The following is a 135,593-nucleotide window of genomic DNA, read 5'->3' as shown; positions in this document are numbered from 1 at the left end:
TTACCATTTTACATTGTATATCACTATAGCATCAGGGGTGTTAAACTATACATACAATGTCCGTAATGAAAATGCAGTTATGCCTTAGTAGCATGTTTGAATAGGCAGGAGTATAAGGGGTTGTTTTACACTGAGCAATTACTGCAAGAAATGCTTGCCATCAGAGAGTGTTTATAATGAATTACCATCAATTGTTCTATTCTATTCCAGCCAATTATTTACCAGCAAGATTAAAGATTGAATTCATGATATTTTGGCTGGGACAAGTAGGTTCCAATAAATTTCAAACGGTCCATCAGTAACTCAATTCAGATCAGAGACAAGGGTTTTAAAACATTGTTACATTAATTACATAATAAATGGCCGCCGCCTCTTTGAATCTCTCTCATTACTCACATGTCACACCAGGCAATTTACCTGCTAGACGTAACTGCTCAGCGCAAACCCGTTCTGAGGAAGAGTTGAAGAACAATTCACACCAGACGTGTCCTTCTTTCTCACAACACAATCAAGTTGGAAGAAAAACACCATTCACAAACTTCATAAGTCAGTTTAAAAAAAAAGTAGAGCTTTGGCTTAAAATTTGCAAAATGAACTAAAACCGGCATTTCAGTGTTCCCACTGTGTAGTGTGGGGCTCTGCTGCTGGCAGCTGATTGGCTGATTTACTGTCCAATCAGGAGACCGAATTCCTCGCCACCTTATGCCAGGTCTGCCAGTGAGTTAAGCCTCCACAGGACGAACGGCAACACAGACCGTCGGCGGAGCAATTAAAGACGAGGCTGGTTGCACTCACTTCATCACAGCCTCAGCCAGGTCTGAGTTGAAGGTGATAAAAATCACCAAAGAACAGCATGAAAGCTCTCTGCGTTGAGGCGGAGGAAAGAGTTTTATGTCTGTCTTCTGTCTGCTGGGTTACATATGCGGGAGAGTGATAAAATGTGGAAGATAATGACAAGTTGATGTTGTGAGTCTGGAGAATATAAAACAAACAAACAACAAAACCTAAAGAAAAAGCCTCCTCTCTAGGTCGAATCCCAGTTGAATGGAGGAGCATTATGAAAATTGAACTGGTAAGTATTTTCATGTGTTGGAGCAGTACTGCAAATTAACCAGGGATGCTTGGGCCCAAATTGAAAACTTCCAGTTACAGATATAGGCCTGCACCGTGCCAATAGAAGTGATGTCATAATAAGAGTCTCGACTGCACTTGTTGGCTATTAGAATGGCTGCATCTTTTTTTTTTTTTTGACAGTGAACTGAAGTGTTTCTAACAAACCTTGACACAATTGTACTCCAAAGCACAGCATTCAAAATGGCTGAGACAATGTTAGTATTCAAATGGACGTTTAAACATAAAGCAGGTATACCTAAAGCACCAGTAATTATATAAACTTTATATTTTAAAAACATTATATATTTTTGAATGCATCTGAAGCTGCTGATCAGTCTGTCTCTAGCACAACGTATTTCTGAATTCAGAATCTGCCATTTCCAGGCTATAGTTCTGAACACACACTTCAGGCTTCATTGGGGTTCATTGAACACCTAGTTTAACTTGTCATATTCGCTCTGCTATCAGAATGTGTTCTTTTGTTGTGAGGTGCTTGTGGAAAACAGGAGGTGAGTGTTAGGTAGCGATTTTCTATCACCGTCACTGTCAGTTGAACTTTCTTGTTCTTGTTCTTCTATGATTTTTGTGTGACGTGTTTTCTTGTTTGCAGAATTAGATTTCCCTCATTTTATAAATTAAATGTTTTGCAGTATCAGTATAATATTATGGCCAAATGTAACAGGGCTCACAGTGTACATAGCTTGTTACAGGTTGGGAGACCTAGTGTTTTGGCGTAGCGGGTTTATCACTCTACTGAGTGGAATAGCGATTTTGTCACTACTGGGTGGCATGGCGAGCTCAATAACTACTGAGTGGCATGGCGGTTTTATCCCTGTACTGATTGGCATAGTGGATGTATCACTGTACTGAGTGACATAGCGGATGTATCACTGTACTGAGTGAAACAGCGGCTTAATCACTCTACTGAGTGGCGTAGCAATTTTATCACCCTACTGGGTAGAGCTGTGCATTGCAGTTCTAAGGGGGAGCTCCAAACTGCCCTGGCTACACATAGTTGTTTAGTCATTTGCATACATTCACGTAGAGTGTTAAAATGCTGTTGCAACGCCACAATGGGCAACCAGGAAATGTTTCAGACAATGTAAGCCTACACCAGGTTTGATTTGTATAGAACATATAATTACAAAAGTGTATTTTTAATTAATGGTGATAACATGCTTCAGTGATCATAGATATATAAAACTTTCAGTTGCACATAAGCTCCAATATTTCCTTTTTGGATTCTTGTCATTAAATGCATATATTCAAACCGATGAGACACTGAATAGTTTTCAGCACTTTGCCAGGTGAACCTTGAAATGTCAAATTACTTCGAAACTCATGAAAGATAATTGCTGAGGCAGCACGGAGGGCAATGCTGCTTTCATAATTTTGTACAGGGAGAGACTATTTCTTTAACCCAAAGTATATGCTTTTAGTAGGGTGCCCATGTCCTCAAAGTAGAAAATATTTTTTCCATTGCATGGGTACATTCACATTCAATACATTTTCAAGAAACATATTTTGTGCATTAAAGATGTTACAATTAAAAATATATATTTTTTTACTAACCAATAGCTTAGTTGTATTTCAGTAAGATGGTCTATGTGATTCCAACTTACTGTCAATATATGTATCACACCTTATTCCACACCCCTTCGTGATGTCTGAATTCTTCGCCCACCTCACAGCCACCACCACCGTGTGCTCTGCGACTGGGAGAAGATGGCCTCAAGTGTCACTTCTTCTGCCTGCTGGCTTGATTTTATTAATCGTTTCATTTACTTTGATTTGCCTGGTTAGGCACAGCACAACATGCTCCACTGCCCAGAGCCATGGGCCAAAACAAACACATAACATGTACTGCCATACATAAAGTATTACCATTTGAATAAATAATTCAAATTTATTATAATTGTGGATGTGCCCTCTCTGAATTTGAAAATCTATGGTAATTAGAAGAATATGCAAATGCAGCAAAGAAAGTTTTTTTTTTGTTATTATTAATTCTGAAGCAACATTCATTTGAGGCTTTTCGCACATGCATAACAGATTGCGGACTTCATCACGTATGTGGCAATACCAAGCCAAATAAGCATATGAATAAATTCTGAAATTCCCATTGTATGCTTTTGTAAACTTCAGGTATGTGTGCCACATATTATATTTAACAGAAGTAACATTAGTTTAGGATAATCCTTTAGCTGAATATATGATTATATTTGTGCATATATTGTGCATTTGCAATTTTATAAATAAGCAATTTAAATAAGACAAATACAATTACACTAGCTACCCATTACTAGTGTCCCATTATGAAGAAACAATCACCTGATTATCACAATCACCCTGTAAACAATGGCATCATTGATTAGTATAGTGTTTGTTAAAAAACCCACATACATATACCAAAAGTGCTTAATAATGTATTTATTTATGTGTTGATGTGTGTATGTTTTTATGTATGTATGTATATATTTGTTTAATGTATTGTATAGTATGTTTATTTGCAAAGTTCTTTACCCAATTTAATAGTATTGCTCTTGGATTGGCTACTTTTATTCAGCATCTATTTGTTCCAGGGGGTTCCTCCAACAAATCCATTACAATACTGTGGTTGAGAACAAATGTATCAATGGGAAAGACTCCTAACAGACGCCTCTGCTCTCAATGAGTCCAACCACCTGGAGATCACAGCTTTGAAACCAGGTTGTAGCACTTACTCGTGTTGGCTGGTGCCCCAGTGTCATCACAAACTTGGCCAGGACTGGGGGGAGGTATGGTTGGATGGGGAATCTCTGGCTCTCGATGCAACCGCAACTCCCAGCTGATAATGGCCAAGCGCCAGCAGGCATGATCGATATCATTGGGAGGTGAATCTGTTGGTTATTTTTCCACCCGTGATTTAAAGTGTGAAGAGAAGATGACTGCAGATGTCTTGAACTACGGGTGCATATGTTTTTCGGAGAGTAGTGTTGACTTGGTTTGAATACCAATTGATGGTTTTAAAATGGGATGATAAAAGAGAACATAATGCCATTTCCCTCTCTCTTTCTCTCTCGCTCTCACTCTCTTTGTTTGTCTCTCTCTATATATGTGTGTGTAATTATATTTATTATGATTTCTTTCAATTTTTGTATTTATTTAGAAATGCTCATTTGCAAAAAACTGTGCTTGGGGGGATGGTCACAGTTGGCACCAATTTTATTTTCTATTTCAAACAAAGTGCACCAGATCCTTTTACTGCTTGCAGCTTTCACGCTTTTGAACTCTCCAAGGCGAGATAAATAAAAAGTGGCAAAATGTGAATTAAGCTGGGTAACCTGTAACCTCGAGGTTCATGTAATTGAATTTTACCTCAGTGGCTGAGGGCATTTCCATTACCCTTCATGGCTTCTTCCCTAATTTGTATTGTGTGTGGCAAATTAAACGGCTGAATCAAAGCAACATGTTTGATTTGTATGCATGTTACAATATACACACAGTCATTTTAATAAGCTATTTCAGCACATTATTTGCATAAAAATTAAAAACTATGCCTTCAGACTGTGCCTAAATGTGCCACTGATTTCCTTCTTGGAATTATATACACTTTTCCTGCAATTTTCTTAAAACTAAGTGGTAATATATGTGTATATAAAACTGATTTTTCAATAGACAAAACTGACTTTTCATAGTTTTTTTTGGGGGGCCGTGCATTATTCGATTTGCATACCTCCAGGCTCCAGAAACGAGGAAAACGAATCAGGAAATTATAATTGTAGCATTCAAATTAAAGGCTGATTAACCTCTGACATTTGATATCAAGCAATCAAAATCAATGCTTTAAGCCACGCTCCGAAACTATACACAATAGCAGACATTCAACAGTATCTGAAGAATGGACCACAATTCAGAGGAGTGGAATATGATGTAGGGGAAGTGAATTATTGACATAGAATGAATACATTCATGAATAAATGTATAAATAAATAAACAAACAGCTCTAACAACAAAATAATCAGTCTATTTCACCCTAGAGTTATACACAATCTCAGAGAAATAAAGACCAGCCAAGCTTCCCAAAGTGATGCCAGTGTTAGGATAATATTTGGTATTCTGCTGTCAAGCTTTGAGTTCAGTCATATAGTTGATAGTTTTGCAGCTGAGCCTGTCTCCTCTAGTGTACAGGTTTTTCCTCTGGGACACCATGAGAGTATGCCTGTCACTTCCTCCAGCACATTCTGGCTAAAGCTTGCCTGCCTAGGCCGCTTCAATGCTGGTTTTTAAGTTGTATTATCATCCTTCTGTCAGTGACAATCAGACACAGCCTCCTGCATAAAAAATGCAATGGAACCACATTTTGCTGTGAGCTTTGGAGGCCATTAGCTGTGTAGACCACAGTGAGCCACTTCAGAGCACGGATACATGTCCGCTAGAGATATTAAATATACTATGTATATAGGCAAATAGGATGGGAGATGGTTCCTCAGTGCTGGGTTTCTATTCAGACAGGAGAAATAATACAATAATGAAGATATTCTTACAGTCTTCCATAAATCTATTTACCAGAGGTTGTCAGGACAATGCCAAAATTGATGCAGAGCAATTATTGTGAACAAAACAACAATAAAATTATATATTCTACTGTTTTTGAACATTGCTTTAATGTTATTAGCTTCTATCTACTTTATGTAACCCTGCAGATGTATGAGATGCATTCCCCAAGCACATCCCAGTGCAACCAACATCCCAGCATTTTGTTAAATAATCCATACGCAAAAATCATTAATAAGGGCTCCCAAGTGACTCAGTTTGCCAGAATTGTCTGTTTAGAGTTCGTGGACTGGTCAAATAGCTGTTTGTATTCTAGGATTAACATAAGTAAAGAAGAGAATGAGATGATGATGCACTTGCATCAGAGAGCACACGTGTTGTCTTCATTTCTCTTGGGCTTATAAGAGGGTTGTAACCTTGAGTCAAGCTGAATAGTAATTGGATGTTCCAATATGGTGGGTCCATAATTATTCAGTGATACATAAGGATTCCAATGGAATAAAAAGGTTTGGATGTGTTCCAAACATCTTGATGATCCCTAGATCATTTTAATAATCTACAAACCCTGTTTAAAAGAAATTGACAAAATGCCATACTTTTATCTTTTTCCAAAAAACTATAAAATACATATAAATATAAATAAATAATTCATCAATTACACGTCACCTTGCTGGTATGATACATTCTCTCTCTCCATTTTAAGAATATAATCTCTCAGTCTTAGTCTTTCATTTGTTTATAATTACTACATGTTTAATGGGAACCAATACATCAGGGTATTTCTGAAAAAGCTACTGTCATGACTGTACTGCATTGTGTTGCTCTCAAGCCTTTTAAATGCCACGGAGGCTGCCATCAGAAACCCACTCATAACTGATCTTTAAGGGCAGTGCAGAACAGATTGGATCTCCCCAAGAGAGGGGATGATGGAGACAGATTGTATCAGCATTTACAATGTGGGTCCCATAAGCAAGACATTCAAATAGAATGAAACAAACAAACACACAAACAAAGAAACAAGCAAGCAAACAAAGAATGAAAGAAATGAATTGCTTTGGATTGGACTCTGAAGATTATTTCTCAATCTCTAACAAATAGGTTTTACTGTAGTGTAAATACTGACAAAAACTTCAGTGTCTCTCAGGCAAAAACAACATGAATGTCTCAGAGATCACTGAACACTGATCTTTTCAGTTCAGTAACGATGCCAATACTGTGATGAACAGAAGTGTCTAGGGACAATTGATTTATGGAAAAAAGAAACACCAAAACCTACACAAAACATTATGGTTTATATCGATAGGTTTTCTGAAAAAGGAAGCACTGCCCAAGGGGGAGGGGTTTCAGCGCACTTCCGTTGGAACCCAATCAAAACATCTCTATATCAAAGCTGCCATTGGCCCCTGTGCACATCACTCAAAACAGGTCCCTTCATACTTCTTGTTTGTATAAGACGTGACGTCTGCACAGGAAGGAGACTTGAACTCCTGAGCAACTTCGCAACCCTTGGGCAGTGCTTCCTTTTTCAGATAACCTATCATTATCTTTCAAGTCGGAAGCACTGCCCAAGAGGGAGGGGATACTGTATAACAAAACCATCGCAAGGAAAAAGGCAGCGAGTCTGCCCTGAGGTGTACCTCTATGGGGCCTTGGCAACATAACTACAGACAGGAGCCACAGAAGCCCCTTGGGGCCACACCTGGGCTGTCCAGGAGCGAGGACTGCAGTCACGCTCTACCGGGAACTGTCTGCAATCAGCATATACAAAGCGGGGCTACAGAGGTCAACTCTTACGCCCTCCGCTTACAATAGCAAGGCCGGCTGCTCTACTTGTGCAGCTAGGAGTGAGGCCATATCTACTTGCACAATATATGGCGCGGGCAATCGAGCAACCTGTGCAGCCTCCGTGCATTAACATGGCAGTGGACCACTGATCCTGCAGGAGTGGGGCCACAGACCCACTGTAATTCAACACAATATACAGCTGGCTAGTCAAACACTGGAGTAGCCACAGCTGAGCACAACAGTAAATACAACGCGGGCAGCAGGAATGTTCTTGCCGCTTCCGCGAAGTACAGTAGCAATCTTGCTCAACTGAACAGTACATAGCGGCCAGCTCCACTCTGCTGTCATAATAATATGTATATCGTGGGGTGCAGGAAGCAGATCATGCACCCTCCGCGTAACACAGGAGCAGTTGTCACCTACTAGCAAAGCTAGATGCAGGACAACAGCGGGCTCTACCACTACAAAAATATATATACACCGTGGGGTGCAGGAGCCAGCCAGTGGCCACTTGCAACACCAGCTCTACCAAAAAAATAATGTCACAATTGACTATATACACCGCGGGGGGCAGGAAACAAATTCATGCACCCATTGCGGAATCACAGGAGTGGTGGCCCCTTGCTCTACTAGCACAGCTAGGAGTGAGGCCACACCAAGCTCGACCATGTCATGACAAACTAATGTACACCGTGGGGTGCAGGAACCAGCTCATGCACTTCTCGCGTAACACAGGAGCAGTTGACACCTCCCGATTAGCACAGCTAAATCAGGGCAACATCAGCTCTTATGGTGTTGGGATAAATTAACTATGTACACAGCGGGACAGCAGCAGCAGTCTCCTGCTCAATGGTTCATAGCCAGAGCGTGCCACAGACCTGCTGGCCAGGAGCAGCTCCCGCAGGCTACTGGGGCTCGACTGAAGCCAACACCAGGTTCCCAATGGAAGGGACCGGGTCTGTCACATCCAACCTGTAGAACTAGATAAATGTGAGCAGTGAAGCCCAAGCTGCAGCCACACAAATGTCTGCCAAAGGGGCTCCTTGAAAAAGGGCCCACAATGTGGCAAAACCTGGAGTTGAGTGGGGCACCATGGGGTCCCAGTGGACTCATAGGCCATGGTAATGGTGTCCACAATCCAATGCGAGAGGCGCTGCTCTGAAAGTGCCTAGCCCTGTGTCCGTGCTCCACAAGAGTTAGTCCAAGCGCCTAATGCCTAATTTTGCATTCCAAATAGCACCTGAGGCCCACACAGGGCAGAGCAGGTGAAGCCAACTCTCTTGCTCTGAAGCGAAGGGAGGAGGATGAAAGCCATCAACTCAATAGGCCTGTTGACATGGAATAGAGACAGCACTTTCGGGAGGAACACAGGGTTAGGCCTGGGTTAGGCCTGGACCCTGGAGCCATCTCCCACAAAACATACACACGATGGGTGTACGGACAGGGTGTGTAACTCGCTCACACGTTTTGCAGAGGTGATTGCCAGCAAGAATGCAGTCTTAAGTGACACTGGCTTCAGCTCAGCTGAGTTCATTGGCTCAAATGGGGCTTGGGAAAGTGTGTCCAGCACTACATCAAGACTCCATGCAGGCAGTGAAGGGGTGCAATAAGGCCGTAGCCATCGAGCTCTTTTCAGAAACTGCGCAGCCAGGAATTAAGACCCAGGAGGCTCTCCATCAATCCAGACATGACATGTGGAGATGGCCACCAGATACACTTTGAGCGTGGATAGGGACTTGCCTGGTCCAACAGCTCTTGTAAAAAAATTGTAATATGACCCCGGTGGGGCAATTACCTGGGTCATGACCCCCGTCTTCGCACCAGGTGCAAAACGTCCGCCAGCGGTAGGAATACTGCGACCTTGGTAGAAGGAGCTCTCGCCGACTGAATAGTGGCTACTACTGCAACTGACAGACCCCAGGCAATCAAACGCTCCCTCTCAGGGGCCAAGCCCAAAGCTGGAGGAGGCCCGGGTTGGGTTGGTCTATAGAGGAGACAGCGTGATCACACATGACACAGCGTGTCGATCCCCCAGGTAAAAACAGCAATGAGGGCCTCTTGGGACCACATTCTGGTCGCCCAGGAGTAAGTCATCAGTCACACTCTACTGGGAACAGTAATGCAAATAGGAGGGCAAATAGTATCTCTAACCTCACCTTCAAACAATACTAAGACCATATATGGAGCGGGGCAACAGGAGACCAGTTCACATGCCCTCGCTTACCACAGGAGCAGCCCCTTCCTGCCTGACCAGCGCAGCAAGGAGTAGGCAAAAGCAAGCTCTACTGTGTTGTGGCCAAGAAGCATACACAAAGCGGGGCAAGAGGAGACCAGCTCCATGCCCTCCGCTTAATATAGGGCTCAGTGAACTGTATAAAATGGGGTAGCAGAGTAACACACACGCACTTCCGTGGCAACATATGCAACGGGCTGCACAGGGCCAGCCTGGGTGGCCTCCACTGAAACAGCATTGACTATACACAAGGGCAGCCTAACAAGACAAGCCCTGTGTAGTCGTGTAAATGAGAACCGTGCTGCAGAGGCACACTGCTTGGGCTCCAGCCTTGTCAAGGTGGAGGCAGGTGCCGGGAGCTCTAATATAGAGATGTTTCGATCGCGTTCCTACGGAAGTGCGCTGAAACCCCTCCCCCTTGGGCAGTGCTTCCGACTTGAAAGATAACTGAGCTGAGCGATATCCGGAAAGGCCTGATAAGATACAGCTCGTCTCCTCCAACATGAATTGTAAAATGGCTTGTGAATAAATGTGAGTAGATACCATGTCACACCTAACTGACCTGTATGCAGTCTTCTGTCTTTTTGTATCATTCCAGAAATATTCTGACCAGCTCTATAATTGTGAAAGTTGGCCAGCCCAACAACAGTAACCAGCAGAGACTATCCACATACTGATGAACATTGAAATTGAATTTTTGTGACCATAAGTACTAGTTAAATAATTAAATGACCGATGTTAATGAACGAATGAATTAATTTTGTTAGACTCGTCTCGCGTAAGATAAGACTTATGGCTGCAACACTGACCTTTCTCAGTCAATTTCACACATGCAGCATGAAATATGGCAGTCTAAAATGAAGGTAATTTATTAGATATGGTTACATGTATTTATGTCTATGTCTATGAGGTCTGTTCTGCAGTATAGACCCCTTTTGATGTCTCTGAACAAAGTCCTGCACTCAGCTCTTCCCAGGCAGGGTATTGATATTGTTCGCTCATATAAGCCAATATGCCAAGTGATGGTTACTGGGGCAGGAAGGGAAGATGTTTAATCAATATTGCCACGATTTTAGAAAAGAATTAAAGATGATGGTCTTCAAATCATTTGAGTCAAGAGCCCTGTGTCCTTTCACTCAGACATACATGCTGAGTCCTCACCTAATCTTCCTTTGGGGGAAGTTCATTAACATATTTTATTTGGTACAGGTGTTGAAGCTAGTGCCCTGTTGCTATACAGACATCTGGGCTATTTACTCAAATCTTGTATTGTGCTTTACCAAGTTGCACCCTTTTCCTCCAACACGCAAAATCAGCAACCTTAAAGCGTAATAGATAATGAACGCAGTGTAAAAGTGTGATAATCCGGAGGAATGTGACTTCACCAATCAAGGCAATCTCACCTAAACTAAATGGGTGGTGGATACAGACCTTGCTGTCTGGACTCAAAAAACGGTAACAAAATAAATTAAAACCTTTATTCCTTATCACAGGATCCTAGTGCAGGAATACAATTAATTCTACAAGAGGCTGATAGAACAGTTGTAATCTATTATTAGATATTTTAAATGTGAGTTGGAGCCTACATGTCAATTAACTATGTGTTTGTTCTGGCTTAAAAGACACAGCTGACAGCAGGGGCTGTGTTGATTGCCAGAGCAAACAAGACTGTCGGACTTTTTAATTTTTTTTAAGGGAAAGATTAGCATAAAGCACTTTCTCTCCTGTTTGATTCTAATAGTTTATTTTTTATGAGTATGAAGAACCATGAAAATGCAGAGGCATGATATATACAGTAGAAATGAAGGGACGGATTGATATATTAATGAGTTGAAAAATTTGGAAAAACATAAAAGTGCATTTTATAAAATGTTTGCTACAAAAACAAATGTACTTTTTTAAAGACCGTTAATCTCCAGCAGAGATCACCTCATTATATCTTATCACAGCGACCATCGTTCCTACTTAAACAAAAATAAAATGGGTGTAAATACTGCTGGAGACTAATAGTAATAACTTTTTCTTTACGTCGCACATTATTTTGCAGAACTGTTGCTCCAGTAGTTTTCCCTCACTGATTGCATAGTGAAAAAATCAATATCTCATTTCTCACATCAGTGAGACTGATAGGCTTGGCAAAGGCATCAGCCGAGGCCTTACATCGCACTGACAGGAAAAAACATGTTTTTCCCATCTAAAGACTCACACTTTACAAGTACCTATTGACAGCTTTGCAGTACATTCTCCTACTTAGATCCATCATTTTAAGGCTTTCGCCCTCACCGAGTCTGACATTACCCTATCTTTAAATAGCACGGCCTGACAAGTGGAATAGTAAATTTGCCCTGTCATCTCCGGCTCGGCTGCTGTGAATATAAACTGCATTTTAGTGCAAGCAAGGGCAACACCTTAGTGAACAGGGTATATTTTAATAATACCATTTGTGACTAGAAGTAAATCGATTTGAGGTTGGAAACATCACAACTGAATATAACAGCAGCATTACAGGATGACCTGATCCAGATGTACCTTTTCTTCGGGAGACCAGAGGCAACTGAATTTAGTGGAGGGAAGATGAAGTCCAGTGGCATTTCAGGATGTCATGGCGCCTGCTGAGATCAAGGCTGCACATTCGGTGGTAACAGACACAGAGAGTTGAGCTAGCTCTGTCGTTGAGTAAGAAACTGTATAATAAAATGTATTATAACTGTAAAGGTAAGATGGTAACACTTTACAATAAGTCTCCCTAGTTACAGTGTATTTACATAGTGGGTAGTTACTCATGAGAACAGTAATTATGCTTTATTACAATGTACTTAATGTGTAATAATGATTAACAGTATAGGTATGTACACAATTGCCTGGTTAGGATGCCCACCGGGAGGCTACCTTTGGAGCTATACTGGGCATGGCCCACTTTTTACACATTAAGTACATTATAATAAAGCATAATTACACTGCACTTATGAGCAACTAAAGATGTAGTTACTGAGTACCTACTATGTAAATACATTAACTAGGAATACTTATTGTAAAGTGTTACTGATAAGATTAAATGTAGGAATGGCTTTAGGGATAGTGAAGCATCATGAAAAAGTAAGTTATTGTGTTATAAATGTCAATAAATAAATGGCAAATTTATTGTGTATGTAAATCAATACATAAGCAATTTGTCATCAATCTATGCAATGTAATTATTCAATGATGAATTATAGGAGGCCAACAAGCAGTATGTTTTTATTTGTTATTTTGGTCAGGGAAGAGCTCAGCGTTAATTTTGGCCGACATTGAAATATGATGGATGTGGTATCGGCTTTAGGAAGCAGCTGGTATTAACCTATTGCCAGGGAAAAAACAACAACTTTGTAATCAGATGAGAGAGCATCCTGTCTCACAAATCTGCAGGATGCATCAAGCAAACCTTCAGGGTTTTATATTTGGGGCCAAAATGACAAATTGAGGAAGAACCTAAAAACTGAGAAGGAGAGTACAAAAAACCCAAGAACTGAACATGTACAGAAGTTATTTCAAGGATTAGTAACTGCATTTAAAATGCTTTTTCAATGTTTCCATTTCCAATATAAACTCCCAGGCTGATGAAAGCAGTCTGAGCGCAACTTTAATGTACATCGCTGTTATAAAATGCAAATTATGGGATAATGGGGAGCTTTTATAGCAAAACCTATATCTCCAACTGTACAGAATTTAATTCACTCGTTTTGAATTACATTTCACTCTGCTCATGCACAAGTGCATCTCCACTCTCGTTCAGTTCATTTCACTTCTAAACCAGCAGATATATGGAGATTTCCAGTGCTGATTATTAGTCAAAGCTTCTTTCACCCTGGCAGCACTGGGAGGCTGATGTAATGGCATTCTCATTAAACAGAAATCACAGACAGACGCTGAAGCTAATTCACCAAGGAAGTCTTTCTCAAGTTAGTGCTAGTTCTTTGTCAATATTTGCTTTTTCTGCAGGAAATTACCAATGATTACTTATATATACAGCTCTCGAAAAAATTAAGAGACCACTGCAAAATGATCCGTTTCTCTGGTTTTACTATTTATAGGTATGTGTTTGGCTAAAATGAACATTTTTTTATAAACTACTGTCAACATTTCTCCCAAACTCCTAATAAAAATATGAATGGAATGGAATGGCTGCCATACATGTGGAGATGCTGATTTTAGAAAATTTTGCACTGGTCTCTTAATTTTTTCCAGAGCTGTATATATATATATATATATATATATATATATAGATATATATATATATATATATAGATATAGATATAACAATGATGAAAACATGGGAATATGAGGGATATTCCTCAAAGGAATTATATCTTTATATACTAGGTATTTTGTCCACTGCTCAGATTTACTATTTACTAGTGCCCAGAAAACATTATCATCAAAATACAATACAATAAATATGATCTGAACTATATATTCTATATATTGAGTCATCACTAGATAAATGAAACATTATAAGGTCATCAAGCACATGTTTTTGTGTTGTTTTATGTCTGCACTATTTTTTAAACATCATTCTGTTATAATAGGTAGAGTACAGTATTTACACTATTCATTTTGGAGGTTACAGCACTATCCTCATCAGGCTATGGATGATGAAACAATGACTAAATGGAATCACATGGAACAGAATTAACCGATTCCAGCTGATAGACTGTGTCCGATTCTAGAACTGCACCTTCGTTTTCCAGCTTGTTAAGAACATAGAGATTTTTTTTTGTTCTGTTGCATTTGCATATTTAGTACACCAGAGAGTCATTTGAATGTCAAGGCTATGACCCGTCTTCTCATGCTAGGTTTTAGTTCTTTTAATGATTGCTTGCTAAAAAAAAAGGGCCCTAGACATGGTTGCTTGGTTCGAAGTAGCTTAATCTAGTACATGTAATGTATGACATGTTTCCCTCAGCCGTGCAGAATGTTGAAACACTTATTTTGCATAATAGCACCAATGATTCATGGGCACAAGTTGAACATGTTGGACAGGAGAACATTCTACGATGTTGGGTACATTATTCCCCTGTTTTTAAATGCAATACCTTCAGTAATAAAATAACAGATTGGCCTTTTCTCAGACAGCCTCTGCAATTTATTTGTCCATACAATGTTGAATATTAATTAATTTAATTGAAACTGCTATATGTGAAAAAGCGGTTTGCCTTTCATGAGTAAGACCTTACATTAACATGTACGTCTAGTGTCTTGGGATGCATACTCGGCATGAAGGTGCATTCAGAGCGGGTGAACTATTGTGCAGGAGACATCTTATGATTACCAGTGTTTTCCTGGCTGATGCACTTGTTATTTTTACATCATTAAAAAATACAATTTAACTCTTCTGCTGCGGTGTTGGTGATTTTTTACGTGAAAAGATTGATGCAGTGCATCAACGGTTGAACAACAGATTTTAGAACCCAAAATGAATCATTCAATTCAAACATGCTTCCCAGACACATTTCTATTAAAAGATTCCCACTGCCTGCTATCATGTTTTAATTAAATGAACCATTTTCTTCTCCACTCAAAGGACAAAGGTGTTTCTCTATATAATAGAAAAAAAAATGGTTCCCCATAGCTCGTTTTTATATTTTGTTTAATTGATGAATAGATACACATTCATAAACAATATGCATTCGCCTAACAAGCTCACATAAAAAGAAAATTGGAATTAATTTTAAATGTCAAAAACCACAATTTCAGAAACCTAAAAGTGTCGTGCTGATTGAGGCACATCTTGGTACCGCTAACAGTGACTAACCACGCTTACATGTCACCATGGAAACTTACCATGCTCCAGATAAAGTGTGTAGGGAATTACCATAGTAACTAAACTTGGTGAGGAAACAGCAGGCTGGTGACCTCCGGAGACACGCCGGCTGTGACCTGCGCACAGTTTGGGTCACATTCCAGAGAACAGGAGTCGTCCAATTCCGTGTTTTAACGTGCCCCCTGTCCCTGTCACGATCTTGTTAGTATATTATGCCTATGGGATACACAATAGGATATTGATTAAGATTTAAAGTTCAAACTATAACACACTGCACCCTTAAAACACAGTGCATGGAAGAAGACATGAAATATGCAGAGAAATCAACTTCTTAACTCTTTTCTGTGAGGATGTTAACTGGGAAAAAAAAAAAAACTACAAACAGTGCTTCTTCAAGGTCATTGAAGATAAAAGAAAAGTGATGAAAATCACTGACATTGATATTTAGAATGGTTGTTTTGGTACCTGCCTTTTTTTTAAATTGGTGACTGTGGTATTGTATTTTTTTCTTGTGTGGAATTGCAGTCATTGAAAATTGAAACGAATTCTGCATGAATGACAACTTCAAAACTGTAATCTTTAGTGAAGACAGCTGCTCACAGAAAGCGGTGAAACAACTGTAGCATAGCAGTACTGAAGTAGCTTGCATCTGTATGCCTTTTGTCTAACAAAAATAGCCTAACCTGTATAAGGCTCTATTTGTACCCTCCCAGTACAGACAATTCCTTAACATCAGCGTCTGTCTGAGAGAAGAAAAACATACATGAACGTGATCTATGTACTTCCTCGAATCGTTGAATAAATGATGAAAACATGAACAACTCTGTGAATATGTTGCTAACTTATGGACTTCATAATGTAATCTGATATTTCTTATCCTAGAATGGATAACTCTTCAAAATATACTGGAAGACACAGTCTGATGTGCCCCAGAGTGCTCCACTTCCACAGAACATTTCCCACTGCATTTCAGGAGTGTATGAACAATTCTAATACTTCTGTGATGATGAAGCAATGGACCACTTCATGATGAAATACTCCCCATGTGACATACTGTAAAACTGAATTATATCATGAACTGCTGCACAAGCTCAGCTTGATGAAGGAGAGATAAGCATCTGATGCTTGGTGAAAAAAAACAGCTCCTATTTCAAACAGTGGCCAGAAAAGCTGCCTCTGAGCATGATCTCTCAGTAATGCACAGCGAGCCAAGGAGGGTGATAGGGATTACAGGTTAAATCTAAACTTTGCCACCTGCTAATTTAAACCACAAAACTGTACTCAGTGGTAGCTTCACTTTCTATAAGATGCTACTTCCTTCTACTCATACCCGTAACTGTTATGAAGTACAGGTTTGTAGTTTGCTATTAGCGGGTGGGTGAAAGTTATGATTTACAACCCCAATTCCGAAAAAGTTGGGACAGTATGGAAAATGCATAGTTTTTTGAAGGTAAACATTTATTTTGAAATTGATGTATGGAACACGTTCCAAAAAAGTTGGGACAGGGGCAATTTAGGACTAATAGTGATGTGACAAGTTGAAATAAGAAGGTGATGTGACACAGGTGAGGCAATCGTGTAATCATAGTATATAAGGAGCCTCCAAAAAAGGCCTAGTCCTTCAAGAGCAAGGATGGGTCGAGGCTCGCCAATCTGCCAACAGATGCGTCCGCGAATAATCCAACACTTTGAGAACAACATTCCCCGAAGACAAATCGGATTTCACCTTCTACAGTGCACAATATAATTAAAAGATTCAAGGAATCCGGTCAAATTTCGGTGCGTAAATGGCAAGGCTGAAAACCACTTCTGAATGCGCGTTATCTCTGATCCTTCAGATGTCACTGTCTTAAAAACCATCATGAGTCAGTAATGGATATCCTGACATGAATACTTTGGTAAACCTTTGTCAGTCATCAAGCATTCGCCGCTGCATCCACAGATGTAAGTTAAGGCTTTACTATGCAAAGCAGAAGCCATACATCAACACTGTCCAGAAGCGCTGCCGACTTCTCTGGGCTTGGCCTCATCTGAGATGGACAGTAGCACAGTGGAATTGTGTTTTGTGGTCCGATGAGTCAACATTTTAAATCGTTTTTGGACAAAACAGCCGTCGTGTTCTCCGGGCCAAAGAGGAAAAGGACCATCCAAGCTGTTATCAGCGTCAGGTCCAAAAGCCAGCGTCTGTCATGGTATGGGGGTGTGTCAGTGCCCATGGCATGGGTAACTTGAACATCTGTGAGGGCACCATTAATGCAGAAAGATATGTACACATTTTGGAGCAACATATGCTGCCATCCAGACGTCGTCTTTTCCAGGGACGTCCCTGCATTTTCCAGCAGGATAACGCCAAACCACATTCTGCCCGGATTACAAGCACATGGTTGTGTAAGCAGAGAGTGCGGGTGCTGGCATGGCCTGCCTGCAATCCTGACCTGTCTGCGATTGAGAATGTGTGGCACATTATGAAGCGCAAAATAAGGCAACAAAGGCCTGTACAGTTGTGCAGCTGAAGAAATGCATAATGGATGAATGGGGGAAAACAAACCATGTAAACAATCAATGTAACTTAACTAAACTAGGAAAAGTATTGCTTTTTCTCTTGCGTTTCCTAGTTTAGTTAAGTTACATTGATTGGTTACGTGGTTTGTTGTTTAGCTACGAATTGTATATCTTGCACCTGTTTTGTAGTAAGAGCAGCGACTGTTTGTTAGTGAATTTAGCAACTTACTTAGCGCACTTGACACGCCCTGTCTGCAATCAGAAGCATTACACTGTAGGCTGTTTATTTATTATTTAGCATTTATTTAGCATTAATACGTGCTATTGTTCAGTGTAACTGCATGTGTCTGGCACTGTCTTTGTCTGTATTCAGATATTAAGTGGCCATTAATTGTGCTATTAGCAGTCCTGCGTGGGAGGGAGGGCCATCCTGGCCAGCCTTGTGTCATTCAACGTAATACAGGTGTGCACTGTCCTAATTAGTTACAGGTGTCGTATTTAACAGCCCCCCATACCTCTGCGCTAGCAGTCAGCGCCAGCAGCCTTCAGTGCCCCCCTTCCAAAGGGCCCCATCTCCAAAGGGCAGGGACTCTAGCTGCAGGGACTCCAGTGAGGAGAAGACTGCGAGGAGACGCTGCACAGCAACATCAGGCAACCATGACGATCTCTCCGATTCCTGTCCTGCTCTCTCCATCTACTCGGCGTGCACCTGTTTCCCTAATCCCTCCAACCTCATCTCTCTGCCTCTCCCCTCCTCCTCCCTCCCTTCTATTCCACTCTCCGGGGGCCTGTGGAACTGCCACTCAGCTTCCAACAAGGCCGACTTAATCTCCGCCTTCGCCTCCCACCAGTCTCTGGATTTCCTCGCTCACACCGAGACATTGATCTCCCCGGACATCTCTACTACCCCTGCTGCAATATCGTCTCTGTTTGTCCTGTCCCACTCCCCTCGTCTTACTGGGCGGGGAGGAGGAACAGGGCTCCTGCTCTCCCCCCCTCTCTCGACCCACAGCTTTGAATTCCATGCAGTGGAAATCACCTCTCCCTCTCACCTCTTCCTTCTAGTTCTCTACCGTCCACCTGGTCCACTCACCTCCTTCCTGGATGAACTTGACTTTCTTCTGTCCTCCCTCCCCTCGCTGTCCTCACCTTCCATCCTCCTGGGATACTTCAACATCCACCTCTCCAACCCTTCCCACTGTGCTGGATTTCTTCCTCTCCTTCACTCCTTTAACTTCTCTCTCTCCCCGTCTCCACCCACTCACAGGGCAGGCCGCCAGCTAGACCTCATCTTCTCTAGAGGCTGCTCCCCTTCAACACTCTCCGTGACACCCATGGACATCTCGGACCACCACTTAATTTCCTTCTCCATTTCCCTCCCCTCCCTCCCAACTCCACCCACTCCCTCGGTCGCCTTCCACCGTAATCTCCACTCTGTCTCCCCCTCCACCCTTGCCTCTACTGCCCTCACCCTCTTACCTTCCATTGACTGTTTTTCCCATCTATCTATCAACTGTGCTACCTCCTTTTTGTTCTCCTCCCTCACCTCCTCCCTTGACTCTCTCTGTCCTCTCACGTCTCGTCCTGCCCGTCCCTCCCCTCCTCAGCCTTGGCTCTCTGCTGTTCTCCACTCAACCCGAACTAGTCTTTGTGCCGCCGAACAGAAGTGGAAAAGGACCAAACTCCCAGCTGCCCTCGAACTCTACCGCTCTCTACTGTCTACATTCTCCTACTCACTCACCTCAGCCAAGAAGTCTTACTTCCAATCACTCTCACAATCACAGTTTCCAATCTACTGTCAACAACCCCCCCAAACTTTTATCCACCTTCTCCTCCCTCCCTCCTCTCTCCTGCCTCGCTGACCTTGGAATCTCTGGGACTGCTCTCACCTGGTTCTCCTCCTACCTCAGCATCCGGTCCTACCAAGTGACATGGCGAGGCTCCTCATCCACCCCCAAACCTCTCCTCACAGGCGTTTCCCAAGGCTCTTGTCCTGGGCCCGCTCCTGTTCTCTCTCTACACTCGCTCCCTGGACCCCCTCATTGCATCCCATGGTTTCTCCAACCACTTCTATGCTGATGATGCCCAGATCTTCCTGTCTTTTCCCTCTTCCGACCCTCTCATCCCCTCTTGCATCTCTTCCTGCTTGTCTGCTATTTCTGCCTGGATGCACTCGCACCACCTCAAGCTCAACCTCTCCAAATCGGATCTCCTGTTTTTCCCCCACTCTTCCTCACCTTCTGTGGACCTCCCCATCTCGATCCCCTTGAAATCCACCACACTCTCTCCTTCTTCTTCCGCTAAAAATCTAGGAGTCACCCTCGATCCTGTGCTCTCCTACACCCAGCACATCACCACGCTGACACGCACCTGTAGATTCTTCCTGAGCAACATACGCCGAATCCAACCCTTCCTCACCGACTACTCGACTCAGCTGCTCGTCCAGTCACTGGTCCTCTCCCTCCTGGCCGGCCTGCCTGCAACTACTACCCGCCGCTCCAGCTCATCCAGAACTCTGCGGCTCATCTGGTGTCTCTCTGCCCCGATTCACACACGCTACACCACTGCTCTGCTCCCTCCACTGGCTCCTGATAGCGACACGCATTCAGTTCAAGACATTGACCCTCACCTACCGCTGTCTCGACCACACTGCACCAAGATACCTTCAGTCACACGTCTCTCCATACATCCCCTCCAGACCACTGCGCTCCTCCAGTGCCAAAAGACTAACTCTGCCTCCTCTCCACTCTCCTTCCTCCAGAGCCGCTCCTTCTCACCCCTGGCTCCTAAATGGTGGAATGACCTGCCCACCGAAGTCAAAACAGCAGAGTCCTTGACCTCATTCCGGCGCTTACTCAAGATGCATCTTTTCCGACAGCACTTGTAATATTAGTCCTTTTATCCCTGCTAGATAGCACTTCACAGTTTTATTTTGCTTCTTGTGTTTTCAATTTGTTTTCCTCCTTGCTCCCTGTCCCGTAGCCCTTGACTGTGACCCTACATCTTGACAGCACTTAGCTTTTACTGTCCAGGATGTAGGACCTCTCTTATTGTACTTGCCTGTGTAAATTGTAAATTGGAATTTGTAAAATTGATTATTTTGAATTGTTTTAGTTAAATTGAATTTGTAATGATTGATGCCTTTTACTTAACTGTATTTTTGCAGTTTGTTTTGCACTTATGTTGTAAGTCGCCCTGGATAAAGGCGTCTGCCAAGAAATAAAAATAATAATAATAATACAAAATTCCACTTGATAAACTTAACCAACTGGTGTCTTCAGTGCCCAAACGCTTAATAAGTGTTATTACAAGAAAAGGTGATGTTACACATTGGCAAACAGTCGACCGTCCCAACTTTGTGGAGTGTGATGCAGTCATCAGGTTTGAAATGAGTGTATATTTACAAAAATAAATTAAATTCACAAAGTAAAACATCAAATAATGTGTTAATAATGTGTTTTCAATATAGTACAAGGTGAACTGAATTTATTTTTGTTATTTTTTTTGCATTTTCCATACTGTCCCAACTTTTCCGGAATTGGGGTTGTAATCAAGCCTGCAAGAAACTCAAGTTTAAAGTGCCCCAGTTTACAGATGTAAACACATTTAATACGCACATTTGATTCCTTGCTGAATGATATCTGGAAGAGACAGAAAGTGAACAGTCGTACCACAGAGTTTCGTATCCCCAGTCCTGCAGTGCAGTAGGAGCTTCAAAAATGTCATCCTGTGTTCTTCATTAGTAAGTCGAGCATTTCATACGTTTACGGGAGCACATTTTCCCTCAGATCTCAACACTCAGGCCTACAAGAGCAGGAGGTTGTTACAACAGACATACAGCTCTGGAAAAAATTAATGTTTTATAGAGCTGTATAAGTTGTCTAGATGCTTTTGAATAATGAGACGGTGTATAAATTTGTAACAAAATGTTGTATATTTATTACAGTGTGATATATACATAACAGTTTGATGCGAATCCTCACTACAACACAGAAAGGTTAGTCACAAGCTGAATCAAACTTAGTAAGCCTATATTAACAATGCACTGATTCTCACTAAATCAGTAGTGATTTTCAAATGCCACACAAAAGTCATATTGTTGTTTTTCTCCCTCTCTCTCTTTACAAATACTGGAAATATTCTGCCAACAGATTCACTCCAGAAGAAAGATATTTTATGCAAACCGCCAAATAAATAAATAAACAAATAAATACACAAATAAATAAATACAGGAATCTTCCAAGCACAATGACTGCTTACCTTGCACAACTGTATGAAGTCTGACATGATTTCTCTCACTCATGGCCTTGAAAGAAATGAACGGTTGTAGGATGGCAGTGTCTTAACCTTCATCTGCCGAGGTGAAGGAATTAGGTTTGTGATCATGCCCATCTATATATTGAATTATAAGAATCACACTTAGCCATTACTACTGATTTTACATAATTTTCACAAATGGTGGTCTGTGGAGGCCTTTTTTATTGTCGTCTGCTCCGGTGTCTTCCGATTCACAACGGCACTTAAAGATAATCAGGACAAAGCAGGGCAGCTCTCTGTACTTACTTAGTCACATCTGTGAAACAATAACCACCCCTGCCTCTTCAGAGCTCTACATTTATGGAAATCTAAAGAAACAATTATGTTAATGGTGAGACATTAATAATGCTTCTGTAAAAAACAGGTACCTGATTTACTTCAATGGTCTACTTGAACAACTACACTGTCCTGTTTTGACAACTAAGTTATTTTACAGAAACAACTTATCAAGGCACCACATTTTGTATAATCGGAAATTAAAGGGTACAGGTCAATATTTGTATGTACAATTGTGCAAATGTTCTGACTGTATAAATTATTTTGCTATCGAGGCACCACACAATATTGGAATAAGTATAGAAAATGTCCTGATAAACATTAAAGTAAATGTTAAGCACCAACAAGACAGAGAGATCTGTGAAAAGGTAGGATAACATGACTGGAATTGAGTAGTGCCACACATTAAATATCTTTAAAATATCGTAATACAAAAAATGTAAAAACCTTAGGAGTAAATGTGATCTTCTTATGCCAGACATCTAGTTATAATAATGTTTGTTTGATTTTAGTTTCCTATGAATAGTTCTGAGTCTTCTTCATCCTGTCGCACTCCTGCTATGGACACAAGAATGAAGAAGACAAAGACAACTTGTAAAACAGATGAAGAGAAACAGAAATAGGAAAGAAACTGCACTTGGCTGTGCCAGCTGTGCCTGAGTCTTTGAAGGTCCAAGCTGCGTGTCCCTATTGCCTCAAGGGGATGGTTTGCAAACATCAATGGAGACTTCTGGTTCCACCGGGTCCACACTGTCGATCACAATGTTAGGGTGACTCTCTTGAGTTTCTGGTGACGAATGGGAGGTAGAACTACTGCAGCCCATATTAGGAGTGTCTACTGAGAGAAGCATGGGATTATTGCTTTTTAAGGCTTCGTTCAGTGTAACGTTGGCCTCCTCTGGAGTCACGCCCATATCCTTGCTGTATTCGGATGGGGATTTCCGCTTTATCCTCTCGTAGGTCTTGTCTTTGTTTTTGGGGCCCTGCTCGCTGTCCTGGAATCGCCCGAGGAGCCAGATGAAGAATCCAAAGAGAGCGAACGCGGCCAGGCTGGGGATGAAAGCGAGACACTTCACATCCAGGCTGGCTCCCACGTACCTGCTGTGCAAGAACATGTCTCTGCTGCTGTAGGTCACGTTATATCTAGGATTGGTGTTGTTGGATCTCCATTCCCAAGACAGAGTGCTCTTATTGAATTGGCTCAAGGTGTCGGGGTCCTCCACCGTGTAGATCTTCTCGCCCGGGCCGACGTACTGCCCGTATTCGTAGGGCTTGTAAAAGATCTGATTCTTCCACATGTTCAAATCCAAAATCAATACCAGGAAAATTATCCCATAGTTAAACCATTTTCCTGATGAAACACAAACAGAGCAGTTTCAAATTAATCAAAGACAAATGAGTTTGTAATTTCATCTGAAGTTTGTTTCCGGCGTTCTTATTTTATTTAATTTTATTTAAAAAATCATGTAGTTTAATTGGTTTCAGCAAAGTTAATTAAATAGATAAACAGTCACATATTTAAGTGAAAATAACACTGGGGGAAAAAAACTAATTCAGATTTATTTCATGAGAATGATCTGTTATACTAAAGCTCTGGTATAACATAGATGCCTGCTTTGTTCCCACAGCATTGAACAGTACATGAGTTTATTTTTGCACCACACAGCTATGAGTATTAAAGCTCTTTACACTAAGATGAACAGGAGAATGTGATAAACTGAGTCAAGTGAGTAATTCCTTGATTTCTTAACTTTTCAGTTGAGTTTAGTGGAACAGATTATCTGAATGCACTGAATGCAGCGCAAAATAGTTTAATGAGGGACATGATTTTTGATTAAAGGCTGCCAAGACTTAATAGGTTATAGCAAACTCAGAGTGTTCAAAAGTGGAATGATTAAACCTCAAAGAAAGAAGTTTATTTAGATGAGGATTGCTGTCAATAAGCTCCTTACAGAAAGCAATACATTCTAATTTGAAGATTTCCGCTAACCAGTTTACTTTTCAAAAATACATTGTGTTAACCTAATGCAATAAAACAGACAGTTAATTTAGCTAGAGCGAAAGACACAGGCTTTAGACTGAAAATTGGGTTTTCTATATACAGTATAGATAATTTACTTACAAAAAAACTGTTCACTTAAACAACATATACTGTCATTTAAATGCTGTAATAGTTTAACATGAATAAATTCAAAACAAATGATGAAGGTGGGGACACTGAAGTTTTTAAAATATGAATACTGTATAAACAATGTCCTGCTTTAATGAGAGACAACATAAAGATTATAAAATTACTTTTTCAATCCTGCTCATAACCCGCAAATTAAATAACACAAAACATAATATGATCTCTACAAATATACATGTCGATAAACCCACATCTGTATGTCTACATACCTGTGATGTGTATGTGATACTCTTCTTTGAAAATACTGGTGCATACAGGTAGCTTAAACTTGACATGAGTGGTAGACATTCCTGGCAGGTTCATATCTAAATCACCCATGAAGTGAGGGAATTCCCAGTCCTAAAAATGAACAAATGAATTAGTAAAACTCTGGTGTCCAGTCCTGATTGTGCCCTGCCCTGCACCCTTGTCTACTGGCTCAACGTGACCCTGTACTGGATGAAGCGCTTATTGAAAATGGGTGGATGGATAGATTAGTATAACTTAAGTATTGTACGAATGGTAAATGGCCCTTTCTGTAATGCATTGCTTTCATTTTAATTACTTATTTTGGGTTACATTTTAATATGAAATTTCAAATGCTAGGCAAACTTGGACAACTTGAAACATTTCACATAAATACCCTCTGAACAAAAAACATATTTCAGGGAATCATATGTACAGTTTTTCTATGAAATAGGAATTGAGAATGTTGCTCTGTTCTTACATCAGAATATAAATAAATAAATAAATAAATAAATAAATAAATAAATAAATAAATAAATATACACCCACCCACACCCACACACACATATATAGCCTATTTTCTTTCAAACCATAAATACAGTATCCCGTTAATTGTACCTTTGCTAATAAGCAATACTTTCTTTCTATGCATGTACAAATCATATTATTCCTATTTAAAGATGCATTTACATTTTTCTTCCATAAATGAGTTTGGTAGCACTTTACAATAAGTCTCCTTAATTTCATAGTAGGTACTCAGTAACTACATGTTACATATTCATAATAACAGTATAATTTGGCATTTGTTAACATGTATTTAATGTGTACAAGTGGGCCATGCATGGCATGGGCTTAGGTATCGTTTCAGAACCTCTTGAGAACACTGTCAATATTGGGGGGGATGTGTCCCCTGCACCTATGGATCCAGGAATGCAATGTGTCCCCCCTCGCCCCCACCAACCCAATGCCTATAATGTCCTATTTAGCTCCAAAGGCATCCTTAACAGACAAATGTGTACTTACATATACAGTTAATCATTTTTACACATGAAGTACATGTTAACAAATGCATAATTACACTGGTCTTGTGAGTAACTAACATGTAGTTACTGTGTACCTACTATGTTAATAAACTGTAATTTGTGAAACTTATTGAAAAGTGGTAGCCTGATTTTTAAAGAAAGATTATTTAAGTATTTATGTTCAAGTTCTTGAATATACATTGTCTTTAAATAGGCACTGTGGCATGAAAATAAACAAGACAGAAAAACAGGATTTCCCTCCAGCATTCTTTGTAAAAAGGTTTCGAAGACATTAAACAAATGGAGGACATTTTAATTTGATCTGAATTTGGGTGTGGATAACTGCTCAAATGTGGGCATTGACTTTACATAATACATTATTTCGTTTTCTTCAATTTAAACATATACTTTAAATAGATAATTAAAATGTAGTTGTATGCATATGTTCAATAACATTTCATATGTTTTTAAATTGATAATTAAAATGTATTTGTATTCATACATTCAATAACATTTGTAGAGCCGAACATTGAGAGCCGAAATCCAGACACAGAGCTATGAACCCGGGCCAACCGGCATTTCCAAAAGATGGCATGGATTGACATCAGTCATAAATCAAGCCCCCCTCCAATAGGACACTGGGGGCTGAAACCGAAATCCAATCTCACAAACTCAAGAACCAATCACCTATTGATCTGACAGGCGTATAAAGAACAGCGCACAGTCGCTCTCTCTCTCTCTCACCTGAACCAGAAACTCGCTGCCACAGCTCAACCTGTAGCTCTGTTGCCCGAACCAGAACCAGAAACCAACCAAGTCTTTGCCGGCAACAGAAGAGTTAAACTGGAAGAAGGAGATTGAGCCGTACGAAGAATTCTTTTAAAGGACTTTATTAAATAAAGAACTTTACAGACTGCGCTGCCCGCCTGTGCCCACCTGATCAGTGGAGTTTTACAATTGACTAAGTCGACTGAATACGAAAGTGTCAGTCATTTAAATAGCTATTGAGTCTTAAGAAACTTGACCCTTGGAACGAACAGGGCCCTGCTTTCCTCAAAGACTTTGTCTTCAAGTAACTACAGTGGAAACCCTGCTTACAAAGAAGATTTTGTGCACAACCTTGGAGCCTTCAAACCAGTGGAAAATCTGTTTGTAAAAGACTCTACTTTCGTGAAACCCCAACTTCCAGGTGTATCGACTGAGTGGAAGTTCTTGGACAAAGCCGAACCGGACTGCCTTTGTTCCCAACCACACGGACCTCGTGCCGTGTGCTATTATCTGAGCCCGAAGCCAGAGAGGCCTCTCTGCGACGAAGTTCAGATAAGTTTAACAGTTTGGAGTTTGTGATTCATGACATTTGAGAAATCAATTAGAAATGTTAATCTGTGATTCATAACTCTAGAATGTGTAATATAATTTCGTTTTCTAATGTGTTGCATTAAACTGTTTTGTTGATAATTTTAGAAATAAAATCTTCTCATTCCTGTTTAACTGTTTAGTCTGAAGTTAATAGACACCAGATTATAGGTGGCCCTGCCTATCCTTAATCATTGAATAATAATCAGTTAAGGGAAATTGTGGTAACAAGTAATGATAGGATCTTTCTCGGCACCTAAACGTAAATGAGACTGATATATATATAATGAGAAGTTACCTGACATGAATACTAACCTGCGTAGTTATTTAATGTCTGACTAACAATACTAATGAGAGACTCACCTTCGTCTTACTAACCGGTATTGTAGTCAATGTATTTATAACCTTTTTTGTTTAACGATTTGTGTGTTATCATATGCGATCCCATGGTCTTTGATTTGGTCACGGAAGTGATTTGTCTTTGATTTGTTGATCTAGAGTTGAATTTTAATTAGTTTTTCCCTTTTGTATAATTAGTGTAGTGCTACATTTAGTCTTTGTTTTTGAATAAATTTGACAATTTATATCTTTGGAATTGGTGTCTGCATCCAATTATTACAGAAATTGAGTTCTACAAGATTCCAGGATTCGTGATAAGGTGATACTATAAATTCACTTCTTTAATTGAAATTTATAAGTGTACCTTAAGCTACACATTTCATAAGTTTTTAAACATATTTGTGTGTATAATAATAATATAATAATGTCCAGCACAACACACAAATAACTTGACCCCAGCAGGCCTTGTTCGAACACAGGCTTCTCTTGTTTGCTGTACAGACCTGACCTTGTCAAACACAGTTTGTATGTACAAAAATCCCTGAACTCTGAGATCCCCCGGAGTTCAAAACTACACTAAAGTGGCCATCGCTCTACGGTCTTTACATCTGGTGCCTGTCTCAGGCAAGCGACATGTGGATTGATTTACCAATCAGGAAACACATCTCCACGAATACCCAAGTCATCCAATCAATCCATTAGATCTTTAAATGAAAGACATCATTAGGCCTGGGTGCATCCCTTGTATGGGCAGTGTGGAAAATCTCCACTACTGAAATAATCAATCAATACATTCAGTGTTTATATATACAGCATCTTACTTAGCATGCGTACAATCTAAGAACACACATTCATGAAGAAAGTGTTGAATTTGGTTTATTCTTTTAAATTATTTTTCATCTGGACACACTGCAAGAAGAACAGATCAAAGATGGAAAAAGTAAGCCATAGAATGGATTGCAAGGATTGAAAAATGACCTAGAAGAACTCCACATAAAAGATGGGAAGATGAAAGAAGAAGGTTTGCTGGCATGACCTGGAAACAAGACGCTGCTAATCGAAGTGGAAACATCTTGGGGAGGCCTTTATCCAGCAGTGGGTTGATAAAAGCTGATGATGATGAAATATACTATATTTACAGTACTGTGCAAAGGTTTTAGGCCGGTGTAAAGAAACACTGTAAAGTAAGAATGCTTTCAAAAATAGACATGTTAATAGATTATATTTATCAATTAACTAAATGCAAAGTGAGTGAACAGAAGAAAAATCTACATCAAATCCATATTTGGTGTGACCACCCTTTGCCTTCAAAACAGCATCAATTCTTCTAGGTACACTTGCACACAGTTTTTGAAGGAACTTGGCAGGTGGGTTGGCCCAAACATCTTGGAGAACTAACCACAGTTCTTCTGTGGATTTAGGCAGCCTCAGTTGCTTCTCTCTCTTCATGTAATCCCAGACAGACTCGATGATGTTGAGATCAGGGCTCTGTTGGGGCCATACCATCACTTCCAGGACTCCTTGTTCTTCTTTATGCTGAAGATAGTTCTTAATGACTTTCACTGTATGTTTGGGGTCGTTTTCATGCTGCAGAATAAATTTGGGGCCAATCAGATGACTCCCTGATGGTATTGCATGATGTATAAGTATCTGCCTGTACTTCACAGCATTGAGGAGACCATTAATTCTGACCAAATTCCCAAATCCATTTGCAGAAATACAGCCCTAAACTTGCAAAGAACCTCCACCATGCTTCACTATTGAATGCAGACACTCATTCGTGTACCACTCTCCAGTGCTTCGGCAAACAAACTGCCTTAATTTACAGCCAAATATTTCAAATTTTGACTCATCAGTCCAGAGCACCTGCTGCCATTTTTCTGCAGCCCAGTTCCTGTGTTTTCATGCATAGTTGAGTCACCTGGCCTTGTTGCCACGTCGGAGGTATGGCTTTTTGGCTGCAAGTCTTCCATGAAGGCCACTTCTGACCAGACTTTTCCAGACAGTAGATAGGTGTACCAGTGTCCCACTGTTTTCTGCCAATTCTGAGCTGATGGTACTGCTGGACATCTTCCGATTGCGAAGGGAAGTAAGCATGATGTGTCTTTAATCTGCTGCAGTAAGTTACCTTGGCCGACCTCTGCATCTACGGTCCTCAACGTTACCAGTTTCTTTGTGCTTCTTCAAAAGAGCTTGGTCAGCACATCTAGAAACCCCTGTCTGCCTTGAAATGTCTGCCTGGGAGAGACCTTGCTGATGCAGTATAACTACCTTGTATCTTGTTGCTGTGCTCAGTCTTGCCATGGTGTTTGACTTTTGACAGTAAACTGTGTTCAGCAGCCTCACCTTGTTTGGCTGTTCCTCACCCAGTTTTATTCCTCCTACACAGCTGTTTCTGTTTCAGTTAATGATTGTGTTTCAACCTACATATTGAATTGATGATCCTTAGCACCTGTTTGGTATAATTATTTAATCATACACCTGACTATATGCTTACAAAATCCCTGACTGTGTGCAAGTGTACCTAGAAGAATTGATGCTGTTTCGAATGGAAAGGGTGGTCACACCAAATATGGATTTGATGTAGATTTTTCTTCTGTTCACTCACTTTGCATTTTGTTCATTGATAAATATATTCTATTAACGTCTATATTTGAAAGCATTCTTACTTTACAGCATTTTTTCACACCTGCCTAAAGCTTTTGCACAGGACTGTATGTTCATACTGTGTATATATATATATATATATATATATATATATATACACAGTATATATATTTATAAGAAGACATAAACTTAGCAGACTACAAGGACTAAGGAGTGATGTTATCATAATATACTTCAAACTATAAGTGGTATACATCATTAAATGGTAATGGAGTTTAATACGACTGCCACCTGTATACCATATGTGCTGCCATTTTTCATTAAAACATATACATTAAACATTAAAAGATAACCCAGTTTAGTGATACATTAGTTTCAGGAGCACTAGAACAATAAATAAACAATAAATCACTAATTTACTGAGTTAAACATGATGAAGACAATACGTAATTGTAGAAATAATAAATAGTGAAATACATACAAAAACGCTTACCCTACCCAACTTTATAGTAAGTTGGCTATAGAATAGGACCCACTACACTGATTTACTTCACTGTGACTTATAGTGGATAGATACAATTTCATTTTCAATTTCCACACTGTCGCTCATCAGTGATTCATTTGGCACATAAACCCTGAGGCCAGAACCTGCAAAGTCTGCAAAGATCTAGACATCTCACCCCAAGACTGGGATCGGAGTGCTTTAAATCCACTTCTCTGTAAGGTGCTTCTGTCCAAATTGTGCGTGTGAATTAGCCATGGAAATTAAAATCATATGCATATGTAATTAAGTAATCTACTGATTTTTTTTTTGCCTGCCTGAAAATGACTACAGCCTGATTAAAGAAAGTATGAAGTTTATTTCCATTTATTTAATATCACTCAGAGTTCAGCCTACAAGTTTCTGAACTGGAGCCTAATTGTGCTGTTGCGTGGGGGGGAAGAAAATGCTGGAAGCAACAGGCAAGTAGATCATGAATGAATATCTTCAACACTTCTAAAGGTCAGCATTGCAAAACAAAGAGGCAAGAGGTTTCTTCACAGCCTAATGCTGGCACATTACTTACAATGTAGAAAATACAGAGATGTATTGAGCGCTGTCAAAAATGTTGATGTTTAGTTTTGGACCTGATCGAATATTTCAAAGAGTACATCAACTGAATAACAGCCTAAATAACATCAATAATATTGTGCAGAATAGACTTTTAGGAAAGGAGGACACTACTTCAAACAAGTACAGTACAAGCAACAGTCCAATCATAAACAAAAGCTCCCAAAATATATGAAACACTGCAAGATTGCCTGTGATTAGATGCCAAGTGCTTTTCTCAAATTGAAGTAAGATGAGAATGTGATTGCATGAGGACTGTAGATTGTTTATGTGAGGTTTTTGTGGGGTTGAAATGGACAGATAAATAGACTGGACTACTGGGGAAGCAGACAGAAAATATGCCGACAGGTTCAAAGTAAAGGCCCTGAATAACGTCTTAGAAATTACAAATAGATAATTAAGTTCTGATTGACAATTCTGAGAAACACACTGGAGAGACAAGCCGGTGACATTGGGGAATCATTAAACCGTATGTTTTTAAGGCGTGACATTCTTCTAGTTAGGCACACGCTGGTGCTGAATACATTATTTCCAAAGTTGAGGGTGGAGAAGGGTCATGAAAATTCTTTACATACCATTTAATACTGACTATACCATACATGTCCGCCAGATCCAAAGAGATCACATACATAAATAACACACATATATGAAGAGGGATTGAAATGTGATGTAAACTCTACTGAGGTTGAAGGCTAATCAAATAAGAGTTTGTGGTCTTCAACCTGCATTGCTTGGATGTTTGCAGTCAGACTGTAACACATATCAGAGGGGAAACATTAGAGGTATTACAGGTCTTCAAGCAGAACCCCTATAACATGAACGCGTGTCTGAATACATGCCTTGGCTTTTGTGTTGCAAAGACGGAACACAGACAAGGTCTTTACTTCTAAGATCTGAGACTACAGCCAGGGACATTTCAACGCTGTGATCCCCCTTTTCCACTGGCATACCCAACCCAACCTGGAACCAGGCTGGCGCATGTTGCCATGTCTTAGTGCTCTTAGTGTGGTCGGCCTTTCCTTTTGAAAAGTCCTATGCAAATATGAAGGTCGCTATAAATGTTTGATAAGGTGGAGAACTTTAATGGATAGTGTGTTCTGGGGTGCCTAAAGGATCCTTTATACAATACGTGTTTTACTCATTTAGACACATTCAAAGAGTCACTATAACCATGTTTCTCCTCATCAGGCGTGTTGAGAAGGAACAGTACTGAAACAGTCAAATATAATATGCAGCTGTGAATTTATCATCTAATAAAAGAAATACTAGGCATAAGGCTCCAGTCAGACAGCTTCAAGCAATATTTGAATTAAATGGTTTTGTGTTTGGATTAATTACAACTCAAATCTCATTAAAGGGCTTTTTTTTTAATTAAGACTACAGATGCAGTTAACCTATATAATTTAAAGTTTTTTTAGATATAACTTAATACTTTTTTTCTGACATTTATATCTTGTCAATTGACATTTAGTGATAAAAGTAAAGACATACATTCTAATTGGTAGAAATTATGTCTATTTAAAGTGACAAACTATTAAATAAAAAAATAAAAAAAGGGAGAGGGGTCTATTTAAGTGATTTTTAACTTGTTTAGTCAGATTGTACAAAGAGAATTCAGCTCCACATGACATATGGGTAATTTTCCACAGATGCATTTGTGTGCAAATATTAATGGTGTGAGTTATAACCCCCCTGCTGGTCCTTTGTGTTCAGATTATACTAAATCATAAAGCCTCTATGGCAGGTCTTGAAAAACATGTTGCTGCCACAGCGAAATGATGTTTGAACTCAATAAAGATACTGAATTAAATACGGGGGTAAGACAAATATTACTCTCACAACCTGTGCCCATATGTTATTCCAAAACATAAACGCATTATCTTCCGGATCTTTTGTAACGCAGGCTTATGATACACAGAGAACGGCAGAAGCATTCTTTTAATTGGCCCGCGGGGACACATACCTGCATCACAATTAGGAGGTCAAACACCAGGATGAAAGATGCCAGGAAGGCTCTGGAGACTTCATCACTGGGCAGAAATCCCCGATTCAAGTTGTCCCAGCTGATCCAGTCAGTGCTGATGACCACAACCACTACAGATGTCAGAGAAATCAGGACACTCCTACAGGAGCAGAGAACACAGTTTGTATTAGGCAGTAGATTTATAAAGCCCCTGTCTTTCTGAGATCAGACTGCAGAGTTTAAATCTGATAATGAGAGCCTAGGTTATTGCCTTAATATTGCAAATATCTGATTTCATCGCAAAGGGCATTTTTATTCCCCACTAGATCCCTTTATTATTAATTTAGTCAGACTTATGTAATATGACTTACTATTTCAACTTGTAATAAGCCAAGAATCCCAAAAAAGACCAGTCTGTTTCCTTGTGGCTCAGACCCAACATTGTTAAAAGCAATGGAAACAGACAATGAAAGTTGCAGATAATGATAGGAGTAAATATGATAATTCCCTTTGGTGCATGTGGCCCTATTGCACATCTGTGTGGTTTAGATTTATCTGTGGTATTTAAATGTTATCGTGCAGTTGTACTGTATATTCTCATTGAATACATATGTGTCATTGAAAGATAAGTCTATGACGTCCTTTTGTACGAAGGGTTCAGGAGTAAAACTCTGATTTAAAGTTTTCTCTAAGGTTTGGTATTAATTGTATTCTGGTATAGCTAAACGTACATATATGTTCTCACTATATAAAGCTCTTTTTGTTCTCTCTCTGTCGCTCTCTATCACTCTCTCCCTCTCCCTCTCTTGTTACATTAAACGTATAAGTAGTTAATAAAGGAAGTGACTGTGCACGATTTATGTGAGCAGCCTCATTATATTATGTTCCATATTCCAATTTGTCTCTGGAGTACTTAAACATTGATACCCTGAGCAGTATGGCTAATGGCAAAAAACATGTCAGTTGAAACAAAATGTTGTTTCTGAAATACACATAAATATTGTGAATTTAACAAAGCAGTATTATCAACATCGTCCTTTGTGAAACACTGTTCCTATTTAAGTATGGGAGCTCATGTACAAGACAATCCATTTTTGGAGAGGTATCTTTAGTTTCCTCTTCTGCTTTGTGTTTTCAGCTGTCAGAGTAAGTCTTTAAAGATGAATCGTACAGCAGCAATTACAAGATGATGATGGATTCTGAGTGAGGTGTTCGAAGCTGCATTTGGTGCATTGCTCCTAATCCCTTCTGTGCTACCAGAATTGGCTTGCCTTACACAAGCTAGTTTGTAGCAAAATTTGGTTTAAAAGAGCTTAAGCTGAAGTGGCACGTGAAACATAAGCAGATGTCTTAGTCAGCACTTAAGTCAAATTGGGCGCAAAATAGCTGACATAATACAAAGTACAGTAATATCGGAGGGGGGGGAGCTTTTTCACATTGGAATACAAGAGATAAAAGAAACGGGGGAATATAACTTCATAAGATTTTGATCTAACTTTACGTGCCAAGCTTTGTTTTCCAGCAGCAGCCGCCGCCGCAGCGAAAGCATACGTGATCTTTCAGCCCCCTTCCCTCTTTGTAGACGGTGGATTACCAGCAACAGTTTATCACCGGGGGATTTATTAACAAGGTGGATTGTATTAAGTGAAACCCTAGCGCTGGACTACCTGCAATGTCTCACGCCTTACACACTGAAGATGATGAACAGAAACACTAACTGTCACAGCTGAAGTGTCAATCAACGTTCAGCAAAAGAGCTGCCTGAAACATTGTAAGGCCGTCAGGCATCAGTTCACCAAATGGCAGAGAATAAATTAAAGGGGAAAAAAAAGAGCTGCAGGTTGATGCGTTTGAACTGCACGGCAAAACATTCTTCATCCATATTGAATTGCTCCATTGAGATTGTATACTGTTTTTGGCCAAACTCCAGACATTATTTCCATTCCATTAGTGTGTTTACAGTAGTGCTTTCCCTAACCTGAAATGAATCCATAAATGTCTTTTTATTCACATGAACATTAATTGAGGTTTTGTGTTGATTAAAACAAACCACACACTTTCTGTACAGACCCCCTCCAACCTTCTAAAATAAAACAACAAACAAACAAACAAACAAACACACACACACACACACACACACACACACACACACACACAGTCAGTAGGAAATATGATGTCACTGTGGGATAGTACAAACACAAATTCACTGTAAATCCATTGTTTAGGTGCGTTTTAACACTGCTAGACTCTGTTGAATAAAGGTTAATCTAAAATGCTTAGGACCAGAAATAGACTGCACTTCTGAAATACCTAATAGACCTCCTTTAAAATATTTATAATTAATGCAGAAGCAATTTGGCTCTTCTTTGTTCTTGCTCTTTAATTTGTTTGGGAAGATAGCATACATTTTTAATGCCGCACAAGGAAAAACACTCGAATAGTGAGATCTCACAAGGAATAGAAAGAGAAATCAAACAAGCAGCGCTGTGACACGTAAGTGATCTCATTTGTACAGAGCCTTAATTTCTAGGGTCTCTCACAGCACATGCCTTTAGCCATGCCAAGCAGTTGTCACACTGCTGTGATTTAACATGGCATGAGATTCACACATCATACAGATGTCAGTGTAAACCGCAATGAAACTAGACAGTGCATGTCACTGAAATTTTCAGTTTTCTCTTGTCTTAATATTGTATAATTATATATACTGGGGAAATGTCATCAGATGAGGGACCATAAAAATCCTAAATACGACTACTGAAATGAATATATATTGCCCACCGCTTTAAAATACTTATAGCAGCACAAATTATATGGAACACAGGTATACATTTTATTATCACAGTGTAATAATTAGTTTTGTGTCCTTTTATTGTGCTTTACAACTCCACTGTAATTTCTGTTGCTATAATTTTGGTTCAAGGTGTACAATAATCCCTTAAAAAAACAACATCAGTTTCACAGGAAAACAAAAACTAGGTTTTTACGTCTCGGGGAAACAGTAACCTTGGGTCCAGGACTCCATTAAACCTGGGTTATCAGTTTCATCACATTAGTCTGAATACAAAGGATTGTATAACCTCTTTTCAATTTCCCATTACTTATAGTCTTTCTGTGGAAGACATTATTCTCCATGTTTCTTGGAATAATTGACCAAACAAGAAACACCATGATCAGGGATTAAACTGCAACAGAAGGTGGATGCTGGGATATTAAGCAGATGGTAATCAATCATTTTCAAAACATCTTCTTAATGATTCCTTCAATGACATCCAATGGCATTTAGTCAGTAACAATGACAACTTCGGTGGTGGCTTGTCTGAAGCAGCAAAGCACACAAAAGTTAAATTCCTGCAAATTAGGTTTCTTTATGTCCCTCTCTGAAGATCGACCTCACAAATCCGCTGTCTACATCAGGATCTGCTTTGTGTGGGAAAGGATACAAACTCAGCTATATATTCAACCAGATTCTTCAATGTGTTTTTTTTTTTTTGACAAATATAAAAAAGGACTGAATGTCTTGACTGAAGAATTGACTCAATTGTTACATATTTCTAAATACAGTCTCTCAGATATTGTCGATAAATACACTTTGCTAGCGCTGGAAAAGAACCAATAAAAATAGCAAGCAACAAGAAAATAATTTAACATTCTAACCAGAAGGAGAAATTAATTATTCAGCTAAACCCATTGTGTTTATCTTACCCCTGTGGATTGTTTATCGTAGCCTGTTAAACATATTTTCTGAAATATTGTTGAAAACTATCAAGGTGAAGAATGAATCTGGGTTTTTATTTTATTGGTTCAAACAGTTTATTTTTTTCCCCTAACAATTTAAGCAGAAGGTACAATAAAATACATGTTTGATGATATGTTCCATGTTTAAAAATGCATGTTTCTTATTTCTCATCCTTTTCTTAGATGTGCTTCATCTGTTTTGACTGTTCAAGACAGTTTGAATGAATTAATGCCTTCTCGTGCTTCCAATGTCCCATAAGCTCTAAAGGGATAGCTGGCAGCTACAGTAAGTGAGATAATTATTTGATTTGCATGTCTTCTAAGTAGATGCTAAAAGCTCTTTGTAGGGATTCAATGAGTCACAGACAAAAAATCACAATCATGCAATCACAGCTCAAATGCACACTGGAGACAAGAGTACAGAGACAGAGCACAGTCCAAACCGGCCAAAGGATTGTGTTCTAATCTGCTGCTCATATTCTCTGAAAACGATGCACCTAAAATACATGAGATGTCTTCCCGAGTGCTTGTTGATAGGAACTGGTCTGTATGACTTCAGTTCAGGTTGTCGCACCTTATAATTGAGTATGTATTATCCTCGATTCAACATAGCATTTCAAGGTTTAACACTGAGGTTAGAAAACCTTCTTTAATCAGCACAACTTTATTGTTTAAGAGCAGTTTTTCTTTTCTCTACACTGCAGTGATAGAATTGGATAGACAATCCCATATGTTTGTGAAATATATACAAAATATTCTCAAAAATCATTCACTTTCAAGATCTATTTCAATATACACTCACCTAAAGGGTTATTAGGAACACCATACTAATACTGTGTTTGACCCCCTTTCGCCTTCAGAACTGCCTTAATTCTACGTGGCATTGATTCAACAAGGTGCTGAAAGCATTCTTTAGAAATGTTGGCCCATATTGATAGGATAGCATCTTGCAGTTGTTGGAGATTTGTGGGATGCACATCCAGGGCACGGAGCTCCCGTTCCACCACATCCCAAAGATGCTCTATTGGGTTGAGATCTGGTGACTGTGGGGGCCAGTTTAGTACAGTGAACTCATTGTCATGTTCAAGAAACCAATTTGAAATGATTCGACCTTTGTGACATGGTGCATTATCCTGCTGGAAGTAGCCATCAGAGGATGGGTACATGGTGGTCATAAAGGGATGGACATGGTCAGAAACAATGCTCAGGTAGGCCGTGGCATTTAAACGATGCCCAATTGGCACTAAGGGGCCTAAAGTGTGCCAAGAAAACATCCCCCACACCATTACACCACCACCACCAGCCTGCACAGTGGTAACAAGGCATGATGGATCCATGTTCTCATTCTGTTTACGTCAAATTCTGACTCTACCATCTGAATGTCTCAACAGAAATCGAGACTCATCAGACCAGGCAACATTTTTCCAGTCTTCAACTGTCCAATTTTGGTGAGCTTGTGCAAATTGTAGCCTCTTTTTCCTATTTGTAGTGGAGATGAGTGGTACCCGGTGGGGTCTTCTGCTGTTGTAGCCCATCCGCCTCAAGGTTGTACGTGTTGTGGCTTCACAAATGCTTTGCTGCATACCTCGGTTGTAACGAGTGGTTATTTCAGTCAAAGTTGCTCTTCTATCAGCTTGAATCAGTTGGCCCATTCTCCTCTGACCTCTAGCATCAACAAGGCATTTTTGCCCACAGGACTGCCACATACTGGATGTTTTTCCCTTTTCACACCATTCTTTGTAAACCCTAGAAATGGTTGTGTGTGAAAATCCCAGTAACTGAGCAGATTGTGAAATACTCAGACCGGCCCGTCTGGCACCAACAACCATGCCACGTTCAAAATTGCTTAAATCACCTTTCTTTCCCATTCAGACATTCAGTTTGGAGTTCAGGAGATTGTCTTGACCAGGACCACACCCCTAAATGCATTGAAGCAACTGCCATGTGATTGGTTGGTTAGATAATTGCATTAATGAGAAATTGAACAGGTGTTCCTAATAATCCTTTAGGTGAGTGTATATTGCCAAAGTTTACATATTGCAATATTTCTTTAGAATACAGCATACAAGTATTTAATTTTCCTTGTGTGATTATGCAAAACAAGCTGCCAGTAATAGTTTTATTGCAAACAAAGATAAAACATTCTTGACTAAATCAATACAATAAATAAGAAATTCCTTTAATGAAAGTTCCCTTCTTTATATTTAACTCTTTAATAATCTGTTCATAATTTACACACTTAAATGGCTTAATTTCATTATATGAACTCACCTAAAGGAGATTATTTTTCACTGAGCATAAAGTACAGGGATAATGACTGTGACATCCTAATATCAGTGATCTTATGTGCTGAAATTCTTTATAGTAAATGTATAAAAAAGCAGTTAAATAGTCAAATGCTTTGATTAACATAAGTGATCAAGACGTCAGGTGCAACAAAAAGCAGCAGACCCATGGTTCTCCAAGGACCGGCGTTGAGAACCACTGCACTATATTAGCACCTTTAATGAGTTAGTAAGACTGGCACTTTTACTGGGATCTCTATCAGTTTCATTAGTTTTACACTTCCCAGACGTGTCGGCCAATGGGCACATAAAATATGACATGGAAAGGTGGTCTGAAAACATCAAAAACACATTTTCATATTCTTTTCCTACAAGGGTACTATACTGAAATTTTTGCAATAACCTTTTATGTAGGGTTCACATAAATATTTACTTTTTTTAATATGTTTCCACTCACATATTTTTTTTTCTTGTAAAAAGAAAAAAAGAAAACAAAACATTATTGTGTAATTATACTTTCAAGGTCAAACAAAGAAATCTATATGAATATATAAGGTATTATAAGGAAAAATAACTACAATAGAAAACCAAAAATTGACAGAATTGTTATGCAGACTGAAATCCACATTTTGATGGATTTATTAATAACCCAGAAAAGGAAAATTGGAGGTGTTCTTCAGAAATATGACTCAGTCTCCTATTACATACGGTACAATTAGTGTGCACCGAGAAAAGGCACATCCCACTCACAGTTATAAAAGCTCTCCTTCCTTCTTGTCTACATGTTAACGTTTATCGGATAAAGACAGAAATAGTTTCTCAAGCCCACTTTTTTTTAAGCTGCGTTACACATAAAGAGTGAACCCAAGTATGAACTCAATTATTCACTGATATCAGTGAGTATGAACTGAATTAACTTAAGCTGAGATTGATTCGGATGTGGAGAGAATATATTCACATGCATTCAAGTAATAATCGTATCCAGTGTGCGACTCATGAGATTTATGTGCTGCAGCAGGGTGATTTGGGATTCTCTCTATCACAGGATCCAAAATACTGCTGCTGTTATGACAACACAAACGATAGCGAAACCCACAGCACAACTTTGAAGAATGAACATGTCTTACCAGAAGAGAACAATTCTGTTATTTCCCTGTTTCCAAAATCTCCTGGCAGCTTTTCCCCAGTCTGGGTAGTGTTTATCTTGAAGCATCATATCAGTCACCTGTTTGATTGAAAAGATAGCAGCGTGACTCTCAAGTCAAAATGCAATTTCAAAGCTTTTCACTGTCTAAACTTTACACGTTGATGTTTTTTATGCTTCTACAAAACTCAGATTGTTAACATTTTCAAGACAGAGGTGTGTGGAGAAACATATAACTTGAATTAATATTTTCTCACGTCCGATATTAAAAGAAAGAAAAAACAACACGTACACTGTTTTCAATAAAGAGAAAAGAAGCACATTTTGTAACCACTGTACATAAACCATGTTTCTTTTCAATCCATGTGTCGGTTCTCGGCTTTTGCTGCAGGTCAGAATGAAGACAAAATCTCTGCCTGTCTGACTGAATAAAAGTCAAGGATTAAAGAACAATGAATGAAGATGAATAAATCCCCCACAAATAATTAGACTATTTTAAATTTTTTATGACACTGATGCCATTCAACTTGTATTTTTAACCATTGAGAATACGAACATCTGTAATCACATTACAATGATTACTTTTTAATGAAAATGGTTAATAAAAAAAAAAGTGCTGGCAGTCGATACAAATACAGAAAGAAAAAAAAATATTGCTTAAAACAACAAACTATTAAAAAGAATTGCAGAAGGACAGCACGCATGCTGTGTTGTCTGGAGTACATGAGTTTGACTTGTCATTTTGTCCGCAAGCTGAGTTAATATTTTCTGATCACTATATTAACGTGAAGAGGATTTGACACAAACATGAAACATGACATGGACACATTCGTACAAAGATAACAGTAAAGCATCTTAAGATAGACCATAGATGGAAAACATTTTAGAAACACATTTTATATAGTCCACTTACACAGACATATTATACGTACTGTGATCAGCCATTGTATAATTATTCCAAATCACAGACAATTTTCAACGGACAAGACATATATTTTTCATCAGTGTATCAGGGCTAAGTGGTTTATATAAAGACCATTCTCCAACTTTCTGTCCAGTCAGTGTTTATTGGTAAAAGACAAAAGTAGACTTGATGCTAATCAGATTTTCACCCTGCAAATTAAATCTGAAGGTTCACTTCAGTGTTTAGATTATGAGCCATTACAATTATAAAAGAGTACTCTTATATCCAGTTATTGGCTTTTGAAGTTACATCGCTATGAATTACTGTCAGAAGCTTAAAGCGGGCCAAGCAAATTGAAATTGTTTCTAAGCATGTCTGCATTTTAGAGTTTATTATTGATTTTTTACTCTACATTAGGAGTGAAACTTATCTAGCTGGTATTTTTAGCTACATGACATGATCCACTGAAATGTTTCTGATTCAGTTAAGTAAGCAGTGAACAGTGACATTGTAACTAATCAATATGTTAACAAGTTAACTTGTCTTTTCCATGTTGTTGGTTGGCCTCCTGAAAAAGGACTTTGTTTAAAAACTGACTGGTTCAAATTATTCTGTTTATTGAACAATACATATTTAGTAGTTTTATTTCAGTACTATGATTTATTATTTTGTAATAGTTTTGAGCACGGTTCCAGTAAAAAGAAGGCTGGTCATGAGAGAAACATAAGTGACTCCATAAGATATACATCTTCATCGAAAATAAAATAAACAACCGATGAATTCTGAGAAGACAATTTGCAGCTCCAGAAACAGTTTCAAGTCGAGACACTTGACGGTTTATTAGAAGAACACGTAATTCAAAGCTTTATCAAATAATGAAGGCAAGCTGAAAGATAAAGCAGACAAAGCAACTTACTACATGATCTGTCACGTTGTCTTTTTCCAACATGCAACAGTGTTTCACAATTGACTTACTCTCACATAATTGATAAAAAAAAATGTCTCAGTAGAATCTATTAAGGAGATAAACTATAATATAGAATGTGTAATTGGTAGTCAGACCTAAAATTACAAGAAGTCAAGTATATTTGCAGAAAACCTTATTTTATCATATTTTTTATAACAATCAATTACACATTAGTTACACTGTCTCACCCTATTAAACTGGATAAGGTCCAAAGGCTCCATAAATTAAATAGGCTCTCCATGTGGCTGAGCAAGAAAAAGGCAAAACTGAATCTATCTTCCTATGCTAATTTATCTTTTTACTTTACTGCTGTAATGAGTTATGAAGACTGTGAAACCAAACAATTATAATTGTAATATTAGCACTTAACTGTTGTGCAAATCATTTTCAAGTCACATTTGCATTGTCAAAAATATGTTATGTATCATTTCTATAATAAGTCACATAATAACACAACTCTAATATGTTCAGCATTATAAATGACTCAAGATTATATGAACTGTTTAATTATTTATTTCATTCATTATTGAGGTTATCAATGTTTCTTCATTTCCCCCGTTTAATTTTCTATCAAGACTGTAAACAATATTAACCAAGATATTGTAATTAATAAAACAACATTAACCAGAATATGATTTCAAATTATCAAAAATCATCTGTTTATCCAATAGTTTTATAATCAATATTTAAAAACCTAGTGGTATTTTACCATTGATTGTTTAACACATGTATTCAGTTATTACTACTACTACTACACTTTGTATTGCGGTTATGTTTTGTAAGTCGCCCAGGATAAGGGCGTCTGCCAGGAAATAAATATTACTACTACAACTACTACTACTAATAATAATGCATTTATTTATCTTATAACCCTTTTAGGTTAAAATACTTCAACCATGCAAGGACAATTTAACTAAGAGGAACAGGACACCGAAAGCCTTGTCTTGCAGAAACTACTGTGCTTTGCACTACAGTATGTGTGATCAATAGATTAAAAATATATTCCCCTTCCCAATATACCAAAAAGTCAAGGATTGTTTTACATTTTTGCCCCGGTGTCCTTTTTCAACCTTGTCAATCAGCAAAGAAACTGTGGCATTTACTCAGGTATTGGCATCCTTGTTATTGATAGGACTGATAAACCGTCACATTTGATTAAACCAAAACAAAAATTAAATATCCAATGCTTCCCTGTTGAAAGCATAAGAAGTTCCTTCTACAGTGAAGTATGAAAATGTCTGTTCCAAAATACATGAAGTGACTTCACATTTAGTCCATTGCAATGAAGTTTGTACCCATTAGTTGGAAATTAGAAACTGGTAGAGAACAAGAACAAAAAACTGCTTTGTGTTGAGAAAAAAATAAGTGAAATATTGTATTGTAGCTTTTTAAGTGCTACATTAATTTTCTTTAATAATTCTCTAAATTAACATCTACAATTAAAGCATCCCCAGCTATCTGAAAAAGAGAATAACACCCAAAGGGACTATGGGTAATTGTGCATAACAGTAGAATCCATGAATGAGTTTTGCATAAACGTTTGCTGATTGGCTGCAGTGTGCTGTCACTCAGAGAGCCCCTCGCTCTGCCTGCTTTAACTACATCAGCACACAGACATCCTGTTCTTTTGTCAGAACAAACAAGTTGATAAGCATACATGTAGGAGCTTCTCCAGATCTGCAGGGACACATGCACCCGGGGACACAAATGGAAATTGGGCTTCAAGACATTCAAAAAGGAAAACGGGAGACACTTCTTCACACAGTGATTAGTCACAATCTGAACAAACTCCCCAACGATGTGGTTGAAGCAACAATTTGGGAACATTTAAAAATAGACTGGATAGGATCCTTGGATCACTCAGTTATTAATGGACACCAAACGAGCACGATGGGGAAAATGGCCTCCTCTCGTTTGTAAACTTTCTTATGGTCTTATGTTCTTATTTCTACCTTGAGGTCTTCATTCATCTGAAGTCAGAACGTTGCTTTCCTGCTTTCCGGGATGGCAAAATAAAACCAGAGAACATTTTCTGAGAAACAATTTTGAAGAACCGATTAATTGAGTGCAACCTATGAGGATCTGTTGGGCACCTCTAATTTAATTTGCATTAGCATCTCAGTCATCGCACATCAGAGGCGAACCTCTTTGACATGAAGGGTCACCAAGCCAAAGAATCAATACAACATTTCAGACAGGAACCTCTGTTGCTTCACGGTAGGAAGTGCACAGTGAGCTTTTCAATGCCCAGTAGAATTCCACTGAGCCCAGTGGCTCATGGGAACTGTTTCATGGGACATGTTGGGTAGTTTTCAGGCCTCATAAATCAGCAACAACCACACAGAGAAACTGTCGCTGAGAAGACTAGACTTTATACATTAGTACTGTGAGCTTGGCAGGAATGAGGTCAAATCCACACATTAATACCACGAGTGCACAGCATAATACTTATTTTCAATTATACATTTTTAAAGAAGATGATTCCAATTATTGCTTGAAGACTTGAAGAAAGGTTTTTATTGATTTTAATATGATTAGCAGCAGTATTAGCCTCTTAATGGACAATAATAAACCTGCCTGTACAATAGAAGCACAAACTGGACTTACCAGCGAAGGCAGAGGCAAAGGCATCACTACATTAAAAACATCTGTAAGAGCTCTCTCTGCCATCTCTTGAGGGCAGTACTACACATCAACAAGGCAATATACAGAAAAACATACGTTTACTTCAGCCTTACTCAAAACACTAGAACCCATTCAGACTCAGTAGATCAATATGAAAATGAATACAATAACAGTAACAGGCAATTCAGGGATGAGTGTCTTGAGACCAAGACATTAAGTAGAAACAAATAAAGAATTATAGCCCTAATTTATTTCAGAGATAATTACTACTCCTTCTGACAAACTCCAATACTCATACAATTCCTATAATTGATGTAATATAGTACATTGCACTAAGAATATATAGATGCATTTTTGCAATTAGAATGATTACCAAATACAATGGCTCATTTAGCAATATTCACTCAATAAGATTGCCCTTTCGCTATAAAGCAACCTACATCCAGAGTTAAGGCTCACAGATATCTATGTTTTATACTATTTTAAAATAATTAAAACAGCAAATGTGTTTTATTCACACAAGTTGTAAACAAAGAGATTGTAAAGATATGACAATCAACAAAGACGAATGACACATATTGAACTTACAGAATCAAATTGCACAATTTTGCCCACACTACACTCTGTAAAGCGCTGTCTAAAACAATATCCCAGCAATCAGCAATCTCCTGTCTTGTATACTTGTTATCTACTTTGCATTCTGTTTAAAGTATAACTAATATAAGAAATTATATGATACATTTATTTAATTCCATTTAATGCCTAGTTAGATTAATTAAAATCAATGAGTCAACTCAAGTAAATGTTTCTTTTGTAAAAGCATCATTTTAATATATGGATTTTCTTATATTGTATGTATTGTTCGATTTGCTGCAGGATTCTTGAGATTCTTGCAGAGATTTCCAGCTCCAAAGCCAAATAAGTTCTGTAGCAATTGTAAAGGCAGGGAAATGACTGGTATATAAAGCTACAAAACCCAGTGGAGAATTAATATCCTCTCAACCACAACATACCTCCCAAAATAATTTCCTCTGCTGAAAATTAATTAAAAAAATTAAACAGATAAAAGCTGATCTTTAACATTTACTGTTTCATTATTTAACTGAAATAACTGTCATAAAATAAGGACAAAATTGAACACATACATTAAAACCATTAAGAACGGTCTGTAATTAAACTTATTGAGAAGATAAAACGCTATTGATTATTTTTTATTTATCCCCCACACCACCAGATAGCCAAGGGACAAAACACGGCTATTAGTTTCTCAACCTCTGGTACAGGATTTGTTAGATACAGGAAGGTTTAAATGTACAATATAGCAATTACACAAGAAACTAGAAAAGACAGTACAGCCAAGGTCACTGCATCAATAGATTGCATCTCCAGAGAGTTGTAGAAGCAACCAACAAAAATAATTAATATACAATGAAATTGCAACAACATGTCATTCCTTGCCTTTGAAGGCAGTGTATAATAGATATACTCCATCTGTCTTTCTAGCCATGACAATACCATTTACTGGCAGAAATACAAAGCAAAAGACAAAAAAAACCCGCAAAACACAAGAAAGGCTCCTTATTAAACGCAGATGTGTGAATGAATGAAATAAAACATTCAAATGTAAAGTCTGGATTCAGCACTTCGGTTTTGCACAGGCCCACGTTCTCTTGGAAGTGTGTGGAATACTAATGCAGGCTTTGTGGAGGCTTGTCAAGTATCCTACCAAGAGGTGTCAAGCTATATTTTAGCTATAGAGTCAGCTAAATCCCACTAGACCCTATCTTGTCTTTATGTTGACAAATGAACAAGAACATGATACCGTGGATCTGAGCCTCTGTCAGGTTTTACTCTGCATCACAACACCCTTTTCATACACAGCTGTTTTCTTTGACCTTTGTGCATGAATTCTTCCCAAAGGGCTTTTTCTTCTTCTTTCAAGGCATCTCTACCATCTATTATTGGAGAATACTGGATTTCTCTGAATAGAATAGCTGTACCCTTAAACTATACAAAAGAAGAACAGCCATGTGTGTTATTAATAACATTGGCAGGATATTGTCTGTGACAGGCTTCCTCTGTATTTGTTTGGTTACAGAACTGATCTGAGACAACAAGCTTTGTCTTTGTACGCTTATGAATTTAACTAACCAGTAACTCATAATTAGGCATGACCTAATTTGATCAGGTAGTGTCAGGTGCTTCTTTTCTCAGTGCAAGATCACAGCACAAACTATGGATGGATAACCATACCTAGAATATTGTCAATTTCTCATTTTCAGTTTTTCTTCCTACTTTTTGTGCTTCTCTGTACAAATATATACATTTGTTGTCTATTGTCATTGCAAGTCATAACTGCTTTTATTCAACCTGTATTCATTATGATGAAACAAAGTAACCCATAATAGCAAGAACACTATCTTAGAGTAGATGCCTGTGTAAAAATCCTGTTACAGTGAGTAGGAACCAAATGAAAATCGTATTACATTTCAAATAAAATGAATTATATCCTAAAAAATCTAATGCTTTGCAGGAAAAAAAATAAAAAATATTTTTCGTCTGAATGGCTTCTTACTGAGAAACATGCCCATATTGAGAAATGGGAATCAGAGATGACATACCCCCATCAGCAGCAGATTACGCTGGGTTTAAGGTTTAAGAGCAAAGTCTGATAGATCTGTGGGAAATGGAAATGCTTGTGGAAGCAATGAAAAGTTCCCATTCTCACCATCCAGGCAGTCACAAAGTCTCCCATCCAGGTTCCTACTGCTGCTATTTTCATTAAACTTTCGTTCCTGATGCCCATGTACTCTGTCACCATGTGTGGACTGTGGGGGGGAGAGGAAGAGAGATAGAGAGAGAGAGAGAGAGAGAGAGAGTCAGCACTTCTCAAGTATCATGATGCTCAATGTCAGAAACTATAGATTTCAATCTTCTACTGCACTGAACAGTAAGAGATAACTTTACTCATCTACAACAACCATAAAGATCAAACTTCCTGTTTAGTACAAATTCAAAGTTCTCTCCCTGTCATTAAAAGAACTGACCATTTGTATTAATTCCTGGTCAGAAAGAAATATTATGTTATGTGCTGCTATAAAGTACATTAATTGAGCAATTCAAGCCATCTTGAGAGAGGCCATCTGATATATAACAGCTTCTTGAAGTTTAAGTTCATTCTCTGAGCAAAATTATTTCATGGAAACTCAACAACCAACCTCTACACAACTCCAGCCGCTCTACGCATGTCATACTTTTTCAATTCAAAGAGGAAGCACCAAAAAAAGAAATATTGTTTCAATTTTTTTTTTTTCACTGCTCACAATATCACATCCCACTCTGCCATGTGGCATTCGATATAACTGTTTATGCATCAGGAGATGTACTTCTGAGAATCTGAAATAACACAGCTTTGTGGGTAGTGAATAAGATTAGGAATAATGGCATCCAATTTACAAAAAAACAGCAAGAAATCCTCCAGGTTCTGCTTACAGTCACAGTTTGGCAACACTGGATGGGTTTGTAACAAAAAACGATCTACCAACAATGAGTTGATGTTGCGATAAATATTTCAGTTTTAAACCAGCAAAAACATTTCGTTTTTCCATTACATGCTCTCTCTTAACTGCATAACATTTCTAAAACTCCTATTTCACAACAAAATAAACGTGTGCAATACGGACACTGAGCATCCATGCAAAGAAGTGCTGTACATTGTAGTCTGAGGGAAAACGGACGTGAATTAATAACAGCATGAATGCTGATGAATGTGGGCTGCAGCAAAATGAGCTATCTCCAGCCCACAGCTTGAAGAAGGAGGTTGAGCCATTTGTAGGTTGTCTTTTCTCAGGACAACTCATTTCTGGGTGATAAGATTGCTAATATTTTGTTTTCTCTCCTTATATTATTTCTACGCAGATGCAGGGTTATTATGTTATTAACTTGTCAAGACTTCGATGCAGAATGTGAAATGTTGCGCATGTCTTGCTGTTCGGGACATGTAACTTTGTATCATTTATTAATTTCACTGATGTCTTTTTTGTATAGTACGCTTCATTTTAATATAAACTTTCTAAAATGTTGCAGCACCCACCAGAAAACAGATAACTAACCTGTTTCCCCTGTAGACTTAATTCTCATTCACAGGCAACTGTAATCATACAAAAAAAAAAAAACTGAAATATGTAGAGATCTGTATTTAACCAATTATTGTGTCACAAATAACTGGTGACATGTGTCAACTGTTTACTTTTATTCTTAATTATTTTATTGTTCCTTGTAGAAGAAATGTTTTAGCCACTGTTTAAATCAGTGTTTGCTTCATAATCCAGACAAAGACAAAAAAACATCACCTATATAAATATATACATTTCTGTAATGGTTTTCTCTGCAGCATATGTTGACTCTCATCCAACTTCCTCCAATACTGCTTGCTATGTTTCTCTCATTATTAGGTTCTTACATGTACAACTCCATCAGCACAGTAATTCTGCTGTTTCCTAGTTTACCATCCAATTGTGTCACAGGGAGCTGTGAAAGGAGCAGAATCGTCCTCTCTCCTTCCATTTAATATTACCAGGAGGAGGAGACCACACAAAATCTACAACAATCAAATTGTGAACACTAGGATGGTCCTGGGGGACTAGCTGTTTGTTTCGACAGGGACAAACTCACATTAACAACACGGTGCACTATAAACCATTTAAATTCAAGTGCAAGACACATTTCCTACCTGTGAATTGAATTTTTATTCATACACTGCACTGACCCCAGACTGTAGCTGCATTTTTATTTGGCCGTGTCAGCGGTCACAAAATTGCTTTTTCGGCAAAAAGTGTTGTTAAACAGCTGCATTAAAAGTGGATTATAAATCATATGCCATCAATATTATATTCATTAGATTATTCTGACAGGGCTTCATTAATGGAATCGTGATGTGTCTAGTGACTGATCACTTTAGCTCCCCCAAAAATAACCTTCTTGATTAGAATAAGGATTTATATCTGCATTAACTCAGTAAGATGCTCAGTGTCTTGGACCCTGTCCAGCTTCTGAAGAGGTCCCATTGGGAGTCATTTACTCTCAGCAAAATTATAATCAATATTTCCTGAAACTCAATCAAACTGCTGCACAGTAAATCCACCAGATAATTCATATCACAGGATAACACCCCCCTGGAAAAAGCACTGGTTAATTAATGGAGAATATATATATATATATATATATATATATACACATACACATATATACAAACATGCACACACTTTATTGGGAATACATTTCTGTGGATACAAGTTTGAATACCTTCAGTCTTTTTCAATCAACAATTAAAGGCAACAGTTTTTCAAGAGAAAAAATATTGTTTTCTATCTGGGGTTCTGAACCACTCTATGGGGCAGTACTGATTACAAGCAATACATCGTCTGTTGGTCGCACCATTCAAATCACATCCTATGGACATCATCATAAAACATAATCAAATTGGTGACTGTTGTTGTGTTGTTGACCTTTTTACTTTCTGTCAGCACAGGATTGATTCTTCAAATAAATGTTACGTGTTGCTACAGTAGGTATCTTACAGCATGTATAAATATAAAACACAATGGTCTGTCTACTACTGTCTGCAAAATCAACACAACACTTATATTGTTGATAGTAAAACTGTAGACATAACATGATATAAAAAGAACTGCAGGTTAAAACAGTAGTGAGCAGCATCATAGAAGTGATCTGGTGTTATATGGAGAAAGACAGAACTGGGTTTTTCATTTTGCATTAGTAATAATTTGCAGTAATTTAAAAGAATTTACACAAACATAGCAAATCAGAATAATAATTTAAAATCATAAATTCAGCACAAACCTTGCTGACCAATCAGAGTAAAGCTTTTATTTTATTTTTATTTTAAGTTCAAGCTTCCCTTCATTATTCGTCTTGCTGTACTTGAATGAATAGTTCAGGTTTAATAAAGCCTGCCATGCATTTTCATTTTTTAAGTGAAGTACTTCATGATGCATGTTCCTGCTACATTTTTTGTAAATGGCCTACAAATATTTGCAATGTATTTATAACAAATGACTGACTCTCTGAGTCTAAACTGTAGTTCATAATAAAAAATTAAATCACTGAGCTGATATTTTTTATCGTTTCCTCTCTCCTCTTTCAATAAATGTGGTCTATTTAATATAATGTGCTATTGTATTCTCCTGACTAAGTTTTATTTCTTGTTATTCCACACAGTATTGTCCCTTGTTTATTCGTAACCCTGACAGATATATAAATCAACCATTTCCAAATCTCTGATTACTAATTAGACTCTCCTGCCACTCCACAGATGTGTTCAATATTCACCTATCTGTGACTTAGACAAACCAACACCGCCATCTTCAACTCATCTGTTTCTGAAGTTATGACAAAACAGCTGTGAGCTTTTATTTCTTTTTCTTAATTTCTTTTCCCTTTTTCGGCGTATACCAGCGGAAAGCCATCTGCATAAACATCGCAATTCTACCGAACACACACAATAAGAGAAAACAATACAGATGTGACTCATTACAGCCACGGTTTTAATGAACTGTTTGGAGCGCCTTCAGCAGGTCTGGAATATTAACTCTTGCTTCCTGCTGAGGCACTCACAATATCCTGCATTCATCATCTCCCCTGGAGCCCATCGGCTCTGTTCCTGAAGGACAACGTATAGTGCTTCATCCTGCAGCTCCCAGCTGCTGCAGTACAAACACCTGGACAAGGTCCCTAGCAGATTATACACTACCTCTGTGGGACAGCTACAACTACAATATAGGGATGGATCCGATTAAGAGCCTCAAACATGGCAACGCACTATACCAAAGGAGTGCCGGGGCAGCTGTGCGTCCCTCCAGGGCTCAGACCTGCGATTTAAAACCCTCCCATTGGAATGAAACCTTTTTGTTCTCTCATTCACTGCGGCTCGCAAAGCACTTTTTATGACATTTGATGTGTGTCCAGGGGACACTATTTACATCAGCCTAAATGCTTATGTTAATGGAGACTTGCATTAGCAAAACACTTTGAAAATGTGGAGATATGGTTAATGTTTTACTTCAACATATTAGCTTCAAACTGTGTAGAAGGCCAGGGGCATGAATTACTGTACAATGGTCAGTGTGTGTTTTCACACAACAGCATAGTTCGGAGAGTTTGGTTGGTCTTTGTATGACATTTTTGCAAAGCCATCAGGACCTTATTTCTCTACCCTAGTATTTTAACCATCTACTGATATATCTGATTGAGACAACATACAAATCTGAGCAATGCCCCTCTCCTGTCTTCGACTGAAATTCTAGTTCTCTCTATTAATTAATATCCAGCTTCAAATAATGCCAGAGGAAATGTGTTCGCTCTCTTTCAATCATTTCCTTATTTTATTAATAAAAGAAAATAATAATGTACTTTTTAATGGTAATGAAGGAAGAAATAGCAGGTTCTACTTGAATATACACTCACCTAAAGGGTTATTAGGAACACCATACTAATACTGTGTTTGACCCCCTTTCGCCTTCAGAACTGCCTTAATTCTACGTGGCATTGATTCAACAAGGTGCTGAAAGCATTCTTTAGAAATGTTGGCCCATATTGATAGGATAGCATCTTGCAGTTGATGGAGATTTGTGGGATGCACATCCAGGGCACGAAGCTCCCGTTCCACCACATCCCAAAGATGCTCTATTGGGTAGAGATCTGGTGACTGTGGGGGCCAGTTTAGTACAGTGAACTCATTGTCATGTTCAAGAAACCAATTTGAAATGATTCGACCTTTGTGACATGGTGCATTATCCTGCTGGAAGTAGCCATCAGAGGATGGGTACATGGTGGTCATAAAGGGATGGACATGGTCAGAAACAATGCTCAGGTAGGCCGTGGCATTTAAACGATGCCCAATTGGCACTAAGGGGCCTAAAGTGTGCCAAGAAAACATCCCCCACACCATTACACCACCACCACCAGCCTGCACAGTGGTAACAAGGCATGATGGATCCATGTTCTCATTCTGTTTACGCCAAATTCTGACTCTACCATCTGAATGTCTCAACAGAAATCGAGACTCATCAGACCAGGCAACATTTTTCCAGTCTTCAACTGTCCAATTTTGGTGAGCTTGTGCAAATTGTAGCCTCTTTTTCCTATTTGTAGTGGAGATGAGTGGTACCCGGTGGGGTCTTCTGCTGTTGTAGCCCATCCGCCTCAAGGTTGTACGTGTTGTGGCTTCACAAATGCTTTGCTGCATACCTCGGTTGTAACGAGTGGTTATTTCAGTCAAAGTTGCTCTTCTATCAGCTTGAATCAGTTGGCCCATTCTCCTCTGACCTCTAGCATCAACAAGGCATTTTCGCCCACAGGACTGCCGCATACTGGATGTTTTTCCCTTTTTCACACCATTCTTTGTAAACCCTAGAAATGGTTGTGCGTGAAAATCCCAGTAACTGAGCAGATTGTGAAATACTCAGACCGGCCCGTCTGGCACCAATAACCATGCCACGCTCAAAATTGCTTAAATCACCTTTCTTTCCCATTCAGACATTCAGTTTGGAGTTCAGGAGATTGTCTTGACCAGGACCACACCCCTAAATGCATTGAAGCAACTGCCATGTGATTGGTTGGTTAGATAATTGCATTAATGAGAAATTGAACAGGTGTTCCTAATAATCCTTTAGGTGAGTGTAATTCACGTGTTTACTATAAAACTATATACCCAATAAAATGGGTTATTCTTTCTAATTTTACCATTGGCAGGTAAACAGAATAAGAAGCTAACCTGTCCTCACTTGCACATTCTGCTTGGTTTTAAGCTAGAACAAGCTAACACCAAGGTGACCTAATGATCAGTTTCCCTGAGAGTATTCACAATGGTATCCTCTGCCTTGAACTTTGAATCATGTACACTAGAATTCAGTCTTGTATTTGATTAAATGGAAATGTCAATGTCACAGAGTACCACATAGCCAGGGTCTGTCAATTCAATACATGTGAGCCTACAGCAGGAAGAAAAGAGGAGAGGAGTGTAATTCAGATTTCATGTCGGAAGAGATGCATTGTGAGGAGGTGGTGGTGAGAGACGGGGCCGTTCTGATGTTTGCTGGGTAGATATTTTCAAAACAGATGGGGCAGGAAGGAAAATGAACTCAGAAAGGATGAGAGTGAGGGGAAGACCCAACCAGCCAGTTAATACAACACAAGTGGAGAGAGACAAGGCATCACAGATAGGAGGGGCAGAGCGACGCTGAGTTTGATGGATACACATCTTTGACAATCAGTTTGAGCTCATAAATAGTGTGATTGAACCCAAGCTAGCATATTGATATATGTATAGTGTCACTTGTCTTTAAATGTCTGTATGATCAAGGAAGATACAACTTAATATATAAATAAAAATTAAAAAAAACTCCTAGTGAACTGCCTTGATGTTTTTGCATGTTGGTTTGTTTGTTGGTTTTGGCACACAGAATAAAAATATCCAGATGATTCATACGCTTTCAGATCTAAATAAATGGGCCTATTAACAGACTGACCAGAGCGCTTTCACTGATTTTATAATCCCTTTGCTCCCGTCTGATGTTTCTATTGTAGTCACTGTTTTAAGCCTTTTCAGAACAAAGACAATGTGCTTAGAAAAAGGGCTAAACGTTGCTGTGCCAAGTGACAATTAATATTTTGTACTTTCAACAGTATACGATCATTAATTTCTCGCCTGGTCTGCATGTTTACAATGTAAGTCAATGGGAAAATGGTACATAGTGTCCAAGTCTGTGTACACATTCTGGGGACTATTTATTCACATTTGTGGTGTGTTCCAGTGCCTGCCACTACATTTCAGGTACATCGTCACTACTTTTTGTCACGGTCTCCCCTGCTTCTACCTTAGTTCACCACCAGAGGTCTCCCTCTCCAGAAGTTTAGTGCTTCTCCTTTCCTTTGTCCAGTCAAACCAGTCTTTCCACATTCTTCCCTACCAGGTGCACCTGTTCTGTCCTCCTCTCCTATCATTGGTCAATCCTTCATTCACCTCGTTCAATCCCTCTCTCCTTCACAGTACTTAAACCCCTCTGTTTCCTAGATTCATCGCAAAGTCTTGCATTCTCTCCTGGATCAATTCTAAGTCTTGTTTCTTGATTGCCTTCCCGTGTATTTTTGACCTCTTGCTTCCTTCTCTCGTTTACCCCTTTCGGATCTCCCTACTAGCCTGTTCGCTTGATCGTTTGACCTGGACTGTCCCTGTTTATGCTCTCTCGTTTTGCCCTTATTGGATTATCTGCTTCAACTCTAAAGCCTGCACTTGGATCCTTTCCTTTGGTCCTAGAGGACGTCACACTTTTCAGCACTGCTGATCTCGGCTGCCTGATCCTCAAACAGCATTAATGTTCCTTACATGAAAATGGACCCAGTAGAACAGGACAGTATTTATTAGGTATGAATGATGCTTTCTAGAAAAACAGTGGCAACCAATAACAAATTGTGTTTTGACGTGGCACATTCTTTACTTTCTCACTGCCTAATATCAAAGCTACTCAGACTAACTGATTACATTCAGTATGTTTTATTTTATTAAGGAAACGACCTGACTGAAGATCGACCTGGACATAACTTTCTCTGAGCTGTACACAGCTAGGTGCATTTAGTTCTATATCTAAATAAATATTTAACATCAGTTTATCACCATCCATCACCAAGGCTTTTGTGTTTTGCTTCCTCCTCATTTAGATCAGATGTGTTTTCCAAGTGAAACAGAAATCTCGTATGGAAATCCATAAAACTGTCCCTGGTTTCCCATTCTAGAAATAATCTCCCAAGGCATGTAAATCACCAATGCTTATCATATGGTAATTCACAGCGGACATTTTCTAAAAGCCCTTCGCTACTCATGCTAAAAGGAAGGCGCCTTGTTTATATTTAAAATAAGTTGAGGTTTTGGTATGAGTTACCTGATTCCGTCTAGCCTGTTCATTGTGACTGAGATCAGTTGTTCCAGGAAAGCTTTACAACCTCTCACATTAATACATTCAAAATTCATACAAATGCATAATTACACTGTTCTTATGAGTAACTAATATGTAGTTACCTACTAATATGTAGAGTACCTACTATGTTAACTAACTAATTTATGAGAACTACTGTAAAGTGTTACCTTTCTATGTATATTTTAATCACGTATTTAAAATTTGACGATTGCAGAATTCCGATGGATTTGATTCAGGCAAATATGACAATTACAGGTTTTTTTTCTCATAATAAAAAAAATGGTATTAATTGTATTAAAAGTCTTCAGTCTCTTAAATATTACCTTACATCTGTTTCTCTTCCCTACTAAAGCAAAACATGTTGCCGAATGTACTATTGTTTATGGGGGGAAAATCCACAAACTGAGGTAATAAAAAAGCCAAAATCATGTCCTACTGTATCTGTTTATAATGCTTTCTTGTCACCCAGCTACATCAGTCTTTGCTAATATCATATCCCTGCAGAAAACAAATAGTAGACAAGCAATTGAGATATAATATTGGTTATAAAGCAACCCTTAACAAGTACATTTATTTTACTGAAATGACAAACAGCATACCAGGCAACAGAACACTGCTAAACTACCAGTCAGAACTATATTTTTATTCTATAACATATATATTTTTATATTTTTTTGAGGTGAGTTGTTGTTGGAACTAATAGGGAGACTTAAAAACATTTAGTGTAATGCAATGTACATCTCCAATTGTTGAATAGTTACTAATGGAACATAGTTTAGCAGAATGTCCATATTTAACCATGATACGAATAATTTAAATTTAAATACATACACTCACCAATAGACTGGTAAATGCTGCACTGTCTAGTTCTTCGTTACCTCCTTTTGCTTCTGTTTGTCTCTAATGCATTAGAGAATTAAGGTATTTTTCAATTATCTTTTTTTTTTAATTATTATTAATCATTCACTTTTCACCCTGCCAGCATCAAAACATCAAACAGTCTGCACTGCAACGTGTTTATGCTTGTTATCTGCTACAGTACAGTTGCTGCTTGACACTTAATTAGGTCTTTCTGCCCTTGTTTCCCCTTTGGGTTTTAACAGACTTTACCAGCCTTCAAGAAGAACAGGAGAATGAACTTCAATGGCCATTTGTGCATGCAGTAAGAAACAACACCTGTGCCATGTAATAACACTATGAAGAGCTAAATGCAGACATCCAAGCATTACAAATGACTCTTTACTACATTTTGGAAGTGGAGTAAAATTAGAATTCCTTTGAAAAAAAAAAGAAAAGAAATTATGATTCAATGGATCTGATAATTCATTGGTAGTAGGTTGTAAACCCTAACAAAGTTGATTTAGCGCACAACACTAAGAAAAGTATTGCCTTCAAGAACACTGAATAACAAAACAAATTATATTGAATACTCTTTAGTTAAATTAACTTAGTAACAGTTATTATAACTTTTTTAAATTATTATAATTTTAATCCAGGCGTTCAGCATAAACCTATTGAAAAAGTGGTTTAAGCCTGATGTGACATGTGACATAAAAGTCTTGAGGATTTGCAACATTGTAACAACCATGAAAAACTCCTAGATAGAAAAGCTATATTATCAATTTCTGTAGATGTGATGAGGACAAAGGCAAGGCATATTAGGCCCCTGCAAAAATAAATAAATAAATTCACTCAACTGTTAGGTTAGGTCATTCTTGTATTACGCCACAATATATTTTCAGTAAAATAATCAAGATGTGGAACAGTTTAAGGGGATACAACTAAAATGAGTTTATAGCAAATAGCCAGCACATCATATTAGTACAGCCTTCAGACTGAAACACCAGTGTGTGATTTTCTGATTGTTTTCTTTCAGCCTGTGGGTGCAGTCTTGCAATAAACACCAGGCAGAGCGAATGGCAGACAAAAACAAAACAATAACACTCTTTAAATGTTATAAACCTTCTGTTGTAAGATATAGCTTGCAAACCACTAGCAGCGTTCGGAATGATTGCCCCTGAAGTTTCTTGCAATTTTAAAACAGTTCGTATTGTTTTAACCTTTTCATAAAAGTTCGCTCGTCTCTTTCCCATTAGATGGGCCCTGTTTTCAGAGAAGTAATGAAAAACAAAATTACCATAATCGAATTTTAGGTTCTGATCACAGTTACCAGGCAGTAAACATTCCATTGGTGTATTTCTTAAACAAGACTTTTAAATGAGGCTACAACCAAATAAGACGACTAAGTTGTGTTTGTCCTTTGCTAAATGACAGAACACCTTATAAATGACAAGTTCAGATTAAGAGGTATGTGACATGGATGAACTGTGACAGATACTCACAAAATTAGCTACATAAATTAGCAATTTTTACTTGTTTGGGCACCGGTTGTTTTTAATTATCCATTTTGTTGATGGCTTTGTCATTTCCAGTTTATAAAATTAAGTGGGTCACAACAAGACCCCAACTGCAGTTGAAGAGCAGCATGTTTAGAGAGCTCATCAAACTGACGACACTGAAACAGATTAGGCAACAGCTGCCAAACAGGTGTCATCAGTCACTTTCTGTATTATTGTGTCGCTGTGATTAATACAATCAATTTACTAAAACATTCCTGTAATCTAGGAACTATAGGCACCTACACTTTTGAACGTCCTCTCAAATTTAAACTGTGATTCATTGGCCGCTGCTTTCTCCTCCTAGGCAGCATGTTTATTGACTCAAAACTTTGAAAGCATAACAAGTACCCACGGGGAACCTCACTGCAGTTCCCAGTACAATCTTTCATCCTATATGGCTTTTTTCTTTCACAGTAATTGCCTCAACATGCTGACACATTTCCCTATCGTTAAAAAGTAAAAGTATTACAAATTTACCATTTATGAGAGATCTGGCTGGTGTTGAAATGGCTTATATTAATGTACAACATCACTAAACTTATAAATTATTTGGCAAATACAATGAACAAATGGGGAACATATGGTACAGGTTTTGGGTAACACTGTAAATGTTCCATGTTTAGATATCACAGTGAGTGAGATGCACAAATTAGATCAAATGCTGGTGAAATGTAATAAAGAATATTTGGAAGAATAAGTATTCCAAATGAAAATGTATGAGTATTTAATATTGATAAATGTATGCATTAAACATTAAACACAAACTTTGTACATTAAACATAAGCATCATCTATAAAATGTAGGTTTTTAATATGAAATGTAAATGTTTGGAAATTGTAATTTATGTCTATGATATGTCATTGCGTGGTTTCTTACTTGAAATCACTCTGTCCAATCATATCACTTATATTCAATAGATAAGACTACACTTAAGTCTGCTTGATATATGTCTTAGTAAGTGGTGGTTCTATCCAGTCCATGCAAATGTGAATTTGGTTACTCTCATTTCCTATATGTATTGGAAATGTCAATTACAGTAGCCATGACAGTGAGAATGTGAAGATACATTAGCAGATCAATGGCTGAACAGTAAGTGATCTTCACATCTGTGTACAGACGAGTGGCTGTGTGTGTTGATTAGGGACTGGCAGGTCACCAGCAGGGTGGTAGTTTATCGAGGAATCAGGTGACTAGTGAGGCATTGACTGGAGAAGCAAAGAAAGCAGACTTGCTGTGTAGAGGGTCGAAGACCATGTTGATTCAATAACAATATCCACAAGTGGATGGGAATATATGTAGGACAAGATCAGCTAATGCACTAGTGACAAAGTACAGCACATATGTATACAAGACAGATAACTTCACATACAAGAACATCACAACACATTGCATTGCTAGTCAACCTTGAAAATAATTGACCCAATGCTTTTCAGAAGATATACAAATAGTTACTGTAAAATCTGGTCCAATTTTCAAACATTTAAAAAAGGACAAATTAAAATATGAATAATATTAAATATATTCTATTACTTACCATTCATATATACTTTATTGAAGAAATACGCATAAAGATAGTGTTGTAAAGAATAACTGTGAACTTATTTTTCACTTTCAAAGAAACAACTTTCTGCAATGCGTCACTTGCAATGCTTCTGTGCCGTCCAAGTTATTCTACACACTATATTTTCAAAACATTTTCTCACATCCTGAGCCACATTCATTTCCATTTGTAACCCACTCATCATCTGTACTTTCAAGATATAAAACGCCTTCTGGTACCTTTTTTTTTTTCAAAATAAAATCTCCGGAATAAACGACAAGATTTTTGTGTCAACTTAATGCTTTGACATGAATTCATGCAATCCTAGAACAGAACTAAAAACTTGGACAGGGATAATAAACACCACTTACATTTATGGCATATTTAAAAATAGATCGGTCAATAGATAGATTGATCGACAGGTTGACAGATTGACAGATCAATAGATTGATCGATAGACAAATGCATACATACATACATATATACGTACATACATACATCATTTTTTGTCATTATAAATAAAATGCACAATTTGAATATCTGCCCCAGGCAATTGTAAAAGCAGTATAAGTAATTTATTTAAAAGGTTATGGACTGCACCACCTATCCCAATTACAAATCTCTCTACTAATTTTCATTAGTTAAAGCCTCTTCTGAAAAAACACTGAGAATAGATGTATTTCATGCTGTGCTTACAAGTCTGGTGTGAATTGGTAAAGTTGGTTAAGTGAAGATCACATTATTACAGACTGCCATCATTCTGACAAAAAATCACTGTCCTACAAGAATGTTTAGAACACTGTGACATGTCTTTAAAATGATTTGTTCATTTATTATTAGTTATTTAACTTATTTTTATGCCATTGCTATTGTGTCCAGAGGGACCTGAAAAGAAACACAGCCATGTCCCGCCATCAGAACCCTTTACTACAATCTACCAAGTTCGAAGACGTGTTTTAGTCAATGTCATTTTCACCTGATAAAAAACAAGATTCAAATAAACCCATATGTTTTTATCACTTCAGAACAAGTAGGGAAACCTAGAGATGGATAAATGGTATTGAATAAAAGGATAATGTTTATAGAATACAATACTCTTATGTATAATTTAATCCAGCAAAAACCCTAATACTAATACTTGTAGTCATCTGCTTGCTGAATTGTTATCCTCCTGCATGGAGCTGTGACAAAACATGAGCACAAAGCTCTGGTGCAGCTGCGATGCTCAGCTTGAAACTAATCCCAGCAGAGCTAGACAATCTCACCGAACAGAAGGCAAGCTCTAAATTGGGCATGATTAATGAGTAGGCCATAAAATGGATGGTCTTAATTAAATAACAGTGGTTAATTAGTATGTGATTTATGCTGATAATGGCACTCAGACATGTCAGAAAACCCTTCCATGGTAAAACTTAAATGCAACTGAAAGCTCGTGTCTCTCAGGGTGGTCACACTATCTCGCTTTAGTACAAACAGCCCTAATCTGATGCTCAAATTAAAATGCAAATATCCCAGATGTGATTTAAGTTAACATGTGTGGAATATATGATGTATTATATATAATATATGGGCTGCATAGTTTTACAGGGAAGGAACTGCATTGAGGGAAACTGGACTGGCTTGCAAACATCACAGAAGCATGAGACAGACTTATTGTTTTTACATTTTCTGTGCCCCCCCCACATTATCCATGAAAATGATTTGAAATGAAAAGTAATTACATTGGTATTGCTGTGGTTCTGTATAATCGCTTTGGAAATGAAATAGTAATAATGTGTGACATGTTCCATATAGCTCTGCTAAAGAATTGTATTTATTTTATTTGAAGGTGATAATGTGATGAGGAAACAGAGATAGAGAATTTGATTAATAGTTTCAGATCAGTTGGAAAATAATATTCCTTGGTATTGCAGAGTTACTATTGTTATGACTATTTTCCTGGTAGTTTAAATAGTTCAAAATAAGTATTATATATTAATTGTTAGACACACTTTGTAGGATGGCACACTCAAACTGAACTGTTTAATTGTTCACAGGGGAGAAACATCAATGTAGTTTTTTTAATGATTTAGCATAAATACATGAACTATGTTTCCTGGAGAACATTATTTTACTTCATAGAGCTAAACAGATCATGAGATCATTTAATTGCTGAAATAATTATAGCTTTCTTTTTTTCTCATTAGCATAATTATTATGTTATTATATGCCATCAGCTACATTCATTGAGCTAATGAATCACTCTTTAGTAGTAGCACTACAGCTGAGAAGAAGTAATGTACATCACACACAGTGGGCAGACTTTTTGCCAGGTCAGGTAAATGTTCATGTTGACAGTTGATACTGTTCATGTTTGAGATATAGAAAGCTTACGGAAATAATAGAGACATAGGAAACAAACTGAAGGGTAGCATCTCAGGAAAACTATCAGCACAAGATGAAGGGCTACATTTGCATAGACTTATAAGACATCACAACGCATGCCACAAGACGTGATGATCTCAAGCTTTCTTTACTGCTGGAACTCTTTCCACATCAAGAGGTGTTTGTTTAGGACAGGTTTTCAAGCAAAGGGCCCATAACTCCCCAGTATGATACTTTCCAGGGCTTTAAAGGCCTGAATGCTTCTGGTTTTCATTCTACCTGATCTCTTGATTAGTTAACTGAACTATTTATCTGCTTGACTGAACCTGTGCATCCCCTTGCAGATGCAGGCGGTGATTTAAAAAGACCCTGTCATACACCCTGCTGTATAGTGGCCCTCTACGACTGGAGCTGAAGAGCACTGACAGAGATGTTACTGAAACAAGAATTCTAAAAAATTAATAAGTCAGAATATAGTAAACGTGTGTGCGGGGGAGATTGAGTAATACACAATAACAAGACAAGTCCTGAAGTAGCCTAATTTTTCACTTACATAAGTCAGATATTAAGCCAGATGTTTTAAAACATCAGAATAGAGAACATACAGTCCGCATGTTTAATTTTCAGTCTTCACACACCTTTAAGATAAATGCATTGTGGATTGCCTGCAGATTGCCAGTGATCTAATCACTGATGGGAAATGAATTCTGGATGTTGATCAGAAGCCTTTTACTGCATGATCAGTGCTGGAATGACTCCACCACTCCGGATGTCTCTGCAGTATTTTGTCCCATTAAGCACCTGACTGCATCTTCTGGAATGAGTCCCAGCATAATGTGAATACAGATTTTTTTTATTAGACTTGGTATCAACCATAATAAAAACAAAGATTGATAGTGACAGATAGTGGGACTACTTCTGAATAAAGAATGCACTTTATCAGTCATTGATACTTCAGGAAATATTGGAAATGCAGTGGCTGGTTTAGTAAACAACTTTAAAATTGCTTGTTGAAAGAAGAGATGAATAGAATCAGACTAAAAAAGACGTCTGCTTCATGTTTCCAATTACTGTAATAATTTTTTACTTTCAATAAAACAGACATAGGTCTTGGGTCACCTTTATTAATATAAATTACATCAACATATCAGGATGCCAAGTCTCCAAAAACAGCTGCACTTTTGGCCTGATTTCAAATTAATGACTTTAGCATTTAGTTGTATCTATACATCACAAGATGTCTTTTAAATAGTAGCGTGATAAGCTAGGTTAGGGTTACAGTAATATTAAGGCATTTAAATAGGAACAATCTATGTGATTTACTGCAAACAGAACATGCTTATGTAACATGAAACAGGTCAGTGCACTATGGGTCTTTCATGGGTTTTTGGAGGCTAAGAAAAAAGATACTGAAAGCAGATAGTTAAGATGTTTAACAGCCAGACCAGTGCAAACTTTCTTTACATTTAAGTAAAATATTGCAGAAGGCTCTAAAACGGCTTAACCAAAGTGCAGGTTGAATCCTATAGCCTGGAGGTTCTTGGTTCAAACCCAGGCTTTTGCACTGGCTGAGTACAAACCTGTAAGAGATGGTGCATAATTGACAAAACAGAGGAATGCGAGCGAGAGGACCAGTGCGTTCCCCTCACGTCTCCCTGGCTGGCATGGCGGCTCTAGCAGTACGGTGCCTGGAATAACAATTGACTATTCACAACAGGAGCATATAAATTGGAAAAATAATTGCAGATTCAAAATGTAAAAGAAATTATATGTCTACACAGTCTGCAATGTGCTTTCTTCAATCCTGCATTTTTTCAGCTGATTGCCTTCGATTTTAATTTAATTTTAATCATCAGGAGTCTTAATCGCATGCTTAATATGAGTTTGCGACACTTTATAGAGCATTACGTAGATCATTTTATCTGGATGGTTACAAAATGCTTAACAACTACAAATACATGTGTGATCTTTAATTGTTTAGCAAAAATTGCTACTCTTCAGTTTACGGTTTAAATCTCACTTGCATCTACATCTACAGAAGCTGAAAGCCTGCTCTATTGAAAACAGTATCCAGGCAATTCATATGCACAGAGCCTCTCCTACTGTCGGGGGATGACTTAAACATTTGTGAAGCCAGAACATGGTCCAGTGCAGGTATTATTGAAAATATATGAGCTATAAAGCAATAACAGTCTCAAACCAATACATGTGTAAGATAGCACTGAAATTTTTTTTCATTATTTCATTTTGATTTTTCATTATGTACCATCCTTTATTCTGACTGTCCCACACACATACTTGAAGAGAAGCCAATAATTAGCTCTAGGACAAATCATCTTTACGTACACACACACACACACACATATATATATATATATGTATTGTAGAGGTCAACTATATTTTGTTGCATTTATTGTTTGTCAAAATGGATTTTACAATTTTACACCCCCAAGGACTCAATTTGTTATGTCCCACTTGCAACTGGAGCAGTGATTTCTGGTGGAGATGTTCGGCGGCAGATTTCCATTCCGCAAACACCCAGAAGACTGGCGTGATGGATGTCACTGTCAACGCAGCCAGCTCAGTGAGTGATGGAGAGATTACGCTGGCATGTCCCTTGTCCGTTGTAAAAATTATCATTTCTTTTCTGTAAATAGCTTTTGTATACGCAATATAATGCATATCGAAGAGTTGCTTCCTTGCAATATATCAGTTTAATAAGGCGCACCTCATTATGCCTTTGCAAAGTTACCGAGATCCATCAGCTTTCCGAAGACTGCTGATGCATCTTACCGGAGAGGACTGGCTAATAACTGTAACTTGTGTTGTCACAATTCCGCCCTGCTATACCTTAATTCTGACAATTTAAAGATACTTATTTTTTTGGTAGAAACACCATGTGACAACGTTGTGAATTAATTCTGTACATTAAGTCATCAATAACCACAGTCAAAGAGCTATAGACAGCTTGGTCTACTGAGGAACACTACAGAGGGATTTATACTCACTCATATGATTGTTTTTATCAAATTATTTTATAAACATCAACAAGACTGGAGTTTATGGGAGACAACTTTCATATATGATTTTATGTTACTCTTAGTGGACCATATATATATATATATATATATATATATATATATACACCGATCAGCCATAACATTATGACCACCTGCCTAATATTGTGTAGGTCCCCCTTTTGCCGCCAAAGCAGCCCTGACCCGTCGAGGCATGGACTCCACTAGACCTCTGAAGGTGTGCTGTGGTATCTGGCACCAAGACGTTAGCAGCAGATCCTTTAAGTCCTGTAAGTTGCGAGGTGGGGCCTCCATGGATCGGACTTGTTTGTCCAGCACATCCCACAGATGCTCGATTGGATTGAGATCTGGGGAATTTGGAGGCCAAGTCAACAGCCTGAACTCATGATTCATCAGACCAGGCCACCTTCTTCCATTGCTACATGGTCCTTCACTCCCCACGTGCATCAATGAGCCTTGGCCGCCCATGACCCTGTCGTAGGTTCACCGCTTTTCCTTCCTTGGACGACTTTTGATAGGTACTGACCACTGCAGACCGGGAACACCCCACAAGAGCTGCAGTTTTGGAGAGGCTCTGACCCAGTCGTCTAGCCATCACAATTTGGCCCTTGTCAAAATCGCTCAGATCCTTACGCTTGCCTATTTTTCCTGCTTCTAACACATAAACTTTGAGGACAAAATGTTCACTTGCTGCCTAATATATCCCACCCACTGACAGGTGCCATGATAATGAGATTATCAGTGTTATTCACTTCACCTGTCAGTGGTCATAATGTTATGGCTGATCGGTGTATATATATATGTATGTATATACATACATATATACATATATATATACATACATATATACATATATATATATATACATACATATATACATATATATATACATATATATATATATATATATATATATATATATATATATACACTCACCTAAAGGATTATTAGGAACACCATACTAATACTGTGTTTGACCCCCTTTCGCCTTCAGAACTGCCTTAATTCTACGTGGCATTGATTCAACAAGGTGCTGAAAGCATTCTTTAGAAATGTTGGCCCATATTGATAGGATAGCATCTTGCAGTTGATGGAGATTTGTGGGATGCACATCCAGGGCACGAAGCTCCTGTTCCACCACATCCCAAAGATGCTCTATTGGGTTGAGATCTGGTGACTGTGGGGGCCAGTTTAGTACAGTGAACTCATTGTCATGTTCAAGAAACCAATTTGAAATGATTCGACCTTTGTGACATGGTGCATTATCCTGCTGGAAGTAGCCATCAGAGGATGGGTACATGGTGGTCATAAAGGGATGGACATGGTCAGAAACAATGCTCAGGTAGGCCGTGGCATTTAAACGATGCCCAATTGGCTCTAAGGGGCCTAAAGTGTGCCAAGAAAACATCCCCCACACCATTACACCACCACCACCAGCCTGCACAGTGGTAACAAGGCATGATGGATCCATGTTCTCATTCTGTATACGCCAAATTCTGACTCTACCATCTGAATGTCTCAACAGAAATCGAGACTCATCAGACCAGGCAACATTTTTCCAGTCTTCAACTGTCCAATTTTGGTGAGCTTGTGCAAATTGTAGCCTCTTTTTCCTATTTGTAGTGGAGATGAGTGGTACCCGGTGGGGTCTTCTGCTGTTGTAGCCCATCCGCCTCAAGGTTGTACGTGTTGTGGCTTCACAAATGCTTTGCTGCATACCTCAGTTGTAACGAGTGGTTATTTCAGTCAAAGTTGCTCTTCTATCAGCTTGAATCAGTCGGCCCATTCTCCTCTGACCTCTAGCATCAACAAGGCATTTTCGCCCACAGGACTGCCGCATACTGGATGTTTTTCCCTTTTCACACCATTCTTTGTAAACCCTAGAAATGGTTGTGCGTGAAAATCCCAGTAATTGAGCAGATTGTGAAATACTCAGACCGGCCCGTCTGGCACCAACAACCATGCCACGCTCAAAATTGCTTAAATCACCTTTCTTTCCCATTCAGACATTCAGTTTGGAGTTCAGGAGATTGTCTTGACCAGGACCACACCCCTAAATGCATTGAAGCAACTGCCATGTGATTGGTTGGTTAGATAATTACATTAATGAGAAATTGAACAGGTGTTCCTAATAATCCTTTAGGTGAGTGTATATATATATATATATATACACTGTAACTAAACCCATATCAAAATGCATGCATAATCAATAATCATTACATTACAACCATATTCATTGAAAACATTGGCTTTTCACTGTTGCTTGACATAACTTAAACTTTAAAAACAAGTTATATACTGTATGATATTGCTACAGAACAGCCATACAACATTATTGTGAGGATGCAATATGGTAGACTAAGGAATCCCCCAAAAAGATTGATTCGTGGAGAAATACAGAACATTTTCGTAGTTTTCCTTACGTGTTCTCTCAGAACAATATAACAGGGGCATGGTGTAAAACTACAGTCTGGGCTGGGATTGAGGATTTGATCCTCACAACTGGGGCTGAAAGTACAACTGAATCATCATGTTGAAATTCTCAGCACAAATCCTAACCCTAATAAAACAGACACAAGCATTGCTTTCTGGAATCCTCTATTCAATTGTGAAAAGTACATTTCAGGATGTTCAACAGTGTGCCAAAACATTACAGATGAAAAAATATTGGAAAACATGATTTTAAGTTCAATGCACAGAAATATTTTGATAGATTTTCTATTATATTATACCCTCCTCTGTTATTTGTTTGTGTAAAACAGAATATTATTTGCCACAACTATTAAATGTTCTCTTTACTTGAGATGTCATTATTTATGATGAAATCTACTAAAATCTATGCACAAAATGCCAAAGATTACAGTCTGAATCTTGCAGTCAGAAGCAGAGTCCATGGTTGGTAAAGGTGAAGACAAAAATTAATTTCTTACCCCATGTTCCCAGCCACCAGCAGGCAGAGATTATAAATGTGGGAGAAGATGAACAAGCAGAGAATAATGCTGAAAAACATTGTCATCCAGGAGCCGTGATCTTCCCTGAACATTTTCAGCCGTAGCAGCCGACCTACAGTAACACAAATACAAAAACAACGTAACGCTTAATCAATAACGTGTTCAAAATGCAGCTCAATTCTGAATCTTTCAAGGTCAGCCATAGACTGGCCAAAATATGAGGAATTAGAGATTAAACTATTTTAATGCCATTTTAACTATAAGTATGATCAAAAATATTTCCTTTCACACAATAAATAATAATCATGACTGTTAAATGTTTTCCTATTTAAAGTGGACACCCAAAACTGTCAGCAAAGCTAGACAGGTCAGTATCGGAAGTTATCAGCAAGCCCACAAGCATTCCTGCTTATTTATCTGTCGTGCTGCGTTTACAAAAAAGAAAGGAAAAAAAACATCCACTTTCTGCAGGCCAACTTGCAGCAGGCCAATTCTCCATGTTGATATTGCAGGGGAGGATTAGTGGTGATGTCAGTACCCGGTGGCATTGATAGAAAGCACGTTTCACCTTGGGGAGGACAAACAAATATCAGTGAACTGCAGGTGTCTCAAAGCCAGGGCCACTGCCAATGCCTTTTGTGTGCTGCTATGCCTTCTGGATGTGCCAGTAGGTGAAATCACGGGCAACACTTCTCTATACCATCACAATATTACAATCTAACCTATTTATACTAAATGAGTGAAAATATTTGGATAACAGCAGTACAGAAGGGCATCGTCCCTTGACAATAGTGACGGCTGTTGTTCTTTTTGATAGATAGCTGGAGGAATACAGTGCCATTTGTCTAAAAGATTAGTTTCCAGTGCTCAAAGATAAACTGGTCTCTGTGGTCTCTCCCCCCTTGACCTATTCCAGTTTATCCCAGAGGTGTTTGATGGGATTGAGGTCAGGACTCTGGGTAGGCCCTTAAAAGTTATTCAGGTTATTCTCCTTCATCCACTGTGTTACATTCATACATTATAGTTGAATAGTGTTGGCTTCAGATAATGTGGCTTAAGGCTAATGGGAAATAAAGACTCAGCTGGACACTTCTGATTTCCTTGAAAATTTAAAATTTAAATGAAAGGCTTTTCTAAAAGGGCTTCCTAGCAGTTTTTAAAAATATTTTGTCTCTACAGTACAGATTCTCTATGCTTAAATAAAGTACAATAACAGGCCGATAGAGGTGTAAACATGGACATCTTAGAGACACAGTGGAGGCAACTGTGATTAATTGTTTAGTACTATGGATGGCAAATCTGTCAGTCAGTTTTGTGTGTTTTTCTTTTCCTAACAATTAGTATGGAGTTCAATATCATTCATAGGACATCAGTACCCCCCAACACCTAGTCCACAAAGTGCAATGTTGACTGTTTATACATCATATTTGTTCTCTAATAATAGACTAATGACCTGCTGGGAGAGACATCTGCTGCCACGCTGGGAGTTGACCAACTTGGCTTAATTAAACACTTCATTGCTGTTGGGGCAGTTCTTCTGCCTCACTGTGGGAAATGTCTGTGTTCAAAGTGTTTCATTATTCATACTAAGGCCCGCATTGGACACAAGGCAACACACTCATGAAATGGGAGTAGTTTGTTGAGGCCTTCTATTTCCCTGCAAGTCTTACACTGAGCAATATTGAAGATTTGACGAAATGCAGCAGGTTTAGCCAAGCCACAAAACTGCTAATTAACGTTTCCAAACATGTCTTCTTCAAAACTATATTGTTTATAAGAAGCTGTGAAGCAATGGGAGAGTTACCACAAGGGTAGCCAATTGAGCGTGAATGAGCCCATACTGCCTTCTTTTTATTATGCAAATTGGTCATCTCTACAGCTCAGTTTGCTGACCATCAAAGTGGCAGCCACCAGCTGTGATACATCCAACAGGAGAGGGACTGCGAGTGTGAAGGGGGTAACTGGAAGAAATAAATCAGAGAGGGTAGAAAACAAGAATGTACTAAAGATGTGAAAGCGGGAAGGATAGAGGTTAGGTGAAATGACAGAAAGGAAGAAAAGAAGAGTAAGAGAGAGGGGATCCCATGAAAATCAGAACATTTTAATACATATCAGCCAGATCTGTATGTTACCTGTGTTTTGGACAGGAAAGCACCACATTACTGTTAGCAGCTTGATTAAATCAGTGGTCGAGAATGCAGAGATACTTAATGACAAACCCCAGACAGAAATACACTTGACAGGCTAAACTGAACTTGGAATTACACTTTACATTAATATGAAATTCTAATATCTCTGGTCATATGTATTTTTTCTGTGGATAACAATACATCCAATATAAAAAAGGTAAAATAACGTATATATTGAGCGAACGCCCTTCAGGTATTAAACTGAGAGATTCATGAGGCCTACAATTCTAGACTTTATTATTTACTAATACATTTACAAATGCACACCTCAAAATGTGTGTACAAGCTTGCTTCAAAAAGGTTGTGTACTTTTAGCACCAAAAAGGGTAGCCCATCTGTCATTTTTACAGAACACCTAATTTCAAGTAGACGCTGTGCCTGATAATTATTCCAATAAAGAGTGAACTACAGCAGCATAACTAAATTCACAGTTCCATTTAAATGATGGAAAGTGAGCGCACACATCCAGTCACATGTGTTGCTTGCAGTTCTGCTCATTACAGCAATAATAGCTGCTTAATTAATTAGATATAAATCTTGACAAAACTGGTTGTTTTGAAAGATGGCTCATACCAGCGAGAAACATGTTATATTGTAAAAAAAAACAAAAAAAACAAGTGTCATGTAATTAAATGGTGATTCAAGGGAATTAATTTGGGAATTGCTAGCAATAGATCCTTTGAGAATATCTGAATGCTCACGGAAGTATGGATGATTATTATAATCAGAATCTTTTAAAAGTGCAGATAGATATGTCCATACATGGACCACAGATCCACTGATATTGTGCATCGTGAGACAAGGAGGCGTCCAACCCTGTCAAAAACATCACAATATTACACTTCCTGCTAGAACCTGGAGCCAAACAATATGACTAATGTTTGCAAATGCACTTTCACATTCCGCTCAATTTAAAAAAACAATATTGTGAATCTTTTCCCTTTCTTTGCTATTGTTTGTATTCAGTGAAGCACAGTATTCTATTTGAACCTTGTGTCAGTGGTGTTACAACAAATGTATTAACATTGTATATTTGACATGTATACAGTATAAACATTAGGTTTTTACTGCAGATACCTAGAACATTTTACTGTTTGAATTTTACAACACAAAAAAATGTTATACTTCTCTTTCTGTATTCTAGCACTAGTTCTGTAAAAGCACTAATACCTTTATCTACAGTATCCCCTGTCCACATATTATGTTTAACTTTACAAGCAACAAACTGATCCATCAATCTCTGTCTCATCTGTAAATAAATATATCAAGTCTTTATTCCATGGACCAATAAACATTGCTATCTTAGGTTTGCACTTTCCCTGTTCTACAGCCCAATTCAGTCTTTGATGTACGTGCCACTATAAGTACTGGTTTTCTTACAGTCACACAAGCAGTGTGAAGATTACTTTTCATGGTAATAAGAGACACAGGCTTCATCCTGTGCTGTAATTTCAGGGGCTGAATATCCATAGTCCTCTCACTGGCTTAATAAATACATTGATCGATTGTCAGGTTTGTTTTCTGTCAGTGTTTGTCGCTCTAAAGTGTTTTCTCTGCGTTGTTCAATAAACTCCATGGTTGGATAAGCTGATTTGTTCCTTCTACTCTCTCATCCAGGCCATACTTTGATAAACAAACAGCAGCATTGTTAACAGATGCATCATCTCTGTAAACTTTGTATGATTTCCCCAGCACTTTTTGAGACAAGTCTGCTTTTTGTGTCAGTCCATTTATTATCCCAGTAGAGTATGCGGGGTTCTGTAATCTTGAACCACAGAAGCTATATAACGATAAGTTGTGAATGCAACCCTCGTTATCTGAAAAAGGAAGCACTGCCCAAGGGGGAGGGCTTTCTGCACACTGCCGTAGGAACGCGATCGAAAACATCACTCTTTCAAAGCTGCCATTGGCCAATGCGCTCGTCACTCAGAACTGTTCCTGTTCTATAAATTGTGACGTCAGCGCAGGTTCGTCCACTTTTACCGGGAGCCAGGACTCCTGCACGACCTTGCAACCATTGGGCAGTGCTTCCTTTTTCAGATAACTGGGGTTGCATTCGCAACCTAGTCTGCCCAAGGGGGAGGGGTTACTGTATAACAAAACCATCGCAAGGGAGGAGGCAGTAAGCTGATAAGGGAGCCTGCCCTGAGGCGACCGCTAGGGGTCTCGGCAACACAACTCCAGACAGGAGCCACAGAGGCCCCTTGGGGCCAACCTGGGCTGTCTAGGAGTGAGGACCGCAGTCATGCTCTACCGGGAACTGTCTGCAATCAGCATATACAAAGCGGGGTTACAGAGGTCAACTCTTATGCCCTCTGCTTACAATAGCAAGGCTCTACTAGTGCATCTAGGAGCGAGGCTGTATATATCTACTTACACAACATATGGCGCGGGCAATCAAGCAACTTGTGCGCCCTCCGCACATTAACATGGCAGTGAACCCCTGATCCTGCAGGAGTGGGGCCACAGACCCACTGAATAACACACAGCTGGCTAGTCAACTGAGTAGCCACAGCTGAACATAACAGTATACAGGGTGGCAGCAGGAACATTCATGTTCACTGAACGGTACAGAGTACCCAGCTCCACTGTGCTGTCATAACAACTAAACACATCGCGGGGTGCAGAAAGTGGATCATGCACCACCACGTAACACGGGAGCAGTTGTCACCTATTAGCACAGGTGAGGCAGGACAACAGCAGGCTCTACCATGACAATCAAACCAAAATTGCGGTGTGCAGGAAACCGTTCATGCACTCTCCGCATACCATGGGAGTATTGGCTGCTTGCTCCACTAGCCCAGCTAGGAGCGAGGCCACACCAGCTCTACAACATCTTGCAAACAAACTATATACACACAGGAACCAACTCATGCGCCACACGCGGAAAACAGGAGCAGTTGACGCCTGTGATTAGACCAGCTAACGCAGGGCAACATTAGCTCTACTGTGCTGACAAATGAACTATGTACACAGCGCAACATCGAGAGCCTGCTCACGTGCTCACCATTGAGGGCAGCAGCAGCGGTCTCTTGCTGGCACACAGCCAGAGCAGGCCACAGACCTGCTGACCAAGTACTATGTACACAGCGAGGCAGCGAATCTCGAGCACCATCAGCTGGGAACCGCGGCAGTGAGCTCCAGTCTACACAAGCTAGAACGGAGCCACAGTCCTGCTGTTTACATGTTATATATATGCAGTGGGGGCACCGGTCAATGTTTGCACCAGGGGGCACAAAACAACTGAAACGACACCCCGACAAGTGGAGCGCCTAGCGGGCCCGCCGCTGTAAGTGCGTCTCCACACAGCAATGTCTATGGACACGGGGGCACTGCAACACCAACAATACGCAACCTTGTTGTTGCCGAACAGAACATTGTGTATCCAAACACCAGGTGCCACGTAGGCCCATAGGCTTGACCACACCATGTGTGCCGGTGTTTCCACAGTTGACGGCTGTAGTGCGGGGGCAAGATAGCACAGGAGCACCTCTTGCAGGCGAGATCTCTTACGACAGACCGAGGCTTAGGCCAGGTGGCCGGGCCTCGGATTTTACTGCTGCTGCTGGCACTCCTGCTGTAGAGGAAAAAGCCCCATGGACAAAAAACCAACACAGCAAGTAATCGGATAATATATGGCACTATTTTAACACGATTATTATTTTTAAATGCTCTATTTGCGAAACCGAAACTGAAACCAGAAGCGCAGCTGGAGCTCCATTGCGCGGACGGACAGGATCGAAATTAGCTATAAATGTAACTAATAAGACACACAATAGAGACAGAGATATAGCGAAACGATGGTGAACACTAGTAGTGAAGCCAGCCAGCCAAAATATGTATTTTTTAAAGTCTAATGCAACACAGACACAGAGAGCTCAAGGTTCTCAGGTCCTGGCGAAATGGCAGAAGAGGATGAACCTGCGCTGACATCACGTTTTATAGAACAGGAAGTGGAAGGGACCTGTTCTGAGTGACGAGTGCAGGGGCCAATGGCAGCTTTGATAGAGTGATATTTTCGATCAGGTTCCTACGGAAGTGCGTAGAAACCCCTCCCCCTTTGGCAGTGCTTCCGACTTGAAAGTCTGTGTTCAGAAGATTCAATTTTGATCTTGAGCTTCTATCTCTAACTCAATTTAATATCTCAAAAAGTGCCTGCACATTTAAAATCATTTTCAAATGACTTACTTTTAATTTACCGGTGTCTCTAATTTCTTTTCAGGTATCTTGGGATGACTTCTTATCTATATATACTTTTAAATGTGATATATTTCATCAACTACTTTCTCAGGTGATAGGATTTACTGTGAGATAATTCATAATTCATTTCAAGATATCTCTAAATCACTCCACACACATTTTCTTTTAACAGTTTTTTTAGATATCTGCAACTCATTACAGAATACTTTATGAATTTCAAATGCAATTATACATGTCTTAAAATTGTCAGGGGGTCATTTACAAGACCAAAGCATTTAAGCTAATCTAAAAGACATTTGAAGATATCATATAAATATAAATACAAATGCATTAGATATCTTGATTAAAAGTTCTCCTTAATGGTTTATTAAGTTGCATGGAAGGTTTGATATCAGTCTATCTCTGCTCCCAGTTAGATTTGTACTCACAGAATTGATTTCGTGTTCATTTATATTCATTTTTTATCTTAACTTTCTAGAATTATAATTACAATCAGACACACTATTAGCAAAGGCCTAATTTAATTGATTGCTTTACCTTAGAGAATTCAGTTTCACTGGAGGATCTTTGCTACTTGTCTACTGCAAACCTACATGATAAACCTGACCGTAGATTTAAGAGTAACATTTTCTTAATTATAGGTCTTCTCATTAGCAAATTGCCTGCCACATAAACCTATACAGATGAAATATGTTCTGAACCTTATTATTGGACTGTACATTATTGGTCTAGACCATTTTTAATAGTTATGGAGGTCCTTAGAAGGGTACGAAAACCAAACAAAAAAAACGTTTGTGTTACAGGCCCATCCCAACTGAACCAACAGAATTAAGATAAGAAATGTAAAAGGGTTTACATTAAAGGTTGTACTTACGTGTTATGAGGAAGGATAAGAGCAAGCCAAAATACAACAGGTAAATTTAGAGCAAAGTAGCCTTGTAATTTTTTATTCTTTGGTTTGGGTTGAACAAGGGTGTGGGAGCTGCCGTATTTGTTTGGGGATGCTGGGAGGTTACAGGAGCCCGCTTGGTGAGGGGCAATATTGTGTTTCTCCTTACCATAATGTAGGTAAAACAGGGCATCTGTTTTTCAGTAAGGAAAGGACTGGCCCATCTAAGATTTGAAAGGGGTTTTAGAAAATAACTTTGAAGTATTTGTATTGGTGATAGTTTTGTATATATCAATTCAGTCTCTAAATGTATTGATTGTGCTGATGAAATGGATTTGTAATTTCTTTTTGTGTTTCATACATTTATTTTTGATACTTTGGTTTGTTCTGGGGGAGGGGTCATATACCCCTGGACAAGGGCGTCTGATAATAAATAAATAATATTAAAATAATAAAATATGGGGTATATAACTGGTGCTGGTGTGCATAGACAACTGTGTACCTGAGTCTAGGTAGCGCTGTGGTGTTAGCCCGCTCATTGGGGTTTTGTTTAGTTTAGAAACCTCTTGATTCATTTAGTCAGTTTTTCTTTACAAGTGACAACAAATAAATTATATATTTTCTTGGAAACCATATTTTTCTATCTACAACTGTTCCTGTTTTTATTTTATTTGTTAACACCTGACCCTTGGTCGACAACATTGCAATACATTGTTTATACATTTTAACGTTCTCCTTTCAAATCCTAGGCTAGTGGCCCAAGGCATTAATCTCATTTATCTGCCTGGATAACGTAATCCCCTTTAGAAACTGTCCTACGAACAGAATTGAAATAATCCAGATACGTTGTTGGGATTCAATTAAACAGGATCAGACAATCTGGATAATTTTGAATCCAATTATACTCTCAGAAAAAACCTGCACGGGACTAAGCAAGGGTTAATGTCATGTGCGAGGACCTCACTGTAAATGTAGATTGCTTCACCTATTAAGGAGGACTGATAAGGCGTGATTCATTACTACTCTCATTAGAATATAACAATGTGTTGTAGGACTGTGTCTATACCCCCCATAAAGGATGATGATGAGATAACTTTCAAAGCATACACAAAATGTCTTACTCTGCACATGAGAAGAATTCATCTTTTCAATTATAGGCCCTATTTCTTTCTTCATATTTACGGGTCTCTTTTGTCTGGCTGACAGTTCTACCCTGACCCTGCTTGAGGCTTACAAGGAGAGAGACACAAGATCCCTCTAAGCTCTCCTAACACAAAAAGACATCTTGCTCTCGTTCACATATTAATTCCGAGTCTGGTGGAAATGTGCATACATCACCGCACAGTTCACAGATCAGCAGACGTAGGGTGGCACTGAAATATTGAGCTCTCTGGTAATACCAGGTGATAGGCAGTACAAAAAGGTAAAAATCCCTAAACCATGTATAGGATTGGTCACTAAACAGACCTTCAGTCAGAGACGTTACAGAAAAGATCCACACTTCACTTCACTTCACTTCACTCTCTTTTTAGAATTATATTCCACTAGTTTAACAGTCCACTAAAACTACCAGCACTGAGCTATGAAAAGATGTCTGATATGAAATGGAATTAAATGAAAATCTGTATATTTTATTCATTGTTCTCTGCTTAGCCAGGCATAGTATCCGTCCCCTTTCCCCTTCACCACCTCCATATTAATAGTGTAAAACTGCTGGCTCACCATGTCATACCTTCTGAGGTATTCACTAGCCTTTGTGTTTTGGCAGAAGGTGCTTGAGTCGCTAATGTACAATAATACTATGCCGAGATCACCATCTAGTGGTAACACTGGGAAATGCGATACTGATTTTGACTGGCGCTTTGGAGCTGAACTGACTGCAATGCAAAATATGCAGTGCTTCGAGCATCTACTGCCCATTAAACATTCAAAGGGGAAATGTCCACCTTTCCGATTTCATACATCATAGAACAATCGCGCTGCACTTTGTAAAACAATCACATAGCAATAAGTATGTGAACGAGGCTGTGAAAGAAATATTGGCAGGCTTTTTGATGTGGCCAGTGGGATTTTATAAGTAATAAGGTTCTGGAAGGGAGAGAGGAGACATCTTGCATCAGTGCTTTAATGCAGGTGAACACTTATTAAAAATTTAGAAGCAATTTTTTGTGTGTTATATTCAATAAATTACAGTGGAATAGTTGAACGCTTAAACTGTTTAAGGCATAACACGAAAATACCTGTTACATTTTGTATTGTCCTGCACTAGTATTTTATTGTTCTTAGTAGCCTATATCATCATGTGCATTAATAATTAAAAAAAAAAAACTAAAACAATATATTTTTCATAGCATGAATAAATATATGGACACCAGTTTTGTTACAGAGTAAAACTGTTTCTGTAAACAGAAATAGTAACTTTAAGGAACTGTTCAACACAAACCCTGGAATGTCTTTTTAAAACCATAATATCTGCATTATTTTGAGGTTCTTGTAGTATCATTCTTCTTTTTAATTAGACAACATAAAAACATTTCACCCACTACTTGATTTACTGTAAAATACTGATCCTTTAGAAAAGACATTCTGAATATTAAAATAGAAATTCTGCAAAAACATAAATAATAATAAGTGTGCATCAGCTGGGAAATCTCTTCCTCTGTGGGTTAACAATTCAAATACATGGAAATGAAGGAACTTCCTCTTTAGCTAGGCCACATAAATCCTCTTGTATTTCCATGACACCAACTCAGTGCCCGTAGAAATAAAGTAAAGCAGCCAGTGAGGGCTCTTGAGTGACTGACCTGGTTTAAAAAAGAAGAAAATAAATAAATGGCTGACCCTGGAGTGCATTATATCTCGAAGATAGGAATGCAAATATCAGCTCTGGGATCACAGTTCACCCTGTAACAGTAATTCCTCAGGCTTACCGGCCAACTGAATGACTCTAAGGTGTCCACTGGGTTCTGTCCGACGCCCAAACGCAATTGTTTCCTATAAGGATTAGAGTGTGAAAAGGGGCAACTGCACTGGCATAACACATCTCAATCAGTCTGCTGAGTTCAGGAGTGCAGGGTCTAGCCCAGTTAAATACCCAGTGACTTGTCTTGACAGGGTAAAAAAAATAGTTTTAAATTCCAATGTGATTTTGATATTTATTATTTAAACGCCAGATATTCAAAGCATTTAGCCATGCTCTAATGATAACACACAGCCCCATTCCACATGGAGTAGCTCTGTGCTACCCTTTAATCATGTCTATGAAGAGACAGATGACTTGTGTTACATTTTTAAAGAACGCTTTGTATCTCAGACAGATATTTGACAACACTTCACTGAATTCACTGCCTTTGGTGGTCATGGATGATTCCTCGCTGACAGACTTTTTAATGTATTTAATGCAATAAGGACTGCCTGTGTGGCTGCATAATATAAGTTAATCAGCTTCTAAATAGGTAATAATTAATCTCTAATAAGAGTCAATCAATGCCAAAAAGGGACTTGGGTCTTTTCTACTATTTTCCCATTATGAGGAACTTTATCTGAACATACAGTACTGTGCAAAAGTTCTAGGCAGGTGTGAAAAAATGCTGTAAAGTAAGAATGCTTTAAAAACCAGACATGCTAATAGATTATATTTATCAATTAACAAAATGCAAAGTGAGTGAACAGAAGAAAAATCTACATCAAAACCATATTTGGTCTGACCACCCTTTGCCTTCAAAACAGCATCAATTCTTCTTGGTACACTTGCACAAAGTCAGGGAATTTGTAGGCAGGTGTATGATTAAACAATTAGACCAAACAGGTGCTAATGATCATCAATTAAATATGTAGGTTGAAACACAATCATTAACTGACACAGAAACAGCTGTGTAGGAGGAATAAAACTGGGTGAGGAACAGCCAGACTCAGCTAACAAGGTGAGGTTGCTGAAGACAGTTTGTGAAATATGTGAAATGTGAAATATTTGGCTGCAGCAGAAGGCAGTTTGTTCACTGAAGGGCTGGAGAGCGGTACACGAATGAGTGTCTGCAGGCAACAGTGAAGCATGCTGGGGGTTCCTTGCAAGTTTGGGGCTGCATTTCTGCAAATGGAGTTGGGGATTTGGTCAGAATTAAAGGTCTCCTCAATGCTGAGAAGTACAGGCAGATATTTATCCATCATGCAATACCATCAGGGAGTCATCTGATTGGCCCTAAATGTATTCTGCAGCATGACAACGACCCCAAACATACAGTGACAGTCATGAAGAACTATCTTCAGAGTAAAGAAGAACAAGGAGTCTTGGAAGTGATGGTATGGCCCCCACAGAGCCCTGATCTCAACAACATTGAGTCTGTCTGGGATTACATGAAGAGAGAGAAGCAACTGAGGCTGCCTAAATCCACAGAAGAACTGTGGTTAGTTCTCCAAGATGTTTGGGCCAACCTACCTGCCAAGTTCCTTCAAAAACTGTGTGCAAGTGTACCTAGAAGAATTGATGCTGTTTTGAAGGCAAAGGGTGGTCACACCAAATATGGATTTGATGTAGATTTTTCTTCTGTTCACTCACTTTGCATTTAGTTAATTGATAAATATAATCTATTAACATGTCTATTTTTGAAAGCATTCTTGCTTTACAGCATTTTTTCACACTGGCCTAAAACTTTTGCACAGTACTGTATATTTGAATACATGATTATAATTTCTTCTTAACATGTAAAACCTATTAATTGATGTTTACATTTAATAAGAAGCACGATTTGAATAATATATCAAATATACAGAAAACAATATAGTAATGAAAAATATATGAATGAATGGCATATGTTAATTCAAAATCCAAATATAAATAAGAGCATGTATCACATACACATGTAAGCAAAATTTCATTTATATTTAAAACTTATTTGAATGTAATAAATTGTACAAACACATATTTATCATATGCTTCATTCATATGTGGTGGGGTACATTAATAATGGAAGCACAAAGTTATATAAAGCTTAAAACTATACCCCCTGGCAGGTCAGAGACCAGCTCAAATGGAATTACCCTCTGAAATATTTTATGAGACAAAAGTAAATCTCCAGTCGTATAATAATTACCAAGGGATCAAGCTCTTTAGTGCAGCACGAGCACTGTGGCCTGGGGGCTCGTCCAGCCAGAGAGATATGAACATCCCAGGGCTGTGTGCAAACAGAACAACCCAATAAAGCACCCACTACACAACACACAGACAGAGGCGGGGAGAAATACCAGAACAATGAACTTAAGTGTAACACTTACAACAGCTATTCACATGTGAACAAAAGCTTATGGCTGCCAACACAACCGCCACCTACAGCAGTTTCTTTACTTTAGCTCACCAGACAGCCAGAAGTCCTCCATCCCACCCCTTGCAATAGCAACATGGGTTCAGATATATGTATAACCTTTTATGGAAGACATATATAATTTTAAATGCTGGGGTCACCCATTTTGTAATGAGGAATTTATCTTTATTATTGCAAATTATTGATTCTAAAGTCTATTTCTCACCCACCAGGGCAAGACAACACCTTAACTTTTATGTGAGTTTGTATACCGGGAGTGCTTCGGGTTCATAATCATGCAATTAAACAAAATACACTGATCTGAGAAAATCTTATTTAAACAAAGCAAATAACGCCACAGATATCAGATAATGGAAAGAGCATTTCAAACAGAGCCATGTGACGCAGTGCACAAGGATGACATGGCCCCGCATTAAAAGCCATCCCATAGTTTAGAAGGTTTAATAGGGTGATATATTGAAGTCATGTGCCAGCAGCACATTTCCTTTCAGCTTAAGGATCCAATTTCCTTTTGTTAATTTAAACAATCACAGACATGGTGATAATAAAACAAATAAAGCATACGGTCCAGGCAAAGCAATCATGAACAAAGAACAAAATATATCTATGCCAATGTCTTTTATTTATTCTAATAAAAATTATCTGAACAGTTAAGTACACTTGAATTAAATTGTTCTGTTGTCTATTCAGTTCAAGGGGGTTGGAATTGTAGGCTGGGAGATCCAGGTTCAGGAGTCATTATTATGACACGGTAAAACATTCGATCAAGCATTTCCAATCAAAACTGTTTAGTCAAACATCAATCAGACAGGTTAAACAGTATTTCTGATGCCTGACATAATTTAGTTGATGTGTGTCAGTCAGTCCCTGCTGCCTACCCATAAGGCTGCATTCAAACATTGCACCACCTAATGGCCAGAGCTGCCACTGAACCAATATGGTTAAATGCCAGTGTAAAGGCTCAGTGGCCCATGCCCTTCCATTACAACAGTAAAACCATGCTACTGCAGGAACTGATTTGAGTTAATATACACATTTTGTGCATTAAACCACAATATGAAGTACAGTGTAACTTGAGCACATACACATCTGCCAAACAATATCCTACTACTGTCAACAGTCCATCTTGGTGTGCATGAGAGACAGGTGCTGTCAGGATTTAAATAGCATGAAATGGCAAAACATGGTTTCAACTCGACGGTTATCAAGTATTGTTCACATTTCCTTTCTGAACAAAATGGCTGACCTTTAATAGTTGTGTGAAGTAAAACACTGTGTCATTTAATAATGCTGTATAATTGAAGTGTTCCACTGTAAGTGTGCTCTTCACATCAATTAAGTAAGAATTAACTTTATTGACTTGCCGAATGTGAGCATTTATATCATGCCAGAAGGTTAAAGCGTTCATTTAAAATGTTTCCACATAACATTTAGACTATTAGCTTTGTTAACTTGTCAGGATCCCCAGATGATTGAAAATGATTCAATATTTTGCAAAAAAGTATAGACTTTCAAATACATTTTCTGGAGGGTAACATTAAAGAATTGATCAATTTAAGCTCAATGATTTTGAAGGTTATCAAACCTCTCTTACTAAAAGCATTGAAAGCATAATCAGTCATGACATTGTAACCCCTGGGCAGACGCAATGGTTCAGATCAGAATACTCTAATCTGCTAATGCAACATTTGTCCATTATTCACAAGCAATATATTACTGTTTAATTAATTATTTTACCTCATCAAATGCAAAACAAAAGTTAGACTGGCAATCATAACATATATGATAATTTCCCCAGTGTTCCTACACTTAAAATGTACTTAATATACAGTATTGGAAACACCTTTGCTCGTTGTTGACAAAGCAATCTGTATAAAGATGCATAACTGTACGATGAGCACCTACTTCTCCCCAGTCGTGAGGAGGAGCATTCTCTGGTCAGTGACTGAAATGGTGTTTGCGTTTGTGAGGACTTGACTGTGAACTTCCTCACTCTCGCCATGGACATCGAACAGAGAACAGGAGGGCGACGGACAGAAATGTAGCAGGACTGATGGGAAAACCCCAGCTGCCTGTGTGATCGAGGACCCGTGTTAACAGCCTTTCCAGCAACATGTCCCAGTTGTATATTAACGACTCTTTGATGAACAAACATGGTAAGGGGGTCTCGTACTGAAGTTTCCATATGCATTTGAAATAGAAAAACACAACAGAGACTATATTGTTTATGACATGTAGGGTTGCATGTTAATATACTTTATTTTTAAGATTTAACATGCAGAGTGGCTGTTTATTTTCTGTTCTTTAACCATTAGAAATTAGGTACATTAGTACATGCAAAACTGCTTTTTTAGATGTTGTTAAGCTTCTGATTAACAAATCTGATTAGGATTCTAAGCACCTATAATTCAATATTACTGAGTAGGACTGAATGTTTGAACTTGAGACTAGAACAAAACATCTATTTTCTATAATTTCTTAGAATGATAACATCTAATTTTAAATTGCTAACTTAAATAAAAATATACTTACAAATATACTAACACATAGCATACAGTGTGTATAGTGTGTAAGTTGATGACAATATTATCAAGGAAATTATATATTTAAGTCCATTCTATTATAACTTGCATCAGATACTACTTGCATTGCCAATCATACACATCTGTCAGAGAGCTATACAAGTATGACCTTTGTTCAAAACCCTGTCATTAGAAGCTGTTAGTACAAAGTAAAATTCTACAGCCTCTCTTAACACACACTTGTACATTTTCTAAAACAGCACTATACTAATTACTCTACAAAACATTGTAACCAGAAAATAAATGTCTTACTGAAATGGAAAGCAGTTAACTACAATGACCAATTGCTATATATATATATATATATATATATATATATATACACACACTGCCCTTTGCCATGTGGAAATAATACAGTAAAATACAATATCTGAAGACGCAGTACACAATGGGATGGGAATGTGTATAAGTGCTATGGAGAGTTACTAATTGATGTAATCAATGAATCTCTACTTTTACTCTGTAAGACTCTCTATATCCATTAGGTATTTATTGCTATTACCATGTTTAATATATAGATAAGTGATACTTTGCATGTCTGGAGTGTTTCACTTGTTCACTAGTTGCTTAGTTACAGCGGTGCATAATTCTAACAGCAAATTGAGAAAATGTGCAACAATAATTAGAGAAAAATACCCAATTAAACCACTGATCCACATTATAAAAGACATTAAATATGATATATAACATACCATACAAGAGGCGTTCTATTGTAGAAGCTCTGTAAAGCCATAATTTTCCAACCAATTCAGAAACAAATATATATATATAGGTAATGATTGCAGATCCGTTTCACGAACAGGTGTTTCACTTATCTTTATTGCAGCTGCATCGCATTTTTCATTTCATTATGCTCATCAGCCGAGATGAGCAGTGGTGGGTAAGCATTTTGTATGTTATTCCTTTATCAAAGGAAATTGCCTCAGCATTATTCCCTGGCAACCTTCTCTAACACGGTATATATAAATGTATTATCATAATACAAATCAATAAATAAATCACTCTAGTTCAAGGCTGTAGTGGAAAAACACTCACACAGTTTAGGGATGTTTTTCTCTAACATACTTTATATACCTGTCTGTGTGATTCCAATTTCACCACAAGTTAAATTAAAGATGGGCTAGACTTTGATATTGTTTTTAAATGCTGTCAAAATACTGTACAGAATTGTGTATACTTATAATTAAATAAATAATCCTAAATATACATTTGTGTAAGTTGTAAAACAAATATTATAGATTACAAAGACTGGAATCTGCACACTGCTGCATAATGATATTATTATTATTATTATTATTATTATTATTATTATTATTATTATTATTTAGCTAATGCATCTGTCCAAGGCAAATCTTATTCAACAAGGAACTGTGCCAAGGTGCATAGTACATATATAGCCCTGGGATGATTAAACATTGTTGAGAGCACATCTCAAGCACAGCTCCCCTGATTGGCAAGTGCTGGTATAAGGGCAGTAAACCGGCACACCTATATATATATATATATATATATATATATATATATATATATATATATATGTAACAAATGGGAAAATATATGGGAAAATGGGAAAAGGAGCAGCACACTTTTAACAAAAACTAGCCATTTGCCTAAAGAAAAAAAAGGATTTGATCAATTCATACTTCCAGTGCTCACTTATGGCAGTGAAACCTGGTCACTATATTTTGTAAATCGCCCTGGACAAGGGCATTTGCTAACAAATAAATAATAATAATAATAAATGCACAGAAACTTCGGACGACACAAAGGAGCATGGAAAGATGTATGTTTGGAATAATAAGAACAAATAAATGAATGAATCCGAGAACAAATGTTTTACAAAATGATGTTATTAGTTCTTGTTGAGTGTGGTTTTATAAGGAGCAAGTAAGAAGTTCAATTATTTTGTATTAGTTTTCACAGTACACAGACCTTGACAAAGGTTTACACAATGTTTGCAAATAGTGGCTTGTGCCAACGTCTGCCCTTGTCAGGACTAGGCAGTGTGCTTTGTTTTGCATTAGCTGTGCATGAAGACACCTTTTATTAACTTTACTTGATATGTGGTCACTGATATTTTGTTTGACTAAGAATATTAAAATCACAGGCTTTCCCATTTTCAGAAAACAGCTTGCAGGGAATCCGGATGATGAGATATATCAGTATGAACAATATTGCAGAGCTTACTTGACCACACGCAGAAGATGCAGAATGAGATTTTCCCCAACCCAACGTGTAGATTCAGTCAACATGGCGTCCCAAGTACTTTTATCTGAATGCTTGCAACATGCCCTTTCTTTCTGGGAGTGTAATGAGGCTCATTGTGTATACATAAGGTTGTTAGGGTGACGAAAACCATCTGTAAAACCAGTACAGTGTATAAACCCGGTCTTTGTGCAGCGGATTTATCACTCTACTGGGTGGAGCTGTGTGGCGCGAGGTGCTTGGAGCAGCTTTTGTGCGGCGCATTGCCTTCACACTGTCAAAAATACTAATGAACTTCCTTTGGAGCCTTTCTGCTCAATAATGACCCTACAGTTCTGCTCTCAAAAGACATATTTTGTCTCACTGCTGCTAAAAAAAAGAAAAATGTAATTTCTGCATTGGCTTCCTGCAAATTCATTATCTTGTCAACCCTGGATATGTGTTTTAGCAGATGTTATTCTGCTAGAACTCTAGTCTGTACAGCTGGAGTCAGCCATGTTTCTGCTTCTCAGCTTGTAATGTGGGAAGAGGCCCATTTAATGTTTCCCCCTTTTTATGTATTTATGTTACTTTGTTACTGACATTTAGCAATTGGTCCATGAGAGATGTGTTGGGAAGAGGATGCTTGGGTTTGAGATGTTGTTCTGTTTTGATTCTGGTTGTTTTGTCTGGGCTCTTCTAAATAAAGACAGTAATCACAAAAAGGCGTTGTGCCCACATGTCCATGCTTAAACACTTATTTTCTCACAGTTTGTGATTTACCATTTTCTATTGAGAATCAAAATATTGTTATAATTATGTTATAAATTATTATAAATATTGTTTGAAACTCAGTATTTGCATATTAGGTTTAGATATTTGTTAGTAATTGTTGAGAAGTATATTAAGTATGGTTTTAAATTAGATTTTTTGAATTTCACAACTGATATTTTTGTATCTGTTACTATTTAATCTCTTCAGGTGAATAGGACCATGGTGAAGTATCAACTTTCATGATGTACCGGTTTTCATTTAATTCTTGCTTTATTTCCTTTAAAGGACACCCAAACCAGACCGTTGTCTTCTGCAGGCAATTTGGGATGAAACAGTGGTACTGCTACATTTTACTCATTCTGTACATATTTGCCTTGGCTGTAGGAATTCTGGGAAATATTATTGCACTTCTGAATTATATGTGCTGCAAGAAATCATGGACGACCAGCCAAATATTTCTCTTCAATCTAATACTGTGTGACTTGGCGTGGATTCTGACATTGCCATTCACCATTTACATTAACCTCCGAAAGCCCACGGCATACGAAACCCAGACATTTTGTCAATTCAAAAAAATATTCTTCAATATAAACATATACGGGAGCATATTTTTCCTAACCCTCATCAGCTTTGATCGGTTTGTTGGCACAGTTCATCCCATCAGCTCTTTACAATGGTGGAACCAAGGGAAAGCTAAAATGTGTTCAATGTTTGTGTGGTTTGTCCTGTTCCTGGGCTGCATTCCTGATTTCTTTCTTGCTTTCGCAGTAAAGAGACAAGAACATATCACAATTTGCCTGGACCATATCAAGGGCCCTTTCATCTACATTAATATATTTTGTATAATACGAACCATTATTGGATTTCTCATCCCTTTCAGTGTCATGATTTCTTGCTACATAATGACTGTTAAAGTACTTCGAAATTTACCGAAAAGGAACACAAATGGACGGAAATCAGGGAAGCCATTGATGCTGATATCTGCAGCCATCATCGTCTTCATTGTGTCATTCGTCCCCTATCACATTATGATCATGACGCTCATCATCCTACGTATCCACAAGAATGTGAATATGAACAACATCAGCACCCTCTCCGCCGCCTATGAATTTCTGGAAGGGATCTGCAGCATCAGCAGCTGCCTGGACCCCATTCTTTACATCCTAGCAAGCGAGCGATTTCAAAAGAACTGGCTGGCAATGAAGCAGCACACCAAAACAATATGCTGCTTCCGCAGGACGAGACGAGTTGGAGTCATAAAAGTTACATCATCGTGAAATGAAGTCTGATTGGTTATGAAGAGAATAACTGTGCCAACGAGACACCCATACACAAAGAGACAAATAAAAACGTTTGTGTGTATATATATCTTGGGGCGGCCTACATTCAGCTGTGGATCGATATAGGTTGATGGTGATGGTGATATTTATCTGTGTGTGTGTGTGTGTGTGTGTGTGTGTGTTGAAGACCTTAAAAATTAAATAAAATCACTTTGAAATTGTTACCAACACCATATTGTTGTTTCAGGCTATTACAGGCTTGAGACATCCTATGACCTTACTGTGTCAAAGGCTTTTTCAGGGGCAATTACTGGAAATGTTCTAGATATATTTAACAAAAGTACAAACATTATACTGTGTGTTTAAATCAATTCTGAAGATGGTGTTATTTGCTTAGTTGCTCAGTACATTACATCTGGTGTATTTTGTATTAAAAGGTAAATTAATCTTCTACAGTGAGAGCATAATTTACGTTTGTTTAACTTTAAGCAAGCAGAAAGCATAACAAACAGGTTTTACATAACCAATCCATATTCCCAGTCATCCGAGGAATGTCTCCTATGTTACCAGAACCAATTTAAGAGCAATCCTCTTTGCAGTCAAAGCTTATCTCCCTTTATAACAGCTAACTAAGTCTGGTGTCTTTGTATGCTGGGAACGTCCAAGGACCTTATCTTGTTGTCACGGACAACGTGTGAGAATCTCGCTTGACACTCTTTAGTGATATGAGCCATTGTTTTATTTCAAAAGATTTCCCGGAGATTGTAGTGGAAATGTTTGAGAATTGTGTTGCTATTAAAGCAGCTCAAATCCAGACTTTGAGAGCAGAGCTCCCAGCTTTGAGAGAGTCCATTTCTTTACGACCGGCGGGTTTTACCAGTGTATAGATCAAGAGAAGGACAGTTCCCTTTGCCCTTCTTTTCTGAAGGCAGATGACATTTCATCATTTTATACTTCTTGCAGGATTTGAAGATTGACTTTCAGCTTATCAAGTCATAATGAAAGATGTTTTTTTTTTTCTAGAACTGTGGTTAGATAACAACAATTACAATGCTGTGGTTTAAGTTAAAATGTTACTTATTTTTGTACACTGTTAAACAAGTGTCTATGGATCCTGTTAATAAATGTATACAATACAATTATCCATATATTGTTTTTTTTGCTAAAAAGTTATTGGAACAATCAATTATGTAAAAATGTCACTGCACCAAGTTGCAGGTATAAATGTTACACAATTTCCTGGATAGACAAATGAATGATCTGTGTTGTGAGGCTTTATTCAGTGGATTATGTTCAAACACATACTTGCCTTATAAGTATGTAGATTGTGCTACAGTAAACCCATGACTCACAAGTTCCTAAATCCAACTCTCATAAGACCCCAGCATTATTCAAGATGTCTTCTTGATGTATACAAAAATAAAAAGGCAGGACAGAAAACATACTTATTCAATTGTGTCTACTCCAACATAGCATAGCATAGTTGGAAAGATTGAGTGGTCAAATGTGAAAGTTCATGTCCTGTATTTGACCACAATGAAAGCCTCGACGAGAAAGAAAATAAGACACTGAAAGAGACTGATGTGACAGTGCTGTCATCTTACATCAAACTGTCAGCGCAGAAGTACATCTTGACAAACTGAAATGGCAGCACAGAGTTTCACTGAAGAAGCCCTCAACTTCCCAACTTGCTTCTGCTTAAAGTGGTAGTTGGTGGTCACTTTAGGAACTATACAGTATTTAACATTTATTATTAATTAATGTAAGAGTCTCCAAGTGATAATATCTAAAATAGCTCACTTAAGTAATGCTACACGTTTAATGTTAAGCCTGACCATAAATCTTGTGAAATAAAATGTCTATGTTTACAATGGAGCTGTAAGCTTCATACACAACTGTATTTATATATATATATATATAATCTAAAATGTTTGCTCTTATTCTATTATGTTTATTGGAAAGTGTATATTTTTTGACAATGCTATGTTGCCCTGTGTAAAAATGTCTCCTAATACATACATCCACACATAAAAGACTTATAACGTCTGTGAAAGTTCATTTTGGATTGAAAAATCCAATACTGAAGTGCCTTGGAGCACCATCTAGTGGCCTCTGTGAATACATTTATGAAAACTATGCAAGTCACGGTTATTCTGTAAACTTGGAATGCATTTTTCCTCATTTGTTTTTGTTCAGTCTAATATCACAAAACAAGTCCTGTGACATTTTCTGATGAATTCTGGACAACAACAACTGAGATCAATCTCTTATTTTTGCATGTGTGCATGTTTGATGCAGCGCTGGGGCACAAAGCAGTACCAACGGGAATTAATTTGTGCTTTGAAATGCCTGCCACAAAAGGTAAAGAGGTTCATGTCCAAGTCTTTGTTAAGTATCCTTTTTTTGGCCAATTATACATCACCCTGACAAACAACTAAAACAGCCCTCACCCAATAGTCTATTTTTGTTGATTTAATGTGCTCTGATTTAAAGCAGTGAGATCAACAATAGCTGTTTATGGTAAATAAATACATTGTTGTGATAAATCATCATGACATAACTAGGGAAATCATCCACATGTAGAAACGGCTATTGGAATGTCTTTAATAACAAATGCATCACGTTTTCACAATAGAGAACATTGTGAAATTAGGTGAAATGACTGTAAATAATTGAAGAATGATAAATTAGTAATGTGTGTGAACATGTGAACATAATGTGGAGTCCTGCTGTCTACACTCTGCAGGGCCCGGTTTAGACTGAGACATGGACTGGCTGCTGGCAGGGGCCTCAGCAACACTGAGATATGGACGAGTTCAGCACAAGGCAGAGCTGGGCGATACACTGTTCATGTAAGCAGCCCATGACACTGGTATCCCATCAAATTAATCTATATAAACTCTATCATATAATGTCATTGATAGATCAAGGGGGGGGAAACTAATCAAGACATTAACAACATTACAATCAGAACTGAGTATAATTCTGGATCTGGCAATAAAAACGAAACCAAACATGGATGTTAGTGAATATAACTAAGCCACATTTGAGCATAAATCAACGTTATGTGCCATTACAAAATCAATGTTAAGAGTAAGCATGAATGTCATGAATGTAATAAATCCATTTGTTTTTTCTCCACTTTCTTCTGCACCTCCTTGCATGTACTAAATAAACAGTGAATGTATCACAGCTATGGTGAAATCATGCCGTCTAGACTGGAGAGAGGGTTCAAACCTCCTGTGTCCAAGGACCAGTCTTTCACTGTAGAGTTTTCTGGGGACTTTTTGTCTCAGGCACTCAGAGTTGTGCTTGAGACAATAGTACACAACACGACTCAAATGTGTAAAGTTTACAAAATGACCAAATGCTTTTGCGCTTGGTCCTGCTGGTATTGTTTTAACATTAGTTTCTATTTTACTTTAGCGTAAGCCTGGCTTGCCACAGAGATATCATTCAATGCACGATGTCGTAATAGTTTAGATGCAGCCTAAATAAATTAAGAAACATTTGTGTCAGGGAAAACAAAGCTTTAGGAAAACACTGCTTTCATTAATGCAGATTTATTCCATAAATAATGATGTAGTTTACGCCATAAATTCTCAATCACATTTTTCGCATCTGTCAAACATTAATCTTTTAGATCTAAAGTATGTCGTAAAAAAAGGCAGTGACTGATTTGTGTCTTGGCCATCTAATGGGAATTCATCACAACACTGTGGAACAAATTATTACATATCTAAGTCAAGTGAAAAGCGAATTAGTTTAATTCCCCAGTCCCATTGAGCGAAAATAATGTAATCTTGCAAACAAACATACATTTATATAGCTGTTTACTCCAATAGTGAAAAGACTGAATTATAGAGACAAAAAGAGGAGAACGGCAGCTGCTTGCAGGAGTCCAAAAAGGGGAAAGAATGTCAGTGGAGACTGAAAGCCTGCCTAAATGCAGAATTTCAATCTCCTCTCAAGTGGGAATAAGGATCTGACTGTGCTACACTGTACATGTTGATGGCTTTAAAGTGGCTTCTGCCAGGCATCTATAATAAAAGCTGTTATTGTATTTTTTATAACAAAGCAAGCCTTCAGTTTTTTCAGTCTGAAATCCAAAATATGTTTTATTTTGCTTGTGAGTTCAATCTTTGAATCACTTAGAAAACAAGAACATTTAGGACAAGTTTTAGAGTTGTTTGTCATGACAGACTTTTATTATTATTATTATTATTATTATTATTATTATTATCCATTTTTATCAGGTATGATTTCTCTCAAAAAACATTTTAACCTTGGCAACACTAGTTCAAAATGAACAGAATGAAAATCATATTTTTCTGTCACTGGGGGCTTCAAAAAAACACGTCCGCTTCACCTCCTTAAATCAATTGTGGGTGAAGTTTATTGCACGCACATTGACAGAAATCCAATTCGACAGCAGCACATGTCTTCCTATAGCCATGAAGGCCACAACAACAAGAACTAGTCAGAGAAAAATGTGCCCAAGGCTTTGTGTTAACCTTGGCCTCTATATGTCCAAGAGGAGACACAGGCATTGCTACAGTGTTGTGGAGCTACTGCCCAAGTAATATTGCTGGCTTGAGGTCAAATCAAATGCAGACAAACCAAGGGCACCTACTCTTCTCATACAGAGCGATAAATCTAATGGCTGGCATCACTTTATAGGAATGTGCTTTCATTCCATTCCCCCTAGTGCCTAACAGCAGAAAAATGATAGAATCAATCAGACTACTGACACACTAGCAGGGATTTCAGGAATGGAGCCGTGACAAGAATGCTTTATGAGGCTTGTAAAAACAACAACAAAAAAACTACTGCTAAGGGCTTACAGACTCTTAACAACTATGTCATATTAAATTGTTTGTTAAAAAGGCACTGCATACTTTAATAGAGTTGCATTGTAAACTATTTTCTTCAAATAGATTAAATATGATACAACTTGCATACAAAATTTGTATAATGTTGGCCCATTTTTATAATGGTGGGTGTTAGATTAACATTTTTCCACTACTTTATTTTCTGACTAGTTTCAAGTATCTGCTGTTAAACCTTTTGTTTGTATGTTGTTTCATTTTAGACAGTAAATAAAACCAGGAAATATACAAATATACAAAAGCCAAACGACTTCGCTAATCAACAGACTCAATTGAAATAATAATAAACATGTATAAGAGACTGATAAATGTGAATGAAACCAAATAAATATTCTGGGGAAAAAGAAATGTGCAAATAGCTTGATTCATATTGGTAAAAGCTGCCTTAATGACAACCTGCAATGTGTGCTTCACGTAGCTTGATTGCTTAATTTCATCAGCTCTGGCAGAATACACATGCCTGCTGAACTCCAGGTGTGTGTGCAGAGTGCAGTGTGGTGACAATGCCATGCATGTAGCCATCAGTAAGGCACAAAGCTAGAAGGTTTATTGTTATTATTATTATTATTATTATTGCAAAATGTAAATTTTCAATACTGATACTACGAGGTTCAGAAACTGGAGAATTAGTCAGAATGATCATATATGCCTCAGGTAAGCTAAACTAGAACCAGTTGATTTACATTATATAGCACAATAGTTCAGATTGAGCATAAATGTAAATACGAGTTATTTCTTTGTAAATCAATGGGTGCAGAATAGCATTTATTCTATACACTGCAAAACTACTATTTTCCATTATGTGCATATATAAATTTAGAAAGACAGTGGTGTTGTTGTCTGTACAACAGGTGCCACTGCACCAAGACTAGGCAGACTTCCCCCAGACATAGCAATTTCATAAATATGTATAAGTCACTTAAAATATCCTTTCAAAAGACAATAATTAGTAAAATAAATGTGTTGTACTGTACTGGGAAAATGCCCAGATATAAAAATAGGGTAACCTTAAAAAAACAATTTCCTCTTCCCTAGGAAAGCATCTATAAAAAGATGTGTACAGTGTATGATAGACCTGCAGAAGTCAATATTGTCTCACACAACAGGAAATACCTCTTGTGACAGTTCGTGAACATGATGTAGTGCCTAAGCAACAGCAAATACAAAATATAGCTCCAATAATAAATCATTTTACTTAACGTAAGTAATTTGCACTAAGACACAATAAATATAAAATTAAGTTGATGGGTTGAGGTTTTGATTTAAACTCTTTGTTGATACTGATGCTGCTAAATATGTAGTTCAAGAGACATTTATTAAACCTTTAACTGTACTTCAGGATTAAATTAAAATGCGAATGTGACATTGAAAAGAAAAAGTGAAACTGAAGTGAATAACTATTTATTATTTTATTCATTAGGTGGCCATGGGACATCCAACACCCTCTCATTACCAAGTGGTACAAAGGAAATTCAACTGTATTCAACAGTGGGACCAATCTTACATCTATTTACCTTTACTAACTTTACAATGAAAACAGATTGTAAAGCCATGCAAAATTATTTAATGACCTGGGTAACTGAAATCACTTAATCTGACTTATAATATTTCTGCCCAACAATAATATCTATCACTTATCACATTTTTATAATTGTAGTACCTTTGAGGTTAGGATGTTCACCTAGTCACGTGATCCTGGGATCTCTCAAATCAGGACAATTTCACATGTGTCACTGTCACACAAGAAACTTTAGATTAAGAATTAAAAACCTATGATGCATATGTATTTATATGATCTATTTTCAACTAGCAGGAGCCACACAGGAATGCATCCTCAACCCTGAAGTCACTTTAGCAGAGATGAGTGAAACCTCATGATACCAAGCCTATAGAAACACCGGATAAGGTGTCTGAGAGCTTTTTTCTTTTCTCAGTTTATGTTCATCTGTCTATTGTTTTGTGATACTGCTTCCCTCCATTCTCTAACAATAAACTGTATCTGTAGGGGACCCGGCACTAGACCTTGATGTCTAAACCCAGCATCACAGGGAACTTGCTCACAATATATATAATACTGACACCAAATTCAAACATTCACATACACATTTGGTAATAATATGTATTATTCTTTCAATCCCAGCCAGACAACGGTTAGCTATTTTATGCTTCATGTGAAATAGGTCTTTTTAGCTGATCTGAACAACTTAATCTATCATTTTGACAGTAGGTTCCTACAGGGTCGCTTACATTAATCTGCCCACAAAAGCAACATAAAATACCGGAGACAGTAACATTTATGGAAAAAAACAAAAAACAAAACATTTAAAATCATAATTATGCCAACTGCCATAACAGTTGATCTGCTGCACTTTAGGAATAATAAGTGAATAGGAAGGGCAATATCAACACATTTTGATGCCCCTGCTAATAGGCTTACAAGGCTAAAAACAAACACATTTGCCTCGACTGGGGCTTCAGTTCTGTTAATGAGGATTGTAGAAGGAATATGTCCCACTAATACCCACCTTGTTAGGGCAACACATGAAATTAAAGACAGCTTCAATGCCATTATTCTCAGCATGACTCACTTGCAATTTTACAATAACATTGTTAAGATTAAAGTATTCTGCACTGAGTCATGGAGGTTTATGGCATCATTATTGTACTCCACAGACTAATAGCTTTCACAACAGAAGAGCACATAAAACAAAAAGTTGGCAAGATTATTCGATAAGAAAGAAGGACAGGTCAAGGAATGTCAAATCAGTATTATAATTACATATCTCTGTGTTTTTTATAACTTCTGATTGAGATTTATTTTAATAAAAACATTTGCATAATTTAACCATGTTCGATATGAGGGTGTTGATTTTGTTCTACATGGGCACTATAACATAACTGAAATCCTAAGCAGTGCATAACGTAGAATGGGTTGGAGTTTCAACAATAAGGAATGATGTCTTGGTAAACTTAATTGGCTAGTGCCAGGTTTGTATCTGATGGCATGTTGTTTAAAGGCACATGCACACTACACTGTGAAATTTGATATATTAAGTTGATTGTGTCTGATAAGTAATTCCTCAATACACTCATTACTCATAATACCACAATAGTCATGAGACTGGAAATATGGACTTTGAAACATCCATCATTCTGGAATTTGGAATTGTGTGGTATGCTTAACTGCATGAAATAGCAAACCCAAAATAAAGATAACACTATGTGTCCTTCATGTAGTTTAAATTCTTTTTCCATCTCTAAATTACTGTTGAATTACGGGTGAACCTTTGCATACTATCACCTTGATAGTGTTTTCCAGTCTAATTCCATCACTGATACATTTGTACACTTTTTGTGTAAGTGGATTTGCAAAGTTATGTGCTGTTCTGACTACACTACATTATGCAATGTGACCTTGACATAGCATTTCAAAATACATTACCTTTCTGTTGACTCAGTTTCTGCTCAAATATTCATACTGTATGTTTCTCTTCAGTTAAAAAGCAAGAATATTTCTGAACTCTATTATGATATTCGTATGGACTGCTAATACAGAACGTAATGAAGGCACTACAAAGTTAGATCAAAGCCATGGCAGACTGATTCCTCTCTTTCACCAGCCCTTGTTATGGTCAATATTAGTGTGTTTTCATCTTCACGTGTTGCTTCATGCTGAGAACCGTGTCCTTACAGAGTTGAGGGCATCTATGCACTTGCCCCAGGTTAGACAAGAATCATTCATCTGTTTCCCCTTGCAACCATTTTCGCATGGTGGAACACAAATGAGATGGGTCATTTCACTGTAAAAGCACGATAAATTAAGCTTTGCAATTGGAGTCAGCACAAATTCATGTGAGCTATTGAAAAGGAAATACCTATTGTTATATTGATTTACAGCAGTAACGTTATCCAATGATCCTGATACAGAAGTAACATCTGTAAAAAATGTGCATGGATGTAGCTCTCAAGATCATTACGTTAAAATTGAGAAGGGTATTTTGGTGTATTGCTACTTTTTTAAGCAAATATTAATTGTTTCAGAAGGACAGGATGCTCCTTTAGCTGTGAAAATACATTTCAATCCATACCCAATACCTGATTAGACATTTATACAAAATTACAGTACATGTGACCATCGATCTATGTGTTAAGTTGTCAGTGAGAATAAATGGAACATCCCAAATCTGAAACTAGAAGCACATGATAGCAAATTAAATATTATTATATGGATTTGGAAGATATAATGTTATATTGGTGGGATTCATCCATGAAATAACTGAATCCTCTTGTAATTTTTAAACAAGACACTGAAGACAACAAAAACAGCTTTTGTGAGTACAGTGACTGTCAGAATGAGGTTATAGATTTGTCACAGAAAAGCTACAAGAAAAAGGCCACTTATCTCTGCATGAATTCAGACAGAGTTACCATGTCAATTCAAGTAGTCCGACAATCTCGACCCAGTGCAGAAATGGGCACAGTGACATTTAGCAGGCTCTTTTCATTGTGGATGAGTGGAAATGGAACACAACAGAAGGGCGAAAGGGAACTTGAAGTGTTTTGTTTTTAACACACAATTAAACGTTGCTGCATTACTCACTATACCTCTGCAAAGATCAATCCAATCAACCAGCACTATTCCAAGTCAAATTTGAATAACTTAATGCAATCTACATAAACACATAGACCTACATTCCTCCCAACTGAGCATTAGACTTCATTAAACTTTGGCAAAGCTTTTTCAAAAGTTCCAATCGCTTCCCCATCTTCATGTACTCATTCATTCACACAAGGACGGCTGTTTCGTAGTTGGAAGCAGGTGTATCCAATGTAGTTGCTTTCATTAAACAAATTGACTCCTTTAAGAACAATACTGTAAGTAGTAAGTTATTATAGTTATTATTATTATTGTAGTTTCTGCTGTTGTTGTTATTTGTTGTTATTGACCATATGAATTATGAAGTTACAATTCGCTCATCGAGGAGCAATATTCTAAACACTCCATTATTTTCAATGGCATTTTTGTATACATAATGCTTTGTAATACACCATACTGTATTTTAATGTAATGTACTTAAGACTATATTATAATGTTCTGTACTATATTGTGCTTTACTAGACTATGACACTGTAACTAAAACTCGTATAACCCAAGGCAATTGTTTCTCAGGGAATGTATGTGTGTGTGTGTGTGTTTCTGTGTTTAAATTATTACTATTTATTGTCTGTTTACATGTGTGCATGAACCTCTTAGTTTAAGCAGTGCAGTACTATTCAGATTAGGAGTAGTATACATACGCGATTGTATGTTACAGTAAGTAGGTTAGTAGTGGGGGGAGACAGGACTATCATCACTACTACTACTACTACTAGGTAAAATATGAATTTAATTGTATATGGGTCAATGATGTGATGCATGCATTTTGGTGTCCCAAGCATATTACAAATATTACATTGATTTATTTTTTATTAACACGGCATAACATCTCTACACTCCTGTCTTTATTCACTGATAGGAGTTTTTTTCATGAATATATAAACTTTTAGGAGCTATTAATCTCCAATCATCCAAAATGTCATACCGAATAACTGTCCACACCTAAAATGAAAATTCAAAAATGTTACAAAATCTCATAAAAAAACTATAAAACCTTAGATCTAATAGTTGGGCATAATTGTGTGAATGTTTGCATTAATGTCCAAAAATATTGCAAAGACTTTTAATTTCATTTCATTTTTACATTTAAAAAAAACCTTTGTCCCCATATTGGGATTTCTTCCAATGTCATTCCAGACAACAGACATTCAGGTGCATTTTTACATCAGAATTAATTTTGCTAGCCATGCGACAGGACATTGCATCGTTCAGAAGATTATGAAGGACCACCTGGCTGTGCAGAAAGTTTAGTAAGTTTCTCCTAAAATTTGACCTTTTCAATCACTGGTGCACTAGGGTACAAAATTCTGTGTCACAGTGGTGTTTAAAAAATGCTTAAAAAGCATTTACAATATTGTTTTAAAAACAAAAAGTATATTTAATGTGAAAGATGACATTGAATAGTTGTAGGTCAAAGTAATACATTTATATAAGTGGTGAAGTAATTGCCTGATTTATAAGTTAAAACTTGTATTTTGTCATACCGGAAAACAAACACTTTCTGTTATCCAACAATGTCACTTCTGGAGTGACTTGCTTATAATTGTATTGTTTTTAGGAGTATTTTTAAGCATATAGGCATCACATTTACATTGTCATGTTGTATTAACAACACAATAACATATTTATAACATTATTTATGTAGTTTTAATGCAAATGTTGTCTGTGTGGATGTCCTTAAATAACAAATGAGATGACAACATGGTCATTATTGTTTTGTTTTAATTTGATGTTGATGCCATGAATCCATTTGCAAGTTTTAAGAGAATATATAAATCCAATCCAATCCTATAAATTTTAAATGTTATGATATCAAAACATTCAATATACTTTTTAATCTGTTGAAATGTTAATTAATTGAATTGAATTGACTTCATAAATGAGTTACAATGTTGTTACAGTTTACTTTTTTTTTTTAATGGCATATGTTTACATGTTTCCTTTATAATCTAAAAAATAGTTTATGTGCTGAAAATGATTAAGTTAATGTTTTTAAATCTTAAAATGTCTTACTGCTATGGTTTTATCAAATAGCCTATACCTTGAGTGGAACTGTATTGCATCACTTCTGATTATTTACTGTTAAAAAAATGATACATTTAGTGATTCTCACTCTCACTTAAATACAAAATCAGTGTTTAAGTACATCTTTGTTGCTGAGACTTTAAATATATTTAGATATCATCCCATATGAAATCTCACAGTATGTCATTCCAAGTAACAAGATCAGTCAGGTAGGACAACACAGATTATTCTTGTGAAAATACATGTCAGTGTCCTTGAGTTAAGGATACAACAATAATCATATAATTTTACTAGATAGCATTTTCAGACATTGCCCAGCATTTTTCATTATTCAGTGTTATGTTTTGGGTGACTAACTTCAAAAATGCAACAGTGTCAATAGAAAAGCCCAAATTTGTGAGATTAATTGTGATTTTTTTTTTTCTGTGCTGAATATGTTTGTTGAGATGAACTATAAATACTTATAACCCACTCTATGCTGACAAAAAAAAGTAAAATAATTTGCAAATCTATCAGTTATATTTTTGATACTAGAAATCATGATTTATAATAATAAAAATGTTTTTTTTACCATTTTAAAATCCTTATTCGTCACTGACCCATATATACCTTAAAATAGAAGCAAGAATAAAACATACAGTTACAAACATATGAAACTACAAATGTTTCAGTCCATTTAAAGTAACCAAGACATTAACACCAGAGTATAATGCATAGAAATCCTACACCAGAGCATTTCAAATGCAGAAAGTCATACATGATGGAGTATGAATAAAAAAGGCAATTGCTCAACATAATCTGTTCAGCCAATTAAGTTTCCTTTTCATAAACTCTTGTTTTCAAGAAGACTTTTAAGGCACAATAAAGCAAAATGATGGTCTATACTCTCTGACCTTTATCAGAAAGACTCTCAGTTATAATGCAAAATAAATAGCTGAGTTATGTCTGCAAAATAAATTAATAACACAGAAGATGTGACCCAGAATGAGAGCACGTGCATCCTTGATAAAGACAATATCCTAAGCACATGCAGCCTGAAGTGGACATCCCATGAACTAGCTGAAAACATATTGCCTTCAGTTCAGTGTGAAACAGCAAAAGATCTCTAAATACCCTGAGGCATCTCTTACCCTATACTGCATATCATCTTATCATCTGTCAAAATGCTGGGGAGCACAGAGAGAAGTGACTTGAACTAATATCACTACACTAAGATTATGATTAATACATCTTACTAAGGTTTTATATTTTACCCCACTTCTTTGCAGACATCCATCATTACACTCAATTCTTCATTTAACAGCCTTTGTTTAAAAACACTTGACCCTCATATTAATAATGTAAAGCGGATTGGATGTTTATGCTTAATACACATTTTCTAGGACAATTTTGTCTAGGAAATACACTAATAGAATTATAATTTTCTGACTTCACTTGGTTATGTGTTGCATACATACATTTTAAGGATCCCACAGACTTTATACAACTTAAGACCAAGCTAGATGACTGATCAATACTGCATTTAACATGCGAGGCTGTGTGGTGAGGACTCATTAGTGCCTACATCCCACCAGTTGGAGTGGTGTCTAGGTTACTGTGGGCAAAATAATGATGTTCTGCCTTCATTGGGATTTACATAACTGTATAATATACTGCTCTGATCAATTCTCATAACACTCTTGAGCCCACATATGAAACCTAATTGCACACCAGCCTGTGAGTGTACACTCATAAAGAAACAGACGGTTCTAGTTCTTTATTTCATAGTAGTCTGCTGTATTTCAGATCAGCTTAGAGATTTTATTTTGTTTACTGTTTAATTTAAATACATTGTATTGTGTTGCTCCAAGACAGTCCTTTCCCCGATGCCCCAGTATAAGTGGGTTAACTAAGTTAAAACAGCTGTGCAACAGAGAAATATTAATATGGTGTTATGTAACTGATCATAAGGTGATGTGGTGTTATTTGCAGCTGATGATTTTATTTGCAACATTTAACCACTGTTACTGTGTACATTCCCCATCTTCCACGTTTCAAAACCTACACAGTTTCCACTTGTAAATGGATTAGCAGTTTGTCTCAACATTTCTCACTCGGAAAAAAGGCAACCTATATTTTTAAATGGGAAAGAACTTAATTTTAATAAAAGCATATCTACTAAAACATTGCAATGGCACTGTACTTACAAATATGCCTTTTTTCTTAAAGTACAGGATTACCACAAAGGAAGATTGATTGGGTCTATACCTTCTAAACAATGCTACAGTTTGCAGTAATACCTTAATAGAATAGGAAAGATGTGTTGCTACCATCCATCCATCGATTCACTTCATCCAATACAGGGTCACAGTGGTGTTGCTAGCAAACTGCATGAAAAAATTATACACACACACACATATATATATATATATAATTGACTTTGCAGTGTGTACTTTTTAACTAGGAATGTCTTAACTGCTACTTACCAAAGAGCTGCTGGTGAAAGAGGAACTTCCCTGCAAACAGCCCTGTGATTATTGCCAGTAGCCATAACAGAACTTTAAGGACATTCCATCCCCCACCAGGATACTTGTTCACAATGAAGGAGAAACAGTTGCCCACTACACTCATACGGGCCTCCGTCTGGCTGTGAGAAACAGGGTCTTCAGCAAATACGAGAAAATTAAAGAAAATCACAAGATAGGCCACAACAAGACGGGACCAGGGGTGCTGGAAATAATAGCGGAATCGTCCATCAATTTCCATTCTGAAGGATCTCCACCCAGCAGCTGATCTATATTTAAAAAAACACACACAAAAAAAACACGTTTTGTTGCCTTCTGTAATACTTTTAGACAGGTGTAATTAGTTATATTTCAGTTAAAAAATGTTATTCATACATTGATCATTTGTTAACACGTATAAGCTGTAACCATATCTGCTTAAAAGCTTTTGAACCTAGCAGTAAACATATTGACAATATGGAAAAAATCAGACTTACTCTGAAACCACCTAGGCTGTTTTTGCAAAAAAAGCACTATGAACCACAGACATTTTACTTCTTGGGTTTATTATAGTCCGTCAGATATATTTAAAGTATTCTGGGAAGTACACGTATCCATGTTCTAAATTTAAAACCTATAATTTATAGCCAAGGAAGATGTGTGATTTTTTGGCACTGCAACTAATTGTCACGTGATCCCTTGTAACTCTCTTTGATGGAGCTCCTGCTTTGCATGGATCAAAGATGGGGTTTGCAGGTTTGCTGAAGCAGACTGGAGTGGACTGCCCGCTGCACTGCATTATATACCAAGGACACAGTTTACACCAGCAGTCAGAGCACTACAATATTAAAGAAAGCTAAATAATGGTCAATTTGTTTATCATCAATTAACTAGATTAATTATAGATTAATCTAGTTCTGTACTTAAACATCTGGCTAAATCATCAGGTCTTTTCACTTCACAGTCATTAAAGATGACTATTTTCTGTGTAATACTAAAAATCTAGAAAAGGAAAATGATTGTTTTTGATATTATTATTAATTATTATTATTAAGTGAAATACACATTATAAACACACCGACCCCCTCCCTCACATCAATTTTCATCTGCTAGACCACCTTAAGAAATGCTGTGTTGCTCAAGTGACCAATAAGAGCAGACAAACAGGAGGCTAGTACTACAGGAAATGCATCTCATGGGCTCTCTCAGTTCTAGCAAATTCTGGAAGATAGCAAATGTGTAACCACGTAAGTGCTTAAAAGCATATTCCACTTTAACACATGCATGTTTACTCCAACAGCAGAGATATTTATTATCCCACTGTCATGTATATGAAATCACTTGTTTCTAATTCCTGTTACACTTCATTTTCCTACATCACTCAGGCAATGCATGCTGTACTTATCTGAATACAAAAACCTGAAATATATTTGCTCACTCCCAGGCATCATGCTTGAGGAAGATTGCTCTATGAATAGTATATTTACATACTGAATACACCAACCTGAAACACACTACTTCTTCCTTCCTCAGGCTGTGCTCCCAGGACAAGAAGCCAGATCCCAAACGGCTTTTGGCAGTATCATCGTGCTCAGTGAGCTGACAATATCTGAATTATTCTGTTAACAAGAGGAAATCGTGCCTTGCACGCAGTCACTAGCTTAGCCATGTGACCTGTTTGTTTCTATGACAGTTGCACCCCCAAATCCTTTGGCATTGTGATTGTTTCACATGCAGCAGTGAGGGAGCCAGAAAGGCACTGCTTTGTCAGCAGGGCTGGGGCGTTTTACTGCTCTGTGTCAGAGAAAACGCAGGGCTGATAGATGCACCCCCCACAGCACGTACCATCAATTTAAAGTAGTTCAACAAACACAAATGAGTTTTTTTATGAGAATTAGGTTCTCCTCCAAATGTATACATTAAGGCTGAGGAGAGACATTTAAATAAACAATAATTACAGTCCTCTTAGGTCACAAATATTTTATTAATCTGACTCCTTTAAGAAGTCATCACAAGAGTTTACATTTTATTTTATTTTTGACATGACTTCTTCATTTGATAGGTTTAGATGGTTATTAAATATTATTTTAATAATTACACACTTTGCAGAATAACTATACAACAAGAAATGTCAAAATACAAATCAGAGATTTAAGCTGATAAGTGTTTTAAAGCCTCCAAGTTCATTTTGCAATGAAAACCTCTAATATTCTTACAATAATGTATAATTATAAACAGCAGTCTTAATAAGATTATAGTAATAACAATAAGTGATCACATTTATTCAATGTTTATTTTGGGAAGATCTCCAGGAAAACATACTATCCATTTGCTTGAGTAAGTAAAATTAAGATTTAATTGGAAATTACCCAACACCAGCAAAATACAGGCAGTGTATTTTTGTCTGAAATTGAGGTTGGCGATATATTTATCCTGAGTAAGAGGATGGGATCTAAATGTCTGCACAAAAAATCAAAAGCTTTCACTATAATGTTTTAACCTTTTAGTGCATTAACTATAGAATTTGCAGATTAGGTTCATAGTAATCCTCTTGAAAATGATCTAGAGTTATGCAGAACCATTAACTCCCGTTAGAGGAAATGTTCTTGTCTTTGTCAAAATACCTTTGAACAAACAACAGCAAACAGAATTTGGGCTTTAGTTGAATCTGCAATCAGTTAATTTCTTATCGGATCAGCATGCAAACCACTACCAGATCAAATTATTACTATTACTGTATGCCCCATTTTAGGGGCAAATTATAGGTTACACAAGCATTACAAAAGTGCAGCAATACAATTCAATACAAAATTCAAATTAAGCATAAATACAAAGTATAATTTAAGAATTACAAAAGTGCAGAAGTACAGTTAATAAAAAATACAAGCACATATGAACATATAGGGGTATATATCATACTAGGAATAACTTATTTATGTATATCTACATATTAATTGTCTTCCTATTGAGAATCAACAGCCTAAACAATAAACAAAGTAGAATTATACTGTATAAACCCATATGAGCTCTCATGTGTGTTATCATAACAATCTTCATAATAGCCACATTTGGAATTACAGATTATGTACCAGATTGTAGTTAATCTTTACTGTTGAAAACTGGAAAGTAATGCCTGATAACTCTCTCTGTGGAATATATTTTATGTTCAATGATAAAATATGCAGTCATAGTGTTATTACAACCCTTATACAAACATTTGTATTTATTTTATAATGCCCATTTTATAATGGGTTAATTGCCTGGAATACATTTTATTTTTAATGATATGGAGGTTGAGTCACAGCTTTTGCATAAACAACAGCACTATGTGAACACACGTGTGAAGGCAATATTTTATTATCAAATCTTGTTTTTCAAATCTGCAGTGCCAGATAGCAGTGGATCTCTTAAAAGAGTGACAATATTTTCAAAAATATATTAAAACACCGTTACTGTTATTTTGAGGGTGATATTACAACTTTAACTCCAGGAACAATGTGTTATTACTATTCAACGGTATACAAGCACATTTGACAGTTACTGTAATCGTAGCCGTGCTTGTAAATGCAATAAACGTCCTAAAATATAATATCACCCTCGAATTGATATACAAATAGAGGTGCCAATATAAATCCCAGAATGGTCCGAAGAGGTATCAAACAAATGCATCCCAAATGCACTGATGGTAAAATGTGTCCTGCACAGGTTCTTAATAAGTATAAATGTATAGGAACTTTTAAAAACGTATTGTATAGATCACTTACCTGCCAGCTTTCAACCAAAGCACATATACTGAATGGCGCTGAGTTTATGTATAGGCATCGCTGTTTTATTCAGCATTGTTGGCACCGCATTCACCAAACTGTTGCTAATCTCAAGCGATGGCTCTCAGCAGTACGTTTTTTAACAGCTGTTGAGATTCAACAATAACAATATGGAGAGCCGATGGTGCTACTGTAAAATACGCATGCGTGCTATCCTGGTATACAAACTACAGGTCGCGTTCGTGTAGCGCAGACTTCCGCAGTTCTGCGCGGCTCCACCAATGGGAGCAGAGGGATTGTGCAGACCTGCGCAGAACTGCGGACATGTGCGCTACACAAACGCGAGCACGCTTGCTTGCCGGTTATCTTGAATGTAAAAAATCTGATATGAAGTATAACCATGCTCCTTATTCTCCACGTTAGCTCAATTAAATGGATGTCGTGTGTTTTTATTCACTTTAAAGCAGAACGATGATGGAATAAGTTAGCCATATCTATGTCAGTATTCAAAGCAGCTGATTGATCTTATGTTGACTTCATTCATTTGCATTGAATGCTATATGCATTTTAAATGTACAGTCTTATGTTTTATTAGCTGGAGAGCTGGATATTATGGTGAATAACAAAGTAAAGGAAACTTCCGAGAGGCAACAGTGCGGTGCGGGGCCAGTCTGTACCTGCTGCCGCCTCTCTTCCGGGTGCGATCACATGATCCGGGAACTGTGGCTGGGTGACGTCACGCCGGAGCCGGGTCGAGTTGCTGTAGTTCAGCTTTCGGCTTCCTTGTTCTTTCGCCTCCACTAACACTAACAGCCGGCCGGTTGTGCAAGAAACAAATATAATGTCCCATCAAACTGGCATCCAAGGTAAACCCGTCTGTAATCCTATCGGTGCTCGGTACATTGTAAGCAGCATTTCATTGAGAGAGTTGTATGGCAGTGCTATTCTCGTCGTCTCCGATTCTGATGAACCTGATGGAATTGAGTTTTGTTTGCTTTGGATTCGAGACTGTCAGTTTGCAAGAATGGAAATGTGAGGTGCAGTTTAAAATGTGTGCTGTATGAAGAGTGATTGGCTACACTTTGATCTGTGTACGCAGGCGATTGTCTGCGCTGTAGCGCCATGTACCACACAAGCCAGGGATTAATGATCCTTCATTTCCGCGTAGATGTAGCTTAAGGTCTCGTTTAATGGAAGTATCAGCAGCACCTTCTGCAGCTGCACTGAGACAGACAACGCCTACAGAGGAATTCGCCAGGCTGAGGCTGTCCTGGCCTTAATGCACCAGCAAAATACTACTTCCCAGATTGCTTTAGCTTGTACTGTATATCTGTACATGTTTTCTATACAAAAAGAATTGCTTAAATAAGGAGTACAGCAGCCTAATTCAATTATCTGTATTTACTGCAGACAGAAATACATTAATATGAATAGATCCACCCCATAAAACAGGCCCACTTATTAACTTGTGCTCTAGGGGACTGCAGTCTACTGTCTACAGTAAGCAATGAAACGTTTAAAAACCATAAAGATTATATTGTATATTATATAGGCTACCTATCCATATATGTATGTGTACCACCATACATCTGTGAAGAATACAATTACATACGTCTTTAGCTGTATGTAGAACTGATGGACATAGGTGTCATTTTAAAATGTGGATGCTAACATGGGTACTGGACCTGTTGACTTCACCTTTGCTTTCCAACCCTGTTTTCCCTTGTTTTTCCCCAAAGCAAACAAGGCAGTGAGTCTGTCTCTGGATTAATATTAAAGTGGTCAAATTTATTTTGCATATCCTTTATTGAAACCTAATAGTGTGGTATCCGTAACATAACACATTTGTGTTGTTTTGCAACAGAAGCAGCTTATCCTTCTCCACTCTGCTGCATTGCTATAAGGACGGTTTCATTCATTCAGCTTCTCGCTTAATTCCCAAGGTTCTTAATATCATGATTATTGTTACTTGTGACAAAACAGTAGGAATAGTTCATCAGTGGATTAAACCAAGGGTTAATTTTACTGCAATTACTGGATGGTTTTAAAATTTGTTTCCTTCAAATCTAAACATTCAAGTTTGTTTCAGAATTATTTAGAATATAATTATAGTAGTAATAATAATGACTTATTCTCTCTCTCTCCCTTTCTCTCTATCTCTCTATCTATCTGTATATATATATATATATATATATATATATATATATATATGAAATGCACATATTAATGTTTATTTATTAATTTGTATTTCAGCTGCTCCTGAAGTCAAAGAGATTTTTGCAAGTGCAAGAAATGGGGACTATCGGCTGCTGAAAATTGTTATTGAGAATGGTCAGTCAACACTTTTCATTAGTGCCTTTAGATCCAAAGTATGTCTGCTTGCAATTCAATGAATATGCAAGTCTGCAGTTCTTCTTTTCCATGAATAAAATGATTAAAATCAGTCCGTACACTACATACTATGTCTGTCCCTTACCTTCCATGCCTGTATAAAATATATTAGTAAAGCAAGTAGTCTTATTTTCTGGAACATAGTAAGCTTACTACAATTTCCCCCTTCACATACACTATACAAATGAAATGGGGAAAGTGAGTTTTTTACTATTATTATCCTTTAATATATTTAGGTTTTTAAGCAGTTTCTGTCTGATTGTATTAGTATAAATATTCTGTGGTCATATACACATGGTTCTTACATGTATCTTCATGACAAATTGAGTATATAATTTCCACTGTGCAGATATCAATAAGAGTTATGTTGCAAAAAGCCCCACCTGAATTGTTTCCCTTAGAGGTTAGTATTTTTGATGTGGAGTCATCCAGCTGACTTTGTGTTTGAATGTGCAAATTGTTCCCAATCCCTCTACAATAACACAGCAGTGTGTGAACCCACAATTCTGAATGTTGCACTGTTTTGTGACAACAGACTGATGTGTTTCTGATCTTTCTATTGTAGAGCAGCTAGCGGTGGGCACCTACAAGAAAGCTGTGAAGCAGTGGGACAAGGAATATGATTCAATTGTTCTTCCTCAGCTAGAGGATGACCTGCCATCATATATCCTGTACAGGTTGGATTCGCAAAATGCTCAGGGCTATGAGTGGATCTTTCTGGCCTGGTCCCCAGATCGTTCACCTGTAAGTTACCTTATACTCAGGGCCCTGCTTTTACACCACATGCTTTATTAGGCTGCAAGGATGTCACATAGTCTGCTTAATTAAACCAGTTACTGACTGATAATCTCCCATTCCTTTAATCATCTCAATTAGTCAATACATTAGCATAATTGGCTTGTTAGGCGGCAGCTGCTATGAACATTTAATTCATCAATCATTTTATTACTAATATATCTTATTCAATATTATTTCCTAGAATATGTAAGTAAATAATTGAAATGTTTCAATTTACTTAGAGCAACACATAATTTTTCAACAGTTAAAAAAAAAGTATATATATATATATAAAAAAAATGCATTTTTTCAAATTAGTCAAAGCGTAAGGTGTTGATTTTGTAATTTTGAATTCAATTACTATAACTGGAGTGGCTGCAGGACATCTGGTGATAGCAGTTGAATTACAATTGGGGAAAAAAACAAGGTGATGTAAAACGCAGGGTGCTACTTATAAACGTCGAACTGAAATATAACAATATTCACACAGAGATAGCATTCTTTATTTTTATTTTTTTATAGTCAAACCCAGCTACTGAGGATTTCTGCCCTTTACCAATTATTTAATAGGATGCAAGACAACCAAAATGTTGTAGTGTTCTCCTCAAACTTTCCATAATTTAGTGTGAATTGTAACTCTATCTATGGATCTGTATCTAAACTCATTCAGTATTTGTATAGATTTTCTCCTTTCATTGCACAAGTCATAACTGAGCTTCAATAATGCATATCAACAACTTCAAACTGAACTTGACCTTGAAATAAATACTCTTCAAGAGATTGAGCATCATATCGCCTCCACAGCATCTGCTACTGAAGGTCACATGCATATTCCATTAGTCAAACAATGTACTTAATATCTAATATATTAATATTTATGTTTGCTAATTTAGTCTTGATGGAGCATAATGCACAAAGATTTACCACACCGAATTTCAAGTGCTATAGCAATAAGATAAAGTAGACAAAGATAAACTACTTATGTGTCTTGTCATATAACATTTCCTATTTCTTACCCTCCTATTGTATCTCATCGTTTCCCCAGACGCATTAAAGAACATAAAGAGAGTAATTAATTATAGTGCTGTTGAGCTCTTTAACCTACTCTGCAACTGTAGAAAGCTAAAATGACTCGCTGGCTGAGTTACCCAGGACAAATAATCAAGGCCTGATCACCAGCCAGGCTACATTCCTGACAGTAAGGCTGTTAGGCTTTATAGGAACAGACATGTCAAGACATCACTTATTTAACTGGGGGAACCTAAAATAGAAATTGTTTTCATTATACATATATTTATTTATTTGTATATAATGTTTGTATAAGCCTTAAATTAGATGCCTCAGCTTATCATACATTATGCTCACTATGGTAATTCATACTGATGAATATTTATTTCTTAACGAATTAATGAGAAAATAGTTTACATTATATCTAAGATCAATAATGTTTAGTTTTTGGTTTTCTTATTATATATAGATAGATACACACATATCTACAGCAGCCAATAAGTAATCCAGACAATCCCATCCTGTTCTCGTTTTTATACAAACTTACACTGCAAGTATATGTTGCTTTACAACCAAAAACTAAAGCTTTTTCCATTGCTAACAGGAAAATAATTTTGTTGTGCCTCTGAACTTGAGCAGCAGAATTACATTTCAATCCCTGAGAATATAATATTGGATAGGCAGTGGTTTTAATTAAATCTGTAATGGTGATGGCTCCTATTTCCTTCTGTGAACATTAATGTTCTCCTCTTAGAAGGCACTCATTTTTTAATATTTTCCTTCTAAAGCTTTTTAAAGCCCTTCTTTCTTAATTGCTTTTTTATATATGTTATATATATATTTATATATGCCTTCCACACTGTCCACACGGTTGTGAGGTCATTCAAATTCCCCTGTGGATTGTACAGTGTTTTAATTAAAGTGAATGTCATGTTTTTGATCTATTGAATTGAGGTGAAATGATGTGACTTAAATGCCGAGCGCTTGAAGGACTCACCGCATTGCTTCGTCCCAATAGGTGCGACAGAAAATGTTGTATGCTGCTACACGGGCCACTCTGAAAAAGGAATTTGGTGGAGGACATATTAAAGATGAGATTTTTGGCACTTCAAAGGTAAGCCTTTGAATCTGGAAGGGACATCAGCGACCTGCTTCCCTTGCAGGACTAAAAACAGCATTATGGGCTATTGTCCTTGTGTGTGTGTATGTATAGAGATTTATTTTTGACATCCACCCTATAGAAATCAATCCAAGTCATATCTCCATTTAATTAACAACAATCTTTACAGATCCCTCTAGACAGCCTGGACATATATAATTTATCAATAATTATAGTTAAATTAAAAAACATAACTAAATGAATCGCCTAATAAAAGTTTCAAATAAAGTGTGTGAATACTTTCTGGTGTATTTGTGTATAATCCTATTAAGTAGTGTACATTAGTGGGATATTATGTAAGTGCTAAAACACTTAAAATGTGCATCCATTTAAAAAATATATTGATAAGAGTTTTTGATATATTACCGATGTGCTCATGTGCATTATATTTAATCTGATTTTAATTATTCAATTCCTTATTTAATGTCCAATACCTTTTATTAACCCAAAATGTTTTATGTAGTTTAGAGATTAATTGCATCAAGCTTTTTCAGAAATGACCCTGAACAGATTGTGAAAACTAATGAGGTATTGATTCATTTCCTAAAACACGCCAGACTGAAGAATACAGCTGCTGAAACTACATTTTATTATACATCAATGTACTGAATCATAGTGAAGGAAAGGGAATGAGACCGGCTATAAGAAAGTGAAAGCGAATTGTCTTCAACATTATTTGTGCTTCAAGCATTGCTTTTATTCTCTGGTAGCTTTGAATTTAAAGCAAAGCAAGAAATCGAGCTGGTCAATAAAGCTCCACTGCATTAGAGAATGTCTACAAAACCAATCTACCCATAATCTACCTATCATTGCAGGAGGACGTGTGCTTGAGTGGGTATAAAAAGTACTTGGTCTCACAGGCGGCTCCTCTGCCTTTGACTGCAGCTGAAGAGGAACTGAGGCGAATAAAACTTAATGAGGTACTATTTCATATGCTCTGCTTTACTGAAGCCATTGATGTGGATTAACTATTGTATTTGACTTACAGAGTTCAGTTATTTTCAGACCTGAAGATGCAATCAGAAACACACTTTAGAAATCCCATTTGTAAGCTTTGAAGAGAAGTGTCCTTTGTAAAAAACAGAATATGAAAAGGGTTGGGAAAAGGCACACCCATAGTTAAAGTCCGTCCTACCATTGTGCACAGGACAGAGAATGACATTTTCTTTTCAATGCTAGCTTTAGAAGCGATACAAGGGACACCTTTAGAAGTTGATGAGGCATGGTCATTCGATACTGCATATTGATTCTGTCTGCAGTAACAGGAAGGCCGGCCATTTCGCAGATTAGTAGGCCACAGATGTTACCTTTGAGCAGTTTAACCCGGATGTATCTTGGTTAAACCAGCCATTTAAAGCTTTTCTTCTTAGGCTAAAATATGAAGTGGAATGGAAATGATTTGAATGTGGGCTGCAGTTATACCACAGGCAGCAGATTTCAATAGTTTAACTTTTTAAGCACTTTACTGGAGACATCAGCTACAAATAAATTGTGTTGTACGTGAGCAATTTAAGGAAATAAGGGGGGAAATCTGGAGGTGTAATGAAACCAAGCCAGCCAAGAAGATATTGTTTGGACAAAGTTCAACCAAATAAGTGAAGTGAGTGAAAAGAGAATGTAAGAACTACAAACTATTTCCAGTTTCACCTCACCACAGTAACAAAGTATAAAATGCAAGTCCGGTGATGTTTCATGCCCAGTTTTCTTTATTGTGGTCATAAGACATGGAGACTATTTTATATTTCCTGCCTTTAATCAGCTAGGTCACTTTGCATCTTATCTTGGCAAACCAATTGCTCTCCGTAAGTTACAGCATGGGACTGAATTAACATGCATGTGTGTCATATGAACCAAAGCTTTCTGTTTACTTGTTTTAACATGGTCAGCGCACCCCATGTGAATCTGATCTCTATTTACACTCTCCATACTTTTACTACAATAGCTCACTTGTAAAATAGAATAATAAAGATGTTATGCACTGATTTTCTAATACAACATTGATGATTCTTCTTCCTTGAAGTTAACTTCGTTCCTCATTAATTGGCTGCATTTGCTATTTACTGTTTTAGTATAATTACACACTTGCAGTTACGAATACTTTGAAGGTTTTAACTCTTGGTTTCTTTATTTTCAGGTGAAAACAGACATTAGCGTTGACACCAAGCAGCAGACCCTACAGGGCGTTGCCTTTCCAATGGAATCGGCGGCGATTCGAGCTCTGGAACAATTCAGGGACAGGAAGTTCAATTATGTCCAGCTTGTAAGCAATGATTGTTTTCTCTAGTCCATTATATACAGTATCATGATTTCACCTTTCACAAACTGCTAATATTTCACTGCATAATGGTAATGCTGGTAACTTAAGGTCCTTTCACACTGGACTTGTACATTTTGTTGCATAAAACCGAGGGCATCAAATATAGACCATGTCCTATTTTATAGATTTTTTTTTTTTTTGTGTCGTGCATACAGTACTGTGCAAAAGTTTTAGGCAGGTGTGAAAAAATGCTGTAAAGTAAGAATGCTTTCAAAAATAGACATGTTAATAGATTATATTTATCAATTAACTAAATGCAAAGTGAGTGAACAGAAGAAAAATCTAAATCAAATCCATATTCGGTGTGACCACCCTTTGCCTTCAACAGCATCAATTCTTCAAGATATCTGCCGAACCTGATGAACTTCTAGTTGGGTGTCAGTGTAGACTAAACATTATGACAAAAGGTCACATTAAAACAAGAGAATATGTCGAGTAAAATCGGTGCCAACTTGGGTTCCTCTATACTTCACTTGTTCTGGGAATCATTTCAGACGGGGCCCCTCGATATCCTTCATTAGTAGCTGCTGTTTAGCACTGAAGGTCATAACAATTAAGGAAGCTATATGTATAATAGTTTGTACTTTCCAATATGTCTGGTAAATACATACTGTTTTCCACATAATCACTTTGTTGTAAGAGCATAGCAATACAATATAAGGCTCTCTCTGTAGAAGTACATTAATATCAGTGTATCTTGTTGTAAAAAGACTCCTGGGAATACAGAATAAAGCATGTCCAGCCAGGGAGTTTTGTTTTTATTATTATTTTATATAAAGTTATTCAGAAGTTGGTGTATAAAATGCCCTGACATATTCTAGTTTTCTTAAGCATCATCAGACTTTATGCTAAATGTCTTTAATTTTCTATAGATTGCATTTATTTATTTTATGTGTTTGTGTATTTATTCATATTTTCATTAATAGGAAATCGATTTTAAAAATGAAACCATTAAGTTGGCCAGCACTGAACCGACGGAGATCAAGGACTTGCCGAAGAGGATTCCTAATGATGCGGCCCGCTACCATTTCTTCCTGTACAAGCACTCCCATGAGGGTGACTACTTAGAGTCCACAGGTGAATATAAATTGTCTGTCACGAGGCAGTGGTACAGAAGATCTTACACAGACATTAGCAATGTTGTCCTATGCCTCCTGTATATTTATAGCTTAATTCCCAATGATGAATTAGAAGGGAGTGACCAGTTATGCAGTCAAAGCTCTACTATAAAAAGCTCTACTCTCTCAAAACAGTGTTGCACACATTTGAGCTGAATGGGGTCTAGACAAAAGCAGAGCGGGCGGCTGCGTGGCAGAGTGGGAGGGTCTGAGCCGCATGAGGAAGTCCCAGTTCCCAGTATTGAGCCAGATCTCGCCCTAGATAAAGGAAATCGGTTTCAGATGTGAGCCAGTCAAGTGACTCTAGCAAAATGTAAAAATGAGACAGAATGTGCAAAAGGAACAAAACAAATGAGTACATTTAAAACAGATGTAATTGAAAGCTAGATTGGTGTAAGAATTAAAAAATTAATTAATTAGAACATAAGAACATAAAGTTTACAAACGAGAGGAGCCCATTCGCCCCCATGGTGCTCGTTTGGTCTCCATTAATAACTAAGTGATCCAAGGATCCTATCCAGTCTATTTTTAAATGTTCCCAAATTGTCGCTTCAGCCACATCGCTGGGGAGTTTGTTCAGATTGTGACGCCTCTCTGTGTGAAGAAGTGTCTCCTGTTTTCTGTCTTTTGGTCTTTTCCTAAATTGCATATTCAGATATTTTACTGTCTATAAAGTAATACCCATATATACTATCACTATGCAATTATTTACTAACTAAACCGCAATCTTTTTATTTGTATATGTGTATTTCTACTGTATGTTATGCACAACAGCTGCTTTATTGCTGTCATTAAGTTGCTGTTGATGCAACAGAGAATTAGTGTTGTGAAAGGTGAAACAATAGACCATCTGTATCGTCGCCTGTCTTTGTGTCCAATTAATTGCTTCATGAAGTTATGTTTCATTATACATGTGATACATATTAATTAGTGAACAACAAAGAACATTAAACTAAGAAAGCCTACAGCGACGTTTTAAGCAAAATCCTCTCTGGTGTCATTTATGTTAGTTTAATTTAAAAATGTTTGGACGTCATTTAAAAAATGTCAAAGTAGTAACATGATGACTTGTTTTCAACAGTGTTCATATACTCCATGCCTGGGTACTCCTGTAGTATCCGTGAGAGAATGCTTTACTCAAGCTGCAAAAATCCTTTAATTTACATGGCTGAGAATAAAGCACGGCTTGAAGTCGCTAAAAAGGTAAGCCTTTGTTCGAGGTGACTCCGATTCAGCAAAGAACTATAAACATTAGTGTTAAAGTCACAGATATAATAAATGCAGAATATAAGACTTATTTCAAACAATAATATACATTTGTTTTATTGTTTATACTGTCATTTTTTTATGTTCCTTTTTAATTGCAAGTTTCGATGTGTATTTGTTGCATTGCTCTAATTGTGCTCTAATTTCATACCTGTTCAGGGATTTTGTTTCTAATTTGCTACAGGAAACTCAATTTGCAATTATTCCATTTACGGGTTACCATTTTTTCAATTTACTGTGCAGACTGTGGCATCTTGGCAGTCTTACAGCCGCTGTTTCAATTAACTTTAAATGTGATCACTACTCGATCAGCTGTCCTACATTTACGATTCTACCTTCTAAGGTCAGTGTTCACATTCCGAAACCCGGATGATTATAAATATTGAAAAAATCTCATCTGGCGCCCTTTAGTATAGATACATTAGTGCATGAGTCTATGACCGTGGCATGAATTATTCTTCGGCACTGACGTCAGCACCTCCCTCCTCTGCACTGTACTGTTCTTCGGTGATGTAGACTTGACACTCAAGAGAATGCCTTGGATGTTGAATGCCAATCAAAGGCTACCTCCTCTAAGCACAGGCAAGTCTTAGTCCGTGTCCCATAAAATTTGTATATATACCATCCTGCACGCAGAAGCAAGGGTTAGGAACCAGTAATTAGGAACAGAACTCCAGGTTTATCATGTTTAATTAGTCGTGCAGTTCCTCCTAAGGAAGCTCCTTAGTAGTAGCTAAATCAGCAACAGAGATGGTGTAGAACAGGGAATACACTTAAAACATAAGCAGATTAGAAAGTTTTGATGTACACTCACCAGAATTTTAAGTATATGTATATTTAATTTATTTTTGTCATCACAGGGAGACAAGCTGATATATCCTAGAGCGATGATACGTTTCAGTTGGATGACAAACTTGACCATCTTGAAACAATAAGACCTTTCTAAACAGTTTCTTTTTAAATTGTATTTCTTTTCAGATTGAGATTGAGAGCGGTGAGGAGTTGACTGCCGATTTCCTGTACGACGAGGTTCACCCCAAACAGCACGCACACAAACAAGCCTTCGCCAAGCCAAAGGGCCCGACCGGGAAGAGAGGGGTGCGGAGGATGATCCGGCCCCCTGGGGAGGAGGATGATGAGGAGGACAACTAACTCGCCCTCCGTCACGTTGAACGGCAGGAGACATTCCAGAGAGTACAAGCAAACGAGATCCGAAACAACCGATACCAGCCTCCTCCTACTCCCAGAAACCTAGCCTTAGATTTTAGGAACTATGCACTTACTTTAGGAAACACTAACCTAATGGGCATACTCTCGTCATCTCCCATTTTGTTACCCCTCTTGTTGTTGTTGTTTTTTTTAAGATATAGATTAAGAAACACGGATGTATTCATGACACATTGAGCACAGTGACATATTTTTGCAAAAACAAACAAAAATACCCGTAGAATTTAGTTAGGCAACTATTGGAATGTAAGCTTGTTTCGTTTTTTAAATTAAGCTAAACATGGAGCAGTTGCAAGTTTAGTACAGCATCAGTATAGCCCACGATAATTATTTTCCACTTAATGTATTTTTCTAAATTGAATGATACAAACTTGATTAGGGGGACATTATGATGTAAAGTTGTCAGCCGCAGACAAATGCATATATATATACTAATTCTGGCATGCTTTATTTTACAACAGTGCTATTTTTATATACAGTGACAACTTAGTTTTGTTACAATAATGGTGATTGACATGTTTTCCAAGAGACAATGATTTTTCTATGCATGCACTGTGTCGAGAAATAGCGGTCTGTGTGAAGTGGCTTGACGACCTGGAATAAAGCCGTACCGCTCAATGATTGTTGGAATACAAAAATTGTGAGCTGTGAAAAATAGATGTTTTCCGAATTTTCTTTATTTCCTCCATCTGACGGTTGCACACGGTTAAACTGCAGTTTATACTTGCGAGATGGTATCGCGGGAAATGAAAATAAATTGCTAATGCACAGAGAGGCAATCCAGGCACAAGACAAACATCCTGTTCCTTTGTCTGCTGAGTCTTCATCGTAAATCCAAACCACTGTTTTAGAACTCTGTTTACTGTCATAGGGAATATATTTTTTATCCAAATGCTTTAGAATCATGGTGAAAAACTGTTTGGACTTTATTGTTGTAATGACTAGCATAAAATTGAGAAGTTGTTTAATACAGGTTTTTCTTTTTCCTTTATCATTTTTTATATACAAATCACTGATTTAAAAAAAAAATAAACATTTCATTCACACCAATTGCCAAAGTGTACTAATGGTTCATTTCCCTACGCACACAATGGGTATAATGTTAAAGCTGTTGAAAATGTTTTAAAATATAAAAATGGGTGTAGCATGTAAAACCATACATCAATCCTACAGATCAGATATACTTGTCCTAGTGCTCATAATTAGAGAAATAAATATGCAATATGAAATATGTCTTCACATGGAATGTAAAATAAGCTAGTTGTTTACCAGTAATACTGAAACACCAGTTACAAACTGACTGGCATACAGAAACATGATAATATTTTCAGACATGAAGTGGTAAAGGGTCAAGAAGCTATCAATTTTGAGTTTAACAAAAGTTTCCTTCACCAAATTAAGGGATTTAATCAGTGATTTATCTGCACAACCCTTTACCACCTTCCAAGGGAAATGTAATTTCCACAGAGAAAACAAAACACACACACATATAAAGTGACTAAGTGTTTCTACAACAACGTAATGCCAGGCTGAGGTGAGCAAAGTCCATTAGATGTCCTTTAGATTATTTACACAGAAAATTGCATACATTGAATGTGCCATTACAGTAATTATTTGCTTAGGAGCAGCAGCTCTACAGACCAGCTACAAAAATAGATCAAGATTTTCAGTTGAAATGTGTTTTTTTTTTTTAAGAAAATAAATATGTTCTAACATCTTAAATATAACTCTGGTGTGGATTATAGTTATTTGAATCCCTAACTGACCTATACATTCACTCAAGCTTGAGGATGCCAGGAATGAATCCATCTTGGGGGCATGGCTTGGATGGTTCCAGTTTGGATCTTGATTGTCCAACTGCCTTCATGAACTACTTGCATTAATGTCTGCGAGCAGCTTATGCACCTGTGAAGAGTAGAGGAATAAGCATAATGTAATGAGCCACTGGTCAATATAGTATTATATGTCTTGCAGGAAACAGCATCGTATTAAACAGAGTTCTGGATTCTGGCCTGCAGCACTGTGCTGTGAAGTCCTGTGAAATCTGTCACAGAACAACTGCAATAATCACAGTCAAGGACCTCCATCTCAGAAACTTGCACTGACTTCATTGCTGGTTTATGTGGAAGGTTAAGAGAAAACTAGCACTGAAGGAATACTTCCCAATATGTCCAGTACCGTGCAGCAGATATTGCATTAGCGCAAAGCACAGCCACTGTCAGTAATCGGATCAGGAACTCCCACTTTAACATCTCTAAGCTGCTGTGTGTTCAGATTTATCCCCCACCCAGGTAATTAAACATATGTTACAATTAAAATGTCTTCTTTGCTTGACACCAGCTGTGTGAATGCAAGTGGCCATCAGGATCACAAACCTCTTTCATCTCCGGCCTTTTGTTCTTCCTATCACTGAGACACCGGCTCCCAATGGAGAACATTTGCTCGGCTGATGTCAGGGCCCAGTCTTTCATCTTCTTGTCCACAAAATCCTCCAGTGTTATCTCCTGATCTTCAATCTCATCTTTCATATTCATCTTTAAAAGAAAACCCGGAGGTGAGTGCTACAGGTAAGACTTTTTATCCTTTTGCCCAATTAACCTGTTGGCCTGTACCATGGAAGGTCTTCATCCCCCTGACTAATTATGCAGTCAGACTGGAGCTCGTTATTCACAGACCCAAATCTAGATTTGTACACCAAGGAACTATAGCCAAGGGATCGAGGCATCACCGGGAAAGAGTGCTTTTAGGGTCAAATTCAATATTTTCATACCAAAGCCATATATTTAGAGTTACGAAATACCAAAGATCATGCTTGAACATTACCAGGAAGTCCAGAATATTTAAGATTACAAATAGATCCACAGACCTACATTATTTCATTTTCAAATATTTTTGGTAGAGCAGGGTATGTATATTAATATTCCTGTCATATTTCACCTGGTTAAAGAATATATCCTTTCTATGGTAACTTTAGGGTATGCTTAATATAGTCTCAAAGGGCCTATGATTATTTTTAAGATCCCATTTTTTGGCAAATTGGCAGTGCCAAAATCCTGTAAATAGACAACAGACTAGATACAACTCAAGGAGAGTGAAAGTTGTTATTTAGTTTTGTATTAGTTGCTTAATTGTGAGCCATCTTTAGAAGTCATATTCTATTTGGATATTAGTGAGAGATAAATCCATTGCAGTTTACTGAAGGTAAAGAGTGAAGTGTGCTAGTCAGTCAGGACAGAACGAATGGAGGAAGGACTTGGGCTGGTAAAGACAAGGAACTGAATGAACTCACTTTTTAAAGTTAAGAAATCTACCAAATGTAATGAACCCTGAAATATCTGAACTTTACATAACCAGTTATTATTTTAATGGCATCAATTACTCTTATATTAGATCTGCTTTTGGCCCAGCATGAATATTAAAACAGAGAAGCCTATTAGTAATTCAAGATTTTGAATAGAGAACATTAAATCAGCTTTATGGTCGATTCTTAAAAAATCAAGCCATAAATCATAAAGGAATGGATTTATGGAGAACTTTAGTTAATAGAAAATGTGTATGTTATACTTCTGGTAATATTTGGAAAATGAATGCATTTCATAAACAAGAAATAAAAATAATTGTCATTTGATCAAATGAAGCTTTTATTAATATGGTTTAACCTCACATGATGTCAATGACAGCATTTCCAAATATACTTCATCCAGTAAAGAACAGAACAGATGCCCAAAGATTACATTATTTTGACCCCTAAACTATGTTCTACATGAAATCTTATACAAATGTTTTAAAATTGCTTTGCTCAGAAGTAAAAATGTCAGTCAGTTCTTACAAGGACACAAATATAAGGTTATGGAGTTGCTTATTTTTAAAATGTAACATTGTACAGAGATATATTTACATCAAAACTTGATTAACTGTGAAATGGATCAAATTTAGGACAGTGATTAAAAGACAATATCACAATGCTGTTTTTAAGGCCATGATTGTGTGCGAATTCAAAGTATAGATTACTAAATATTCTGGTCTATTTTTAACAATGAACAATTAACAGAACAAACTCCAAAGAAAGAAAAAAATGTATAATTGCTTGAACAATGACAGCTACACTAAACAAGTTACCAAAGCTTTTCTTTTCTGACTCTGTAACACCCATCTTTCTACTTTCTTTTGTTAAAAACCTAGGAAAGAAGTGCTTTTGTATGAATCCCAGTTTCTGGTTATTTCCCAGAGGAACGGGAGAAGAGCAGATAAAAACTGAAAGTATACAACAAATAAGTTACCAGAAACTGTGGATCACGGCTGTCATCAGCTGGAGGGAGTCCAGATATTAATTCCAGCAAAACCTGTCAGTCAGGGCAATAAGGAATTATCAATACATGTTTTCCCAGGAGAATGAACTGACTTTTAAACCGGAGTACAGAATGCAGTTATGAAATAAACATACAGTACTTGCGTCCCTCTTCACAAAATTGTCTTTTTTCTTTTTTGAAAGAACGTATAACAATGCTTTAATGAAAAGGTAGGTGTGGGGGTGTTAAGGATTGTTTGGAAGGGTTGAATATTTAATGTATTAATTAACTACTCTTTACATGTTTCCTCTTAAAATCACATTAATCTTCTGCAACTCACGGTTTAGACGGTCACATTTGTGACATCTATGTAAATTAAGAGTAATTAATTAAGCAGTTGAGCCTCATGGCATTTTGCATGATGGATAACAAATAAAGTAAAGCCTATGTATTAATGGCTTCCACTAATAAAAAAATAAAGCTCACAGCCCACCAGGTAATCAGCCCAAGATTAATTAGACCTATAAGGCCATAAGGCATTTTCATCACAAAGGGTTGCTATGGATCAGCAGTCAAAGTCCTTCTGCTGAGTAACTCATATCTTGTTGGTGTTTAAGCAATTTCAAACCACAGGGGAATACTACTGGCAACTAGTCACTGTCACAGTCTGGGCTCAAACTGGTGGGGTTAATAATTTAAGTGAGTGAAACAGGCAATTACGTTGGCTGGCCTTTAGTTCTGCGACTCAAATGAATAAGAGAGAGAGCTGTGTAATCGGTTTCAAGAGACAGTCACTTACAACTCCAAAGCTGAAGACATCAGACTTCATAGTGATCTCCCCTCGTAACGCCTCGGGTGACATGTACGCCGTGGTGCCCACGATCCTTTCAGTCATGACTGTCGACATCTGCTTCGCCGAGGCACGTGTGAGCCCGAAATCCGAGATCTTGGGCACAAACATTTTATCCAGTAAGATATTTCCACTATCAAAAAAAAAGATAAAACCGTCAGTGTACTGGAAGCGATCATTTAATGAAAGAAATTAAGGAATTATTCAACCACAATCAATACTGTGCTTGTGTTGCACCAAAACAAAATAACCATATTGCAGGAACAATACATTTACAAAAAAGAAAATAACATTTATACAGGTATACGAATAACCTTAATGCGAAATTATAGCAGCCTGATTATATATTGATTAGTTACATAACTGACTACATAATGATGGTGCCATATTACTTCAGTTACACAACTGATCCAGACGACCTTGCACCACATAAAAGTGCTGCTCACACCCACAGGATGTCCCCAAACATGCAGTCAATGATGGAAAGCAAATGACACCTGAATGAAATCAGCACGTCTACGTCTCGAGAGCTAAATCTGTTGAAATTACACTAAGTTCTGTCTAGTAAGCATTGAAACGGGCACCTTTAATAAGCAATATTGGCAGAACAGGTACAGCAGTGAGGGAAATTAATTTGATATGGAACGGAACAGTTTGACATATTGGGTCTATTCTCAAGAAAATAAATACTCCTGCGGTCTGCAGTTCAATTCCATTTGTAAAGGAGAAATACAAGACACCACCAAGGATGACTGAGCGCTGCAGTGATGAAGACCCTCATAAAACAAACTACCTATGAAAAATCCACTGGCTTTTGTTTTTATCGAAGGTGACCACTACCCTGTAAGGAGCAGTTATACAAGTGCTGCACTTTCAGTGGACAAAGACCTTTTGATGTCCCTGTGGATGTGATGGTTGGCGTGCAGATATTCAAGGCCGCTTGCCGTCCCCTCCGCAATCGAACATCTCATGCTCCAGGGTAGAGGTGGGGATCCATCCTGTAGGGACGTGGATGCAGCTGTTAATAGTTTTACTTTATTAGTTAAAGATAAAAGAGAAAGTTACAGAAAAAGACTTCTAAAATTAGCATGCTAAAATTAGAATGACTTGAATCTCATGAATCAGATTACGGCAGAATTAGGTTAATGGTTAATGCAGGTTAATGGAAGTATGGATAATTTAGATTTTTATACGCACACTCTGACATCTTCATCCTTTTCACTAATGGTTTCTAACAGTTGAGACAGAAAGGAAAGAGTCCGTCAAGGAGAAAGCAGAAAAAGAATAAGTAACGGTACCCACCAGACAGGCCAGGCGGTCCAATAAAGAGCCATTAAACATGTACAGATACACCAGACAGGGATGTTCCCCGTCATCAGCAAAACCGACCATTTCTACAAGGTTCTCATGTTGCAACCTGAAAATAATAAAATTACTATATTGGATTTGATTTAATTTCACTCAGGTGCAGACTATCAATATGTCACTGACTAAAGCAAATCTGCCACCATTTGAGTTGCTACAGGCAGACACCTTAAAATCTGAAATGTCCAGAAACATTTCTCATTATGTAATGTAGGTTTAAGAAATGTATTGAGACTGTATCAAAGATGTTGAACATTGTCATTTCTGAATAATGTTTCATGGTGAAAGATAACACTAGGTCACCAAGTACTTATTCTAAGAAAGTGTGGCATTTCTGATAATCTTTCTTGCTACCACACAGTGTAATAACAGTAGAGCTTATCAGGTAAAAATAAAACCATGCAATAACCTACGTCTTCAAAGTTTGTATTTCTTGAATAAACTGAAGCTTTAACTCCTGGAGAGAGAAATCAGGAATCTAGATGGGGGGGGGAAGAGGTAAATAACCTTAAATATTCACTTGGGTAAATGTAACATACATCAATGTGGATCTTTTTGAAGCAGTAACACAATAAGTGCATTTAATCATATATTAAAATAAAGAATAACAAACCAAACCAAAAACAAATAGTAAAAAGTAATTGTGGATAACTTTACACAGTGTCTTTAACTACAGAAATCCAGCTTTTCAAACATTACCAATTCATTTTTCTACCAATAATGTATATATTGCATTCTGAAGGACACTTGCCGTAGTTAGTTTCTTCACTGCCACCACTTTCTTATTGAAGTAGGCCCGGTAGACCACGCCAAAGCCTCCCTCGCCCAGCTTATTCCCTCCCTCAGACACTGGGCGCTCATCAAAGTTACTGGTGAGCTTCATCAGCTCATTAAAAGAAAACCTGTGGAAACCTGAGGAACAGAAACAAATCATCTCAGGCCAATAAAGTAAGTAACTTCTACAGAATAAATTATAGTATATAGAGAGAACCAAATTCTTATTAAGATCCTTTTTCAATACATAATGGTTTAAAGTAATGGAAACCAGAATATATTTAACACACTGCGGTTTTACAGTGTGTATTCAGAAGAATATCTGAATACATATAATTCAAAACCAAGGGCAATGTTTTAGGCTGTTCTTGGTTACTTGGCTATATAATCACACTGGCCACATGAAAAAGTATCTGATATATGCAGAAGGTCAAGTCTTTAAATGGACTATGATGTCTATACCACATCACACGCATAAAGTCACTTACAATTAGTACATCTTACACATCTCCTTTTCATAAAGATCAAGGCCAAATCCAAACTGAAACTGCATACAGACGATCTAAAGATACATACAATTACTTTATCCCTGTTCCTATACTGACCTGTCTCACCGAAGTCCTCTTGCCCGTCTGGAGGTGTTGTGCTGTCAGGCAGCTGAGGTGCGTCCTGTGTGTGTCCCAAAGCAAATGTTTCCTGTGTACTCTGACAGACACTTGGTGAGACCTGGAACTCATTTACAGCATCTGCAGGACAGTAAAGGCATCTCTTACATAATAGTGCAGGAGAGAAACACTTTCCAAATTTCTGCAAAGAATGCATAATGCAAATGCCAACATCTGTCTCCATTAGCACCACGTGACTGTGTTCCTCACCTGTACCTCCTAAAACTCAGACATCTGTCACACAAAGTGGCGAAAAACACAGTAAAATGTCCTACTTATCATTATTAATACAACAAAACATTCAATTACACATATATAACACACACACACACACACACACACATATATATATATATATATATATATATATATATATATATATAGTCTTTTTTTCTAATCATTTTCTGTTCAAATTCATCTGAATATATTCATCCATTTCCCCTTACCTGGGAGCAGTAAGCTAGCTGGTGCAAGAAACTGGTTTCTTATTAAAATATCCACCAGGTCTCCAACTGTGCAGTTTGTTGTTCCCCAATCAAAAATTAATTCGGCAGTTGGGCTCTTCCCTGTGGCTGACACTCGTTCAAATCTCCTTTAAATACACCAGACAATTAGGAAAAAATCATATGATGACTCCTAAAGTACACACAACCTTAACATTAAAACCCAGAACTAATTATCCCTCATCTTTGCTTCTACCGTACTGAGTGCCACTGCAATATAATATAACAGTGCGCGTTTCATTAGATATTTGCACATGGATGTTTGCAAAATGTGTGGGTTGAGCAAGTGATGTCTGACACAAATTAATTGTACATTTAAATGCAGAAAATAAATATAAGGTGTTATTCTTACATTACAATCAATCAAAGTTACACCCTAATTATTTTACCAATACACCACTGGGTTAACAGTTTTATACATGGGTTCTCATAAGGTTCAGTAGCCACTTGTTTCAGCACCTCAGGTGAAGCTGCGTGTATCTGGGCTGTCCTGTGGGTTTCTGGATATCCACCGCAACCTTCTTCCAGCCGTCCTGGGGGTCCAGAAAATCAGACAGCTGGCGCACAAGGCCAAGATTTAAACTCCGGACAGACGTAGAAGGTGTTATTGGATTACTCATCCTACAGACATGAAGATAAGCATGGGAATATATTACAAGTGCATGGGTGAGAGGGGCAGTCTTTCCCCTGACATCAATACCTCACTGCACATCCACTGAGAAATGAGTCTCAGCTGTCCAATACAGGGAGATAAGATGCACATTATCTCAAAGATGAAAGGCTATTTTATTAATATAGGCCTATTTCATTTATATTTAATCATAATAGTTGTATGTATGTGTTTTTCTTTTTTATGTGTTCTTAAGTGTATGATATCCATCTCATCTGTCTTTTGATTTGGCTACATGTTATTAACTGTAGGCCACTATTCAATAATGTTAAGGTTACTTTTGAAATCTGATTGACATTTCATCTATTCCTATTAGATATCTATTCGCTATATATATGATCATTGTATGTTATTTTCTCAGCCACTAACAGACTGAAAGTATCAATTCAACACCAACTCTGGTGATGGACAGGTTTGTTAAATCTATACTCGAAATATCTGTAATACATCTGTCTGTTCTCTTACTTAATATTAAAGTTGTTAATCGTGATCTTCCTCTCTCTCTCAGATTGCGTGACATCTAATAAAAAACACCTTTACGTACCTTAAAAAGTACTCGAACAATAACCGTAGTTTGACTTTTATGAGTCTGTGATATTTGTCATATTAGGTAGCTTAAATGTTTTAGTTTTTTTCCCAAATTGTGCAACTTCCTTCTTTGAGTTGCATATTTCCCCTTTAAATAATTTCCGTCGGCACAAACAAATGAAAGCCGTATAAAACGTCTCCTTTAAATGCAGCCCATGTGATGCGGATGTGGCTGTAAACCACGCTGTACGTGTCCAGCCTGAGCGGGATGCTAAGACCCAAAACACTCTCTGCGTACCAGTGTTTTGACGAAATGTACTAATGAATGGATAAAACACTTCTAAAGTAGGGTCTATATGAGCAGAACAGGCTTGAATAAGGTATAGATTTCCTAAACGACGTTAACTAGAAAAATAGGGCGAATAATCTACTAGTTGCTTTTAATTTATGTGCTGTAAAATAATGTTTTAAGTCAAGCCACCATGGCCTGATAACCCTTAACTTAAGACATTGTCTCTGTTTAAACTCACAATGTAACTAACTGGGCTTGCCAAAGTTAATTATAAATTGTTGTCTCAAACACGTGTAATTTTTCATACGTGATTCTGGAGTTATTATTAAAATGTACACCTCAACAAGAACACCCCGAAATGCTAAACAAAACTAGAAAAAAGTTAATTTTGCAAATCAGTGCTCGTTTATGTGCATGGAAGGACTGATGCATTATGCAATGCTGCTTTTATTTGTTGTTGTTTTTTCTTCTTCTTCAGATTAAATAATATTTCTTCTTCTTTTGCTTGCAGCAACAAAACAACTGCTCTCAAAATGGAGGATGAAAGCAAAGAAAACTCCTGTACTTCTTCACTGTGCTGTATTAGCCATCACCCAGGTTTCAGGGGAAGCATAAAAAATTCAACAGCAGACTTTGTTGTGATAGAAATTAACTTGAATAATCAATTGGTAAATGTGGCACATTTATTGCCAAAGGTTTGCACCCAACAGTCTGAACACAGTGGACAGTGCCTGGGTGATAAATCAGAGGAGAAGACGGTGAAGCCTTTAAATAATATGCCAAACACAGGGGGGGAAATACAAATGGCACCTTACACTAGTGAGCCCTGTGACAGTGCGGACATGACTGTTGCCAGCGAGGAGTCTTTGGACCTGGACTTTATTTTGGACACTTCAGTAAATGAAGAGCTGATACAGTTTGCTATGATAACTAGATTGTGCGAAGACACAAGTGAAAAGTGTAGCAGTGCCGAACTATCGCTGGGCTCATACCCAGACAGAAACCAGAGAGCTAGTGTCCACCGCGCCGTCCGTCAGAGGTTCCCCTTCCTCATGACCATGACCAAAGGAAGTGAAATTCTAGTGAAGGAAGACCGCCATTATAAAGAGCTCTGCCGCCTGGTGTCCGAGGAAGAGTCCGAGGACTTCTTTAGGTTCTTAGATGCCAAAGTCCAAGATGCCACCTTCACATTTAAGCCAGATGATGATAAAGAGCACAGGAAAGCAGTCCATCATTTTGTCAGCAAACACTTTGGTAAGCTGGTGGAAACCAAGAGCTTCACTGCTGTGGACAGTGGTGGGCAACAAAAAGCCTCCATTACCGTGAGGTTTCGAGAAAGAAATAAGCCATCCAAGAAGAGGAAAGCTGCAGATACTCAGGAAGATGATGTTATATATACAGGTAGGAGACCACACATATTGCAAGACCTTACAAGACAGAGTCAAGTTTCATAGTATGAATCATCACGGGACAAATCTAAGATCATATAATGAGGAGACTCCTATTGCCATGAATCTCGAATCTTACCTCTTTCTTGTCTTATTTCCCTGTAGGTTTCACTCTACAAAAGGAAAACTTGGAAACATTAGAAGCAATAAGCTACTTGGCCAAAGCACTTGGTGTACTTCCCTCAGATTTCACTTACGCTGGAATCAAGGACAAGAGAGCCATCACATACCAGTCAATGGTGGTGAAGAAAGTCTCCCCAGAGAGGTACAGCACATGCAAGTTCCTGAAGGTCCTTCCCTGACTAGTTTTAAAATGATCTGTGGTTAACCTCATTCTACCATGAATTCCTGAAGCCCAGATGAAGACAACCTGTGGAGACGGCGGCTTTTCAAATTCTGATTGTTAACGTTTTGTGTCTGCACTTATAGTGAGCATCTGACCCTTTTGTTTGTTGCTATTTTTGTTTTGTTTGCTTTGAATCTTTTCAATGAAGGCTTATGAACGTTTTCTTTCTTGGCAGGCTGAGGCAAATGAGCGCAGAGTTTCAGAAGAAAGGCATTCACATCCACCACATCCACCCCGTCTCACAGCCTCTGCGGCTCGGTCGGCTGAAGGGAAATCACTTTGACATCATTGTGAGGGATGTCAGGGCGCACTCCGGGGATTGCACCTCAGACCTGAAACAGCTGGTGCAGGAGGCACTGGACAATGTCAAGGTAGAGTAGATGAACTCCCTGCCTAAGTTAAAGGCAACAAAAAAGCCATCTTCTAGAATGAATTGTGAGCATCTTTATCTGTGTAACATGCATTCAGAAAACCCTGGTTGTTCCCAGAGGTGAGCATTGCATCCTCAAATAAATATAGTAATGTTGTCATAAATGTATGTAATTACTGTTTTGTTTTTAACAGTCATTTGTCTTGGGGGGTGGGGTCTGATTTATGTTTCAGGCTAAAGGTTTTGTGAATTACTATGGGCCTCAGAGGTTTGGGACGGCACAGAGTGTTCAAGCAGACCAGATCGGACTGGCTCTGCTGAAGGAGGAGATGGTAGGCCTACATTTTTGTTTTAGTAACAGAATTTTACTTTACATTCGCAAGTATATTGGCTTGATATTAAAAAAAACACACACACAACTATGAAATATAAAATAATTCAACTGCTAAACACACAATATATAGAAAGAATATGTTGCAAATGCATTAGAAATTACAAACTTGTACCTAGTTTTGTTTTGTATTTTTGTTTTATTGTCAGTAGCCACAGGTACGTCAAACTGTGTATTTGGTTTCCACATTTTTGCTGCCACTGTGTGTCTGATTTCCTTAGGTTATGGCTGTCAAGTTATTCTTCACACCAGAAGAAGGCAGTGACCCTCAAAATAAAGCAAAGCAACATTTCCTTCAGACGGGTAAGGACTGAGAGCTTTGAGAGGATTGCCACTCAGTTCACAGTTGCATGAGTACAAAATAGGATGTACCCAGTGTATCAATCAAACACAGCTGTCTTCCAGGGTAAAGATGTGTTACTACTCTTGAGTTTTTTTTTGTGTGTATTTGATGAATAGATTGATTAATCTATTTCTTATTCAACACCCTTGTAAAGACTTGAAATTGAAATGTTCAAGACCCTTGCATGATGGAAACATTTTCACCTTGGATGCATCTCATCGTCTAGCTTCACATTTTGGCTTCATTCCTCGTATAGCGCCCAAGCAGTAGGTTATATCCTCTCTCTTGTTCCACAGATCCCTGCATTAAAGGACACTGTTTACATTTACCCTTGGTTATTTAAAGATTTTTTTAATCGATTCAAAAAAGATTAAAAAAAAACTTATTTCCGTTGGTGCTCTTTCACTACCTTGAGTTGCAGGTGATAAGCTTTTTCGCTGTCTCTGCTGATGCATCACCTATTGATTTTCCATGTTGGCACTGTCATAAACCTTTGTCCGTGTTGAACGAATTCCAGAGGATGCGAAAGAGAGCCTGGCCCTCATGCCAGAGCACAAGGTCCGCGAGAGGCTGATGCTGCGGGCGCTGAACCGATACGGCGTGGGGCAGGAGGGCTGCACCCGAGGGTGGCTCAGCATCCCTCACAGCATGCGCGTCTTTTATGTCCACGCCTACTGCAGCCGGGTGTGGAACGAAGCGGTGGCCTTCAGACTGCGGCAGTTCGGCGACAGGGTGGTGAAGGGAGACCTGGTGTGGTCCACCCTCGAAGACAAGGAAGGCAGTAAACCGAGTCTTTGTCAGGTAAATTATCAGTTCACATACACGTGCATTCCTTTAGCATGATTTATACTATTCTCTGAAAGAAACTGGACTGGATGCAAAAGGTTTAAAGTGAAACTAAGAAGTTTTGGAGGGATATCCATGGCCAATTAGCACTGTGGGAAGAAATAATCCCTAAAAATTTGCTAGTGTGAATAATTCCTGTCCTCTCTCAGCAGGTGAATCCGTTTCCCCTCACAATTTCCCACAGTGCGGATTCATCACTAGAGACTCTCAGCGGTTTCATTTTAGATGTCATTCTGCTGTCAGTGTCATTCTATCCGGATCCCAGGAAACACCATTATTGAATATGTGTTTTGTGCAGCGTTATTAAAGTACAGTCGCTAACAACAAACTCCAGTCCTCTCTGATCTTCACTGTTCCAGCTCTCACTTAAGAGACAAACTGAAATGTCTTCTGTTTCTTCAATATTAGTAACATTCATGCCAGTATCACTGTAGAGTGCCCAACAGACATTCTGTATATTTATATTTTCATTAATGAAATTGTAAAACCTTATTGTCCTCTCTGCCTCACAGGTTCATACCGTATCTGCTGAAGAAGAGGCAGAACACATTTACAAACTGCACCAGGTATGAATATGTGTTCTGTCATTCACGATTGGATTTAAACCATAAACAGAAGCAATTTCAGTTACTAGAGTATTTTGTGGGATTTAGAGCAACTGTGTCAGTGATCTACATACCTTGAAGGTAAAATATCCTGTTTTACGGAGAGCTTGTTTCTCCTCTACACTAAAGGTGGTCCTTCCAATGCCTGGCAACACCATAAAATATCCCGACAACAAAGTCGGCATCTGGTATCGAGAGCGGTTTGCCAAGGACGGGTTGCAGTCGTGTCGTTTCAGAGTCACGCCACTGAAGCTCAACATACCTGGATGCTATCGAGCGCTGTTGTCATACCCGAGAAAGGTAACTCACCACATACTGGAGGACTCTGTTGGAGCCATGAATGAGGAAACACCCGAGCAGGGCTCCCAGACATGCGGCCAGAGTCTCTCACCACTCAGTCTGTCTCTGTCCTTTGACCTGGACCCCTCCTGCTACGCCACAGTGTATCTCAGGGAAATCATGAAATGTGATCCCTAAACCAGGAGAACACAGAACTGTTGCAGGATTTATTTTGTGTATATGTTTTTCTTTATATTTCAGAGCATTAATGTTATTTTTCATTAAACTGTAGGACAGTGTTAATAGCCACCTGAAATGCCGTTTGTTCTCGGATCATTTATGTTCTGAAAATAAAGTCAGCATTCTATTTTTAATGTGTCTTTGAAGGCTGGATTGAGGTTGTTAAAAAAAAAAAACATGAAAACCAGAGTACAGCTTGGTTTCTCTTACCGAAACCTGATGAGTGTCTGTGGGGGTTGTGGTGCTGTTTTGTCCATTTATTTGTCAGCAGCTGCCAAACCTCAGTAAGACACGCAAATCATTATTTGTAAAATGGTTGTGTATATCTAAAGCAACTTTCAGGGATTACCAATTGCCATGTATTTTTTTATTCCAGTGCATGCAGAATGATTTACGACACAAAATCTAAAATAATTTATTGCTGTTCCTGTTTGTGCTTCAATATTCCTACATCCATTAATGTACTGCTCTCTGGTGGCAGCACAGAGAAACTGCAAGCCTAGTTTTAGGAATTCGGCTTTTGTGTTACTGTAGGTTTTGGTCTTCTCACCTTCCTACATCTCATTACTTTTTATTTATGAATGTATAATTATTGGTGTTTCTGTAACTCTTTCTATTTTTATTAATCTGGACACCCACAGACTTGTATTATGTAATAACTACTTAAATATTTATCAGTTTAATAATCAATTAATAACCTTGTTGAATGTGCTAATATTTTTCAGCATATTGTAGTGGTTATTTCCAGTATCATCGGATTTGAAATTATTTGTGTTATTTATGTTTCAAAATGGTCCAAATCAAGCAATTATAGTACTTGCAATCTCTGCCAGTTGGAACAACGGTAAAGGAAATTATGTTCTCATCTTAAAATTGAGGCGTGTAGACATTAAATATCAGCAACAGCAGAGAGTCAGTATAGACTTTAAAAGGATCACTCCCTATTTAAAGCGGCAATATTATATGATACTTGGATGAGAGCAAATTAAGCCTTCAGAGCTTGAAATCCAAATTTAGAGAATGCCAAGTCATAATCGGTTCATAACAATAGCTCCGCATTAGGTAATCAGGTCAGCGTTGCATGTGTTGTGGCAACTACATACGAAACATTTCCAGTGATGTAGTTGTTCTGTCTTTCTGAAATCTGCCTGATGTTTTTATTATATATTTGCCTTCTGGATGCTCTATGCATTGGGTGTTACCTCTTGATCAGTTCCACATGCCCAGTCTAGTGACGTAGCCCTACTTTCACAATATTGGGGTGTTCAGCGTCTTCCTTAGGGGCCTGTTGGAAATATCCTGGGATCATGTTTTCCCTTAATCCCTCAGAGCCTATCCACAAACCTGTTCATCCTAAAAGGAGCATCCATTTTGAGGATGATGGGCACGGCTCAGGATGAAGGACATTCATTGAATTCTGGCAGTGTCCTGTGTGATGTTTGTTATCGAAACGGCCACGCAACGTACATACAAACAGAGTGAACTCGATTCTGGCATGACATCATCTAATTAAAAACAGGAAAATAAGATCAGTGGAAATATGTCTGATATGAGGTCTTCAGGAGCAACTACTTCATAGAATTCATAGGCCTTCGTTTCCGCCTCATTTTCAACAAAACACCAATCCCATTATATTCATGAAAAGCTTTTGTAGATGTTGATGTAAACATTGAAGTGTCATATTTTTCATTTTAAGATGCTGGCCTATGGTACTTCTTCTTTCAAAGGAATTACACATTTGAAAGAAAGCGGTTGACAACAGCCTAGAGATTGTCACTGCCCTTGTCAGCTATGCTTCACACCTGCACAGACAGCTCTTTGAAGTTTCTATACCTAATTAGCTTGAAGTTCCCACAAACTGCAGTCAGAATTTCTTCTTTGTGAACAATTTACATACAAAGAGCACTTCAAAGCATTACAACTTTAGTGGCTTAGATGGGGAAGAAAGAAAGGGAAAAAAAACACATCTTTGTTCATAACCCAGGGAGGTAAGATGTTAAAATGTACTTGGAAACACTTTTAATATCCTTTAGGGCAGCAATGATCATCAGTAATAAAATACCCATTGCAGAAAGATTTCAGTGCATACACAAACAAAACAATAGTGTAAAGATAGTGAGGAACTTTTTAAAGTCATTTCGCAGGGGTCTAGCACAAGCAGTGTGACTTTTACATGCACTAACCTGACATTTCACAGTAATTGGTTGTACAGCTGGTTACTTAGTGTTCATTTAGCATTTGTCTCAAAGTGTTTAATATCTTAAGACATGTTACATTTTTATTAATTGAAGCTCACAATCAGAAAAAGGCCCTTCTGAGCAAAGTAGCTGGGAAGCCCGCCTGCTGATAGTGAATCACAGGAGAAAGATGAGAAGTGCCAGAGCGTGTTAAATCACTGGGAAAAAGTCAGTTCAAGGCATGACAGTTGTGTTTTCTAGCAATAATAATAAGAGTCATGTGAAGGCAAGGAGTCTATGAAAAACTAATGGCTAGTGCCAGTGCCGGGGCAATTCAGCGTCCTGGTTTTTGAACTGCCACAAAAGCCACGCTCCTATTCAGCACATAGGAGCACCACTCCTGCTGCTGGTGTTTTTCATGCTTGGGGTAATTCAAAAAGAGTGAAATAGGAATATGAGAAGAACTTGTAAAAGCATCTACGACTGCTCTAATGTATTCAGTGGTCAAGGTCTGTAAACTAGTGAATGAGGCTTTATTGAAAACATATCGATGTCTCTAAACCATGCAGGCAGAGCACACAGTGTGTTCAAAACAAGCCAAAGCATCGCCACTAGGTTAGATTAGTCACAGACATCAGTGCTATGTCATGGCATCCAGAGACTAACGATGCATTTCAGACGCATTTTAAATGTGTTTGTGGATGAAGAAGAAAGCACAGCCGAACGCATTGCACGGGATGTTGCTGTGCCTTCAGAGATGAAAAGGAAATTTGGAGACTTTTCTCACTTTAATAGGAAAGTGACTTTATCAAAGTCTTCCATGATGGATCTCCTCTTTTGTGTGGAATAAAGAGGAGCAGTCAGTCATGAAGGCTGATGGACAGACGTAGTCAGGCACAGCGTGATCCTTCAAAGAGTCTTCAGTGCCGCTCTGGACACCCACTGCAGTTTAGTGCTGGTACTCTACCCACCAGCACCGCCTAACTATGGCCAATTGTGAGGTGATTTATTTGCATCAAGTTGTTTCAATTTCACTAAAGATCCCCTGAGGCAAATGTGTACCATTAATTTCATAGCTATAAGGTCTTTAAAGCTAGTACAATTAAGCACATAAGCCTGGATTTTGTATATATATATATATATATATATATATATATATATATATATCAAATGTTGGCAACTGCTAATAACAAATTCCAGACCCACTACATGATGACTGTTGATTTACCCACTGGAATGCAGCCATTAAGTATTAGGTTTCTAATGTGGGACTAGCTGGTAAATAGAAGTTTTGATTTGATCTGGGCCCCAGTTCCTTAACTTACTAATTATATATAATTTGACCACCAAGACACTGACCAGGTCAAGATTTATGAAGGAGTATGTCAAGAAGACACAACTTCCCCAAACTCTTCATGGAAACTTTTGAAGAAGTGTTCAAGACCTTGGAGTGGGAAGAAAAAGGCAATCAAGCAAAACGGAGCTGATTTGAACTATTTACGTTTTGCCGATGACAATGTATGCCACCACACCTGAAGCCCTGCAGCTTCAATTTCGACAACTTTCAGATGCAAGCAAGAGCTCTGTACTGAAAATGAACCTGAGTTACACCAAAGTCATCGAAGTCAACAGTAAAGTTTCAGTGCAGACAGATATTATGGAAGAAATCAAAAGAAGAGTAAAAATTGGATGGAATGTGTTTGGAAGAAATCACACGGTGTCTAAAGGAAATTACCCACTTACATGAAGAGAAAAAATAAAAATAAATTAATCTTAGAATCATCTAATTACTA

At 37.7% G+C, this 135,593-nt stretch overlaps 5 protein-coding genes across 6 annotated transcripts; 3 read left to right on the top strand and 2 right to left on the bottom strand.

The window, feature by feature from the left end:
* Positions 1–21,880: 21,880 nt before the first annotated feature.
* tmem117 (transmembrane protein 117) lies at positions 21,881–105,731 on the bottom strand. 2 transcript variants are annotated; one of them, XM_066724385.1, is made up of 8 exons: positions 105,557–105,731; positions 101,775–102,082; positions 68,302–68,434; positions 47,765–47,864; positions 40,524–40,621; positions 33,374–33,533; positions 24,960–25,089; positions 21,881–23,913 (listed from the first exon to the last, which is right to left on the bottom strand). In XM_066724385.1, exons 2-8 carry the CDS (start codon positions 102,052–102,054, stop codon positions 23,258–23,260), a joined length of 1,557 nt encoding a protein of 518 aa, XP_066580482.1. In that variant the 5' UTR covers positions 102,055–102,082; positions 105,557–105,731; the 3' UTR covers positions 21,881–23,257. The 2 variants fall into 2 exon arrangements, with proteins under 2 accessions (XP_066580482.1, XP_066580481.1); XM_066724384.1 differs by lacking the exon at positions 105,557–105,731 and adding an exon at positions 103,297–103,567.
* On the top strand, positions 86,785–87,735 carry LOC136772053 (P2Y purinoceptor 1-like). Its single transcript, XM_066724747.1, has one exon. The coding sequence runs from the start codon at positions 86,785–86,787 to the stop codon at positions 87,733–87,735; it is 951 nt and encodes a 316-aa protein (XP_066580844.1).
* Positions 105,732–106,264: 533 nt separating the features above from the next.
* LOC136771299 (twinfilin-1) lies at positions 106,265–117,869 on the top strand. The gene is made up of 9 exons (XM_066723504.1): positions 106,265–106,422; positions 107,810–107,887; positions 108,513–108,691; positions 110,751–110,846; positions 111,707–111,811; positions 113,026–113,151; positions 114,135–114,285; positions 115,408–115,529; positions 116,571–117,869. Exons 1-9 carry the CDS (start codon positions 106,398–106,400, stop codon positions 116,742–116,744), a joined length of 1,056 nt encoding a protein of 351 aa, XP_066579601.1. The 5' UTR covers positions 106,265–106,397; the 3' UTR covers positions 116,745–117,869.
* On the bottom strand, positions 117,722–126,605 carry irak4 (interleukin-1 receptor-associated kinase 4). The gene is made up of 12 exons (XM_066723503.1): positions 126,480–126,605; positions 125,725–125,886; positions 125,209–125,354; positions 124,703–124,843; positions 124,075–124,235; positions 123,737–123,801; positions 123,261–123,375; positions 122,847–122,956; positions 121,908–122,091; positions 121,100–121,162; positions 119,195–119,353; positions 117,722–118,724 (listed from the first exon to the last, which is right to left on the bottom strand). Exons 2-12 carry the CDS (start codon positions 125,883–125,885, stop codon positions 118,683–118,685), a joined length of 1,347 nt encoding a protein of 448 aa, XP_066579600.1. The 5' UTR covers position 125,886; positions 126,480–126,605; the 3' UTR covers positions 117,722–118,682.
* A 96-nt stretch (positions 126,606–126,701) lies between these two features.
* pus7l (pseudouridine synthase 7 like) lies at positions 126,702–131,757 on the top strand. The gene is made up of 9 exons (XM_066724267.1): positions 126,702–126,843; positions 127,267–128,156; positions 128,309–128,468; positions 128,725–128,920; positions 129,153–129,251; positions 129,532–129,613; positions 130,171–130,454; positions 131,012–131,065; positions 131,234–131,757. Exons 2-9 carry the CDS (start codon positions 127,289–127,291, stop codon positions 131,579–131,581), a joined length of 2,091 nt encoding a protein of 696 aa, XP_066580364.1. The 5' UTR covers positions 126,702–126,843; positions 127,267–127,288; the 3' UTR covers positions 131,582–131,757.
* Positions 131,758–135,593: the final 3,836 nt, after the last annotated feature.

The sequence above is a fragment of the Amia ocellicauda genome, chromosome 15 (genome assembly GCF_036373705.1).
Source record: "Amia ocellicauda isolate fAmiCal2 chromosome 15, fAmiCal2.hap1, whole genome shotgun sequence".
In the NCBI taxonomy this organism is placed as follows: domain Eukaryota; kingdom Metazoa; phylum Chordata; class Actinopteri; order Amiiformes; family Amiidae; genus Amia; species Amia ocellicauda.
The sequence above is the reverse complement of the archived record's forward strand: the minus strand, read 5'-3'. Positions and strand labels throughout refer to the sequence as shown.

Bases quoted from the DNA above. Each gene is read 5' to 3' on its own strand.
- LOC136772053 (XM_066724747.1), top strand. From the start codon at position 86,785: ATGAAACAGTGGTACTGCTACATTTTACTCATTCTGTACATATTTGCC.
- tmem117 (XM_066724385.1), bottom strand. From the start codon at position 102,054: ATGGAAATTGATGGACGATTCCGCTATTATTTCCAGCACCCCTGGTCC. The intron at 47,865-68,301 runs GTAAGAAATTAA...TCCCCCCCACAG, and splicing joins CTGGTGGCTGGGAACATGGG to TCCACACATGGTGACAGAGT. The intron at 40,622-47,764 runs GTGAGAATGGGA...TCAATCAAACAG, and splicing joins ACTTTGTGACTGCCTGGATG to GTGACTGATATGATGCTTCA.
- LOC136771299 (XM_066723504.1), top strand. From the start codon at position 106,398: ATGTCCCATCAAACTGGCATCCAAG. The intron at 106,423-107,809 runs GTAAACCCGTCT...TTTGTATTTCAG, and splicing joins CCATCAAACTGGCATCCAAG to CTGCTCCTGAAGTCAAAGAG. The intron at 115,530-116,570 runs GTAAGCCTTTGT...ATTTCTTTTCAG, and splicing joins GGCTTGAAGTCGCTAAAAAG to ATTGAGATTGAGAGCGGTGA.
- irak4 (XM_066723503.1), bottom strand. From the start codon at position 125,885: ATGAGTAATCCAATAACACCTTCTACGTCTGTCCGGAGTTTAAATCTT. The intron at 122,957-123,260 runs GTGGGTACCGTT...ACGTCCCTACAG, and splicing joins TGGACCGCCTGGCCTGTCTG to GATGGATCCCCACCTCTACC. The intron at 121,163-121,907 runs GTAAGTGACTGT...CCTGACTGACAG, and splicing joins ATGTCTTCAGCTTTGGAGTT to GTTTTGCTGGAATTAATATC.
- pus7l (XM_066724267.1), top strand. From the start codon at position 127,289: ATGGAGGATGAAAGCAAAGAAAACTCCTGTACTTCTTCACTGTGCTGT. The intron at 128,469-128,724 runs GTACAGCACATG...CTTTCTTGGCAG, and splicing joins AAGAAAGTCTCCCCAGAGAG to GCTGAGGCAAATGAGCGCAG. The intron at 129,252-129,531 runs GTAGGCCTACAT...TGATTTCCTTAG, and splicing joins CTCTGCTGAAGGAGGAGATG to GTTATGGCTGTCAAGTTATT.